The sequence below is a fragment of the Panulirus ornatus genome, chromosome 41 (genome assembly GCF_036320965.1).
Source record: "Panulirus ornatus isolate Po-2019 chromosome 41, ASM3632096v1, whole genome shotgun sequence".
NCBI classification, from domain to species: domain Eukaryota; kingdom Metazoa; phylum Arthropoda; class Malacostraca; order Decapoda; family Palinuridae; genus Panulirus; species Panulirus ornatus.
This window is the reverse complement of record NC_092264.1, coordinates 19,048,883-19,193,061: the sequence shown is the minus strand read 5'-3', so window position 1 is coordinate 19,193,061 and position 144,179 is coordinate 19,048,883. Positions and strand designations below refer to the sequence as shown.

The 144,179-nt window shown below is 47.5% G+C and overlaps 2 protein-coding genes across 4 annotated transcripts in view; both read left to right on the top strand.

Moving 5' to 3' along the window:
• LOC139761783 (putative protein-tyrosine sulfotransferase) overlaps nucleotides 1–8,718 on the top strand; it is a 10,563-nt gene extending 1,845 nt beyond the window's left edge. Inside the window, exons 2-7 of the mRNA XM_071686219.1 lie at nucleotides 738–861; nucleotides 2,790–3,035; nucleotides 4,241–4,435; nucleotides 5,218–5,366; nucleotides 5,712–5,819; nucleotides 7,544–8,718. Coding sequence (XP_071542320.1) covers nucleotides 738–861; nucleotides 2,790–3,035; nucleotides 4,241–4,435; nucleotides 5,218–5,366; nucleotides 5,712–5,819; nucleotides 7,544–7,847 — 1,126 coding nt within the window. The 3' untranslated portion in view covers nucleotides 7,848–8,718. The remainder of the gene's footprint in view (nucleotides 1–737; nucleotides 862–2,789; nucleotides 3,036–4,240; nucleotides 4,436–5,217; nucleotides 5,367–5,711; nucleotides 5,820–7,543) is intronic.
• An 18,485-nt stretch (nucleotides 8,719–27,203) lies between these two features.
• On the top strand, nucleotides 27,204–139,330 carry LOC139761746 (uncharacterized). Of its 3 annotated transcripts, none has more exons than XM_071686160.1 (32): nucleotides 27,204–27,593; nucleotides 79,438–80,081; nucleotides 99,593–99,715; nucleotides 100,686–100,802; nucleotides 101,306–101,432; nucleotides 102,252–102,529; nucleotides 102,841–102,971; nucleotides 103,922–104,045; nucleotides 105,768–105,887; nucleotides 106,218–107,360; nucleotides 108,485–108,642; nucleotides 109,999–110,101; nucleotides 110,958–111,160; nucleotides 112,817–113,003; nucleotides 113,364–113,492; nucleotides 114,953–115,062; nucleotides 115,315–115,418; nucleotides 115,643–115,815; nucleotides 115,956–116,057; nucleotides 116,640–116,795; nucleotides 117,078–117,335; nucleotides 117,516–117,656; nucleotides 119,621–119,737; nucleotides 119,935–120,063; nucleotides 124,817–124,983; nucleotides 125,558–125,686; nucleotides 126,279–126,441; nucleotides 127,907–128,089; nucleotides 128,282–128,422; nucleotides 131,513–131,626; nucleotides 135,132–135,266; nucleotides 135,638–139,330. In XM_071686160.1, the coding sequence occupies exons 2-32, from the start codon at nucleotides 79,922–79,924 to the stop codon at nucleotides 135,700–135,702; spliced, it is 5,490 nt and encodes a 1,829-aa protein (XP_071542261.1). In that variant the 5' UTR covers nucleotides 27,204–27,593; nucleotides 79,438–79,921; the 3' UTR covers nucleotides 135,703–139,330. The 3 variants fall into 3 exon arrangements, with proteins under 3 accessions (XP_071542261.1, XP_071542263.1, XP_071542262.1); XM_071686161.1 differs by lacking the exon at nucleotides 27,204–27,593 and adding an exon at nucleotides 38,037–38,343; XM_071686162.1 differs by lacking the exon at nucleotides 113,364–113,492.
• Nucleotides 139,331–144,179: the final 4,849 nt, after the last annotated feature.

The following is a 144,179-nucleotide window of genomic DNA, read 5'->3' as shown; positions in this document are numbered from 1 at the left end:
TCGTATCTCCTGAAGCAGGTCATCGCGTTCCCTCACGTCAGGACACCACACTGTGGGGTCGACATACAAACATACGTCACACACATCTTCCTGAACATCTCTGCCGTGTACTTGACGGCAGCTCAGAAGATGATGTAGTGGTTAGCGTTACCGACCATGATGCGTGCACGGCCTTGCCCGGGGTAAGACCTGCAGGCGTTCGAATCGTGGATGGGAAAGTTGGCCTGCACTTCACCCAGCTGTTCATCTTCCCCTCACTTCCTCTCATGGTTGGTCGATAAACTGAGAGCCTTTCGTTGGAGAGAGAGAGAGAGAGAGAGAGAGAGAGAGAGAGAGAGAGAGAGAGAGAGAGAGAGAGAGAGAGAGAGAGAGAGAGAGAGAGAGATTATTATATCACTTAACAAATATTTATCTGAGGGTCAAGACCGCTAGCCTCCCATATAACAGTTTATGTTTGAGTGATCTTTATAACTGTAGCAACTGTGTCTTTCTTCCATTATGTGCCTCTCTGGTTGGTGTTCCCTTCCTTCTATCTTTCTGATAATATCTGTGTCTCCTCCTCCCTCTACCTGTCAATATGTTCTCTGTCATTCCGTCTCTGTCTTCCTGCATTTCTCGTTTCGTATCTGTCTCTTCCTCTGTTTACGTCTTCCTCTGTCTTTGTCCGTCTGGTCTCTGTATCCCCCCCCCCCCCCGTGCCATGGTCACTAAGTCCTCCTCATGATCAACTCCTGCAGGAGCACGGCCGACTGCACTGGGATCCTCCTGCTGGCGGTGAAGGCGGCCTTCCTGCTCGCTCTCCTCGGCATGATAGCGACCTCAGGTCCTCACGTTCCCCAGGACGACGACGACGACCACGAGGTAAGAGTCGGGTCTGCAGGCAGGTGGCGCGCCGCTGTCGCCCGGCTGGAGGGTAAGTCAACCATCACACACACCTGGATCTTACTGGGAGAAGATCATGTTAATCTGATACATGAATAACGGGTTTATGATCGGATCATCTTGATATCCCAAAACTGACTGTTATCCTACTGTTCCGTCCACATGATAGCGATCTAGATAGCGATCATGCGGTGATAGCAGATGTTCACGTGATCTGTTTGAGAAAAATCAAGTGAAGCCAAACACCAGTTTTACCATAAAGCTCTGGATTACATATATTTTTCATTTGTATCCACAGTTAACAAGGTTGATTAATTAGGGACATTGTGAAGGTGGACGACATAACAAGCAGTTCAGTCATCGGACACGTAACAACCCAGGATGATAATCACAGACCAAATGACCCAAGATATGTTTAGATAATGATTAGAGAATTTCTATACCAGAATAATACCATCAGACTGATATGCAACACAGAACGACCCTTGGAAATTGTGACAAATAACTTTGTGTTGGTTGTTAACTAAGACTGATGCGAGAAAATGATTACTGGACGTTTTATAACATAAACAACGGATACATATTGTGTACACACGACGCTTTCAGACAATAGTGAATGACATTACACAGACACACATTTACCGGACACATGACACCCGATATAATACTGCTGGACACATACATGATACATAAACCCTCAGAGCAGCCCCGCCTGCCACACACTGGTAAACAAACGCCGACAATGTTGTTGAATACATGTTACCAGATCACAGCAGGCCAGCGCTACGTACCATGATATGCTCATGATACAGACACAACATTCACAAACGTTACTGCCAGACGTATAGGTGTCATACACAGTAACGTGATATCAGAAATATGCTCAGTGACTGACAATAATACTGGATGCACAACATCCTACAACCGTTCTGGAGAACACAGAACACCTGGGGTATACTTAAGAACACTAATGGGTCTCTGGTGAACATGGAAACAAAAATACGCCACAATATAAAAACTTTAGTTTTATAAAGTTTGAAATTCTTGATCATTTTTACTGACATTTGTTCTTATGACAGTCCATAAAGATGTTATCCGTGAGCTGTTCTACTGAGGTATCGCCTGTCGCTCCTTCCTTGTATGTACAGTTGCCTCTCAGATGTTCGTCTAGTTCGGGTCAAGAAAGAAAATTATTGATCAGTTCGTCGTTAAGAAGGAAATGAACCTAACCGCAGGAAGCAGACGAGATGAAGGTTAGAAATCAAGCAAAGATATCTTTCCTTAGGAACGACATGACGACACAATGGGACATGTGAATAGTCACTGAAAGTTTGAATATTAAGTTGTTATAAAGTTATGTAACTCTACAGAGGATTACAAGATGAGACCTCATGAACAGAGAACCCACAAGTGTACCCCGCCTTACGGTAAACTAAACTTGCTTCAGGACACACAACTGTATACGTCCCGTCCTGTCCTTACCTCCAAACTGCAGACCAACCACAAACTGAGGCAGTCGACACTGGAGGGAGTGGTGAGTGAGGAGGAACCTTTACTATCCTGCTCATACATTAATAGATTAGCATTGTAGGAACCCGCTACTGTATTCCAGCCGATAACCTCATCACGGACCATCACGTCCCCTGATAACCTCATCACGGACCATCACGTCCCCTGATAACCTCATCACGGACCATCATGTCCCCTGATAACCTCATCACGGACCATCATGTCCCCTGATAACCTCATCACGGACCATCACGTCCCCTGATAACCTCATCACGGATCATCATGTCCCCTGATAACCTCATCACGGACCATCATGTCCCCTGATAACCTCATCACGGACCATCATGTCCCCTGATAACCTCATCACGGACCATCACGTCTCATGTTCTCTCCTGCAGGTCGAGCCCCCACCGCTGCCGCCCCTGGACTACGATGAGCACCTCACCTTCAAGGAGCCAGTCATCCTGGTGGGCGGGCTACCAGGGGCAGGGACGCAGCTCATGCGGGCGCTGCTGGACGCCCATCCTGACATCCGGTGTGGGGAGGGCCAGGGCGTGGTGCACAAGATGGTCAGGACCTGGCGCTCCCTCGCCTACAACGAACTGGAGGTCGAGAGGATGAAGCTTGGTGGCGTCAGCGAGGAGGTAACACGCCCCTGGTGGTGGTTGTGGTGGTGGTGGTAGCAGTGATTGTGTTAGTGGTAGTAGTAGTAGTAGCAGTGACTGTGGTGGTGGTGGTGATGTTGGTGTAGAACAACTTGCAGTGAGTTTGTCTCACTAACAAAGGAGAGCCACACGTGAGACACTGTGGTCGATCCTCGTACGACCACAAGGCACCGGTCAGGTGTGAGCTTATGTAGTAGTGTCCAGCGTGGGAACCTTCTAGATCATTTGGGGCAGCGGTGGGATTCGAACCCACGTCTCTTAAGCGACTGGTAACGTTGGTCCTTCGGCCATATAATGTTGCTTATGGTGAGGATGCTTCCTGTGGTGTCGGCGCTGCCTGTGGCGTTGTGGTAGAGCTTCCTGTGGTATCGGCGCTGCCTGTGGCGTTGTGGTGGAGCTTCCTGTGGTGTTGAGTGAGGTGTAGGTGTTTCTTGTGGTCCAGTTTATGGTCGTGGTGCCACTTGTGCTTCCAGCTGCTTGTGGCGCTTCCTGTGGTACTACTATAAGAGGTGTGGTACATGCAGCGGTAGGGGTGGAGGTGCAGGTGTGGTACATGCAGCGGTAGGGGTGGAGGTGCAGGTGTGGTACATGCAGCGGTAGGGGTGGAGGTGCAGGTGTGGTACATGCAGCGGTAGGGGTGGAGGTGCAGGTGTGGTACCGTGCTGGAGGTAGGGGTGGAGGTACAGGTGTGGTACCGCGCTGGAGGTAGGGGTGGAGGTGCAGGTGTGGTACCGCGCTGGAGGTAGGGGTGGAGGTACAGGTGTGGTACCGTGCTGGAGGTAGGGTGTTGCTGGTGGTACGTCTGTGGCTGTTCACAGACTGTGCGGTACGGGGCAGTATATATTATGGTGTTTGTGAGGTGCTTTCACACGACAAAGGATATGGAGAGAGAGAAAAAAAGGCGACCTCCAGTGTACTTGGGAGGGTGTTTTAACAGGTAGCTACAGGGTGCTACAAAGGTGTATCTACAGGTAGCTACAGGGTGCTACAAGATTCTCTTCAGGCAGCAAACTCAACACATGCTGGACCCGCCTGTGCAATATGGTCTCTATGAACTTTATTTCATAACGTGTAAAGTTGTATGTCTGGGATGACAGTGTGTGTGTGTGTGTGTGTGTGTGTGTGTGTGTGTGTGTAGGTAGACCTTACTCTGCCGGGACGCTAACAGTTCCCTGCTGCTGCAGATGGTGGACCACGCGATGATCCTCTTCCTGCTGGAGGTGCTGGAGAACAACGGCCCTCCGGCGGCTCGTCTCTGTACACGAGATAACCTGGGTCTGGTGGGAGGACGCTACCTCATGCACATCTTCCCCAACATCAAGGTTGTCTTCATGATGAGGGACACCCGCGCCGCAGCTTACTCACTCGTCAAGCGCCAGGTGAGACATGAGGACGACGGCTGCAGGGCTTGTGAGGAATCATTACGTGATGCTTCGTTGCAGCAGTTGTTGTTATATCGCTGGTCACTCTTGTGTTACATATCTCTTACCTTCAGGTGGTAATGATCGTGTAACAAGTCGTCCTGTATTATCATAAATGTTTTAGTCTTCGTTACTGAATTCATTGTCGCAATCTGCAGATGTATATTGCGACATATCATTAATCTCGTTCCATATTGGTTGATCAACAGAGAAATTCAGACTACCATTTTCTTTACTTTGATGTCTTTGCCTTCATTCATTTGTATCTGGTAATTAATTACTACTAGGATGCTAGGATGTAAACTACTTGCTTTATTACCTCTTATGTCCGTAACGAGACTCTTATCATTTGTAAAAAAGAGGTTAATGATGCTATCATTGTGTGTAGTTAGTTTATGGTAGATCAGGCCGACAATCTCGCATGTCTTCATGATAATCTGTTGTAATGTTTACCATTCATGTACAGATGCATCAATTACTGTGTCACATATTATGTTCCTACGTCCGTCCGTCGCCTGTTCCTCTTTCTTCCCAGTGTACAATATGAATACTGAAGTGTCTTGATCGAACCATTGATGGTTCACATGTATCTGCTTCACTCATTAACACTTCTGCTTCAGTTAGTGCCTCATGAATCTCTTCTATTTTGTTATGGGTCGTTTGTATGTCACATTGTTGACTGTGAAAGTTTGATCAGTAAACGTTGTCCTGCACACTACTCTACCCCTGGGTCGTGGCAGACTCCAGTGATGGGTGAGACCATGGCTAGTGTGGAGCGAGGGATGTACATCCTGGAGAACCTGGTGACGGCCATGCGTCAGGAGTGCGTCATGATGGGTCCCCGCCGCTGTCTTCCCCTACAGTACGAGTCCCTCGTCCTCAAGCCCAGGTCAGTGTCCACCACGACTTCTTAAAAAATGACGTGAATACCTCACCACACAACCCCAGCAGGTCCCTGACTGGTCCTTCATAACTCACCACATCATGATTTCCTGATGACCAGATACAATTACCATCTTCCCAGCACTTACCCTTCCTTAAACACACACACACACACACACACACACACACACACACACACACACACACACACACACACACACTTGCTCAGGGACGCATATCAACCTTAAAGATACCTGAGAGAGGGAGAGGTTAAGGAGGTAAGATACTGCCACAATAAGATATAAGCACCGAGATATTCCAGTGATGAATATTAAGCATTAGGATGTTCCAGGGAGACGATGGAGATGGTGATGGAATTCTTAGGTGTGGGCTGGAGCGAGGAGGTGCTGACCCATGACCACCACCACGTCAACACCACGGGGGACGACTTCCAGCCCAGGTCAGTCTCCCAGCCTGACCTCATGTTAACCTGAGGGTCATTACTGTGCAAGACCACTCCTCCAGTACTTACATGTTACAACATACAACCATCATGTGTCTGACATTCTTGGTGCATGTTATGAGCACCGGTTGTGGTGATCCGATACAATGTAATGTGATAACCTACAACACTTGGCTATACTGATACTCTTGTGTTTGATAGATAACCTACCGGTAAGACAGACGGTACACTGACAGCATCACATATGATATACTGACACCACGACACATGACGGATGTACTGACAACACTGTCTTCCCATGTCACTCTGAGTGTCACCAGTCATGAGGACCCCCAGTCACCAGTCATGAGGACCCCCCCAGTCACCAGTCATGAGGACCCCCAGTCACCAGTCATGAGGACCCCCAGTCACGTCATGAGGACCCCCCCAGTCACCAGTCATGAGGACCCCCCAGTCACCAGTCATGAGGACCCCCAGTCACCAGTCATGAGGATCCCCAGTCACCAGTCATTAGGACCCCCCAGTCACCAGTCATGAGGATCCCCAGTCACCAGTCATGAGGACCCCCAGTCACCAGTCATGAGGACCCCCCAGTCACCAGTCATGAGGATCCCCAGTCACCTGTCATGAGGGCCCCCCAGTCACCAGTCACGAGGACCCCCCAGTTACCAGTCATGAGGAGCCCCAGTCACCTGTCATGAGGGCCCCCCAGTCACCATTCACGAGGACCCCCCAGTCACCAGTCATGAGGATCCCCAGTCACCAGTCATGAGGATCCCCAGTCACCAGTCATGAGGGCCCCCCAGTCACCAGTCATGAGGACCCCCCAGTCACCAGTCATGAGGACCCCCAGTCACCAGTCATGAGGACCCCCAGTCACCAGTCATGAGGGCCCCCAATCACCAGTCATGAGGACCCCCAGTCACCAGTCATGAGGACCCCCAGTCACCAGTCATGAGGATCCCCAGTCACCAATCATGAGGACCCCCCCAGTCACCAGTCATGAGGATCCCCAGTCACCAGTCATGAGGGCCCCCCAGTCACCAGTCATGAGGATCCCCAGTCACCAGTCATGAGGACCCCCAGTCACCAGTCATGAGGATCCCCAGTCACCTGTCATGAGGGCCCCCCAGTCACCAGTCATGAGGATCCACAGTCACCAGTCATTAGGACCCCCCAGTCACCAGTCATGAGGATCCCCAGTCACCAGTCATGAGGACCCCCAGTCACCAGTCATGAGGACCCCCCCAGTCACCAGTCATGAGGATCCCCCCAGTCACCAGTCATGAGCGCCCCCCAGTCACCAGTCATGAGGACCCCCCCAGTCACCAGTCATGAGGACCCCCAGTCACCAGTCATGAGGACCCCCAGCCACCAGTCATGAGGGCCCCCAGTCACCAGTCATGAGGACCCCCATTCACCAGTCATGAGGACCCCAGTCACCAGTCATGAGGACCCCCAGTCACCAGTCATGAGGACCCCCAGTCACCAGTCATGAGGATCCCCAGTCACCAGTCATGAGGATCCCCAGTCACCAGTCATGAGGACCCCCAGTCACCAGTCATGAGGATCCCCAGTCACCAGTCATGAGGACTCTCCCGTCATCAGGTGTACAGTGTGATCAGAGTCATGTTAACTCCCACTAGTCATCCCTGACGACGTGAGAGGTACAGAGGCAGCGCGGGATGACTTACTCATCTGTTTCTCTCCCCCGCCCGCAGAACCAGCGCCATCTACCAGGACTCCCTCACCACCTGGGTTGACCACTTCCCGCCCTACATGAGGGACTACCCAGACAGCTATTTCCGTCAGCTTACGTACCTGGGCTACGACCCAGGAGCCTTCCCTCCTGACTACAGCCGTCTGAGGCCCTTCTCCTGGAGCAGGCCGGAGCCCCTGGGGCTGCAGGAGGCCGGCCGTAGGTTCCTGCAGCTGATGAGTAAGATAGCAGCTCGGGGCGCGGGAGTCACCGTGCACACACCCAGCAGGAGGAACCTGCCCATAAAAGAGTTCCTGTTTCTGTAACTCTTTCAGTAGTTTCTGTAACTCTGGCTGTAGCTTCCTGCAGCTTTAAGATTGCGCTCCAATCAGGAGGGAAATAATGGACTTCTTTGGAACAAGATGATTCTCAACAAAAAATGTCATTCCTTCTTATCCACTGATGATGAAGACTCTCCCAAGAAAAATTTTCGCGCAATGTGACCACTTGCCGGTGTGGTAAATAGATGCACGAATAGAAAGATAGATAGATAGATAGATAAGTAGATACATAGATAGATAGATAGATAGATAGACATGCATATAGATAACTAGTTAGACAGATAGAAAAATGGATGTAACGGTAGAAATGAGATGTTAAGGTATGATTGGTCTGGTGCATATACTGTGTGTGTGTGTGTGTGTGTGTGTGTGTGTGTGTGTGTGCGTGTAGTCTCCCTTGCGTCAGGTTGCATACAGAGCCTCGTATGTGAGGCTCACTCTAATGTGTCGACATACACTCTGTGTATCTTGATATTCTCTCCTCCCGTGACCTGCCACGTCTGTGGAACAAAAAGTTTGATGTGACGCTGCTTCCCTCATGACTCATGTTAGCAGGTTGTATACCCCGCTGCTTCCCTCATGACTCATGTTAGCAGGTTGTATACACTGGGATTTGCCTCACAACTCAGGCCATATATGTCGAGAAAATATAGATATTGTGGGAGGAGAGAACCAGCCAGCAGCTTCTACGTAATAACCCTTATAGACTGTGTAATGATGTAGTGCATGTGTACCGTGGTGTGTACTGTGTTGTGTACTGTGTTGTGTACTGTGGTGTGTACTGTGGTGTGTACTGTGTTGTGTACTGTGTTGTGTACTGTGGTGTGTACTGTGGTGATAATAAATGACCAGATGATCGTCTGTTCTTACCTTCCTGACTGCTGGTGTGGTGAACGACCTCCCACAGGAGGGGACGTGGCCCACACCTGCAGCCCGCACATGCTGGGCCAGACCTGGCCGGTCGATGAGTCTAGTGTTGTTATCATTATTGCTAGCATTGTTATCATCACTATTACTGCAAGAGCGGCTCATGTGGCGTGCACTCCTACCCATCCTGTAGGTGGTGACGCAGAAGAGGACAGTGCACAGCAGTGCCAGCACTGGTGGACCTCGGGCAATAATGTACGTTCCAGTTTACACAACATGGTTGTAAATAGACTAGGTTGTGTTCATTTCACTTTACCTTAAGTTCAAAATATTTTGTTCATGTTCTCTCTGAACGATTGTTCACATGTTCCTCTCAGGTAGAGGCAGACAGGGGTTATGTGGTGCAGACGACACCAGCTGTGCCCCAACAGCTGGGCAGCCCACGTGCCACCTGAACATATTCATCATGAAGAAGTGTTCAGTTTGCAACCTCTACTCTTGTATCGACAAAATATATATGACGACTACATTTCTAAGCGTCCACAAATGAGACTCGAATGCAAATAACACAAGAACTGTAGCAGTGACAACGTTTGGTAAGTGACCATTGTTGTGTGTCCTCCTCCCCCAACATCAAGCTGGCGACAGTGAGTGACTTAGGTCGTAATGATGTGCTTCGTGTGGCCATAGTCGACTCCTGCCGTGCAGAGGTTGGTGTGGGAGCAACTGGCTAGCAACAAGTGTTCTGCTAGTCACTAAGTCAAGCTTCACCACACACGTTATCATTCTTAAGTAAACATACCTTACTGCTTGATATCATTGTACACTGGGAGGTTGGTGGAGCTCCTGTGCTTGCTCGTAGGTATGTTTCTCTCTTTATCAAGTTAATTTCATATTGGAGATAACACAGTCAACAAACAAAATTCATAATGGATGACGAATATAATCATGACTACAGTCATCATGACGGTATATTCATGATGTAGAAAATTATAAACTTTTGCATTAGATATGATCTCATCTGTCATTATCAGCTCTGACTGATTAAAAGGAAAAAAAAAAAATATTTATCGTTATGATAAGAGTTTCCCCTAGAAGAGGCCTGAGTATACATTTTCTGTAATGCTTCTCAAGTTAATTGTGTGGTAAACTATGGTAGTCTTTGTATAGCCTGAAGGATCTCGGGCTGTGCTGTGCTCATGTTAGCATTCTTCATGAGACAAAGACATATGTACCCTACAGCGGTAGAAATGTTATAGCACCAAAATACCGATAATATCTAAAATGTGTTTTATGACAAATGGTCGATTTAATGGCCCTTAACTACTAGATACATCCTGCCAAAATTAAGGCTGCTACAGCCGCTAAAAATTTATGTTAATATAATCAGAACACACTTAATGAATGCAAAAATTTTCTTATAGATTTAAGGCAACATAATGGTATCCTGAGTTTAGTGAGACAAACAGGACAGCAAAGTGAACCACACCTTCCACCCACCTGTCACTCCGGCTCAACCACCGGTCGGAAACAAGATGACAATAAATTACCATTCAGTATGTGAGTGTGTGTGTGTGGGGGGGGGGGGAGATACTGCCATGGAAAGTCTATAGAAAAATGAAAACTGGAAAAATTTCCCTGAGTCTGACAACATTTGCTCTGGGCCTGGATTCTCAAGACATGACCTATGGTTCACCTGAATATTTTTTTCTTCTCTCTTCACAGACAAGAGATATTGATGCAGTGTTTACCCAGCTTCACTCTGAAGGTATTTATGGTGTTTGTAATAGTTCATGGAAAGGTAGTTTATCTAATGATCAACTACTCTTTATCTGAACAAAGTTTCACCTACATCGTCATTACATCTTCCTTCCACTTACCTTCGTAACACTATTACTAATAAATCATGAGTGGTGGTGAGGGAGTGGGCATGGTCGTGGGCCAGGTCGTGCCTGGGGTGGCGTGTGTCGGCGGGACCCACGCCCAGCCCATGGCCGTCACGGCTGGAATTCCATCTGTTAATATTCTTTACGAGGATATCATGGCTTATGTTACTACTGACCACAATGTCATGATCATACTATAACTCATATACGCATACACATTTACCGGCATATATATAAATATATATATATATATATATATATATATATATATATATATATATATATATATATATATATATATATATGGTACCGGAACCATATACAGGAAGCTGCAGGCACATAATCACATCGTCATCTAAGCTGCTCACTACGAGCCGCCAAGGATATCACTTTCAACCCATCATCATGCAGCGGATGACAGCCATCATCATGCAGCGGATGACAGCCATCATCATGCAGCGGATGACAGCCATCATCATGCAGCGGATGACAGCCATCATCATGCAGCAGATGACAGCCATCATCATGCAGCAGATGACAGCCATCATCATGCAGCAGATGACAGCCATCATCATGCAGGAATGTATGACAATACATACAATACGTCAGAGGTTCATACAGAACCTGCGGACGATCAACCACAGGTTTACCGGCGGATCAGCAGCGAGTGTAGTGTGCGCTGGACATCACCCCTGAGAGGAACTTTATCAGGGGGTACCAGGTTTCTTTAGGGCCCCCTTCCATTCTCCATTAGTCATCCTGTCTACATCCACTGCAGTTTTATGCCATGAATTGTAAGGCCAAACAGGGTATGGCAGATGAGAGAAGGCTGGGATGGAGCTTCCACTCTGTGGATTTTCTGCATTTTCTGATATTCCAGGAAATTCCCGGACCCCTTTCGGACACCCGGGCCCAGGTACCCCTAGCAGCCCCCTCTAAGAGGCCCTGCGTACACTGCCCGCCCAGCGGAGGGCGGTGCACACGAGGATACAGAGGACAACACAGGTGAGTACATTCTGAACGTGCCTTAAGCTTGTGAAGTAAACGGTAGGATCTTCTTGTAATGGCCTGACCTTTGACCTGACCCTCATAGGTTGAGCCATTATACCCAGGGATCACATTGTCATGATCGCAGGTGACTAGGTCCTTCACGGACAGAAGTAAGAGGATGAGCGGGAGGGAAGAGCCCAGAGGGACACGACTGCGGGCAGGGGGGAGAGGCAGAACTCACTCCACCAGCTATGTCGGCTCAGAGACCAGAGAGACGTAGACAAGCCAGAAGAAGGATATTTAGAAAGCAAAGCCTTACGTCACACCGCGTCACATGCTTCAGAGATGTCGAGGACAATGATAAAAGATTCATCCTGACCCGGGCGAGACGAAGACCTGAGGTACGTCACACGGGAGACATCACCAGACGACCATCCACTGAGAAAGTTATAAGGCGACCTGGAAGATGGGGACGTTGGTTCTTGAAGGTTAAGGAAGTTAAGGAGGATGTCGAACACTTAATGACCCGAAGTGAGAACTGTCTGCCTCCGTATGGATGGGCTGCACCGAGACATGCTTCATCACAGAAGGAAAAGTTTTAATACAGACATGAGATATGGAGGGAAGGATCGGGAGAAGGTCTGACACACTCCGCTAGCGCTGGAGGTGCGCCATCTGGGTCATAGGTCTCGTCCACCTGGTGGTGACAGAGAAGACGGAGGACCTAACACGAGGACATGACAGGCTCAGCATGAGGAGGTGGGGAGGAGCGGAGTCATCCCAGAGGAAAATGAGACGTGAGAAGATCGTATTTACCAGCGGAATTTTTAACTGTGTCGTGGGTGGTTTAGGTCGGCAGACAGGAGAGGTTGAGGTACAGACGTCCAGCCACCTATATCATCGACCATCCCTCAGTCCCTCAAGTGTGGATGAACAGCACGGTAGAGTTGGGCTACATCTTACCCCGTCCAGGGTGCGTAGTGATGGTTTACATGCTACCCCGTCCAGGGTGCGTAGTGATGGTTTACATGCTACCCCGTCCAGGGTGCGTAGTGATGGTTTACATGCTACCCCGTCCAGGGTGGGTAATGATGGTTTACATGCTACCCCGTCCAGGGTGGGTAGTGATGGTTTACATGCTACCCCGTCCAGGGTGGGTAGTGATGGTTTACATGCTACCCCGTCCAGGGTGGGTAGTGATGGTTTACGAGTTACCCCCTACTGACCTAACCAGCCACAGGCCAGGTGGGTAATGGCCCGGCCACAGTTAGTTAAGACTCACTTGACACCCCTTCACCACACCTCACACCTCCCATTTTCTCTTCGCCACGAAATCGTGAGACATAAAGTTTAGTACGAGCAGATACATGAATAATAAACAGACTCTAGTAGCAATTATCTCCTCCATAGGAAAGTATTCCTTTACCTCCCTCAAGTTCCTCGTGTACAGATCTTAGGGAATGTATCATCTGCACGCACTGTCCCCACGCTTCTGTTACCGTAGGAGGAGAGGCACAGCCAGCATGGCACAGATCAGTCTGATCCTCCGGCAGATCACACATACAGGTAGGTACTCAGCACATCCCGTCCAACACAGTAACCAGTAAACACGTTTTACAGTCACCTCCCCGTCTGCCAACACGGAGGAATATCATCTTGAATCATGATTTATTGTGCTCTTACTCACATAACACTACACATAATAGCCTCCACACACACACACACACACACACACACACACACACACACACACACACATGATGAGAACCTGGGCCATATGTACGTTTGTTGTGCAGGGTTGAGGTCAACATATATGGAGTCCACTGTAGGTGTTGTGTCTGGTGACACCAAGGAAGACACTCCAGCCTGGCATGATCTTCCTCCCTGCCTCACTACTGTACTCACTTGGGTACATATCGTGAGATGTGTCTTACCTCACACACTATGTGTCTTACCTCACACACTATGTGTCTTACCTCACACACTATGTGGCTTACCTCACACACTATGTGTCTTACCTCACACACTATGTGGCTTACCTCACACACTATGTGGCTTACCTCACACACTATGTGGCTTACCTCACACACTATGTGTCTTACCTCACACACTATGTGTCTTACCTCACACACTATGTGTCTTACCTCACACACTGTGTCTTACCTCACACACTATGTGTCTTACCTCACACACTATGTGTCTTGCTCTTAATCTTACCATGTAATGAGGCGGTTGGAGGTCAGGTACTGACCCCCGGCACATGACGTTACCCCTGTCCTCCTCAGCGCCACCATCAGGCATGTCACCTTCCTCACCATCGTAGTAAACACTTCACCATCGTCCAGCCTTTATACTTCCTCGTGAAACTTTAATCATGAACATTTGAGAATATTAATCTTTTGTTGTCCTCATAAGGCAAGCCACCGCTCCACTTGCTCCCTTCCTTCCTTACTACTAATCTGGTCATTGAAGGATACGATATGGTTCTTTGTGGCCCACACACTTAGTCTAAAAACGTTTTCGTACTTGTACTCGACAGTATCATGTGTGTGTGTATGTGTGTGTGTGTGTGTGTGTGTGTGTGTGTGTGTGTGTGTAATTACCAGTAAGTACAATACAGGGAGGAAGTTCTACACTCAACACCACAGTTAATAGTTGAGACAACACCATAACCCTACATCTCTGGTGTCAAGGTTTACATGGAAACTAAACATTATTCCCCACATGGTAGCCCGGCAACACACATGGTAGCCCGGCAACACACATGGTAGCCCGGCAACACACATGGTAGCCCGGCAACACACATGGTAGCCAAGCAACACACATGGTAGCCCGGCTGTTAACACACATGGTAGCCCGGCAACACACATGGTAGCCCGGCAACACACATGGTAGCCCGGCAACACACATGGTAGCCCAGCAACACACATGGTAGCCCAGCGACACACATGGTAGCCCGGCGACACACATGGCAGCCCGGCAACACACATGGTAGCCCGGCAACACACATGGTAGCCCGGCAACACACATGGTAGCCCGGCGACACACATGGTAGCCCGGCAACACACATGGTAGCCCGGCAACACACATGGTAGCCCGGCAACACACATGGTAGCCCAGCAACACACATGGTAGCCCGGCGACACACATGGTAGCCCAGCAACACACATGGTAGCCCGGCGACCCACATGGTAGCCCGGCAACACACATGGTAGCCCGGCAACACACATGGTAGTCCGGCAACACACTAAGTTTATTATGAAACACATCTAGTGGAAGATAACACCAAGCGTTATCCAAGGTAATACCAGGTGTATTTCATGGTAAAACTTGGTCTAGCCGTAGAAAACACCAGGTTTAGCGCCAGATAACACCAGGTGTAACCGTAGAAAACACCAGGTTTAGCCTAACACTAACTTTACTAACATTAACTTTACTAACACCAGGTTTTCCCAAAGTCATACCGTGTTTATCCCATGATCACCAGGTTTAGCCCATGATTACACCAGGTTTAACCCATGATTTAGCCGATGATAACACCAGGTTTAGCCCATGAAAACACAAGGTTTAGCCCATGATAACACCAGGTTTAGCCCATGAAAACACAAGGTTTAGCCCATGATAACACCAGGTTTAGCCCATAATAACACCAGGTTTACCTGGGTGTAAAACCAGCCACAGGCAACACTAGCTTTAAAACTGTACTGCTTTGTTGTCACGCCAGTGGATACATCTGGGCCGAGATAGAATGGTAGGAATATTCCCTCACCAGTGTGGTAGGAATATTCCCCCACCAGTGTGGTAGGAATATTCCCTCACCAGTGTGGTAGGAATATTCCCTCACCAGTGTGGTAGGAATATTCCCCCACCAGTGTGGTAGGAATATTCCCTCACCAGTGTGGTAGGAATATTCCCTCACCAGTGTGGTAGGAATATTCCCCCACCAGTGTGGTAGGAATATTCCCTCACCAGTGTGGTAGGAATATTCCCTCACCAGTGTGGTAGGAATATTCCCTCACCAGTGTGGTATGAAGGTCTGGCGTTGTGGGCTGCAGTTCCTGGTGTGGGGGCTGGCGTCTGACCCACATGTGTCCCACACCAGAATTAAGATCAGTTTTTCCTCAGTGCCTCAACCCACAAGTGCTGGCTGGCGTACATTATGTTATAGTGTACACTGTATCTTACGGTGTACACAGTATGGTATGGTGTACGCAACATGGTATGATGTACACTGTATGTTATAGTGTACTCTGAATGTTATGGTGAACAGAGAATGCTATGGCGTTCACTGTATGTTATGGAGTATACTGTATGTTAAGTGTATACTTTATGTTATGGTGTACACTGTATGTTATAATGTGATGTTCTTGTGTTATTCTACGTGAGTGTACATCAGTATTTCAGTGTAATGTCACTGTAGGTAGTACATCATAATTCTACAGTTCAGTAGGTTGTTAGTTTCAGGTTATGAGTCATACTGTAGTGATGTATGTCCACAACCTATACGTCACATCCTACACTGTATAGTTCAGTATGATGATGTTGTGAGTCTTTATTATACGACCTAGGTTGTACGGTTCATCATGATGTTGTGTCTATGAGCAGCACACACGGGAAACAGCATGAAGAAACATCAGTAAACACATGAAGAATTATTGTATTTTTGTGATTAACGAATTACAGGAGAATACAGTAAATACAGGACAGCATACTTAAGTTTAAGAGGTTGTAGGATGATAGGGAATTTTCGAGCGATGGGGCCCCACCAGTGTAGAACTCCCTCCCCGTACAGTGCAAGAGATGGGGCCCCACCAGTGTAGAACTCCATCCCCGTACAGTGCAAGAGATGGGGCTCCACCAGTGTAGAACTCCCTCCCCGCACAGTGCAAGAGATGGGGCCCCACCAGTGTAGAACTCCATCCCCGTACAGTGCAAGAGATGGGGCCCCACCAGTGTAGAACTCCATCCCCGTACAGTGCAAGAGATGGGGCACCACCAGTGTAGAACTCCTTCCCCGCACAGTGCAAGAGATGGGGCCCCACCAGTGTAGAACTCCTTCCCCGTACAGTGCAAGAGATGGGGCCCCACCAGTGTAGTACTCCCTCCCCGTACAGTGCAAGAGATGGGGCCCCACCAGTGTAGAACTCCCTCCCCGTACAGTGCAAGATATGGGGCTCCACCAGTGTAGAACTCCTTCCCCGTACAGTGCAAGAGATGGGGCTCCACCAGTGTAGAACTCCTTCCCCGTACAGTGCAAGAGATGGGGCCCCACCAGTGTAGTACTCCCTCCCCGTACAGTGCAAGAGATGGGGCCCCACCAGTGTAGAACTCCCTCCCCGTACAGTGCAAGAGATGGGGCTCCACCAGTGTAGAACTCCTTCCCCGTACAGTGCAAGAGATGGGGCCCCACCAGTGTAGTACTCCCTCCCCGTACAGTGCAAGAGATGGGGCCCCACCAGTGTAGAACTCCCTCCCCGTACAGTACAAGAGATGAGGCCCCACCAGTGTAGAACTCCCTCCCCGTACAGTACAAGAGATGAGGCCCCACCAGTGTAGAACTCCCTCCCCGTACAGTGCAAGAGATGAGGCCCCACCAGTGTAGAACTCCCTCCCCGTACAGTACAAGAGATGAGGCCCCACCAGTGTAGAACTCCCTCCCCGTACACTAGATGTAGGTCATAACACACACGTGTCATGTTCTTCACGACGCTGATTGTGTTCTTCCTCCAATACCATTATCTATAGTATTTCAGTTCTATCGTGTTCTTCTGTCACTCTGCATCTCTTATTCTTGGATATTTTCCAAGGATATCAAAGATGCTGAGAGAGAGAGAGAGAGAGAGAGAGAGAGAGAGAGAGAGAGAGAGAGAGAGAGAGAGAGAGAGAGAGAGAGAGGTGGTGGGCGTCCTGGTCCAGGCGGGATCCTGGTAATGACAGGTTCTTGCGAGAATAATGACCAGCTCTTGATAGCCATATGCACAACGCCTCATTACCTCCAACCTTCCCAACCACACACAAAAATCCTTGTATGTCGTGTGGTGCAAACGCTTCTCCACACGTGACTACACCCCTGTGGCTACACCCCTGTGGCTACACCCTTGTGGGTACATCCCTGTAGCCTACATCGCCATGACTTCCTGATCAAGTCGAGAATGACCAGCAGATCTGGCCGCTGATCCATCATGTTGCCACCCGCAACACCTGGGTTCTGACACTCTGCACGAGCCAATCAACACATCGAGGGGCCAGCCGGACGTCCAGTCTTCCATTGACGAACATCATGCAAGAGTCACGTGACCAGCCTCTTGAGGTGTAGTGGGCGTGGCCGGTACGCATCCCATGTTCAATATGTAGGAACATCCACGGCCGGGTGTTCAACACGAGGCAGGTATAGCCACCGCCCTCATGTGAACACCATGTGGCCAATCCCGGATGACGGAACGGCAGCGGAACGGTGCGTTATCTGACACCAGCCACGTTCCTGTAAGACAGACGCCTTCTCCCGCGGTCCGTCGTCCACACCCTCACTTCCTGTGGTGTCCACACCATCACAAGTTGAGGCAGCCGTCCAGTCCAGCTCGGCTTCCTGCAGCAAGCACTTGCAGCCATACTGTTGAGCCACCTGTCACCCTGCTATCCTGGGGTACCACCAGCTGCCCTGCTATCCTGGGGTACCACCAGCTGCCCTGCTACATCGGCGGGCTCAAGAGTACCAAGATAGCCCCAGGGTCTGGCTGGTACCTACTAGTGCCTCATAGCCTCGTGCCACCGCAGGCATCAGGACCAGGCACATACAGACTCCCCCAGGACCAGCAGCGAGTGAAGGAGTCACTGAAGGTCAACGTGCAGACGGCGGCGACATTTAGCGACTCGGGATCATTAAGCAGGTGATGGGTGGCAGGTGTGGGGGGGGGGGGGGGGGCTGGGCTTGGGGACCCGGTATGCATACTGATATATATACCTGCTCCTATACATGGCTTCACTTACATCAACGCGAGTTCATATATGCTGACCCATATACATATGTTCATACGTACATATACTGTACCCAAACACGGACACATGCAGGTACATGCATCATGCAGCTCCGTAGATTCAGTTCTTATGATAAAGTCGTGATGCCCTGGCGGCCAGGAAGACCGTACGGTCATGTACGGCAGCCTGGCTCTCTCAAGGAATGGTCCCTATGACGTACCTCTGAACTGCTGCATCTGCACACACCTCACCTCCACACCCCGGGATCAGCAGCAACGTACGACCTTCCAGGGTCCTGGTTGTACCTACTGGATCTTGGTGGGATCTTCACGCACCGTAATTGTACTTTGTTTCTTTTACATATATTGTCATTACAAAGTCTATCGCTCGTTTTTGAATCAGTTACCCATCATATCAGCTGTTCCCTTGGTATACATAAATACATCATTATATAAAGTTGAAACTAGTAATGACCCCAAGGTACTTCCATCTATACAGTATGAACCAGAACCTGCGTGTAACCCTCCTCTCCTGCACCCACACCTCTGCCGCTCACCTCCACCAGAGGCTACCCCTGCCATGCCACTTCCTGTAGCCGCTCACCTCCACCAGAAGCTACCCTTGCCATGCTACCCTCTGTAGGCTTGTCAGACTCTGCTTCAGTACATCATTTGTGAGTCATAATGTATGTTTAACATTCAATGTTCAGCAGTCACACAGTCAAACAAAAAGTCTTCCAACACAACACCACCTCCACCTACTTGGTACCTAATTCTATGCGACAGTCCTCGACCTCTCTCAACCAGTCCAATGCTCTGGTGGTACGTATGGACGAGGAGGGACGCTTGCCAGGATGAAGGGATGCAGAGGTTCTACACCAGGAAGTGGACGTGAAAACAAGGAAAACATTGGAAACCGCCCACTTTGCCGGTAAAAGGAACAGTAACACCAGAGTAGAAGCTTCACGTGGGGGGCGCGGCAGCATAAATGGTGCTCTGTGATTGGCTGGTGTACGGCGGAGCAACACCGGGAACAATCAAAATTGCCTCCATTTCCTCGACCCGTCAGTTTAATACATAAACTGGTGTTCCTCTCCTGATGTATCTTTATCATCATCATGAAGATAGTGACAAAAAAGTTAAGAAATAATTCCTGTCCTTTGTTTCTAATTTTCTTGCTATCTTCTGCACAAAGAAAACACTGGCAAAACACACACACCAGAACTACCTGACAATCACTAATGACCCGGCCCCCATAACCTAGTACAAGCCTCAACCACCAGTCATACACACATCTGCATCTCCAGACAACAATGGGTCATCCCTCACGTCCTCACTGGACACAACCCATCTCACTACCATTACAAACACAGATTCATCAGACCACAAGACACGTCGTGTCGTACATACAACCACCACACGGAGGACACCCCTCGCTTGTCTAGTACTCACCCTACAAAGACACACACTTTACAATGTCTGACCAGTGGATGTGGCCGGGTTTTCGAGCACTGTGGGCCGGCCATATATTGCATTTTCACATACTGAATTTTTCTACATCTTGAATGCCCAACGTAGGTCAGCAGAACCTTGATTAAGTGGTTCCATTTCATATCATTAGACACACGAGTGAGAGGTAATGATCATTACTGTGTTGCCGGATAGTACTCCGTGTGTGATGTGTCTGCCACAGTTAACTTTACATACTGCTGTCTGTCTTCTGTTGCCAACCTCACCACTCACCTCCCAATGTAACTGACTTCACCACAAGTCATGTATTATTAACTCCACCAGACATCAACTGTTGCTGACTTCACCAGACACTATCAGAGAAGGAGAGTTTAGGAGTCTCCTTCCCCACACATTATGTAAAGTGTGTGGGAAGCTGTCAGGGGCCCGTCCTCCTCATCCTATCTGCATGTCTGCTGGCGGTTGGGCTGCCCTACCCCGCACGTCTGGGTCGCCTCTCCCTCACTTATCCTGACAATCTTACGATAATATCCCACAAACGTGGACCACAAAGGAAGTACTGTTATGAAACCTCTTAATGTTGTCTGAGATTAGTCAAGACAGATGACACTGACTTCCGGGTCTGTAGGGGAACAGCATTTTGCCTTAATTTATTCATCCAATAAATCTAGCCGCTCTCGACACGCTGGTAATATCAGCAAATCACACAACAGACCTACGAAGCAAACAACATACTGAACACCGTTTCTTAATGAAAGTTTAGATATTTTTCATTCATGTTTTGATTTATGTCTGGATCATATTTTAGACTTCTGCCTGAGGCTCCTTGTGTAGACCTCGCCATGACCAATCAGCGGTTGGTTACAGAACATGATATCAAAATTTCTATATTAGTTACGAGACAGTAAACCTGCAGCACGATACACACTGTGGACGAGACAGTAAACCTGCAGAAGTGTGGACGCACCAGACACAAGCCCTACACACGACTCTGCTTGGTATTCCCTGCATGGTGCACCGCTGGACTGAAGCTGCATATTTTGGCCTGCGGGAAGTTTCTCTATGTAAACTGCCTGACTACCGCCTCGGTCTGTCACCCATCGCTGGTTACAGCCGCCCACGGAGGGAGGGAGGGAGTCCTCACAGTGGACAGTAGCCTCGTCCACCCACAAACTGACCCACTGTTACTAGTATTCTTAGACCAAGACGAACCTGATTAAGATCCCATTCGTTATGTTACTACATAGCTGCGCTGTGTCCTACTCTGGACCCGAGAGAGAGAGAGAGAGAGAGAGAGAGAGAGAGAGAGAGAGAGAGAGAGAGAGAGAGAGAGAGACCAATTCCTGCAAGGAGATTATTTTCATCTAAATTTCCCTCATATGGTTAGTTTTTCAGTCGTGAAACTAATCCTGCTTTTCTCTGGACCTCTCAATCATGTCTTGTTCCTTACGATAGTCTGGAGACCAGAATGAGTCGCGTCCTCAGGCTGTAGTCTGCGTTGAGCGTTGACGTGGGTCAGTATGGCGTCTGATGTTTTTTAATTAAAGCTTCTCGCTATGAATGCTGCCATTGTTTGCTTTTCAAGCGGCGACTATGATTTGCTTCGTAGATTTCAGATGGTTACTGGTGATAACTCGAAGATCCTCATCATCCTGCACCGCACCAAGCACTTCTTCACCCATCATGAAGTCACATTATTTGTTCTTATCTCAACGAACGCATAACTTACCGTACGCCTACGCTCATTCTTATTTACCAGCTCTTGGGGCAAGTCAGCAACCCTCCAGGTCACCCATGATAACAGTATGGCTGCTGGAGGTCATTATAGCACGATTCATATCTATATCGTCTGCATATTCATCGACCGGTAAGGTTAATGTTAGATGAACAGAAAACATTGTAAACTGAAGTGGTCCCAGAGGTAAGCTATCTGGTACGTCACTCCTAACATTAAAGATTTATGATAGTTTTCTATTGACTTTGAACTCGTTAATTTGTTTTAGTCAGCCACGATCACCCAGCTCAGCTGCATACTACCACACCAGCATCATGAAATATCATACCACGCAAGTCCCTCGTGTGGGACTTTATTATATGTCTTTCAAAAGTGTAGAAGGACGACATCAGATACTATTTTCATCATGGCAGTTCTGTAATGTGCTCCAGTAAATTAGTCTGTCGGGGTCAGTCGTTGCGGAAACCTTGCTGGTTATGTCAGACGTTTCTTGTCTTCAACGGACCATGTAAGCTGACCCCTGACGAAGGTGACATCATCACTCTGACACTACCTGGACGGCAGTACAACGTACGTACATTGCTGGTGACCAAGGTACGGGCGGGTACCCTCCCTCTGACAGTAAACCATCATGGGAAATAGTCTCATGACATGCCTCTCCTGTGGTGTCGACGGGTCATGTGCCTCTGTGGTCATATGAAGGTGTGCACGACCACCAGGAGCTGGTTCATCTATCAAAAAAAAAAATGGACTTCCGTTGTGTGTGAGACGTTCTCCTTTGCTGGTCAGCAGGTTTGAGGGACTGTAGGATCGTCAACTGCCAGAGTCATTAGGTCGCTAACGTTAGGTTATAACCACAACGAATGATCTTAAAGACTTTCCTAAGGTGTTAGAGGTAATTTCTTCAAGACCACTTACACTTTCACTGTGTATGTGGCCCATCATCGCCACCATGCAGACTGGACCACACCAGGATGGCTCGGCGCTGTAGGACATGAGGCCCCGGTTCTATCAGCTTGTATTCCTATGGATCACTTCACAGAGGTTTTGCTTCTTACTACACATCACATTGTTCGTGGTTACTGTTCATGTTTCTGTAGTGTTCCTGTTATATTGGTCTCGTCATTATTTCTTCACTTGTGTGTTCTGTAATGACCAGCCATAAAGGTGCCAGTGTTCCGAGATGCCTCACCTCGGGCTCACCACAACAACTCCCTAACAATAACGTTTTCTAAACCGTCATCCAACCAAGGTGTCGTCTGCCTTCCGAAGACTTTGACAAGTTTTGTTCTTTGTTTTCTTTCTGAAGCTTGACCACATTTTTTCATTCTACTTTTGCATCGTTTTCTCTTACGCTGGAAATATCATTCATCATCATTATTCATCATCAACATTATCATTATTGTCTGGGTAAATGATGATCGTTATAGCTTTCTATATTTGGCAAATATTGTGGGTGACGACGTGTGATAAATGTCATTTTCAATGATCTACATAGCTATCACGTCTTAAAGGGGGGGGGGGGCTGCTAGGTACTGGGGGGGGGTACTGATAATGAGACAGCCCAACAGCTTGAGGGCCCACCCAGGCCTGATAGCTTAGGGGGCCCTGAAAATGAGAGGACCCAACATTACTTAAATCACCCGAGGGTCGATAGTATGGGAGGGAGTCCTTGCATACTTAACGGTGGTCAATACTTGTGCGAACCACACGACCTTCCCAGGTTTAATCTATCAGTCCCGCGAGTCTTCTTACGCTTGCAGTCAAAGCCCATCTTGCAAAAATATATTCATTTCTAAGCTTGACAACAAGTGGGGTGAGAACACCAGTTAGCGGCGAGACCAGCGTGTGTCTGCCATCCCTGCCCGCCCACCACTGCCTCACCCAACACTGCCTGCCGCCAGCGGCGGAGTCGGGGTCTGCTGACGCTCACTACCAGTGCAACGCTCCCTGGTCACTACCAGTGCAACGCTCCCTGGTCACTACCACTGCAACACTCCCTGGTCACTTCCAGTGTTCTTCTATACTGATCACTGAGGATTACATATCCATCTTAAACGCAAGACTCAGTTGGCGTCACTTTCCTCCCTTCTCTCTAGAACATCCACATCCACTACATCCACACCCAGTACATCCACATCCACTACATCGACATCCACTACATCCACAGCCACTACATACACATCCACTACATCCACATCAACTTCGTTATATCTATCCCCACACTTATATCCTCCTCACTCAGTCCTCAGTATATCTATGACGTTCTTTTCCTCCTATGTGTGTGTGTGTGTGTGTGTGTGTGTGTGTGTGTGTGTGTGTGTGTGTGTGTGTGTGTGTGTATTTGTGCAGCAGAGGGAGAGTGTTCTGCACTCGTGGGGTTTCGTCACTTGAAATTTCTTTACCATCAAATAACTCGTGAAACATATGAGGCTGGCATACACACTGTGTGTGTGTGTGTGTGTGTGTGTGTGTGTGTGTGTGTGTGTGTGTGTGTGTGTAAAGAGGAAGCAGTTCTCTGTACGTACATGTGTCTACACCTTCTAATTGCCCGGCCTGAGTGGTGCACTAAACAGAGGGCGCGTCACTCATCATGACACCAGCCAGCGTGGCCTCATGTTGCTCCCTGTATGACCCTGCCATCTCCACTAGCTACATCCTTCCCCTCCTCCCCCGACCTGGCTTTTCCCATGGTCACCCGCCCCTTCACCTGGCCTCCCTCCCTCACCTCCCCTCCACACACACACACACACACACACACACACACACACACACACACACCGCCGCCCGCCACCCACATCCGTGTCCCGGATCATCCACTTCACCAGCCTCAGCCAGTATCCCTCACCCATCTTCACTCCTCCTCCCATCCACTAACTCATCCTGCTTCCACACCCACCCACAATGATCCCTCGCCTCCAACCCACATGTCTACTTCACTTCAACTTTACTGTCATGTCCAGCTAGCCCACACCTCACCCCTAACACCACTGTATTTCCTCTTAAACACATTACACTGTACACACTTCACCCGCGCTCCCTCTCTGGCCATTCTTACTCATGCCCTCAGCGGCGCGAGACTCACTGCGTCCCACCTCCTTACTCATGATCACAGTGCCACCACACGGACTGCCCCCCGCCCTCATGTCCTCAGTGGCACCAGACGTGGCACTGTTCCCGAGCACAACGATAACGCAGGAGACCATCGTGTTCTTGTACGAGGCGGGGGTCGGGTATCAACAACTTGTCTCCAGTATCCCACATGGGATTCAACACCGTCCACATGGGATCCAACACTATCCATATAGGATCCAACACCATCCACATAGGATCATACACCGTCCGCAAGGGATCCAACACCATACATATGAAATCCTACACCACCCACTTGTCCTTTGATTCCTGCATGGTTTATCACTGGAAACATATGTAGTCTGGTCGCTTACACAGATAGCATGTCCAGGGAACTACAGTGAACTAGTGATTCTAAAGGTATTCTCCCCTTCATCGTTATTAAGCGATATGACGGATAAGGTAAATGATGGTCTATCCACACACACACACACACACACACACACACACACACACACACACAGAGTCGTGAAGACTACACAGAACTCAACAGTTTCTATGGAAACATAAAATGGGAAGTGGAATTCGATTGTCAGGAGCCAAGGTTCTATTGGAGGAGGGTTCAGTGAAATTTACAATGAATGAAGATGAAGATGGTAGCTGTAGCTTCACATGCGAAGGTGAGATTAACGAACGACAACTAATGCATAATGATAACACGAATAACAAGGATGTACGTGATGCAGTAACACACAGTAACACTTTTGAAAAATGGTGAGGTTCTAACAATATGATGAGATACTAACAATATGGTGAGGTTCTAACAATATGGTGAGATACTAACAATATGGTGAGGTGCTAACAATATGGTGAGGTACTAACAATATGGTGAGGTACTAACAATATGGTGAGGTGCTAACAATATGGTGAGGTACTAACAATATGGTGAGGTACTAACAATATGGTGAGGTACTAACAATATGGTGAGGTGCTAACAATATGGTGAGGTACTAACAATATGGTGAGGTACTAACAATATGGTGAGGTACTAACAATATGGTGAGGTGCTAACAATATGGTGAGGTACTAACAATATGGTGAGGTGCTAACAATATGGTGAGGTACTAACAATATGGTGAGGTACTAACAATATGGTGAGGTACTAACAATATGGTGAGGTGCTAACAATATGGTGAGGTACTAACAATATGGTGAGGTACTAACAATATGGTGAGGTGCTAACAATATGGTGAGGTATTAACAATATGGTGAGGTACTAACAATATGGTGAGGTACTAACAATATGGTGAGGTACTAACAATATGGTGAGGTGCTAACAATATGGTGAGGTATTAACAATATGGTGAGGTACTAACAATATGGTGAGGTACTAACAATATGGTGTTTTGTGTATAAAGAGACAGACTGGGAGACTGTGGATTCTCACGGAGACAGAGAATCATAGAGACACAAGTTCTCACAGCCAGTGTCCACAGGAGGAGCTCAGTGACCACATAGGGATCACAGGTGCTGCTGAAACGTCATTACTGTGTCTTATCTTCACTCAGGCGGCACAAACACTAACGGGATCACGTATGATACGTCAGCTGGAACGTAATGCTTCCATATGACTCTGTGGTGAAGGAGGATCTAAGAAGGAGGGAGGAGCCATTCTCCAGGCTTAGATTGGTACAATATGGCGGTGTCACTGTTGGAATAAGTGGCCGTGCCTCTGCTGGAACAACTAACGAGGGTTACCATCGTTAACCCCGACATCCTCGCCAACTAATGAAACACACTCATCCTGTCTGGCTGAAGTACAAACAAGGCTACGAGGCACTCGAGGAGAGTGTCTCTCGGTTATCACATGGCAGGTGCGTCCGGGTGTAGCCCAGAGGAGGTGTGTCGAGTGGGTGGCCCTGGGTGGCCATTGCCAGGGGTGGGCGTGGCCAGGGGTGGGCGTGCCGGGTGGGTGGCTGAGTGGTGGGCGTGCCGAGCGGGTGGCCCAGGGTGTGTGTGGTCGAGGGGCGGGCGTGCTGAGCGGGTGGCCCAGGGTGAGCATGATGGGTGAATGAATTGGTCTGGGGTGGGCTGTCGTGACGACGGATGGGTGGCCTAAGGGTGGGCTGACGGGCGGGCGTCTCGATGGGGGTAGGCGTGATAGGCGGATTTACCGAGGGGGAGTGGGAGAGGGGGGTGGTGGCGGCGGCTGGGAGAGGAAGGGGATGGGTGTGACGGTTGGATGTGGAAGGGGTTGGGTGTGACGGTGGGTGCGGGAGGGAGGCGGGTGAGTGTGGGTGCGGGAGGGAGGTGGGTGTGACGGGCGGACGGTGAGTGGTGCAGGGTAGAACTCGGCTGCGTCAGTCATGGTGGTGACGGGGCCGCTGCTGGAGGTGCGCTACACGACCACACTACCACACTCCACTCTGACTCGCCAGCCATAACCGTTGGACAATTGTCGTGTGATTCATTGAGGTGCACCTTCAAGGATGACCTTGCCGTCTTGTGGTACCTGTGACTTAATGATATAAGACATTAACTCAGTCATCACATGTAACGTTGATACAAAACCACCCTTCATACGTGACACGTGCCTGACGATGGAAGCAACAAGAGTGTGGCTGCCCCAGTGTCAACCCTGGACTCCCACGCTGCTACACGAGTAGTGTCGTCGTGTGACCTGACCTGACCTGCTCTGGGGTGTCCTGCTATGAAGATGGTCTGTCGTCTGGATCACGTAACTACTGATTATGTTCGTGCATGATGTCATCTGGTTAGGTTCCACTTTAACTGCCCTCTTATCAATAACACGTCATGCACTGGTCTCCTATTCATCTTTCTCTAATGTTTCCCTGTCCTCCATTTGTTTGTGTTCGTCAAGGTTGAGGAGACGAAGATTATACGCGTTTATGTGTCGCAGTCACTCTGTAATTCGACATAAAGTCGTCACAACACAAAAGTCTGTCTTTCATCAGTCAGTGATGATCCACCTGTACTGTGTAGTTTGTTCTTCTACCCAGTGACATGTTAGGTGACGGAGGGCAACGTCGGGGAACACAGGCTGACCACCAGAGTAAAGGTCGGCCCAGGTACTGGGTCTCTCCCTATAAAAATGTCAGTAGCCTCAGCCCTGCCTGGCCAGGGACACCTCACAACTATTATTATATATATATATATATATATATATATATTGTGTGTGTGTGTTGTGTGTGTGTGTGTGTGTGTGTGTGTGTGTGTGTGTGTGTGTGTGTGTGTGTGTGTGTGTATACACAAAACGCCAGCCTACAGGATATATCTCACGTTGGATAATAACATTCACGACGCCAATGTCTGAAAAAGAAATTAGAACTGAACGTTTGATGAACCTAGAATTTTGTTGTGTTCAGCAGACCATCAGGACGGAGCAACTGTCCTGACCAGGTGGTGCAACACAGTGTCAGGAGGACACACACACACACACACACTCCCAGCACAACCACCCAGGACCCCAGGCAGGACGACCCTCTACCCATACACCATCAAACACAAATATATTAATCTGGATCCCGTCCTTCCTTACCTCGTTCACAGCAGCGAGTGTATTCTCGAGGGGCCAGAGTCTTCCCCCACACACCCATACAGTGTGAATATGTTGACATCACTGCCAGTATCTCGTACACCCTCACAATGTTGATGGAAATTTGTCTCATGGATTCTCTTTCATGACGATCTTCCCGCCTGGCATTTTGTCCATTGTCAGGGGCGGCGCCCTACCCAACCCCCCGTGTTGTGACCCGCACGCTGGCATTTGTGGCTTGACATTCTGGCCCTAGCACGTCCCTACCCCAGCCTCACACCCGACCCCAGCCTTACACCAGACCCCAGCCTCACACCAGACCCCAGCCTCACACCAGACCCCAGCCTCACACCAGACCCCAGCCTCACACCAGACCCCAGCCTCACACCAGACCCCAGCCTCACACCAGACCCCAGCCTCACACCAGACCCCAGCCTCACACCAGACCCCAGCCTTCCACCAGACCCCAGCCTCACACCAGACCCCAGCCTCATACCAGACCCCAGCCTCACACCAGACCCCAGCCTTCCACCAGACCCCAGCCTCACACCAGACCCTAGCCTCACACCAGACCCCAGCCTCACACCAGACCCCAGCCTCACACCAGACCCCAGCCTCACACCAGACCCCAGCCTTCCACCAGACCCCAGCCTCACACCAGACCCCAGCCTCATACCAGACCCCAGCCTCACACCAGACCCCAGCCTTCCACCAGACCCCAGCCTCACACCAGACCCTAGCCTCACACCAGACCCCAGCCTCACACCAGACCCCAGCCTCACACCAGACCCCAGCCTCACACCAGACCCCAGCCTCACACCAGACCCCAGCCTCACACCAGACCCCAGCCTTACACCAGACACCAGCCTCACACCAGACTCAAACCAGAATGTACTATCATTACATACGACAATTCATTTTTATGTGAAACAGAAAAAGATAACGACTGAAGTGTTTATATTTGAAGGATGGTTCTCCCATAATGTCAGCAGATGTTCACATGACCCCACGTACGTGTCAGCACAATACCATTGTGTACACAGACTGTGGCATTAAGTAACACATGACGCATGCGCCAAGAAGCAACACAAAGTCACTTGTTTACTGACCAGAATCTCTTGCTTCACTCCCGTCCGCCTCTGTCAGAAATCGCTAACGAAGAGGTTTATCTAACTTTTGTAACCTTTGTATCTTATTGTATATCTGTATCAAGCTAAGGTGTTCTCTCCTGCTTAACGTAGTCTCTTTATCTTTATCAAAACCTGAAGATTGGGATTTATCATTCATTCTCTGGAACTCCAGGAAGCTGTACACAAGACAGCACCAACTGGACGAGTTAGAAGGATCGAACCTTCTGAGAGGCTGACTACAGTAACACATGAGTGGCTGACCACAGTAACACATGAGTGGCTGACTACAGTAACATATGAGTGGCTGACCACAGTAACACATGAGAGGCTGACCACAGTAATACATGAGAGGCTGACCACAGTAACACATGAGTGGCTGACCACAGTAACACATGAGTGGCTGACCACAGTAACACATGAACAACATAAAGATGACAGCTACAGGGAAACACGTGCAATACGAGCCACAGTGAATGGTCAACCATATTATAATGAGCCACATAACATAAGGACGGCAGTATGACGTGCCACAACACATGTGACGACAGAAGAAGTGTCACATTATGTTGTGGATGACAAGAAAAACAAGAACACTAGCGATGGCAGAACACGGGCAAGAACACTAGCGATGGCAGAACACGGGCAAGAATGTAACACGGGCGACAGCAGAACACCATGGAGGGTGATCGCGGGCGACGGTGAATACGGCTATCAGAGGTTGTGCTCCTGGTGAAGGATGAAGACAGTATGAGAGGCAACAGAGAGAACAGGACAAAAGATAAACAATATAACCGCATGAAAATACAGACCTAATAAAACAGGTAAGTTGATAAGTCGTCGTCCTCAGTACAACACACACTGAGGAGAGCCACAGGTTGTGGTGAGGTGCGGCCACACCAACACAAGGTCTACTGCACACCATCTACCTCAGTCAGACTGAGACATGAGACAAGGAAGACCCGGAACTGTAGTGGAACACGGGACTTTGTGTAACCTGGGCCACAGTGAGGAGGGACATGATCAGTGCGACGTAAGCTTCGTCAGTAGCCTGGTTGACCATAACGGCTTGTTACCGTACAACGCCAGCCAATCAGCACCAGGTGATACAAGGTCATAACACACGTGGCCGCTTGTTACACAACGTACAATAAAACGATGAATTTGGTAAACGTACGTCAGTAAAGCACGAGCCACTGTACGACATAATGAAGATGAAAATAAAGTAATTGAGAACAACATCCCACTGAAACTAATGCCAGAGTAAGACACGTGCATGACTGTAAACGCAGACCGCATGAACTGGCAGGGGAGTGAGTCCTGGGCTGCACCTCACCACCACAGCTCATCATATACTATCAAACACAAGTCAGTAAAACGTCTTGATTGCCAAAAAATGAAAGTTGTGTTGGTGGGCGGGTGGTGCCTCGTGCCGTCCCTGTGTCTGGGGTTGGGTTACGCCTCTGGCTTCACCACAGCCTCAGGAACCGTCTGACATTATCAGTTGTTTACATATTCAACTTCTCGTCTGAGAAAAAACAAAAAAACGTGTTTGGTTTGGAGAAGAAGAGCAGATGTTCCGCCACACACACCACTGTTGCTAATGTAAATGTGCATATATAGTATGAAGCAGCTGACGTACCTAACTCTTAAACATATGTTGCATAGTGGAAAGAATAGGAAGAAAATAATACACACACACACACACACACACACACACACACACACACACACACACACACACAAGGAGTAGACACCTGCTTGAGCATGTTTGTGGATGATGGCACAGTACTGAGGAAGACAAGTGAGAAGTATTGCATCATCCTGCAAGACGACCAAGACAAACTGCAGCACGGTAGATACGCAGGAGGTCTTCACCTCCTGCAGGAGGTGGATGAAGGGGTAGTACGCGTGGGTTACCCCCACCCCCCAGGGAACCACGTGACCCTCTACAGCTCAAACCTCAACTGGTATTTTCTTAATGATTTCTACTTGTGGGTTGTGTTGTCAGGTGCTGGAGCAGGGTCAATAACCTGGTCTTTACTGTGTCCGGTGCTGCCAGTGGTCAGTAACGTGGTCTTCACTGTATCACAGGCTGATAGACAGTCAATAAAGCGAGAGTGTTTAGGCGACGGTATATGAATGACGTCACACGAAACAATAACCTCGTGTATGTTTAGCTGTTATCTTAATGTTACGTTGTGCACTGCCTACCTGCTGGTGGCCGCACACCTCCGCCGGGCAGTGTCGCCTCCGTCTGATGTTATGGTTGTCTTGGTAAGTTTCCGGAAGATATTTTGTCGTTGTATGTTTGCTGATTCTTGCTCTCTGGAATTTTGTTCTCATAAATCCCGGGATTTGTGGCGCCAACTCTGATGATGACTGTGTTGCGCGGGTCGTCCCTTACATCAAGCGCCTTCCTCCTGCCCACACCCTACACTGTACGCCTCCTCCGCCGACGTCACCGTCATATTCCATTCACCGCCCGGCCGGACCCTGGCAGCCACGCCGTGGGATTCTGAGGTTCATTAGTATGTACGTGGACACGAGGATGTGATAACCCGACCACACTACTGTCCCCTCCCCTGGTGGCGGTACCAGCAGCCTGTGTGTGTGTGTGTGTGTGTGTGTGTGTGTGTGTGTGTGTGCTGGTCCTATTACAAGGTCAGCAATATACTGCAGTTATCGTGACCACTTGTTTATTTGCTTGCTGCTCTGAGCAGACACAGGAGCAGCCATGATATTAGGAAGTCTATATATAGTTATTCATTAATGGTAAGTCTTTGTTCATGTTCACCATTGTATCAGCTGGTACTTGAGTTACCAGACTCGTGCGTTCTCTCTTCATGTCACTACGAGCCACAACACCATCAGCGTCTCGCGCCACGCTGGGGCAACGCTACCCACCAACAGCGCAACACTTGCCACCATCGTCCCGGTACCTCCCTCAGTGGACCCAGCAACACACATGCTTGAGGGAACATCTTGTTGCTGTGTCTGGCCGCCACACAACAAGATCTGTGGTTTATGCTGCCTTGGGAAAGTTGAACAGCGAATGACTGTATGTGTTGCATTTACCATCAATCAAGAATGAAGGTAGCTGAAGCAGAAGCCATACTACACATCCTCACTGACGGGGGAGAAGATATTCAAAAAACAGTTATGACAAAGTATGCACAGGAAAATAAGGTCGATTTTCAATAGTCCCATGTCAGGTATTCCAATGAAACAGTCTCACTCTTATAGACCGTCGACCAGTGCTTAATACGACCATGGAGGAGGAGGAGGACGACGAGGACGATGTACAAGTGTTGGTTTGAAGACAAAATTGCTTTTTTATTTTCTTCGCCTGACTTCAAAGAGGATACTTGAGGGAACCTTGTGATATGAGTCCTGACGTCATCAAGAGGGCAGCACTATAAAACTTTGAGACTCACATTAACAGTATGACCTTAAGGGTCTGCTTAGGCTGGTACGACTCTGGATGCGAGACGAAGACCATACAGTGCTGAAGGCAGGGTCTGGCCTCTGGTCAGTGTGGGTCGCACAGCCGCAAGTTGACATCCCAACATCACTAACATCAGTTTTGGTTCCGTTGCTCCGCTTGCTGAAGCGTCGACTGTCTGGTATCTTTATATCCAGTGTGACCTTACAGCCAGGTATATCTGTATCATCACTACGACCCTAGCGACGGGGACAGACCACTGATAATATCTATATGCATCACTAATACGACCCTAGCGACGGGGGTAGGGCACAGCTACTCCTCGGACAACAGATACGACCTTCCTTGGTAATGTTAAAACTTGAGATATGATTGTCCTCCAGCATAGATCTTCGCAAAACATGATTCTTATACCAACTAGATTGATTTCAAGGTAGAGTGACTGGCATAGATATGGCAGCGGTACCTGTGTGTCCAGCATCATCAAACATGACCGGCTCTCACACCTGTGCCTGGCCTCGCGAGGTCTGCTACTGCTACACACAATATGTCACTTGTCTCGCTCCTCCCGCTACATTAATCCATAAGTTTCTGTTCTCTTCTACTATCACGAACAGCCTCGTTAGACCCAGTGGATTGTTGCTGTAGGAATTCAGTTGTATAACTAACTGGAAAGAGCAACTACAGGAAGAGTTACTTTACTTGTTTCTTCTTGTATTACTAACTACCACCACAGATAACTACCACCACAGATAACTACCACCACAGATAACTACCACCACAGATAACTACTACCACAGATAACTACTACCACAGATAACTACCACCACAGATAACTACCACCACAGATAACTACCACCACAGATAACTACCACCACAGATAACTACTACCACAGATAACTACTACCACAGATAACTACCACCACAGATAACTACCACCACAGATAACTACCACCACAGATAACCACCACCACAGATAACTACCACCACAGATAACTACTACCACAGATAACTACCACCACAGATAACTACCACCACAGATAACTACCACCACACATAACTACCACCACAGATAACTACTACCACAGATAACTACCACCACAGATAACTACTACCACAGATAACTACCACCACAGATAACTACCACCACAGATAACTACTACCACAGATAACTACTACCACAGATAACTACCACCACAGATAACTAATACCACAGATAACTACCACCACAGATAACTACCATCACAGATAACTACCACCACAGATAACTACCACCACAGATAACTACCACCACAGATAACTACTACCACAGATAACTACTACCACAGATAACTACCACCACAGGTAACTACGACCACAGATAACTACGACCACAGATAACCACCACCACAGATAACTACTACCACAGATAACTACTACCACAGATAACTACCACCACAGATAACTACCACCACAGATAACTACCACCGCACATAACTACCACCACAGATAACTACTACCACAGATAACTACCACCACAGATAACTACTACCACAGATAAGGCCACATATAACAGAATCCATCCCATGTTATCTTCACGCCCACTCTGGCGTTACGGAGGTCAGGCTGGCCACTGTGAGGCACGACCACCACCGCATCTGTTTAGTAAAATATTACCGCCTAATGGCGAGGGGAACACTGAGCCTGGTCCAACAGCTGTCGCGAGAGGACGCGTGGTTACGATGAGAAAAGTTAATCAGTCAGTTTAATGATTTTATTTACCACGTCACCGACCGTGTGTGGACACAACAGGTTTGATATTGATGGTAAGGAGACGTGAGGTGGAGCAGGACGACAACTTGCAGCGTGTGTGGAGGCCACTGGACATTAGATTAGCGTATTGTCCTCCGAGGCAATGAACAAGACGCTGTTGGGAATACTGAAAACAACGTTTTCTTCTTGCTTGAAGCGCAGGAAAATATATTTCAAGTATATAAACATCCTGGTTGGTCTTGTACACCAGTAGTGGCGGCAGCTTGAAGTGTACTAATGAATTTGTCATCTTACGTTCTATTTGGTCACCAATACTTAACGTGTTGTGGCGTCTCTTCATACCTGGTGTTACGGTGCGTAGATAATGTCAGAATTATTCCTATGCTTCAGGTGTATGTTAGGCTCTCATCTCTAGCTCTTCGAGTTATTTTCCTTTTCCATCCCTCTCTTTAGTGGACATCCTTTCCTATTTTTCATCTTTCTTCTCTCCAAACTTTTCTGACGGGATTTTAATACACTTTCTACGGGTAAACTCCATGCCATGTTTATCGACCAGCAGCCCCTCCCCACCAGACCAGCAGCCCCTGCCCTACCAGACCAGCAGCCCCTCCCCACCAGACCAGCAGCCCATGCCCTACCAGACCAGCAGCCCCTGCCCTACCAGACCAGCAGCCCCTCCCCACTAGACCAGCAGCCCCTGCCCACCAGACCAGCAGCCCCTGCCCCACCAGACCAGCAGCCCCTCCCCACCAGACCAGCAGCCCCTCCCTACCAGACCAGCAGCCCCTGCCCCACCAGACCAGCAGCCAAAACATAGCTATATCCCCGTACTGCCAGAGTTGTACCCGTGTCCCGCCACTGCAGTTGGAGGGATGGCGGCGACGGCGTATGTGTGTGTGGAGCGCGCGGGCCACACCTATTGCCCCAGATGGCGCTGTTTACATCTTGCAGCGACTCAACTTTCCGTATGGCTCTGGAGGAAATGTTTGTTTATATTCCGAGGACTTCTAACCTAGAGTCTCCACTTGCTCTCTCACACTCACTCACTCACTCACTCAGAATCAGGAAATTATCTGGTCATTATGCTGAGTACAATGTGCAAAGACAGAACAAATCTGACATGGGAACACTGATCAGAAGAGCATGGGACAGAGGCTGAGGGAAGGACATACGTATCTTATGATAGACGGGAGCCAGCCATACATGTAGAGGTACCTATGATTCACGTTACATAATACCAGTGACGGTACAAACGACGAGTAATGAGGAGGTTGTAAGTAATAAGGAGCAAGAATGAGGAGGTTGAGGAAATAACCAGACTGAGTGGGATAGGAACACAAATGTGAGGAAAATAAATGAGATTAAGAATAACAGAGAAGGTGCAGATGAAGATAGTAAATGTAGTAGGAAAAACACAGAAGAAATGGGAGATGGATCAGAAGATGAGGAGGAGACGAATATGGTGGAAAATGTGCAGATGGAAAGAAAAGTGAGGAAGGGATGGTCGCTTGAGCAGTTCTAAATATAAATAATCAGAGTTGGATATCAGAGGAAATGGAAGAGTTCTGGGGAAAGATTATGGCGTACCTTAATGTAAACCAGAGGGAGATGCGGGGTGTGAAAAGTTGCAAGAAATGACCGTAGAACAAATGCTTAATTCTTCAGTAGGTAATAAACAGAAGACTTAAAGAGATTATAGTAACAGTCTTGGTTGATGTGACAGGAAGATCAGTTATGTTAGTAACGTATGTTAGTGACGTAGGCAGGAAAACGTTCTGTACACATAATAAACTCCTTCAACGTCTTTTACCTGAGCCTGAGAGAACATACGCCATTCTCCCTCAGCTGTAGCCTATGATGAGCACCAGTGATCGCGCCAGGAAACCACTGAGAGTATATGAGTGTGAAGATGACGGCGGGAACAGAGGAGTTTGTTACGCTGTGTTACAAGTAGAGTCACAAGAGAGCCAGCGCTGTGGCTGGTGGTGACGGATGGTGGAGTGGCGGCGCTGCTTGGACTTGACGCGGGCTAAGCGCTCACTACCTGTCACGTGATGTTCGATGATGGAGGGATGGCAGTGAGCGAGCCAGCTGTCAGGGTCGGGACACAGGAAGGTGGTGCAAGGTTCATCAGGCGTCTGCCTGGCGTGGGTTAAAAGCGCGTGACATTGATTCCTGTCCTCACAGCATACTTGCCTCACTCCCAACCACCTCACTACCTCACCACTCACCACCACCACACACTGTGACAGAGTTACCGTACACCAAGGCAGACACATAGTTGTTATAACCCTGAAAAATGACCGTGAATAAACGAAGGAACTAACGAGGAGGGAGCGATATAGTCAAACGTTTGTAATAATCTATGAATAATGGAGGAGCTCAGGAAACAGAGGTGAAGTGGTCCAGGTATGATACAGGCGTGAGGAATACGGAGGAAGGACAGCAGAGAGAGAGAGAGAGAGAGAGAGAGAGAGAGAGAGAGAGAGAGAAGGGGGTCTATTGATATCAGGAACTCAGAATGTCAACAAACACAAGATGGTGTCAACACAAGTGTTGGGAACTTGTGTTATGAAAGCGAGATGTCAGCAGCAGGAGCAGGTGGTGATGGTGGTGGTGGTTGAGGAGGACTAGACGCTGTGTTCCTGTTCGTACACTGACGACGAGACGACCTCGCCGAAGGCGACCCGTTACTGCCGGAGGCGGAGTCCGGCGCCACTGCCCCGGACATCTGCTCCCGGGTCGTGGCGTATGTATCATGATCAGTCGCCAGTGTGTGTCACACCTGTGATGAAGACTCTCCAGTCTGTATGTTGGAGGTGTTCTCATCCCTCACAATAACGACCACTTCCTCAGCAGGTGTCGTAAACATGATAGTAACTCTCATAGTTACGTTTAGGGAGAGGTTGTTACGTCTGGACGACAAGTTAGTTTGTAGATATACGTCTACATCGCCTACATAAGTAGAACTGAACCATCTTGTCTCGCTAAGTTAGCAGCACGTCAGTAGTGAACAAGGTACCACTCACTCGAATCACACAGTTCGCTTGTTTATTCCACGAAAGGTTCGAGGGGGCAGCGCTCACAACTCTGTAACTATGTTTTTGGAAGATTGTTTACGATTATGTAGATAATATGCAGGTACGTTATCATGATGTTTGCTAATTTCCCACCACTTCTTATTTGTCGTATTTGGTTTAGACCAAAAGTTGAGTAGCAACCCTGGGTGGTGGTGGCGGCGTGGGCGACGGGTGGGGGGCTGTTGTGTGTGTGGCTGGACAGTGTGACACCAGGGTATACGCTGCTTGCCATCACTCCCTCCCTCCCTCCCTCGCTGCTCCTCCTCCTCCTATATAAACAACTACTAGTGTTGTCTGTGAGGTGGTTGGTGCCAGTGTGGTGTTGACTGTCGGTGAAGTTTTGTAGACAAGAAAATGAAGTTAGCAGCTGGAGGTATGCACCACGAGTTTGTAAGCCAGCAAATTTGTCCTGATAGTTTGGAGGATGAAGTACAGACGACCAGTGTTCTCCGTGTTTGTCCATCTTTCTGCCCTAACATCAGCAAGTTATACACCAGGACGAAACACAGAGATGGCGTTGCACTAAGGTAGGTTCAGTACATACATTGTTTACATAGCAGGAGACACGTTATGACGCATGTATGTGGTAATGACCTTTGATGTTGGCTGAATATATTGATTACAAGTCGTTCCTTATATGACAAATGATAAGTATATCTATAGATAGTTTACAGTGATTGTGTTAGTAGAAGGCGAGTGTCCATCTTGATACAGTTCTGGTCAGGTGTAATTGATAAACCGGCTGCATGAATGATGTCTAAACAGTCGTTGGGTGTAATCATATGTTCAATGTTCAGCAGAGTGAGGACGAGCATACATCACAAGTGGAATGATTCAAGGGAAGTAGAGTTTTGTTCCCGTAGACGAGAAGCACGGCCAACCAAATCTCCCATCAAGGCCATCTCATTTAGTCTCTCTCTCTCTCTCTCTCTCTCTCTCTCTCTCTCTCTCTCTCTCTCTCCTCACCATCTCGCGTCTTCGTCCGTGTTTGGCAACACAAATTATCTTCAAGCGCTAACGAGGTGTGTGTTTACAACTGGGTCTGTTAGGATTTTAATTCTAAAAAGAGACATTTATAAGGTTTATGACGGCCAATATTTGTAAGTCCAACAACCGTGTAACTCAACGTACACATCAGTACGAGCAGTCCTCCCTGGACTCAACGCAGGAGGTGAGACGTTGCTAAAGAGATTTTCGTTACCATGAGATATTACGTTGTGAAGCTGGCCAGGCCTGACAACGATAACCTGAGAGGGTGTGGGGAGGCTCAGCTGGGGGCAGGTCAGTGGGCACTGTTAGGAAACACTCGTGCTTACCTTCTGATGCTGTCTACTGAGAACCCAGCGGGTTCTCGCTACCCACACCTCTCCCGACCCCACCCCAAGAACTCCCTTCACTCCCCCATCCACCGCCACCACCCCTTACCTCACTCCCATTACCAACCGACACCACCATTCCCTTCCTCACCTCCTGCGCCACCATTCCCTCCCACACTTCCATTACCTCCCTGCACCACCATTCCCTTCCTCACTCACATCACCTCCCTCCCTCCACCGCCATTCCCTCCATCGCAAATGACCCGTCAGGAGGAGAAAGAAGCTGACGATGGATGAGGTGATAGCGCTGTACACCAGGCTCGTTAGGCTAATTTTGAACGCTTTTTAACCCTTGAAAAAGACAACTAAAACCCGGTAAAAAATAATGTATAAACACGTCAGTACCTGGAGGAGGAAGGGATCCGTGCAGGTGGCAGGGCAAGACGCGGGTCGTCAACAAACAAAGCCCGGGCGGGGCTCCTTGTCTTGTGAGTCCCCTACTGCGGGAGGCTGTTGCTTCAGGCCACAAGCGACGGCCATAAGTTTGGTCAGCGGTTCGGTGTCTCTTGCTCACTCTGACCGCTAATGGAGGTGCGGGAACCCCGTAGCGCCCGCGCGACGCGACGTCCCACACAATAGTAAAGAACAAGAATTATTGGTGATGGTGTCGTCGGCGTCTCTAGAGTAATTGTCGTGACGTAGATTTATACGTGAGACAAATGAAGAGGATTTCTCACGCATGCGTCGTGGAGTGTGTGGACGTCTGCTCTTGGTGGATATACCAGATGTATGACAGTCATTTGTTGGTGGTTGTTAGCAGCCCGAGATGAATAATGATCTACCATTACATACTGCCGTAGAGGATCCTGTATATATCAGTTGACTGTAAGGACCTAAGAATCCGTCTTGAGAAATTTATCTTTAGTTCTCAGCAAATCGATTCAGAAGAGCTAGCGCCACAACCCGAGCAGATGATACACGAGCCATGGCACAGGAACTGATAACGTTGGTAGGAAACATCATTCAACGAGGTAGTTCGTATTTACATGGTGACAATGTTGATCATTCCACAAGACGTCGCCACACAGTTAAGTGCGAGGCTGATGTGAGGAGCGCGTGGCCACCACCAGCCGGGCCGGCCCGTGTCTCCACCCCTGGCTGGGGGCGTCACCTGGGGCAGGAGTGTGTCAGTTCATGAGTCTTTCCTCCAGATACAATGTCGTGATGTTGCCGGTACCTCAGGCGACGGTCGAAGGTTCAGATGATGTGTGTGTGCTGTGTTGTGTCAGTAGGTCCCACTCTGGGATCAGGAGGGCCCCGCCCTCAGGATGAACTTGGCGTTAGCGGGATCCTGCTGGACACTCAGTAGTGCTGGCCCTCAGGTTGCTGGGTCATCCTACCACATCTGGGTGCAGGTAGAGGGAGGCATGAACTGTTGTAATGAAGCCCAAACATTGAACACCTGATGTTTACAATGGTAATGACCTTTGATGAGATGCAAGTCTTTATGATGGTGTATGTAATGTGGATGTGAGGAGGAATGACTGTTGATCAAGGGCAGTGTGTGTGTGTGTCTGTGTGTGTGTGTGTGTGTGTGTGTCTGTGTGTGTGTGTGTGTGTGTGTGTGTGTGTGTGTGTGTGTGTGTGTGTGTGTGTGTGGGGTGGGTAGGTTGAAAAAATGAGTGGAGACGATGGTCACACTTGACGATTCAGATCAGAGTGCAAAGTGAAAAATTAAGAAGCGTTTATGTTCATGTGGATGGCCATGTTCCCACCTGAACACTGGACGTGGGTTGAGGACGTGTGGGTCTTGAAGAATGGACTGGCCTGACCCATCACATGTGACAAAGGACGGAGCCAAGATGACAGGAAGCTGTTGTAGCATTACTGAGCAGGAGCAGGTATACAGTGCCATACCACTGTACACGTGTACAGACGAGGTCAGTTATGGGCTCTGTTTCTTCGTCTTGTCAGCAAGAGAGAATGTGGTCCAGGACAACATATCTTCCTCTTTCCTCTCCACATGTCTACCCTGTGTAGGAATCTCCAGACTGAGAGTTGCCTTATGGCCGTCATGATCCTGAGGCTCACGTCACTATCTTAGTTCCTCCCGCGGCACCTGGTGTGGGGAGGTGCCGTCTGCCTCACCAGGACCTGTACTGAACTGAGGGAGGCAGCTGCCCTCCCAGCATGTCCTGGTGCTGCCCCTCCCAGCATGTCCTGGTGCTGCCCCTCTCAACGTGTCCTGGTGCTGCCCCTCCCACCGTGTCCTGGTGCTGCCCTCCCAGCATGTCCTGGTGCTGCCCCTCCCAGCATGTCCTGGTGCTGCCCCTCCCAACGTGTCCTGGTGCTGCCCCTCCCACCGTGTCCTGGTGCTGCCCTCCCAGCATGTCCTGGTGCTGCTCCTCCCACCGTGTCCTGGTGCTGCCCCTCCCACCGTGTCCTGGTGCTGCCCCTCCCACCGTGTCCTGGTGCTGCCCCTCCCACCGTGTCCTGGTGCTGCCCTCCAACCATGTCCTGGTGCTGCTCCTCCCATATTGTCCTGTTGCTTGACGCTAACAACCATAATGACCGTGACAGATGATAAGCCTAAAGCCCATAGAAGCATGTAACCAAGCAGCCGTATTGACCTCTCGCGTCACTGCAACAAGGTATTAACAATACGACAACTGACGTCTCGCACGGCAACTGACCTTCTTGATTTAACCCCTTGAGTCCCATGAGTCTAGCCATCGTCTTCAAGGGGTTAAGTCGTCATACTGAAGGGGTTAATTCGTTGTGGTGAAGGGGTTATGAGGGAGTGTGTTGCGGGTAGGGTGAGGTGCTGTATAAGGCTGGTGGCACTCGCTGGAGAGGGAGGGCCTGGCACCCCGACCTTGGCTGCTGGCACTGTTCAAACATGGCACCAGCCCGGCCCTCCGCCCCGCCCACCTCATCCCGCCTCACTCCCTCACTCTCCCTGTACGTCTCTCTCCCTGTATGTCTCTCTCCCTGTATACCTCTCTCCCTCTGTCTCTCTCTCCCTGTATGCCTCTCTCCCTGGATGTCTTACTTTTTCCCTGGCTATCTCTACGTCTTGCTTTCCCCCACCCTTCCTCGCAGTCTATGCGTCTTGCTCCCATCCAGTCTCGCCCTCGTTCACTTTTTGTATGTCGTTGCATCAGGTGGTCGGTCTGTTTCTCGAGTCGTTTGTCGTTTCCCAGACTTTTCCAAAAGAAGGAACGGAGAAGAAGCCAAATGAGGATTTTTCCCATTCAGTCTGTCATCTGTTCTAGACGCTACCTCACTAACGGGGGAAATGGCGAACACACACACACACACACACACACACACACACACACACACACACGTATTAATGCAGACCACTGGTAAGGCCGGATCGGTTACGTGGTCTCATTCACTCCAGGGAAGACGAACCTACCTAACGCCTGGTCCAGCTCCATCAGGCACAGCCAACTGTATACTCTGGTCACAACGCTGAGGTATTATCCACCTCGGAGTAACCTGCAGGACACTAGTCCTCATCCTTCACTCCCTGCGTACACAAGCCTACAATACTGACCTACTTGTATAATTCCTATGAATGTCTTTACATGTTGGACGTATGTTTGCGTCAGGATTGGGTGGATAGTTGTGCTGAACATGTTGGTCTGCTCCAGCACCCACACCAGATCGCTCAAGTAAAGGTGTCTTCCACGCCTGGCGAGCACACCCCCCGCACTGTGCTGTGGCTGCCGGGGATGAAGGTGTAAATGTGGCAAGTGGCGGGAAAGTATGATCATAATTATTTTGTTCTGCACCCGATAGACACCTGCTGCATCCGATAGACACCTGCTGCATCCGATAGACACCTGCTGCACCCGATAGACACCTGCTGCACCCGATAGACACCTGCTGCACCCGATAGACACCTGCTGCACCCGATAGACACCTGCTGCACCCGATAGACACCTGCTGCACCCATTAGACACACACTGCACCCGATAGACACCTGCTGCACCCGATAGACACCTGCTGCACCCGATAGACACCTGCTGCACCCGATAGACACCTGCTGCACCCGATAGACACCTGCTGCACCCGATAGACACCTGCTGCACCCATTAGACACACACTGCACCCGATAGACACATGCTGCACCCGATAGACACCTGCTGCACCCGATAGACACATGCTGCACCCGATAGACACCTGCTGGAACATCATAAAGCTGATGTCCTGGACTCGGTGAATCCTGATCTGAACTCCTTTTCTTTTTTCGAGAAATTTGTGAGTTTTCTGTAGAGTTAGATATTCCTGGACTCGTGTAATGACTCTGTCACTACTGTAGCCAAAATGTATCATACCTTGAGCTGTGTGAGCATTATGTATGTACATATATAATGCATTATATATGTACGTGTATGATACACCGATGATATAGATTTTTAATATAACCCAAATTGTAACACTGTATTCGGTAAATCATGATGTACTTTCAACTTGCTTTTGAAGCTGTGTACATCATGTACGTCCCATTATGATGTAATGTTTGTACAGTACTTGTGATGACGGGCAGAGCCTGTGGTCAGGAGCCGCGGGCCCGCCTCTCATTCTTGTGTCACCATATCGTCCCTTCATCCATAGCGTCATAATTGGCTGTTGTATGTGGTTGTGGTTGTGTCTGAGTTGTATGTGGTCGTGGTTGTGTCTGAGTTGTATGTGGTTCGTGGTTGTGTCTGAGTTGTAAGTGGTCGTGGTTGTGTCTGAGTTGTATGTGGTCGTGGTTGTGTCTGAGTTGTATGTGGTCGTGGTTGTGTCTGAGTTGTAAGTGGTCGTGGTTGTGTCTGAGTTGTATGTGGTCGTGGTTGTGTCTGAGTTGTATGTGGTCGTGGTTGTGCCTGAGTTGTATGTGGTCGTGGTTGTGTCTGAGTTGTATGTGGTCGTGGTTGTGTCTGAGTTGTATGTGGTCGTGGTTGTTTCTGAGTTGTATGTGGTCGTGGTTGTGTCTGAGTTGTATGTGGTCGTGGTTGTGTCTGAGTTGTATGTGGTCGTGGTTGTGTCTGAGTTGTATGTGGTCGTGGTTGTGCCTGAGTTGTATGTGGTCGTGGTTGTGCCTGAGTTGTATGTGGTCGTGGTTGTGTCTGAGTTGTATGTGGTCGTGGTTGTGGCTGAGTTGTATGTGGTCGTGGTTGTGGCTGAGTTGTATGTGGTCGTGGTTGTGGCTGAGTTGTATGTGGTCGTGGTTGTGCCTGAGTTGTATGTGGTCGTGGTTGTGCCTGAGTTGTATGTGGTCGTGGTTGTGTCTGAGTTGTATGTGGACGTGGTTGTGTCTGAGTTGTATGTGGTCGTGGTTGTGTCTGAGTCGTATGTGGTCGTGGTTGTGTCTGAGTTGTATGTGGTCGTGGTTTTGCTGTGATTGACAGAATTGTTTTTGTTTATCACTTACTTGGTTAGGTGGTGAGCACAGAGCTGCTGTGCCCCAGGTCTCCCTCCTTCCTGGACGAGAGGACGACCCTGGACGGGCCCACCGGTAACTCATGTTGACGTAATGTACGCAGCCGCTGGTCGTCCTACCAGCCGTCGTGCACACAACAATAATGAATGTAAAGAAAAAATCAGTAAAGATTAGAGATTACATAATGGACTAAGAATGTACAGTAATTTCAAGTAATGACTTAAACAGCTGCGGTATGACTGAACATTGTGTGTGTGTGTGTGTGTGTGTGTGTGTGTATGATTCACAGATAAAATACCAGAATACCCGGCACGCTCCCGCCTGGCCACCACGTGAGGCCAGCCCAGCACGGCCTCAACTGGTCACCATGTCAGACCAGCCCAGCGCGGGGCCCCGTCTGGTCACCATGTGAGACCAACATGGAAGTAAATTCACAGCTCAGAAGGTCGCACCAAAAACAAACATCGCTCATGTTAACCTCTCTCTCTCTCTCTCTCTCTCTCTCTCTCTCTCTCTCTCTCTCTCTCTCTCTCTCTCTCTCTCTCTCTCTTACTTTACTCTCCCTTTCTTTATCCAGTGCCCTTCCTAAGACCGATAAGTATATTTTCCCTATAAAAAGAAAAAAAGGACAATGTGAGATCTCACAGAAAATTTCAGTTTACTAAATCAATTCGATGATATTGTGACACCATCTTGAACATGGATCCTCCACCAGATGTAACAGTATAAACTTAGAGGGTAAAGGTGACCTCAAGTGGTCGAGTGGCGGAGTTGGGCAACACTTGAAGAAACTACCACCACATGCTGTCAGGCTGAAGGTAATGACAACATGTGGATCACCGAGACAACTACACTGATGCTGTTCATCATCAGGGAATAACACTCCCCCAGGGTTGACGGTGTGATGTGCACGTATGTCAGTCAGTTTCCTTCCTTCCTTCCTGTGTGTGTGTGTGTGGAGGCAGTGGCTACCATATCCTCCTCACAGTGACAGTCGTTCTACTCTCATATTACACAGTCAAGACTCGTCAGGCCCGCCCAAGCCTGACCTAAGCTGGTGTCAGTGTATCAGCTGTACTGGCACGGGTCGGGTGTGTGGCTGTGAGTGTATGGGCGCGTGTACGTGTATGTGCGTCTTCTGTATGATGGACACATCACATGGTATTCTTCCATGGCGATCACTGTAGCCGGATGATGCGCTTGAGGTGGGGAGAGAGATGAGTCCTGCTTTACTGTCTTGTCTCTCTCTCTGCTGATGGTGGGAGGGCAGGAGCCACCTGCTGTGTCATACTGACACCTGCTGTACATATACCCAACACCTCAACACCAACAGTTGCGAGGACCACACTTGCTCCCACTCTATCTGAAAATCCTGAGGGAAATGCCAGTCTCCCGTCCTTATATCCAGTGAAAAGCAATTAGTCGAGCTGAGCTTCTGATCCTTGCTAAATCAACTCTCACCACACACACAAAAAAGAGAATACACACAAAAAAAGAATACACACACACACACACACACACACACACACACACACACACAAAAGCACACACACACACACACACACACACACACACACACACACACACCAAAAAAAGTTGGGATGTATATATACAGGGCCAAAAATACGTATCCCGGACGCCACCCACACGCCATACTACATCTGTGGTGTCTGTGGCTGCCTTCTGTCTCTCCAGTGTTGCTTCTGTATCCAGCCCCTTCCCTTCCTTCCTCTAACCATCCCCGCACTGCATCCTGTCTCCATCTACATAGCTTGCTCTCCTTCAGCATATAACCTCTCCACAGACCACCTGGTTTTGTATTCTTCTTTTGTCTTTCCCATGTAGTGTACCCCCCCCCAACCTTACTTTACCACTCCTTTTCCCTAGTGTACCTGCAGCTTCGTGCCGGAGGTATGTGGCCAGGTACCTATACAGGTGACCAGGCATCAGCACCGCAGCCAGGTATCTGTACTGAGTCTTCCCGCTCTCCACCCACCACCACAGCACACCCACTGTGTGTTTAATTCGTTTTTATTGTAGTTCTCGTTTGTAGGATTGTTCATGTTCGTTCGTAGCCCTGTAGTGTTCGTTCGTAGCCCTGTAGTGCTCGTTCGTAGCGCTGTTGTGTTCGTTCGTAGCCCTGTAGTGTTCGTTCGTAGCCCTGTAGTGTTCGTTCGTAGCCCTGTTGTGCTCGTTCGTAGCGCTGTTGTGTTCGTTCGTAGCCCTGTAGTGCTCGTTCGTAGCCCTGTAGTGTTCGTTCGTAGTCTCAAGCTTGATGGTTAGTAGCTTCCGTAGGTGTTCCATCATACATGATGACCACCAGGTTCCGGGTCAGGCCTGACCTACAGTTTTTGTGCACTGCGTCCACCCCAGGACATGTGAGCGTGAACTGACGCCTTCAGTACTTGACCTGATTCTTGCCCCAGCAGTGAGCGCCGCCCGCCCGCCCGCCCGTTCTCCCGCTCTTCTCTGGCGTTATAACAGGACGTCTGATGACCTGGAAGAGCAGGGAAGTGTGACCGAGATGTGGACATGATTCAGCCTAACACAGCTGCAGCTGTCACCGCTCTAAAGCAGAGGGAAGACGGGTCACCATGTTGTCCTTAAGAAGAAGGAAAGCAGCCAAGCGGCCGCATCCTTCCACACAGGCGGTCTGGGGCCGCTGACAAGGTGCAGTTGTGGGGGGAGGGTGAGGTAGCGGCCAGCCATGTCATTATGGAGGGCGGGGGGGATGGAGGCTCTACCGCCTGGGTCAGGTACGCTTGTCTAACTTTATCAGTGGTTAGATGGTGTTAGATATTGTTAGATGGTGTTAGATATTGTTAGGTGGTGTTAGATATTGTTAGGTGGCGTTAGATATTGTCAGATGGTATTAGACATAGTAAGATAGTGTTGGATGATGTTAGAAATAGTATGAAAAAAGAAACAAAAGATATAGATATGAACTCTTAAATGTCTATAGACCTGAGTGTTGAGGATAAACAAATTATAAGAAGACGGAAGAAATGAAAGACAAAGAATTCCACAACTCAGCTGTTCATGAAAAGCAGGAGCGATCATAACGGTCACCCTCGTGTGGCTCGTCTCCTCACACAAACTATGGGAAGCAGCAATAGTTATCTTCCATTAATCGTCCCTCCTCTGCTGTGAGAAGACTATGGGCTTCCTTCCTTCCTTCCTTCGTAGCACATTCCACTCCGGCTGGGGACCAGGCTGGCTGCCGTCCTCTGAGCCAGCATCCATGTGTGACAATTCAGTTTGGAGACCAAATTATTGCGGCATTTTCCACCTTAAGGCACATTTACGTTGCGATTATTTTCTGTCTCAGTGTCCAGGGGATTGATGGAAGTTTTCACTATTACCAAAATTTAATTTCCTCTTCATAAGTTCGTCATGATGTTGATCTCTGTCTCTCTCACATAACGAATCATGTAGCTTATCATTTCTGATCTGGCGCTTATCACCTGCCCTGGTTACGACATCCTCATGACCCTGTGTTATCTGGGGTCGAATTTCGCTACCCAGTTGGCCGACCACAGCTGCATTTTCTCCAGGTCTCCCTGCAACATATCGCAGCTCCTGTTGCATCACACGTCCCTCGTGAGTTTAACATTATCGACCAACACACCAAGGGAAGATCAACCTAGTTGGGCAAATCATTTATGTCAACATAACATTGTACTGGTGTGAGCACTGAGTCCTGTGGGATCCCAGGTGTCACTCTGGCTCAGCTGGAGAAGGTACCCTCCCAGTTCTCTGAGCCCCTCCCAGTTCTCTGGACCCTCCCAGTTCTCTGGGCCCTCCCAGTTCTCTGAGCCCCTCCCAGTTCTCTGGGCCCTCCCAGTCAGGTTGCTGTAGTCCATTTGATGATTCTTCCTTCCTCTCTCCACCAGCTGGATGTTTAGTCTTCTGCATGGGACAGTAAAACAGTCTTTTAGAAGTTCAGGAATATTTGTGGCAACCAGTTCCTAATTAGGTATTTGTGCAGCAGTGGGAGGGAGTCATACACCCGCTGGCCTCGCGCAGCAGTGTGAGGGAGTCCTACACCCGCTGGCCTCGTGCAGCAGTGTGAGGGAGTCCTACACCCGCGGGGCTTCATCTTTTGACCTCTACCATCATACAACTTTCAAAACATTCGTATGGTGTCACCAGTCACAGTCTCGCCACTCGCTATACGCCCTTGATCCACTACTATCATACCATGCAAGTACGTTTTTATATTCCTCCTGATAAGTTTCTTGTTCAAGTTCATGTTATGGTCCCTGGTTGTAGTTCATGTTATGGTCCCTGGTTGTAGTTCATGTTATGGTCCCTGGTTGTTCTAGCTTTGTATCTGTTGAAGAACTGTTCATTGCTGACGTCATCTACGTGGTACAGGAACTTTAAGGTCGCGATCAAGTTTCCTTGTGTTCTTCTGAATCTGGATTTGTGTGTTCCTGAGTCTGTCTGTAATGTACGTGTGTATGTGTTTCTGTTTGAGTGCGTATCTTGTAGACAGTAATAATAATGATAACGATAATAATGATTATGAAATAATAGCAATAATAATGATGATAATAATATTGATAATAATAGTAATAATTAATAATAATGATAATACTTAACGGATTACCGATATAACCGCAGCCAAAGGCTGAAGATCTGCATAATAATTGTATGCAACAATAAACAGTTGTGATATAAAGTGTGGGTGTTAGATACACACTGCCATACACATACAAAGGTGGAGATCATGATACAATGTACTGGTTATTGAAGATGTTTACGGTGGGTGGGTCAGGGCTGCACAAGTGGTGCCATCATAACTCAGGACAATGGTACTAGAGTAGAAAAGAATGTAAGTATAAACAATTGACCATCACTTAACACGGAATTGTTCGCCATACTCATCGCTCTTGAGGTCGTAGAAACTACAACACGGGCAGTAAGTATGCCGGACTCCACTACTCGCCCTACATACCTCTAGAACAGAACCTAAGATGTTTACCTCTGAGGCCAGACACATCATGAGGGCATCACCCGGAGAAGGTGGAGTCAAACTGTGATGGAATTCCTCTGACACAGATCCAAGGAACACGAAGTAGTTGATGCCTCACTAAAATCTATGCAGGATAACAAGCTAATGAACACAATGTTAAGTTGTCAGCCACAGTCAGAGAAGAACCATCTGATGTATGTGCAGCAAGTACATTGTGCACAGGTAGGAACAGTACAGCAGATTCACTTTCCATTATGATGATATGTATCAAGTACGACGTATGTCTGGTAGTATGAGAATCACTTGTCTACATTACGTTATCATCGTTACATCAAGGCTGGTCTGTACGTACCATCTGCACGTTAGCTTGGGTGCAAATGTTGATGACATGATTGATAGAATATTTAGAGCAGAGATACAGACGTACACTCGAGCAGATGGTATTACACTGAGAATAGTGAGTCTGTAAAACATAGTCTAAACGAACTCTGTAAATAATGGTTCGATGCCATACTGTTAATGGTGTTGTTACCTGTAAGTCTGACACTATTCTCTTTCGCATCAGTTAAACAAGTCTCATGTATGAAAAGTCTTTAAGCTGTTGTAACGAGTCATTTTTGTAACATCTAATGATTCAACCATCTGGCTACTGGGGTCTGACAAAGACCTTTTGGTATCTCTGTGATCCTTTTGAAGAACCGCACACAGGATGACCAAGGACGTCAGGGTAAACTATCAGCTGTTGACAGCAAAACTAATCAACTTGCAGTGGTCTGCACGAGCTGGCACGAGATGCAAGGGTTGTAGTGCCGATCTGCAACTCGAAAATGAATGAATTCATGTAGTAGAAGGAGGCTGTGGTAGCAGGAGGAGGCTGTGGTAGCAGGAGGAGACTGTGGTAGCAGGATGAGGCTGTGGTAGCAGGAGGAGGCTGTGGTAGCAGGAGGAGGCTGTGGTAGCAGGAGGAGGCTGTGGTAGCATGAGGAGGCTGTGGCAGCAGGAGGAGGTTGTGGTAGCAGAAGGTGACTGTGGCGAGTGTGGTGCAATGACTCAGTCCCGAACTATTGGATGAGGCTCAGACGATGGTAGAAAAGTGGGAAGGGTCAGCGCGTTGAGCGCCCCTTGGTAAAAGGTGTAATGGGATTCCACGTTGATCCTACCATTTCCTGTACATTTTCAAGCAGCCGTGTTCTGTAGGAGGTGAGGAGGGAGACCAGCCGGGGGTGACATTGGTGAGTTTGGGTTGGATGAAAGTTGAGTAGAGATGTTCTTGAGATCAGCTGCAGGGAGGTCAAGTGTTGTCATGAGTTGACGAAGAATGTAGAGACGATTGCTGGAGGAGTTCATGATAGACCTGACGTGTTCCTTCCATCTTGAATTGCTGAAGATGAAACAGCAAAGCTTGGTGGACTGACGACCCTGGAGAGGGCTGGAGTCTGTTTCAGAGTGAGGCTGGTGATGTGACTAACTTGGGTGTTAGTGTGAGGGATGGGGACGTTGTTGACGGCTGTCGGACGGTTCTGGGGGTTGTTACATGTGTCCTAGTGGGCGCCGCCGTCGACAGGGCATTTGTCAACGGTGATGATACTGGCAGTCACCGACGTACTCCCACTGAGAAGGAACAACCATCAGGACATCATTTATGTGGGTTAGGAAGCACAGGATTTCCCTGCTCTGTGCCGGGCCTATTGAACGCCACAGATAAAGAACTAGAAGTGCAGATGGCCCCTCTGAAGCATACAGCCTGACGACGCTCACTACAAGGAAGTCTGGAAGCCGTGGAATGGGAATGATTTCTGTGGATGCTGAAGGCGTAGGTGAAGAGGTCGAAAGCTTTGGTGGAATCAGCAAGCATGAAAACTGCAGTTGTCTTGCGCCCTGTGTGTGTGACGAGTCGAGGAAGGGTGACGATGCAGCGGTGGTGGAGGAAGTCTTCATGTTACTCAACTCCCGACCGTTTATAGAACTCGCAACGTCTGTGTAAGAACAATGAAATACTAAACTCTCGCATCATGATCTGGGGATCGTGGCGACGCTAATGGTAGGTTGTGTGTTTCCCATGTGTACAATCACCGATTTGCACCATACGGGTCGTGATCTACAGTCGTGGGGACCCGGCTCTGGAACTGTAGTACTACACAAGTTATTTTATGTTTCGTGTGTTGCCAGCGGTGTTGCCAGCGGTGTTGTCAGCGGTGTTGCCAGCGTCCATAAATGTATCAGTTATCTTACATCAGCCATCATCAGGTTGTTTGTACCGTCTAAGAACTTGCTTACATCTTGTCTGCAACGTTCCAGGTTGTGGCTCTGGTTGATGATCAGATCTTTGCATCTCGCAGAATTGTTCATCCTTATCATCAGACTGCTTTGAAAGTCTGAACCTCAAGCCACCCCATACCTTTCTCTCTTCCACGGTGGACAAGTTTTGTACATCATCTGTGCCAATTTCTTTTTTTCCATTTCTCTTGCCCTCCAGACTCCGGGAACTTCTTTAAGTCATAACTAAACATTAGAAGCATGTGTGAGTATGTATGATTCCATGTGTTTTGTATACATATTCATAGTGCCAATGATTGTGTGTGTGTATGTGTGTGTGTTTGCCTAGCAATTAAACAGCTGTTCACTTAATTACATTTCGACATACACAGAATCCTTCGCAATATACGTCATTTCAGTTGCCATTAACACACTGTGGGTGTCAGTGGGCGGAGCGAGGGGCGGCCTCCGGTGGGTGGCGTCATGGGTGACCCAACACCCACGCCAGGCCTGACACGGGTCTTGCCTGGTGGTCCTGCTGGTGGTCCTGCTGGTGGTCTGGTCTGCTCGACAACATACAAGCGTCTCTGCCGAGGCTGCACCAAGACCTACTCTGCCCCGATACCCCACTTGTCCCGTCACCATACGTGTGACGCTGGTGTACACTGGTCGTCACTAGTGTAAACCAGATGGATGACGTTGGTGTACACTGGTCGTCACCAGTGTAAACCAGATGGATGACGCTGGTGTACACTGGTCGTCATTAGTGTAAACCAGATGGATGACGCTGGTGTACAGTGGCACAAAGACTCAGAATAATACACACGGATGAATGCACATATAGGTAGGTAGATATACACACGTACACAGACAAGCTGAACTAAATACCTTCTAGCTGATTAGATGTACAAACACAAACATATATCTGTGAGATGTAGGTAGGAAAGCATTTATAGCAATGATCACACACACACACACACACACACACACACACACACACAGTAAGGGTACCTAACGTTGCCTGAGGAAGCTGCCGTCGGGGGCGTGGTGGGTGTAGCCACGTCGCCCGTGTCATCATCCTACACATAACGCTGTACTTGTGTCCCGAGTCTGGTGTTCGAACCTTGAAGTGCGTGATTTAAAGAACCAACCACCAGAGAGAGAGAGAGAGAGAGAGAGAGAGAGAGAGAGAGAGAGAGTAAATCAATGTATGATTTATGAGGACAGTGTTGGGTCCAGGTAGCGGGTGAGAACATATGTGTGCATATTAGCAGCACAGGAGGCCGCCCGCCCTTGCCACGCGCCAATAACCCAGTGAGCAGATGTACACAGCCAGACATCTACGCACGTCATATAATCTACAAACTACAAGTGTTATTGACGTAGATGATGCGGATGTGTGTGTGTGTGTGTGTGTGTGTGTGTGTGTGTGTGTGAGGAGAGAAGCAGGCCCGTGCGCGTCATGACTGGCCCTCGAGACCTCATGTCCGTCTCTCCCGGGGACATAATAGCCCCGACCTCACACGCCAGGACCTTGGTTGGCTGTGGTCCTTGATGCGGCTCTTGGAAAAATATACAGTGTGGGATGGTGGCTTTACGTTAGGGCGAGTTCTGTATTGTGGTTGGAATGTTGGTGTGGTATGTGACCACCGCAGCACGACCCTTGTGTGTGGTATGAGACCACCGCAGCACGACCCTTGTGTGTGGTATGAGACCACCGCAGCACGACCCTTGTGAATGTTGGTGTGGTATGAGACCACCGCAGCACGACCCTTGTGTGTGGTATGTGACCACCGCAGCACGACCCTTGTGTGTGGTATGTGACCACCGCAGCACGACCCTTGTGAATGTTGGTGTGGTATGAGACCACCGCAGCACGACCCTTGTGTGTGGTATGTGACCACCGCAGCACGACCCTTGTGTGTTGTATGTGACCACCGCAGCACGACCCTTGTGTGTGGTATGTGACCACCGCAGCACGACCCTTGTGTGTGGTGCCTTAACGTTGGCTCAGACGGTGAGGGGAGGACAAGCCTTGATGCCCAAGGGTCATTCAGCTGCCATCAAGGGTCGTGCCGTCTAGCTGGAGAGGTGAGCATGGAGCCGGAGCTGTCTGTGGTCATGGTAGGTGGAGACACTACCACATTACTTGGCCTCCCGCTGCCCTGGTGGCCACTGTACCCACTCCACAGCCTCGCTGTTTCCTGCGACGTCGTCAGTGTTATACACCTGTGTACACAGTATACATAGCAGCGTAGTCAGTGAGAGATTAGTGCAGTCAGTGTATACAGCAGTGTCACCGGTATACATACATCAGTGTAGTCAGTATACACAACAGTGTGGTTAGTATACACAATAGTATAGTCAGTATACTTACAACAGTGCAGTTGGTGTGCACAGTAGTGTGGTCAGTATACATACAGCAGTGTAATTAGTGCTTGATGCTGCGACGCTACCACAAGACCTATGAATGGTCGGTTATATGTTGTGACCACCTCGCACGTTGTGATATGTTGTGACCACCTCGCAGGTTGTGATGTGTTGTGACCACCTCGCAGGTTGTGATGTGTTGTGACCACCTCGCACGTTGTGATATGTTGTGACCACCTCGCAGGTTGTGATATGTTGTGACCACCTCGCAGGTTGTGATGTGTTGTGACCACCTCGCAGGTTGTGATGTGTTGTGACCACCTCGCACGTTGTGATATGTTGTGACCACCTCGCAGGTTGTGATATGTTGTGACCATTTCGCAGGTTGTGATATGAAAGACATACACGGAAGGTGACGGTGTCCTGAGATGTATAATGGTGTGTGGGTGGGTGATCCCATGTACAGCCCATGGTGGGAGGAAGGAGTGTTGTGTAGGTGGGTGCTCCCATGTACAGCCTATGGTGGGAGGAGGGAATGTTGGGGTCCCACGTGGGTGCTCCTCCCATGTACAACCTTCACCATAGGAAGCCTCTGTTTATGTACATGTCAGTGTTATTAGTTTGACCTTATCCTTCATGCGCAGCTGTGACGTCAGCGCTGGTCAGGGACACTACTGAAGAACCCGGATGAGACGTTATAGTGTATGACACCTCAAGACTCATACAGTGAAAAAGATATTTAGGTATAACTTGGATCCTTCCCGTATATTGGAAATGAAGGACTCGTATGGCGAGGAAGGAGAGTCAGTTTTTAGCGAGGACAGGTTGTGTGCAGGTTGTGAGATCTGGAGAGGACGGGTGAGCCCCCTAGTTAGCCTACGTTATACGTCTGGTGGCCAGAATATGTAACATGTCAGCAGAGCTACGAGCACACCGCTGGTCATATGTGAGGTGCCTGGAAAGCAAGATAACAGCAGACTTGATGGGTTATGACAAGTTTGTCTGCTGGAGGACAGTATCAGTGTTCAAAGTAACTTCTTAATCCATACAGACGGAGACAGGAAAGTAGAGCAGAAGGTTCCTCCTCACCCAGCAGTGTAAACTGAGACAAGATAGCAAAGAACAAGGCTCCTCCCCGCCCACCACTCCTCCCCAGCACATCATCGACGGCGAGATAACCAAGAAGGAACACCATGTACTACAGAGAGAGAGAGAGAGAGAGAGAGAGAGAGAGAGAGAGAGAGAGAGAGAGAGAGAGAGAGAGAGAGAGTACTAACATGGTACTTTTTATAGCAAAGGATGAATGGCAAACACATTATGAAGTGGTTACGGTGGCCGGGTACACTATGGTAGAAAGAGTCAACCCACTACTGTGTCGAGAAGACACGAGGATGTGCACATCTGACTCTCACGTTGAACATCGTCTGAATCACTGATAATCAATACCATTGTGTGTGTGTGTGTGTGTGTGTGTGTGTGTGTGTGTGTGTGTGTGTGTGTGTGTGTGTTTTGTTATTATACACTGATAGTCTTCACTTTGACGACTTCACATGATGGTTCACTCTTGTCTTCTGTAATTCTACTGATGACACAATTTTGGTCCACGTTTGTTATACATTTTCTTCCCTGTTACGTCACGTTGTTATTGTTCGGCCATAGACTATGTGTCTATTGTGAAGAAATTATCTTGTTACATTATAATCATCATGTGTCATAGCGCTGGAGGTGATGGTAACATGTCATTGTGTTAGAGATGTTGGTAACGTGTCATAGTGTTGGAGATGATGGTAACGTGTCATAGTGTTGGAGATGATGGTAACGTGTCATAGTGTTGGAGATGATGGTAACATGTCATTGTGTTAGAGATGATGGTAACGTGTCATAGTGTTGGAGATGATGGTAACGTGTCATAGTGTTGGAGATGATGGTAACGTGTCATAGTGTTGGAGATGATGGTAACATGTCATTGTGTTGGAGATGATGGTAACGTGTCATAGTGTTGGAGATGATGGTAACGTATTGCTCTTGCAATATTGATGTTAGTTGCCATATCATGGACACACACACACACACACACACACACACACACACACACATCATTAGCCGTGAGGGTGCCGCAAGGTGTGGAGGAACCTCGTGTGTTTGTGTTATGACGTGTGTCCAGCAGTGACACCTGTGTGGTATCCCACGTATGGCCGACCCTCCCACGTGTGTCCAGCAGCGACACCTGTGTGGTATCCCACGTATGGCCGACCCTCCCGCGGCAGGTTCCACCATTACATTGCTGCAGGACATTTGGTTCGATTTTCAGCGGTACATTCCTGGCCTGCCCGTGTCTGGCCCGTTGACCCAGATGAGGCTTACCATCACTACCCACACAGTGAGGCGGCTGGCTGGTGGTGGGGTCTTTACTCAATATTCCGCTATGGTCTTCTGTGCTTGTCGCCTGTGTGGACCTCAACACAACCTTCCCAAGTCTTGCTGACAAATTTGAATGAATGAAAAGCAGACGGCGCTTACTGTACACATGAACGCTGTAGCAATCATGTGGGATGTTATCACAAGTTATGGACGTACCCGACGCTTGTATATGTATGCCGGTGTATTCATAAGGTCTGGCAGAGGTCTACTTGCCTTGATTTTATAACTTTACATTTCTATTCTTCTCTTAAGTTAGAGACCGACTACGTGTAAGTACAACTGTACGTTGAAGATTTTCCTCTCCATAGCGAGCCAGACACACGAGGTGCATGTGTGGCGGAATCTTGTGTGAGGTGCCTGACGAGAATGCTGGAGGCTGAGGAGGAGCCTGGAGCACTGATGACCACTAGAGCCTCCTGCTGGAGCCTCCTGCTGGACGGTACTGCCGCCAGTGTGACGTCAACTGTTTTGATTCGTTATCAAGTTTGGTTCGATGTTGTCGCTAGATTATAACTTTTCCGTTGACACGTTGGAGATGGATGTGGCGGGTGTTGTGTTGATCAGGTGTGAGATGTTAGTAACAACGTGGCAGATACACAACTAATGTTAGTAACAACGTGGCAGGTACACAACTAATGTTAGTAACAACGTGGCAGGTACACAACTAATGTTAATCTTGGCAGAAACTGTGGTAGTGTTGTCATGGGCTATGCTGTGAGTGGTGTGGTTGTTGTGGCTGAGGGTGAGGATGGTCAGTAGCAACCGGTCGTCTGGCCGGCTGAGGTGCCGCGCTACTCGACATGGAACTGCATCACTCACCATGAGTGATGCAGTGATGCAGTGATGCAGTGATGCAATGACCATCTCCAGGTCACAGTCGATGATTTACCTTCACTGTTCTACTACTTGACGGATTCATCAGTTTTGAAGGGTTGAATCTTCCTGATTGATTGATTGATCGTTTATAAAGACAGTTGGCATCTTGATTTTTTTCGATTTATCAGTTTTAAGGCGAAGAATTATTCATCGATCCTTTCCTATCCACCTGTCCCTCCCGGAGTGCACTCAGCAATAACGTAGCCACATGTTCATCGTCATTACGAAGCGTGACACTATCGCTGAGAAGAGCAACGAAGCGTGACACTATCGCTGAGAAGAGCAACGACAGCTGAAAGAATTTCATTTTTATGTTGTAAACAAAGTCAGTCATTACCCAGTCGACTGGTTCACTAACTAGAGAAAACTGTGACTTGGTTTAAGACAATGAAGCCACAACAAAGGTTTAAAGTAATTTTTTCTTTAGTTCCTCTTACCACTGAAGACGGTTCATGTTTCATATCCAGTTCCATTGTCCGGAGGGGAGGACATTTACAGCTTATTGACGTACACGTTAAGATATATCATCAGCATTAAATGGCATGAAAGTAGATAAATTGGTACACTATGATAAGTTATATCTGAGAATAATGAAAGAAACTGAAAATAAGATAGTTAAGGCTTTATTTGCTCTTTTCAATAAGTCACTTACTACAGGTTAAGTCCCTCAGGACTGGAAATTTTCTGGTGTAACATCATTATCCATAACATGAGTAATCACTCTTTGGAAATGATCGCCCAGTGAGACAGACATCCACACTGGGTGAAAATATGCTCCCCATCGGTTGAGACGAGACTAAATCATCAAGAGGTTCGTAGGTACGTCCGGTATTGGAATGTTCACTTGACACATCACTGTTGAGTCCCAAATGGAGTAATGACTTGAGTTTTGGTTACTCTACTTGCAAAAAAGGAGGAAGAAAAGACAGAACAGAACAGAGAACAGCGGTGAGCTACCACAATGATTTCTGAACTAAGAAGCGAATCCTGTGAGAGTCGATTAAACAACTTATACTTATTTAGCTTAGAATATAAACGGTATTCACGGCTATCAAAAGCTTTGGTAATCTCGGTCTTAACAGCTACTTTTGGCTAGAATTGTCCAGAATCACTTGTGGTAATGGATAGAAACTCTTGGTAAAACGTTTTACTTCGAATGAGCAAAATACTTTTTCTTCAACAAGATTGTTTACTTATGAAGTATTTTTTAAAACATTGGCTGAGACAGCCCGGGCAACCGAGGCCCCATTCAAGGCCATCTCATTGGCGATATATATATATATATATATATATATATATATATATATATATATATATATATATATATATATATATATGTTCATGTGGGAGGGTTGGGCCATTCTCTCGTCTGTTTCTTTGCACTACCTCGCTAACGCGGGAGACAGCGACTAAGTATAATGATAATATATGCACCGCAGAAAGGGACGCTAACCACTACACCACGGTTGAAGTAGTTGACGGTCATTACCATACATGAACTGAAGATCATTCGTGACAGATAACTGGCTCAAGTCAACGACCAACGTTATCTTCGCCTCCATTGTTATCATGGTTAATCCTCCTTACATCATCTCTGATTCCTTCTTCTTACTACACTAACCTTCATGTTCCTGGCATCTTCCACTTTCACAAACCACCTCGGAAACAACCAGTGGTCTGCTGCTGCTTGTGTATGTTTCATTCTTATCCTCCGTATTCCGCGCCGGGAGCACTGAGATATATCATGACTGTATATCATACATGGCCAACCGTCCATACGTTATGTCCCGGCAAACTCCTACATAACTTGGTGGCCCGTCCTTCCCCCAGCGGCCCAGCCAGACAGCCAGCTTGCCTGTTTACGTGTACCCTGTGACGTCATGGTATGTGAAAAACATAATTTCAAATTGCTGTGGCAAGCTGAGTGTTGCCCACCAGCCATGACATGGTATGACCTCATATGTGAGTGTGTGGGGCGGGATGAGGACCTCATAATGTGAAGCAGAACAGATGGATATCATGGGATTATCTGCCTCAATATTCATTATCTTCGTATCTACTTTCGTTAAGCTGTTTGAACATAGGATATACTTCATGTATGATATGATTATGTTGAGTACCACCATAACTGTGGCTGGTCGTGCTGGTAGTGACGGCTTCTGGTATTCTCATTCACTCTGGTATTTCTCAAATTATATTTTTAGCGTCTTATCATTACCGTTGCAAATGTTGCAGCTGGAGCCACGTGTCTTCTTGCTTGCGATGAGTAACGATTATTGGACGAAGACAATCTTCCTCCCACTCTGTATGATCTGGAGGTCGAGTCCTGTATTGTATGATGATGTATGATCTGCTGCATAAGTTATATGATCTGGAGCCTCTCTCTACTGTTGTATAATTGTGTGTGATATAAAGCATGTGATTACTACACTATGTTTGTATGTCAACCGGAGCATTGGTGTATGATCCGGAGCATGTGTACCATTGGTGTATGATCCGGAGCATGTGTACCATTGGTGTATGATCCGGAGCATGTGTACCATTGGTGTATGATCCGGAGCATGTGTACCATTGGTGTATGATCCGGAGCATGTGTACCATTGGTGTATGAGTGTGTATGAGCCAAAGTCCAGTGTATCCCAGCCTAAGCCAAGATTCGAACCTATGCGCTCGACCCTGAGCTGTCCGTGAATGCGTCACGGTCAGGAACGCTAACCAATACACCACAGAGTGTTGTATGATCCAGTGTTGTATGACAGTATGAGTCAGTGTTGTATGACAGTATGAGTCAGTATTGTATGACAGTATGAGTCAGTGTTGTATGACAGTATGAGTCAGTGTTGTATGACAGTATGAGTCAGTGTTGTATGACAGTATGAGTCAGTGTTGTATGACAGTATGAGTCAGTGTTGTATGACAGTATGAGTCAGTGTTGTATGACAGTATGAGTCAGTGTTGTATGACAATATGAGTCAGTGTTGTATGACAGTATGAGTCAGTGTTGTATGACAGTATGAGTCAGTGTTGTATGACAGTATGAGTCAGTGTTGTATGACAGTATGAGTCAGTGTTGTATGACAGTATGAGTCAGTGTTGTATGACAATATGAGTCAGTGTTGTATGACAGTATGAGTCAGTGTTGTATAATCTTTTCATTACCTACAAGGGCCACCAGAGATAAATCTAAGTCTCCGGAGCTCAACCTGCCATTTACTAATTTGTCCACTTCCAGCCTGCTTCTCACAACTCTCCCAACCTGCCTTTCACACCTCTCCCAGCCTGCCACTCACAACTCTCCCAGCCTGCCACTCACATCCTGCTTCATTTACTAGAACTACACCTTCTTGCTATTCATCAACTGCTCTCTTCTCTCTCTCTCTCTCTCTCTCTCTCTCTCTCTCTCTCTCTCTCTCTCTCTCTCTCTCTCTCTCTCTCTCAACATTTAAGATAGATCTCGACATGTGATTGAGAACAGTTCCAGACAAACCCAGGATTGATATGTAGGAACTGTGCATGACGTCATGTAGGGACTGTGCGTGACGCCAGAGGGAAACAGGATCATACGCGATGCAGGACGTGCGTGCGGTGTGCGATACGCGTCAGTCCTGCAGTAGGCACAGTGCTGGTGGGCAGTGACGCAGATCGAGCGGCGGCAGACGTGGACAACATTAATGTCTGGGTTGATGGACGTTTTCCCCTGTGGCCACGCTGCCCACCTCCCTGAAACACTGCCAGACACAGAGGGAGGCTCGCAGACACAGAGGGAGGCAAGCAGACACAGAGGGAGGCACGCAGCCACAGAGGGAGGCACGCAGACACAGAGGGAGGCAAGCAGACACAGAGGGAGGCACGCAGCCACAGAGGGAGGCACGCAGCCACAGAGGGAGGCAATTAAACACAGAGGGAGGCACGCAGCCACAGAGGGAGGCAATTAGACACAGAGGGAGGCACGCAGCCACAGAGATGGACAGGCACACTGGCGGGCGGGAGAGCAGACAGAGGGAGGTGGAATAACAGAAACAGACAAATGGGTAAACAGTAAGTACAACGAGCAGTTCACGAGGAGTGTCCGAGGAGAGTGAGATAACAGACAAGGCCAGTTGAAGGTCAACCAGCGTTGGCCTCGACCCTTGACCTAACCTAACCTTTTCTGTGCCTCCGTCTGCCCTCCTTCCTCCCTACGCTTCCTCTCCGGTCTCGCTCCCTCCCCAACGTCAGTTGCTCCTCCTTGACCATCATCGTCTTGGACCCGTCCGTCTTGCTTGCCCCTCCCCGTCTACACCCCACCTGGACCGTCCCTAGCTTGCCCCTCCCCGTCCCCCCGGCCTTCCCTAGCTTGCCCCTCCCCGTCCCCCCGGCCGTCCCTAGCTTGCCCCTCCCCGGCCGTCCCTAGCTTGCCCCTCCCCGGCCGTCCCTGGCTTGCCCCTCCCCGGCCTTCCCTAGCTTGCCCCTCCCCGGCCGTCCCTAGCTTGCCCCTCCCCGTCCCCCGGCCGTCCCTGGCTTGCCCCTCCCCGGCCGTCCCTAGCTTGCCCCTCCCCGGCCGTCCCTGGCTTGCCCCTCCCCGGCCGTCCCTGCCTTGCCCCTCCCCGGCCGTCCCTGGATCTCGCCAAACGCGTCACAGAAGGTAAACATGTCAACACATGGAGGAACCTTCCCAGGAACGAGTAGCATAATTATTTTCACACGACTGTCAGTGTCTGGCTGGCCGCGCCCAGCCCATCATGCCTGCCCGGCCACCACCAGGGGCGCGGGGAGACCCTCCCTCACCTCTCCGTGTGGCCAGGACTTCCTAACATTCATCAGCAGATGAGTTAGGCAACATCTTGAACAGGCGCTTCACTTCTCGTCTCAAAACTTCGAAGAGGAAAGGCTTGAACAGATAGAAAGAAGACCTGAAAGACTAACTCCAGCCATGGGAAGTCTGTCATATGGAGAGAGATCACCAAGACTGAAGTGTTTTACCTACGAAGCGTAGACTACCAGGGACTTGATGCAAGTCTGGATGAATCTGACGGTGGAAATCACGAGGCATCTTGAAACGTCACAATATTTGGTGGAACAAAATGAAACTGAGAAATAAAAGATGTAATATAAACATAAAGTTTCGTTCTGAACACAACCGTTGAACATTGGAACAAATTGGTAAAAATACCCATACTTTATAGAACAGATATTTTGTCTGTTTTTCCTTAATGAAAATAATGGCGTTTGTATATATATATATATATATATATATATATATATATATATATATATATATATATATATAGAGAGAGAGAGAGAGAGAGAGAGAGAGAGAGAGAGAGAGAGAGAGAGAGGGAAGCATGGGGTGGGGTGGTGGGGGCATGATCGTGGGGTTCAAGACACGGGTCATTAGGGAGCGTGTACGGTCCAAGGGTTATCTGGGGCACGCCAGGACTGGGCGGAGGGTGGCGACCACAGCTTTATATGAGGGGCAGGGAAGGTCTCATGAGTAGGGTGAGGGTGGGAGAGGGCAGTCCTCATGAGCAGGGTGAGGGAGGTGAAATTGTGAGTGACACAGACAAGGTCACGCTAGGAACTGGACCAAGACAGGTTTTGAACCATGTTATTCCGATGAACTGGACCATGAGAGCGTTGTGGACCATGATATTCAGATGTGCTGGACCAAGACAGGCTGTGGCTGGTGCGCAGGTCCAGCCATCCTGACGGTCGACATCGTTGCGCAGTATAATGACGTCATCACACTATTACCTGGTGACGTCACAAACACGAAAATGCTTAGTAATGTCCAAGTCAATTTTAGGCAATATTTCACGAGATCCTCTACTGGGGATCACGAGACCCAGGGTCCCCAGACCCAGGAGCACTCGAGAACCTGGAGGACCCTAGGCCCTAGAGGACCCCAGACCCTGGAGGGCCCGAGACCCTGGAAGGCCCGAGACCCTGGAGGGCCCGAGACATATAAGATAGGTTGTTGCTGATGACCGAGACAACAGTGGCAGGTGTGTGGCGAGGAGGACAACGCAATCCTTCACTATTAAGAGGCAGTTTGTGCTCAGTGTCAGCAGTGAAGCCTGTACCACTGGTGCGAGGTCTCGCATCATGATGACGTTACCATGAACACGATGATTCACTGCCCACTGCACCACTCAAGGTGTTCTCCACAGGATAAGCTGCACATCATCTATTATGTTAACCTTCCTGTGTGTTGCTTGACTCCAACGTCTAACATATTTGTTGTACTTTCTCTCCAACGTTTCTGTCGTACTGACTGTTAGGGCTGCGTCCTTGTCAGGCTCGTGTCCTGAAGAAAGCGTGAAGGTTTACTGTCTCGATTTATTTCTGGTTTATCTGTCAGTCTTTGCACACCGTCAGCACATCATAGGCTGGGCCGACGGCTTCCAGAGGTGGTGATGTGTATGTATTCGTATAAGTAAATCGGTGTGTTTGATTGCCTGGCTATGGTTACCTAACAGGGAGGTAGTCGTACACACGCAGAGCTCCATCTTCTTAACTTTATCATCACACAAATCTGTAGTTTCCTGTCGACTGCTGGTGTTGTCATCTGTCCTCAGAGTAGCGTTCCTCCACCACTCTTCCATCCTTCAGTGTGGACATATTCGTAGCCTTTAACCTCCTCCAGCAATTTAACTCCCTTATTTCAGAAACTCTTCTTCTTGCACTCCGCTACACCTTCTCCATCAGATCAATATCTTTCTTCCAGTAGACGACCAACCTTGACATGCATACTGAAAAGCAGGTATTATGTGGACTGTACTTATTCCCCCATATTTATCTTACCCTTGTAGTATAATGTTACAATGTCAACCTAGTGTACCCCTTGGCATGTAGCCTTCCTGTCAGTTACCGTCATATGCACATTTCACTTTAGCCTCCCATCTACGGGTGAACATGTCAACCACGGGCCCGACACAGGCCCAACACAGGCTCGACACAGGCCCAACACAGGCCCGACACAGGCCCGACACAGGCCCGACAAGCTTTGGTGCTTGTTTGTTGATGTGAAGGATGACACCATATTGGTTACATCTTACTTCATATTTATAGTTTCATCCGGAAACATATTGACTCATGCATGAGTCACATATTTCCACCAGGTCACTAACACAGACCAGGACTACCAGCCACCTCACGACCAAGTCCTCCCTTACCTCACAGGTTTCTCCAGCTCAGAGTTCCCTGCTGACTTGTGTCCTCTGTTTCCCTCCGCTCAGGTGATTTTCCATCCGTCAAAGAGTCTCTCTTCTGCCTACCCGGAAACGTACATTTTTGACGCGCGCGCTTGTGTGTGTGTGTGTGTGTGTGTGTGTGTGTGTGTGTGTGTGTGTGTGTTTATGTGCGTATCTACGTGTCAATATATACAACCGTATCAGGGGCGCCATGCCTGGCTGGGACGCACCCCAGGCTCCGCCGCCTCACCCCCCACCACCTGGATAAATGGCTGGCTTACCCTCCTGCTGATAGCCCCAAAAGCCGGATCCTTGACCTCATCAGGAGGTCCTCACCGGCCAAGTGTGGCGGCTGTGGCTTCCTCCTGGTGATCCCACACATCATCAACAGCCTCGGTCGAGCCCGGGCGAGGGAGGCCAACACACGTCCTTCACGAGTTAGGCTGTACAGCATGAGCCAGGCACACACACATACATATTGTGCGGCTCTTGTGGCACAGTGGTACCAAAAACAAGTATGTTAACATGGAATCAGAGAGAGAGAGAGAGAGAGAGAGAGAGAGAGAGAGAGAGAGAGAGAGAGAGAGTTTACGACATTCACTGACAGTCATAAATGTATAGATTTATATCCACGGTAAAACGTCACATCTCCAGACAGCAACTGTTCCCTCATCTTCCACCATCATATCTGTACTGGAGTTTCCCACGAGTGAGCCAGCATAACACTACAGATGTTTCCAATTATAGGAGAAGGGGAAGGCCCAGTGACGTAACTCTCCCAGGGAAGACTAGTACATACCCTGGACCACACGTCCCCCGGGGGAGGAGCAGACCCGGCCACCTGGAGTGCTTCACTGGCACCACTCATAGTGCGAGGTGATCTGCCTCACTGGTCATGAGAATACCTACTCTGAACAACCCAGCTCGTAGTGTACCCGGTAGATGTAGTACATCTTGTGGTAGTCCAGTAGTGTACTACATGTAGTGGTTGTAGTGCATCTAGGAGCAGTAGTACACCCTGTAAGACATTTTCAAGTATTACCTATAGGTCAGAGGTAGTATTACCTGTAGGTCAGAGATGGTATTACCTGTAGGTCAGAGGTGGTATTACCTGTAGGTCAGAGGTGGTATTCTTCCGTAGTTTATAACATCCGTCTTACCATGACCGGTCGGTTGACTGGCTAGCATCACCCACCCACGCCCGCTGACCGTCTGGCTCTGACGTCCACACGTACATGACGGACTGGGAGGGTGACCCTATACTGTATGGGCAGTGTGTGTAGCAGTATATGGGTCAGCTTACAACGGTGGTCTGAGAGGCTCACGGACTCGATACATAAACATCAGCTGCCCGGCAAGTGTGGGGTGTCAGGGGACAGCTCTCAAGAGGCGGCTCCCACACTCCTCCTTCCCCCAGTGCTAACTGTGAGAACGTTACATACATTACAAATTGGTCACTAGCTACACACACACACACACACACACACACACACACACACACACACACACACAAACTGTAATGTTATCACAAAAACAAATTCATAAAACCTACAAGGTTCAACATGTATGGCACATAAAATACACTTAAAACCTCAAAAGCGGCCCGGTACACTCAACACAGCACACCACACTCCCCAACACAGCAGACCAAACTCGCTAACACAGCAGATCAAACTCGCCAACACAGCAGACTACACTCCCCAACACAACAGACCAAACTCCCCAACACAGCAGACTACACTCCCCAACACAGCAGACCACACTCCGCAACACAGCAGACCACACTCGCCAACACAGCAGACCACAGCTCTGAAATCCAGGTGTTCTCAAGCCATCCGAGGATCAGGAGCATATCATCACACAGCCACGGGAGACCATCTTGTACTCCATCATTACCCAGCAGCAGTGGTTCCTGGACGCCACACCTCTGGCCGAGGACCTCACTCACTCATCTTCCGCGAGTCCTGCCACTGGCAGGCGTTGTTAACAACAGAACCACAATCCTCGTGTGAACAAAGTAAATATAATACCAAACAAGGGAACCGTTCACTGATGGCTGGGGTGATGGTCTGGCTGGTCTCCGGCTTCTGCAAACCCATAAAACTGTATTATACACCAACATCCTCAGCGTATGTGTGGCTGTTAACCAGACAGTCAGTACGGTAAGAATATAAACAACAAATGCATTAACCATCACTCGGCTTATCTTTCTCTCACAACAGTTTCTCTTAAATACTTGATTGGTTGTTTCGTTGTCTACACTTAAACATTTCTGTATGGTGTCGACGGGACCAATTTTTCTTTTACTTTTGATAAGTTTGCAACATCATCGAACTTCTTATTGTGGGCATAAAACTGGAGGTCACATCTGGTCCACACTGTCAACACCACACATGTCGCCACCAACTACCACTCATAACAACGTAAACACTGCTTACTGTGACGTACACGTCTGATAGTTTGAATTACCAATGTAGTTGTTTAACCGATTTCGAGTATATATATATATATATATATATATATATATATATATATATATATATATATATATATATAATTTTTTTTTCTGCTTTGTCGCTGTCTCCCGCGTTTGCGAGGTAGCGCAAGGAAACAGACGAAAGAAATGGCCCAACCCACCCCCATACACAATGTATACACACACACGTCCACACACGCAAATATACATACCTACACAGCTTTCCGTGGTTCACCCCAGACGCTTTACATGCCCTGATTCAATCCACTGACAGCACGTCAACCCCGGTATACCATATCGATCCAATTCACTCTATTCCTTGCCCTCCTTTCACCCTCCTGCATGTTCAGGCCCCGATCACACAAAATCTTTTTAACTCCATCTTTCCACCTCCAATTTGGTCTCCCACTTCTCCTCGTTCCCTCCACCTCCGACACATATATCCTCTTGGTCAATCTTTCCTCACTCATTCTCTCCATGTGCCCAAACCATTTCAAAACACCCTCTTCTGCTCTCTCAACCACGCTCTTTTTATTTCCACACATCTCTCTTACCCTTACGTTACTTACTCGATCAAACCACCTCACACCACACATTGTCCTCAAACATCTCATTTCCAGCACATCCATCCTCCTGCGCACAACTCTATCCATAGCCCACGCCTCGCAACCATACAACATTGTTGGAACCACTATTCCTTCAAACATACCCATTTTTGCTTTCCGAGATAATGTTCTCGACTTCCACACATTCTTCAAGGCTCCCAGGATTTTCGCCCCCTCCCCCACCCGATGATCTACTTCCGCTTCCATGGTTCCATCCGCTGCCAGATCCACTCCCAGATATCTAAAACACTTTACTTCCTCCAGTTTTTCTCCATTCAAACCTCCCAATTGACTTGACCCTCAACCTTACTGTACCTAATTACCTTGCTCTTATTCATATTTACTCTTAACTTTCTTCTTTCACACACTTTACCAAACTCAGTCACCAGCTTCTGCAGTTTCTCACATGAATCAGCCACCAGCGCTGTATCATCAGCGAACAACAACTGACTCACTTCCCAAGCTCTCTCATCCCCAACAGACTTCATACTTGCCCCTCTTTCCAAAACTCTTGCATTTACCTCCCTAACAACCCCATCCATAAACAAATCAAACAACCATGGAGACATCACACATCCCTGTCGCAAACCTACATTCACTGAGAACCAATCACTTTCCTCTCTTCCTACACGTACACATGCCTTACATCCTCGATAAAAACTTTTCACTGCTTCTAACAACTTGCCTCCCACACCATATATTCTTAATACCTTCCACAGAGCATCTCTATCAACTCTATCATATGCCTTCTCCAGATCCATAAATGCTACATACAAATCCATTTGCTTTTCTAAGTATTTCTCACATACATTCTTCAAAGCAAACACCTGATCCACACATCCTCTACCACTTCTGAAACCACACTGCTCTTCCCCAATCTGATGCTCTGTACATGCCTTCACCCTCTCAATCAATACCCTCCCATATGATTTACCAGGAATACTCAACAAACTTATACCTCTGTAATTTGAGCACTCACTCTTATCCCCTTTGCCTTTGTACAATGGCACTATGCACGCATTCCGCCAATCCTCAGGCACCTCACCATGAGTCATACATACATTGAATAACCTTACCAACCAGTCAATAATACAGTCACCCCCTATTTTAATAAATTCCACTGCAATACCATCCAAACCTGCTGCCTTGCCGGCTTTCATCTTCCGCAAAGCTTTTACTACCTATATATATATATATATATATATATATATATATATATATATATGTGTGTGTGTGTGTGTGTGTGTGTGTGTGTGTGTGTAATATATCAGCTTGAATCTATCCTTCGTACTAAAATATTACTAAAATACTTGAGAGATATGATATATACAGAAGAAAATCATGCATCTCCTCCCGGGTGATCATCTACTTACTGAAGCGTCACTGGTCATGCCAGGGTAAGAGTTGGGCAAGAGCTGTTACAGAGCAGGTCTCGCCTGTAGTAGCTGATGCAGTATGTACGTGGTTAGTACCAATGTACGTGGGCAGTGTGGTACAAGGAGACGTGTCCCACACACACACACACACACACACACACTCCTGCAGGTAGGAGGGTAAGGACAGTCCCCTAGTAGAGGTTCCTCCTGTCCTGGTACCTCCCCCACCACCACCCATCTACCTCCCCTGGTCCACCACGTAGGTCAGGGGTCATGCAGGTCACCCAGTGTAGTAAGCCCGTCATGCAAACTCGCGTTCATTAATCTTATCATTATTTACCAAGTCTTATCATACCCTTGATTAACCCCTCGAGCAAGATTGTGCGACCAATGGGTGTGATGACCTGACCTGACCCTTTTGGGTCATGTCAAAGGTCACAAGTGATACTCAGACGTCGTTCTGTCCTGCTGAAGGATCGTACTGTCCTGCTGAAGGATCGTACTGTCGTGCTGAAGGGTCGTGCTGTCATGCTGAAGGATCGTACTGTCGTGCTGAAGGGTCGTACTGTCGTGCTGAAGGATCGTACTGTCGTGCTGAAGGGTCGTACTGTCGTGCTGAAGGGTCGTACTGTCGTGCTGAAGGGTCGTACTGTCGTGCTGAAGGGTCGTACTGTCGTGCTGAAGGATCGTACTGTCGTGCTGAAGGGTCGTACTGTCGTGCTGAAGGATCGTACTGTCGTGCTGAAGGATCGTACTGTCGTGCTGAAGGATCGTACTGTCGTGCTGAAGGATCGTACTGTCGTGCTGAAGGATCGTACTGTCGTGCTGAAGGATCGTACTGTCGTGCTGAAGGATCGTACTGTCGTGCTGAAGGATCGTACTGTCGTGCTGAAGGATCGTACTGTCGTGCTGAAGGATCGTACTGTCGTGCTGAAGGATCGTACTGTCGTGCTGAAGGGTCGTGCTGTCATGCTGAAGGATCGTACTGTCGTGCTGAAGGGTCGTACTGTCGTGCTGAAGGGTCGTACTGTCGTGCTGAAGGGTCGTACTGTCGTGCTGATGGGTTGCACTGTCGTGCTGTCGTGCTGTAAAGACTGTGTTAGGGTGGACTGGCGTGTGTGTGTGTGTGTGTGTGTGTGTGTGTGTGTGGTGGAGCAAGTGACAGATGTGCACCTGATGATATCAGAGGTTGAGGCAGCCTGTAGTGAGCTTGGTTGACGTTCGCCTCACCCTGCTGCTGCTTGCTGTGCCTCCTGAGGAGAGAAGGCAACGACAGCAGTGGATGATGTAGATCTGTACTTGAAACAATGTGTAAACTTCGAAGAAGAGCAGTATACACGTGGGCCGGCCGGTGGTAAACCCGTAGCAGTGTGTAGGGCGTGGTGTCAGCCCTGGGCGTGGTGTGTGACGGAGGGAGGCAGAGTGACGCTCATGTGTCCCCTCCTGAAGGAGGACCAGAATGTTTTAGTGTCTCCCACGGTCGACGGGACTCAGTGGCTCCCACCTCAGTCATGTCTCTCAACGTTTCGTACTCTCTCACGACGCATTTATTGCCCTGAACACTACGTAAACACACACACACACACACACACACACACACAACAACGATGAGCCACAGGTCACCATCTGACAGCCGCCAGGTGGCCCATACGTACGTACATACATACATCATGGCGGGAGAGCAACACATGATTTACTGTGCTGGCCTCTGGGGAGGTGGCCTGCGGCCCCATTACACACTGTGATGGTCCACCAGCGAGTAATTAGACGAACCACTGGTATGTCTCCCTCCCTCACACTCTGCACATAGCATACATCATGGAAATCTATTACTACAAACTACTGAAAACAATAATCTTTCTCTTACTGAATTAACCAGATACAACGAAATGGACACTGTAAGAACATCACAATCATTTCAAGGACAATGGGTCGAGAGTCGAGTTAAATCCTACTAATAAGAAATATTTCCATCATGGGATCATAAATGATACATCACCGTGTTATGCTGATGACAGTGTTATTGTCTTTACATGAGTGATTACATCAACAGTAACTGCCACGTATATTTGCCAACGTCAGATCCCATTTACAGAGATCACGTGACGTTGTTCTGTACTGCTCCATTGCTTACGTCTGTGAGGAGCAGCGATGCAGGATGATATACCCACTTGAGCGAGGTGGATCTCAAGACAGCACACAGTTAGTCTCCATATGTTGGGGACATGACGGCTGAACCAGAACCACAGCTGTGTCACGCCGGTGGTTCACCTTCATCAGTAACAAGACAAGATGCAGTTAAAACTGACGCTTGACTGATGAGTTGAGGGATTGTTAAAACATAACATTTACTCTCTGCTTCATGGATAAACTCAGTTAATTTCCAGTTCAAATGTCCAATCAATAGTGGACTCATGCAGGCCAGAGCATCGGTTATATATCTTGGAGGAGCAACTTATCTTTATGTACTTACGAAGATGTGTCCCTTCATCGTTTTATAGTCAGTGCTGCACAAAATTTCTAAGCAGACGATCAGTATTGCTACACAGGGGGACAATGAATGGTATTTACATCGACTTTTGCATACCATGATATCAATCGATCGTGTTCATCGCGTTACAGCAGTTGATCATGATAACAAAATATGAATTACGAGAGTTCAGAACAAACTCATCACAACGGTTGTCAGCTCATCAGCTCTACTGGCTGGGACTAGTATCACTTGACAGGAAGAATCAGATGACCTGTAGAGGAAAGAATTATACAGTTGAGAGAAATTGTTTATCACAGAGTGAATGGTAATGTTGCCAGGGGTTTGTTACCTTCCGTCACTTATCATAACAGATGCAGTACAGTAACACAACATGTTCACCAGTGCTGCGGGCTGGAAGGAAGGTTCTTATGGTAACATTGGTGTACGTACACAGGCACCGCTGAACGGTACACAGGCACCGCTGAACGGTACACAGGCACCGCTGAACGGTACACAGGCACCGCTGAACGGTACACAGGCACCGCTGAACGGTACACAGGCACCGCTGAACGGTACACAGGCACCGCTGAACGGTACACAGGCACCGCTGAACGGTACACAGGCGTCACTGAATGGAATAATCTTCATCGAGGTGATCACACAACTGGAAAAATGTACATTACATAGAAACTCAGAAAACATTTCTTTTAAACTAATATAGAAGAGTGTACGTCTTTTTTATCATATTATTACTTTTAAGTGATTATCAATTTTAAGTGATTATTACTTCTAAGTAATAATCGTTCAGTATTACCTACTTCTGACTTATATTTTCCTTATGTATCGGTCATTTTGCCTCGCACTCACGTCACGTCTGCAGTTTCTAACTCGCAGAGCTCCACAATGCATGCATACCAGTCATTTGAATATCAGTGTTATCTTCGTTGTCCGATGCATTTCATGACGTGTGTGTTTTTTTTATTTCAAATTGCATCGTACAATGCAAGTGATCTAAATACCTGATCACATCAAACCAATCATATCATCTGTCATAATGAACTCTCATGTGTTGTCCTTCAGCAGATAAGCCATTTGGTCCTATGTTATCTGTCCTTCCCATGTACCCTCCTCCAGCAGATAACCTCGTCATAAACCCTGGGGTCGTCTCTTATCTGTCCTTCCCACGTTCCCTTGTTACTCAGAATACATCTATTCAGTCTTAGGTCTGTATTAACGACTAGACACACCGTCCAACGCCGCTCATCAGGGTAACACATCCCACAGGCAGTCTGGCAATTGCCCACTACACTTGGTGTAACATTGCACTACACATAGTCCAGTGCAGTCCTCCCGCAGGATCAGTACAGTGTTCTCTTCCACACATTTTCATCCTCTCTCAGCATTCTGTGAAACATTCCCCAACATAGTCTACGTCTCCCCTCCCTACATACAGTTATGTGCCCCTACACATTAGCCAACTCTACCTCTATACGAGAGGTAACACCACTACACTCAAATACTTCCTTTATACACAGTTACATGAACTCCATATAGCCTACATGTTGTAAAACACTCCATAACACACCACAACACTGCCCTACACACACCACAACACTGCCCTACACACACCGCAACACTGCCCTACACACACCACAGCACTACTCTACACTCACACAACACTACACTCACCACAACACTGCCCTACACTCACCACAACATTACTCTACACTCACCACAACCACCTTGCCACTCCCTCCATTGGTCCATGGCCAGCCATCTATATCTCACTGGTCCATGGTCAGCCACCTGTATCTTCACTGGTCCATGGTCAGCCACCTGTATCTTCACTGGCCCATGGTCAGCCACCTGTATCTTCGCTGGTCCATGGCCAGCCACCTGTATCTTCGCTGGTCCGTGGCCAGCCACCTGTATCTTCGCTGGTCCGTGGCCAGCCACCTGTATCTTCGCTGGTCCGTGGCCAGCCACCTGTATCTTCGCTGGTCCATGGCCAGCCACCTGTATCTTCGCTGGTCCATGGCCAGCCACCTGTATCCACTCCGGCACCCATAATAAACAGACTCCTCAGGGACCTGTATTTGTTTAAAACCTGACCACTTGAACCATTCAACTGTAGGTACCATCAAGCACCACCCCCGTCTGCCCTCCACACTCCGTCTTGAACACCAAGTTCCTGCACTCTGGCTCTCGTCGTACTCGCCTCCACTTCCTAAACCCGTCTAAAATTTCCTCATGACAAAAACCTGAGTAGCGCCAGTCTTGCTCGTGGACGATCATCATCTGCAGAAATGATGTGTAAATCAACCAAACAAACTGCGACGACATTCCATGGATCCAGAACCCGAATACCAGATGGTCTATGATCGTTAAATCTGACGCTGCACCACTGACAAAATACACACACACACACACACACACACACACACACACACACACAACATTAACGTCTCGAATGTTTACTAAGCTAAAGGTATTTCCCCATAAGAGCGCAGTCGTGGAACACCCGCGCGATCGCAACATTTCGACTTGAGAACGAAAAATGGTCAGGTGGGAAAAGCAGCAGACACGCGGACATCCTTGTGAGGTCTGAGGGGCTGCGGAGGAGGACTGGGGTTTGGCTGTGCTGGGGTTGGGGTGGACTGGGGTTGAGGGGTGGGCTGGGGTTGGTGGGTGGGCTAGAGTCGGTGGGTGGGCTCGTGGCGGATGAGGGGGACGGGAACTGCAGTTTGATCAGCCATAAAGTCAGGCCAGTGTCGTCCGCCACACCTTATGTCCCCATCTGCCGCTGGTTTTATCCCGCATTTTATACGGCAAGATCGCCATCACCCCTCGTGTGTGTGTGTGTGTGTGTGTGGTGTGTGTGTGTGTGTGTGTTAATGTACTGTTCTACATGTGTGCAGGGAGCTATACACTCGTGAGACATCACCTCTTATCTTGCATCTTCATCATATGTTTTTCTTTTTACTTCTCCGGTAAATTCTCGTCTACTTCCTCCTGGTTTATCTTGCTCCATCAGACCAGAACCTTCCTGCTGGGGAAATGCTTTCTCGCGTCCCTCCGTACACTTCCTCACATCCCTCCATACGCTGCCTCACGTCCCTCCGTACACTTCATCACATACCTCCATACGCTGCCTCACGTCCCTCCGTACACCTCCTCACTTCCCTCCATACGCTGCCTCACGTCCCTCCGTACACATCTCATACCTAATTTTCAGATGTCCTCTGGTTCTAGAATCTCTCACTTACTTCAGCCGAGCCTCATCATGGCTTCCTTGGGATTCGTAAGCACTCAGCATATCTTCCTTCATCTTTCTTTCTCCTAAACTGGACAAGTCGGGACTTTCCTCCTCTCGTCGTAACTCTTTATTCCACGCAGGTCTGCCATCATTCTTGCTACAATCTTGTGAACCCTTTCCAGCACTTCAGTGTACTTCCTCAAGTTACATATTCCAGCTTGTACCTCACACGTCGCATGCATCTTATCAAATGTCCTCACCGTCCATGTACTGTACTGGTGGGCAATGGTGACTGTAGTGAGGATAGTTTGCCTGCCTCCTGGTCCTCGTCATACACCGTTCTGGTGGCGTGATGTTAACCCCCAGGTCCCCTCCCTTCCTCACCCTCCTCACACCTCAACAGTTGTTGGTCGTTTCCTTCATCCTGTTTTCATGATCACATTCTTGATGGTTCAGCATCATGCCTCGCCTGCCGGACACCTGCCAGGGGCTTGTCTTGGGCGCCTCGTAAGATCTGGTCGTCTGTTTTACTTTGTACTTTCCTGGTCACCCTTGTATCATCATCACCAGGAGGGATACCAGGGTAGGACTGCCTCGTCTGGTGCACCAGTCATGCAGATAAGAAGTGCTAGTGGTATTTCCCATGTTTGATGCTTATAATCTATCATCATCTGTATCTCTAACCAAAAGTCGCGTAACGTTTTCTAACTCAAGCACTAGTTCGTCCTCTGCTTGATGACCATTATAAACAACCTAACGTGTGAGCACAGCAGTACAGGACTAGTGTCCGTGGCCGTAATGCTAAGCGTGCTACAGACCGTCATGAGTGGCGCCCACAACACGACATTTCACTCAGCTTAGGTAAGAACAAAAGTGTAAGATTCTGCCACTCCCGTTATACGAGTCCTGTGGACCCCCCCCCAACCTCCCCCCCCCCCACAACCTTAATCCTTCACCAAACCTGACGTGTTGGTCGACGTACATCACCGTGGAAGAATGTTGGTATCATGTCCGTTGCTGTCGTTCAGAATATGTTCACGACAGCAATACATGAGGAGGCAGATTATGAGGTAGGAGGCAGCGTTGATATCAAAAGCGAACCGGAATAGATTCAGGAGGTGGAGGGAGCGACACACAAGCCCGGCCCCACAAGGGCCAGATTCAAGGATCAGATCACAAGATTACCGCCAGAATGTAGATGGTGTGTGTGGAGCACCAGCCTGGCCCTCACACCACACCCTACACTACACCCACCCGACTCTCCTCCAGCACAACGTGTGTGTGTGTGTGTGTGTGTGTGTGAGCGCACTTTAATATGTCCAGGTATTGTACGCCTTTATATACAAATTGCCAGTTACATGAAATGAATAAACAAATAAAGAACCTCATTCATATCAAGCCAAGCAGACTAGGAGAGTAGCCCAACCAAATCCTAACCTAACCTAACCTAACCTAACCTACTTTTCCACTGGGTTCATCAGCAGTGTTCCAGTCGTCTTGCAGTTGTGCACTTCATATAAGTGTGGTCACTTGTGATCATGATGACATGCTAAGCATATCTGACCCGAGCTTCTACTATGATACAACTCTGGTTGTCCATGACACCATTGCCTCACACCAGGTCTGTGTTAACATGAGAACACACGTTAGATGAACCGACCCGGCTGTGTTAACATGAGAACACACGTTAGATGAACCGACCCGGCTGTGTTATCCCCTTTGTTAAAGTAGCCAGGTTTGCCAAAATGAACTACAGCACTAGACGTGGCTATGTAGAGGTTCAACTGTTAACACCTAAACTAAGAACCATAAATTACACACACACACACACACACACACACACACACACACACACACACACACACACACACACTCATGCCATAATTCAATAAATCGTTTTTCATTTATATATATATATGTATATATATATATATATATATATATATATATATATATATATATATATATATATATATATATATATATATATGATAGAGTTGATAGAGATGCTCTGTGGAAGGTATTAAGAATATATGGTGTGGGAGGCAAGTTGTTAGAAGCAGTGAAAAGTTTTTATTTTTTTTTTTTTTTTTTTTTTTTTTTTTTTTTTTAACTTTCCAAAAGAAGGAACAGAGAATTGGGCCAGGTGAGGGTATTCCCGCAAAGGCCCAGTCCTCTGTTCTTAACGCTACCTCGCTAATGCGGGAAATGGCGAACAGTTTGAAAGAAAGAAAAAAGTAAGGCATGTGTACGTGTAGGAAGAGAGGAAAGTGATTGGTTCTCAGTGAATGTAGGTTTGCGGCAGGGGTGTGTGATGTCTCCATGGTTGTTTAATTTGTTTATGGATGGGGTTGTTAGGGAGGTAAATGCAAGAGTTTTGGAAAGAGGGGCAAGTATGAAGTCTGTTGGGGATGAGAGAGCTTGGGAAGCGAGTCAGTTGTTGTTCGCTGATGATACAGCGCTGGTGGCTGATTCATGTGAGAAACTGCAGAAGCTGGTGACTGAGTTTGGTAAAGTGTGTGAAAGAAGAAAGTTAAGAGTAAATGTGAATAAGAGCAAGGTTATTAGGTACAGTAGGGTTGAGGGTCAAGTCAATTGGGAGGTGAGTTTGAATGGAGAAAAACTGGAGGAAGTGAAGTGTTTTAGATATCTGGGAGTGGATCTGGCAGCGGATGGAAACATGGAAGCGGAAGTGGATCATAGGGTGGGGGAGGGGGCGAAAATTCTGGGAGCCTTGAAGAATGTGTGGAAGTCGAGAACATTATCTCGGAAAGCAAAAATGGGTATGTTTGAAGGAATAGTGGTTCCAACAATGTTGTATGGTTGCGAGGCGTGGACTATGGATAGAGTTGTGCGCAGGAGGATGGATGTGCTGGAAATGAGATGTTTGAGGACAATGTGTGGTGTGAGGTGGTTTGATCGAGTAAGTAACGTAAGGGTAAGAGAGATGTGTGGAAATAAAAAGAGCGTGGTTGAGAGAGCAGAAGTGGGTGTTTTGAAATGGTTTGGTCACATGGAGAGAATGAGTGAGGAAAGATTGACCAAGAGGATATATGTGTCGGAGGTGGAGGGAACGAGGAGAAGAGGGAGACCAAATTGGAGGTGGAAAGATGGAGTGAAAAAGATTTTGTGTGATCGGGGCCTGAACATGCAGGAGGGTGAAAGGACGGCAAGGAATAGAGTGAATTGGAGCGATGTGGTATACCGGGGTTGACGTGCTGTCAGTGGATTGAATCAAGGGCATGTGAAGCGTCTGGGGTAAACCATGGAAAGCTGTGTAGGTATGTATATTTGCGTGTGTGGACGTATGTATGTACATGTGTATGGGGGGGGGGGGTTGGGCCATTTCTTTCGTCTGTTTCCTTGCGCTACCTCGCAAACGCGGGAGACAGCGACAAAAAAAAAAATATATATATATATATATATATATATATATATATATATATATATATATATATATATCCAGGAGTAGAGAAAAGGGGTCTAATTTGGTCAGTTCTACACTCTAGTTGTCATGTATAATACACCGATATCAGGGCCTCCTCTCCATATCCAAGCCCCACGAATATCTCTGAAGTTTCCCCTGCCCACCCCATAAGTCCTATTTCAGCCCCTTTGACAGTACGTCGCCACCTATATAACACATTACTTCAATATGTTCTATCCCATGCATGCCTCTCATCCTCCTACATACTCAGACCCCGATAATTCAAAGCCTCTTTTTTCACTCCATCCTTACATATCCTTCTCAGTCTCCCCTTCCCGCTTGCTCTATCCACCTCGGATAGTTATCCAGCCTCTCCATCTGACCAAACCATTTAGGGTCACCCTGTTTCTCTCTCTGTCATGCTCATACTACTGCCAAACCTCCGTTTTCACACTATGATTGCTTACACAATAAAATCCTCCTCATACCATGCTTTGTATTCAAACATTTCATTTCCAACACATCTTCCTTCTTCCGTTCCTTCGCATTTAGGGTCCATGACCCTCGTACAGCACCGCTGGGAGTACCATACCATCAAACATGCCCACCTTTGTCCTCACAGACAGTGACCTCTCTTTCCCGATACCTCGTAATTTAATCAAAACCTTTGCTCCCTCTCCCACTTGTGTTTCACTCAACTACTCATAGTTCCCCCAGGTGCCATGTCCAGTCCCAGGTACCTGAAACACCCAACTCCCTCTACGGTCTCTCCATTCAAACTCAGACCGACTTGTCTCTCTCTCCCTTGCTGAATCTCATTACTTTATGTTTATTTACACTATCTATGAACTTCTTGCTCTCACATACCCTTCCAAACTCCAAACTTCTGAAGTTTCTCTCGAGTCTGCCATCAGAACCGCGTTATCTGTAAACAGCAACTGCCTCACCTCCCAGCCATCCCTCCATCGCTCCTCCACTTTACCACCGTCAACACTTCATGGTTTACATCCTCCCACATCTACTCTGCTCCATACAATAGGTCCCCAGTCCTCTCCAACCCAAGCTTCGTCAGTGAACCAACGCTGAGCCAGTAGCCCCGCCATGACGTAGCTCACCCACTAATCCACCACAGGTCCCAGCGTTGCACATACCCCAGTAACCAATGTTATCTTTTCCTTCCAGACCGGATGATGCATGACATATTCTTGGGTGGATGATATGGCAAGAAACACAGAGAAATGAGCTGCCTGCGAAGAGCAAGACCGCTAGTGGTATAATAACATTTCCCGCCAGTGCCTCTCTCGTCTCAAGAGACTGGAAACAGCAGTGAACATCTGTTAATGCAACAGCAGGAAGGCTGAAGTTCTGAACTACTGTAAATATGTTCCTGAAATGTTCAGGTCGGTGACAACGACACAAACGTCGTCTAGAAATGCGACAAGTTAGAACAGTGTTTACATAAACGTCCTCAGCTGCTCGAGTCTACTTTAAAAAATTGTGAAAAAAAGAAAAATGAAGTCTCGCCACCTAGAGGTTCCTAGGTGTATCTTATGACTACAGAAGGTGTAAGTGGTCCAGCAGGAAGGTGTAGGAGGCCCAGCAGGAGGACGTAGAAGGCCCAGCAGGAGGGTATTGGTGTCCCAGGAGGAAAGTGAGTGCAGGAATCATGGGGTGGGTGTTGGCGGCGACCGTGGCGCTGGCGGTGGTGGTCCTCTTCCAGGCTGCGGCTGCTGCCCGCGGACCTCTCATCTGCTTCAACGGCGGCTACTGTGTGTACAACCGCTGCATCTGTCTGGACGGCTTCTATGGATCCCGCTGCCAGTACGGTGAGTACAGCTGTTCTGGTCAGTACACTAACTGCATTACGCATCTTGCCTTAGTAAACAACTTGGTGATGCCTTTCCTCACACCGCCCACACAGGCAGTGTGGATATACTTGTACATCAGCTCTTAGAAAGGGTGCTCAGCCTATATGTTTTGACCGTGTTGTCCCCAGATGTGTGCAGAACGTAGATGTTGGAAGTATTTCTATGTTTTATTTTCCTGACATGTTTACATGCAGCAGATAACCTTCCCTCAACATGTGCACGACGGAGGTATCTGTCTGAGGTGCATCTGGTCGAGTTCCCCATACCCTTCTCCTTTTGCTAGCTGCCTTATGGCTCTGACATACAAGCAAAGTTCCTAAAACACTGAGTGTTATGCAGGTGACACTTGTTATTGTTTTTAGTTACGATGTAACCTGGTGTTACCGCTCACTAGAGGGTCTGTCATGGACGTCCGAGGTTGAGAGAGTTGTACAGTCAGTCGTAGGCTTAGCCTCAGTAGATGTGTTGCGGTGGTCGACCCCTCACACAGCCCTCCTTCACTGATGGCATCAACGCCAAAGAACATTCTTGCGAAGTTCTCTGACAAGGATTCAGGCCGTTTTCTGTCGCTCAGAAGACTATTTGTCAATTATTATGATAACATGAGGACGATCGCGTAAGAACTAATATTGTTGTGGTTAAATTTGGTCTTCTTGACAATTCGTCAGGAGTTACGCTGTTCAATATTTACTGTGTAAGACTGTGTAATGTGAGACCTGGAAAAGTGTTCTACACGGATCCTGGGTGTTGTTGACCCCACACGGATCCTGGGTGTTGTTGATCCCACACGGATCCTGGGTGTTGTTGATCCCACACGGATCCTGGGTGTTGTGGACCCCACACGGATCCTGGGTGTTGTGGACCCCACACGGATCCTGGGTGTTGTTGATCCCACACGGATCCTGGGTGTTGTTGACCCCACACGGATCCTGGGTGTTGTTGACCCCACACGGATCCTGGGTATTGTGGACCCCCACACGGATCCTGGGTGTTGTTGACCCCACACGGATCCTGGGTGTTGTTGACCCCACACGGATCCTGGGTGTTGTTGACCCCACACGGATCCTGGGTGTTGTTGACCCCACACGGATCCAGGGTGTTGACCCCACACATATGATAACGTCTTCTGTAATATATGATCAACTTCTTCACTCGAGGCAATATCTACAAATGGAATGAATGGTCTGTCTGGCATGCAAGATGGTGTCTAGCATCCAAGATGGTGTCTGGCCAGTTTAGTGTCACATTACTGAAGTCTTCGTCGGTGTTTATAATGATGGTGCAACACGCTATACTATCATTAACTAGGAGCTGATATTCGAGTTCAGTTTCAGCACTCAGTTCGGTGACCCAGAGAAATGACCAGGTGTGTTCCTATGTACAGATGATATTTATCTGTTTCTCTGTTATCTGTGGACTGCGTAATGTTGTTTAATGAATGAACTGTCTTTCTGAAACCATCTAGTCTTTTGTATTCTATTCCTTTATTTGTTTTTCTTGAGGATTTTGATGGATCTTCCTTCTTAACCCAAACATTTCTCCGGATATGACAGGTGGCAAAAGTCTCTGCTTCCTAGGGTCCTCTCTTACCACCTACTCTCTTTCCTCTTCCTGTTTGTAATCTTATGTCTAACGCCGGCAATGCCACTCCTCACACTTCAGTTCACGTCCCTCCCCTGCTCACTCCGTCACTCCCACTGGACATAGATCCTCCCTTACTGTGGGTCTGTGAAACGTCGAGGAATAGGGAAGCATCAACTTGGTTAGGTTAGACTGTGAGAGAATGCAAGATCTACTTACTTAACCCTTTAAATGTCACTCATTTCTAACGCTAAATTTCAAAACATCTCAACTCACCCAAACTGAACTTCGCAAAATCTGCTTCTCAGAAGCTGGGGCCGTTGTGCAGGTACCACAGTCCTTTTTTACGAGCAGGTGTTTCATATCTAGAGGGGCCTCACTCGCACGAGTGTGGAGTACTGCTCGCAGATCTGGTTGTGGTGAGTCATCCCTCACGTCTCTCATAACCAGAGTGGAATCAAAAACCTTCCGCCTTATCAACTCTCCTGCTATTACCTCCCTCCACTCCTCTCCTCTCTGACCGCCTGAATATTGCTTCCCTCCTTCTGTTACTCATTTGGATCCTGCTCTCGTGAGCTGTCTGCGTATACCGCAGCCCCTGTGACCTGGACTGTGATGGGTCCAGACACCAGCCAGCCACGAGAGGATTGGCCATCAAGAAGCCTTCCTCGAATAACGAGTCTATGGAATCATCTTCCGTCTCTTGTCCTTTCCTCTTCTCATAATTTTTCCACCTTTCCTGTTGCGTCTATGAACCTGAGAAGCTCAAATCACTCCTCCTCGCAGTCTTCCTCCTTAGCGAATCATAAGGGCAGACCCACTGGACCATGGCTGAGGGCAGCAGTTCAAAGGATGGCGGGAGACAGTTTCCTATCTGGATGTGCTCTGTCGTGCTTCATCATGTGGGGAAAAAATGTAATTGATAAACTTGGTGATCATCCACCCAACACTGGGTCTGTCCAGACTGTATGAGGGAGGTAATTCCTGGGTAAGGTTGGGGCGGCCTCCAGATCCTGGGGTGAGGGCGGGGTGGAGGGCGTGTCCGGCCCTGGTTGTTATCGTGCCTCTCATCCAAGATGGCCATGACTGGGGCATAGTTTTGCCCGTGGTAAGTCGACATCCATCAAGCCTCTCCTCCTGATCAGTTATTCATGTCTTCGTGTGTGTGTGTGTAGCGCCTCAGTGATGTACAATGTGCGTCTATTTTTAAGATGCTGATCGTAAAACATCTTTTTATAGAGTGAATAGCACGTGTGTTGTGGATGATATACAGACACGTCGGCCTTACTGACCCCAGTTACATATATTCTGTAAAACTGAATAATTATATATTCATATCTTTCATTCATGATTGGATTTACATCATGTGAGGATCAGGTGCTTCGCTGAGTGGTATGTGTTGTGCATTGTCATGATGCTATACCAACCAAACGACTGGAAGTGAAGATACCTACCAGACGACCACACTTGCCGTGACCAAAAACCAGATCTACAAGTCCTACCAGACCCACCAGGCCTACCAGGACTACCAGACTACCAGACCCACCAGGCCTACCAGGCCTACCAGACTACCAGACCCACCAGGCCTACCAGACTACCAGACCTACCAGACCTACCAGACCTGCCAGGCCTACCAGGCCTAGTCTGACCACCTTCAGTACAAGACACCAGCAGAGAGGCCAGCCATCCGCGTGATGACGGTGACAAGCCACGGGGAACAATGGGCGCCTTGAACGTCTGAGTACGGTACTCCAGGCCTGAGTAAACACTCGACCGGCACTAAGGCTATCAGTTTCACGATAGGCTCACAGCTCGCCTGCCCCTGTCCGCCTTCCGGGCCGTGACCAGCGTCCCTCACGCAGCACAAGTGTACATCATCAACTCTGGTAACAAAGTGATGATGTACAGACCATGTATTGTGCATGACAACATATGTAGTGTGTTATGTAATCTTCAGGTTGTGTTCGTCTGACATGTTCAACATGTAGAGATAAGGTTCAGTACCTTAGGAATCAAAGGAATGTAAAACGTTCCACAATTATTTCTATTTATCTTACACATCATGACCATACTTCCCACGTCTACCACACATACACTGTGGCCAGCACACACCACACTCGCTCATCTAGCGTCTGTGTTACGTGAATTCGTCCAGGAAGATAAACCGTCGTGTCTGGAGGTGCCACGACGGAGCTGTTGTTACAAACAAAAGTCCTGCTCCTTAGACAGAGTCAGCACTTGACGGTACGGCTCACACCTCCACATGCTGCCAACACTTGAGGTTAAGTGTAACATCTATAAATACAGTCAGTACTTCACGTTACGCGCCAGACCTTCGCTTATCGCCAACCGTCACCACCCCGGACAATTGTTCAAGACTGGTAACAATTAACCAGGAGCAGCTACAGGACTGGCAACCATATACCAGGAGCAGCTCCAGGACTGGCAACAGTTAACCAGGAGCAGCAATTATCAACAAGTGACTGGGGTATGAACAGTAAACACAAAGATTCTCCAACATTAAGGGAGGAAATGCTGTCGTTTTTCTGTGCTAAGCAAACACACTTCCTTCCCTCTACTTCCTTTGACTTGCCAGGGAAAGGCTTGGAGGCTTCTCTTCCTGCACTGGCTTTCAGATGGAAGTCTTTATCCCGCATCTGATAACTTCACATTATCATACAGTGTCTGTTAATAGGAAGAACCAGATCAGTAGAGAACATGAGATGAATGTTCAAGGTCTTGCAACAGAACATAATAAATTCAGCTCTGAATATAAACTCTTTTTCCAGGAAAATCCTCGCAACTTACACGTGCAGAGCAGTGCAAGAGAGATGCTTGTTTAACATAGTTACTTCAATTACTTGAGTTACAGTTCTCCCAAACATCAACTGATGAATTCATGGTCACTGATTATTAAAGAAGAGAGCACTGTGAGGTACAGGAGGATATAATACCAGAGAATAATGAATGAGTAACCATAGATCATCATCTCTTAGCAGTCAAACAAAACAAATGTTCTCCTATGCTCGAGGTTGGGAGACTCGTTCCTTCACAACACACGAGAACATTTGACTGTGAACATCTGGCTGGAGGCAGAGTGGCCACCAGGATGGGGATGAGGTCAGTCAACACCAACACAGCGGCTGGACCTTGCTCTATTGACTGTTATGTTTGTAAACATTCCTTCCTTAGATAAACGTCACACCTTCCCTCTACACGAATTGTCTTCACACTCGCCCCCCCCCCCCCCCCTCACCCACTCTCTCTCTCTCTCTCTCGTTCTTTCCTCTGGCGTTTTTCTTCCTGCTGTACCGAAAATCGTACCCTTAAGATGACTTCTCAGTGACGTCAACGTCTGTCATAGGTAAAAAACCTTAGTTTTGGTGACAGACTAAACAACACCAGTGTTGCCCCACCATCACCAGTGGCTGGAACCCCCGCTGACGCCGCACCTGACAACTACTGTGATGTATCAGCTACGGACTATGGCACTGCAGGACGTGACACACACATACACACACACACACACACACACACACACACACCTCAGCCGCTGTCACAGCCTCCTCCAGCCTCACCCAGTGTTACCACCACCGCCAGCAGGTGGGAGGCCATCATCTGCTGACCAGTAAACATAAAGTATAATGTAAATAAGCCAACATTGTAGTGTAACGGTCATCTTGCACACCAGGTAATCAGTGAAGCCAAAGTCTATTCTCGTTCATCACGAGTCGACGTAAGAATAAACAAATAGATAATAGGATGAAGGGTGAATGATTTCAGCAGGCATTGTTCTATTACCTGCTGCTTTATAGCAGGTCGTCTCATTATCTGCTGCTTCTTTCAAGAGTTTACTCTGCCAGAATGATGCTATGCAAATGATAATCACTTACAAAATCTGTACTGCAGCCTCTACGTTGTGTGTGTGTGTGTGTGTGTGTGTGTGTGTGTGTGTGTGTGTGTGTGTGTGTGTACGTATCACACTATTACGCTCTTTGTCGGTATGGGGGCAGGAGGTGGGGGGGAGGGTCTCACTCTCGTGGAGTGCTAGCCCTCAACATTTTCTCTACCATACACACTTTTCAATTTGTTTGTTTGCATCATCTACTGCCTCACTCACGTGCTACTCTCTTGCCACAGAAATATTTGTTGACATTTTTTCTTCCTCTTGCTTGCTTCCTTGTGGTGACCTCTCGTGGGTTGGGTCTTTACGACCTTTAAAAAAACAACTACTACAGCGACATCATCAAACAATGAGAATTTTTCTCTAATGTCAGCGAGTCCAAGACTGCTGCTGACCTTTCCCTGCAGCTCAGTTTGAGTTTTGACAACTTAAATGTCTAGATATACAGAGAAAAGTTACTCTGATGACATCATAGGTGAAGAGTACGTGATCAGGATTAGATGGAGGGAAGTATAGAGGTGACACTGGGTACAGAACATGGACGCAGGGTCGCGTAATGCCCAGAAGTTGCTTTGATATCACTTTCGACATCCTCAGGTCATCCTCCTCCAAGGTAAAGTTCAATACACGACAGTTGAACCTTCATAACCTGTTCTGGGTTAACACCTGCTGCGTCTTGTGACGTTTACAGTGACTGAGTTGAAGACTCCTGGATTAAGTCCACACATCTGGCTGGTGCCGGGATCTGCCCTTCTCTACCAGGAGGCTCTCACATTACTCAAGACTTCTCACTTCACTGATAACTTAAGCATCATCTGCGAACGTGTCCAGGCAGGACCCGACTACCTCTGCCTCGTCATTTACACAGACGAGGAGCAGAAGTGGCATCAAGACTGAGCCCTGTAGAACATTACTCAAGATATCTACTCGGTCTAGAAAGGCACCCCAGGTTCTCTTTTGCCCTCCGTCCTGGTAACTTAATACGCAGGAGGAGCCCCGTTCTCCTCTCTCATGTCTGTCTTTATCTATTGTCTTTTGTGGAGGGAGCAGAGTCACGTACCCTCGAGCACCTCAAAATCGTGAGTCCACTCCTTCATCTCTGAACTATACTACTACTTACACTATCACAAGAATCCAAACGACTCTTTGAATAAGTCGTCTTTTCTCTGAAATCATGTCATCTCTCATTTAGCTTTCCATTGCACGTACTCAACCAACTGTTTCCAAGTCTTCTTTTCTAGTTTGCAAATCTGAATATGTGATGTACTGGCCTGTGGTTTAGTGTATTTTCTCTATTGCATTTCTTATGAGAAGGTACGACATTTCTTCTCTTTCACTCTCATGGTATCAGTCCCTCTTCAAGTGAGTACTTAAGCAAGTCAAGAGGGCTGTCTAGTGCTCCTGCACATTCTCTCAATACGTAGGCCATCATACCATCCAGACGTCCTACGCGGATCCAACTCCTTCAAGAGATTATTTATATTCTGTCTCGTAATATCAATGCTCTGTGAGATCTCCTCTCCTTCCCAACTTAGCATCAGTAAATGTAACGTGTCCTCAGCTGGAAATATACTTTGAAACTCCTCACATACGTACTTTGCGTCAGTAACCCTCCTCTCTGTGGCCTTCTGCCTCTCTGTTATTCCATCAATAACTTTATGGAAGATTAGGAAATTTTTTGAATAATCCAAATTACTTTCTTCAAAGTTGAATTCCATCAGCCATTCATCAGACTAACCATGAAATGCGGCCAGGTCCCCTCTCAGGTTGATACAGTCCTCTCTTGTCATTACTCCCCTCACGATCTTGGCATCTTCGGCAAACATATCCACGTGTGAGTCCATTCCTTCTGGCAGGTCATTTACATAGATCATTCAGAGCAACACTCGCGTGACTGAGCCGTCCGGCACACGACTGCTAACCTCCGTCCACTTCGAGAAGGCTTCTCTGACACTCGTCTTTTGTTCCTTTCACTAAAGAAATTCTATATCCATCGAAAGGGTCTTCCACTTCCTTAAACCTGCTTAAGGATACACTTTCCTTACTCGCCTCCTATATGGTAGTGTCGAATGTATTCTGCTGATCAAGATACAGTCCACCCCCCTCTGTGAATTTGTGATTACCTATATATACTGTACGAGGAGGAAGTTGTACACTCGCGGCCCATCTCTACTACCATCCACACTCCTAACTAAAGTTATGCTATATGTATTAATCATGTCTTCAATCATTCTCCCCCTCTCATCCACCACTCTTACACTATGAGAGTATTTTTTCATTCATATTCACAAGTTTCTTACTTCATTTCCTGCTATGTTCTATGGTTGCTTTGTCCCTACATCCCTCATAGAACTGTTCACTGTTCACATCGTCGGTGAAAACTTAAAGGTCGTGATGAAGGTTGTGTGTGCTTGTGTTTCATCCCTGCCTGTGTACTTCCAACTGCATCGCCCGCATGCGTTTGAAGGCGACATCTGCTGCCTGCACATGTGGCTGGTCCAGAGGCCTGGTGGACCCCCTGGCCAGCCGTGTGGCCCGGTGGTCGGCCTGGCCACACGTGGGACCCTCGGCTTATTGTGACAACAAACAACGCGACGTTTAACATGAAGCGGGTCCTCGTGCACCATCAACGTCACATAACTCGTACCGTGGCAACCAGCGTGACTAACCCCACACCTCGGGGCCTCACCTGCTCTAACCCCGCACCTCGGGGGCTCACCTGCTCTAACCCCGCACCTTGGGGGCTCACCTGCTCTAACCCCGCACCTTGGGGGCTCACCTGCTCTAACCCTGCACCTCGGGGGCTCACCTGCTCTAACCCCGCACCTCGGGGGCTCACCTACTCTAACCAGGCACCTCGGGGGCTCACCTGCTCTAACCCCGCACCTCGGGGGCTCACCTGCTGTAACCCCGCACCTCGGGGCCTCACCTGCTCTCACCCCGCACCTCGGGGGCTCACCTGCTCTCACCCCGCACCTCGGGGCCTCACCTGCTCTAACCCCACACCTCGGGGGCTCACCTACTCTAACCCCGCACCTCGGGGGCTCACCTGCTCTAACCCCGCACCTCGGGGGCTCACCTGCTCTAACCCCACACCTCGGGGGCTCACCTGCTCTAACCCCGCACCTTGGGGGCTCACCTGCTCTAACCCCGCACCTCGGGGGCTCACCTGCTCTCACCCCGCACCTCGGGGGCTCACCTACTCTAACCCCGCACCTCGGGGGCTCACCTGCTCTAACCCCGCACCTCGGGGGCTCACCTGCTGTAACCCCGCACCTCGGGGCCTCACCTGCTCTAACGCCACACCTCGGGGGCTCACCTGCTCTAACCCCGCACCTCGGGGGCTCACCTGCTCTAACCCCGCACCTCGGGGGCTCACCTGCTCTAACCCCGCACCTTGGGGGCTCACCTGCTCTAACCCCGCACCTCGGGGGCTCACCTGCTCTAACCCCACACCTCGGGGGCTCACCTGCTCTAACCCCGCACCTCGGGGGCTCACCTGCTCTAACCCCGCACCTCGGGGGCTCACCTGCTCTAACCCCGCACCTTGGGGGCTCACCTGCTCTAACCCCGCACCTCGGGGGCTCACCTGCTCTAACCCCACACCTCGGGGGCTCACCTGCTCTAACCCCGCACCTCGGGGGCTCACCTGCTCTAACCCCACACCTCGGGGGCTCACCTGCTCTAACCCCACACCTCGGGGGCTCACCTGCTCTAACCCCGCACCTCGGGGCCTCACCTGCTCTAACCCCGCACCTCGGGGCCTCACCTGCTCTAACCCCGCACCTCGGGGCCTCACCTGCTCTAACCCCGCACCTCGGGGCCTCACCTGCTCTAACCTAGTTAGCCAGGTATCCACTAGGACTACCTGGGTGGGCGTGCACAGGTCATCTGACACTCTCCGGGGTCACCTATGTGTGGTGGGCTGTCCGGGTCATCTGTGGCCCCTTGACACCTGTCTTACCCGGTCTCCAGCACCGACCACGTTGGTGCAGTTGACAGACTCGCTGCAGAGTTATAGCAGTTTGGGGATTAAGGGAAAGAAATGTGAGAACAACGTAGGCAAAAAGTATTTCTTCTGTTGTCGTGTCGGAGAATATTGAAGTAAACTGCCTCCGCTGATTGTTTGTTAGGGATCTTGTCCGTTCTCACTCTTCTGTAAGGTGACCAAGGCAGTGTACTTTCTCCACACTGCATGGTGTTCCTTCTTAACCTTTTTCTTCTGCCGACCGTTCAGCCAGAGGGAGAGGTGGATGGGGAGGTGTCTTCTGATTCACTACCATGTTTCTACCACAAACTTTGAATAAGACTGCAAATAACCTCGTCGTGAACCATCTGGTCTCCTGTTATCTGTCTTCCCACATCTTACCCCACACAGAGCATGTCACTCACTTGTGCTACACCACCGCACGTGTTCATCACCTTTGGTCTGCAACGAAGTGTCTAACATCACTTTATGCTTCAAAAGTCTGCAGGAGTTCGTCGTCTTGGTTTCCCACATGTTACCTACACATGTTATCATCTTGCGTCACCACACGGCGCAGCGTTGACGTCCCCTTACATACAGTGGTCTATCACTTGCTGTGTAGACTACCATGGGAACACGTCGTAACTGATGCTATCATCAGGTTACGCTCATCCACACGTTTCGCAAACATTTTACTCACCATCTGTGTCTCGGCCGAATTATATGGAAGTGTACTGAGAACTGCCCGCCTTGTCACTCCCTTTTTGACCTAATTTTCTTCGAAATATTCTTAACAGAAATCAACACAATGTTAGCACCAGACGCTGTGGCTACACTGAATACTGAGTCATGTACTGACCTGCTTCCACTATTGTGAGCAGATGATACAGGAATAGAAAGATCCTTGTATATTTCTATGTCGTTCTACCTCACATCTGTATCTATATTTATGTACATTGATCATTATTATCATCATTATCATTAAAGATCATTATCATTATTATCGTTACTGACGGTGTAGTGGTCGTGGCGTGTGGTGGGCACTACCTTCCTGACGTAGTGTTCCGCAGTCGTGGCTTGCCTCACCCCTGCCCACATCCTGTCCTCTCTCTCCTCACCGCGGGCCGGGCCTGAGATAATATTGTCTCTCATAATAACCCACACCAACATAACTTTCCTTACGGTTCGTAAAACGTTCAACCTCCAGGCAGGAATCACCTGCCACATTATCCTGTGCCACAGCGACTTCCCGGGACCGCCGTCACCAGGCCTGGTGGCTGCTGCCCTTCCTCCCCTCCTGCATCTGCCGTGTCAGTCCGTCATGACCGTCCGCTGAGCACGACGACGTAGCCACGTCACTATACCAACCTCAGTCCCTCCCCCTCCCCCCCACGTCTTTAGAATATTACGGACCATCGGAAAAAAAAAAAAAAAACAGACCCATCAGGCGGACCCCGTCCATGGTGGGATATCAGGCGGACCCCGTCCATGGTGGGATATCAGGCGGACCCCGTCCATGGGAAAATAACGCCATCTTTCCAGCCGCCCTTGCACGGTACACGTCCTCACCTCCCTGCACGGTACACGTCCTCACCTCCCTGCACGGTACACGTCCTCACCTCCCTGCACGGTACACGTCCTCACCTCCCTGCACGGTACACAGCCTCACCTCCCTGCACGGTACACAGCCCCTGTGTATAGTAGGTGATCACCTCCCAGTCTGCTAGTGTCAACGTGGCAGGAGGACTGACTTGATGGTGATAACCCCGGCATGGTTGTTGTGCACCCGTGCTCATCTGTGAGCAGTAGCGCAAACGGATTACAGGGGTCACAAAGTGTCATAGTCAGACCCGGTACGCATCTGGTGGGTTCAGGGGGCCCCACTGCGTTCTCGGCTGGTCCTGGGGCCCCACCAGGCCCCATATGGCTCCTGACCAACAACCTGAGAGGTTACTACTACTACTGCTCGGGTATCAGTGTAGTCTTGAGGGTTATCTAATCTCAAGGATTTACTGTGGTTTTTAGATTTCGTTGTACTTTAGAAACTGAGATCTTGGCGATTTGTTTGGATTTGTAACGTTTCAATAATTCTTGTGTAATTTCTTGTGTAGGGGTGTAAAACACGCTCCTGCAGGAACCTGCTTTTATTCACAGTCAAAATGATTTAATTCCTGTTACATGAAACAAGTTCTTGTAAATAACCAAGCAGAACTATTCCAACCGAGGTCAGTCTAGTACTGGCAGTGTCAGCAGCGACGCCACGAGCATGACACAGTCTCCAGTACGCGTCAAGGTAACGTTGCCAGCGAACCATCACGTGAGCATGGTAGCAAGTATGTGGTGAGCATCGTCTGGACGTGGTCACACTGCGAGAGAAAAGTCACCTTTGGTGAAGCTGTGTCACCCACAGTACAGCCTCGTCAATGTATCCTCGCTCCAAAGTAATCCATCCTCTGCTGCTGGTGTGGGCACCGCCCCTGCTGTGGCTCACGGGTCACTGTCTGCTGCTGGTGTGGGCACCGCTCCTGCCGTGGCTCACGGGTCACTGTCTGCTGGGTCACTGTCTGCTGCTGGTGTGGGCACCGCCCCTGCCGTGGCTCACAGGTCACTGTCTGCTGATGTTATCATATCCTCCGGCAAACGTTTATTTTGGTTGGCTGACGTAGCGTCCATTACGGGACGTCACGACCTTCCGGTCAAGTGTGGCTCGTACACGGTAGTCGAGCGACGACCCTCCAGGGGAAGTGATCTGGGAAGCTGGTCCAGATTTGTTATCATTACGAGCACCAGGACCAAGCTGGCTGGCCCCACCTCACGTGCTCATGCCTCTCTCCACAACCAATGGACTGGTGGATCGCTGGTGTGTATTAACGTAGATTACATAGGTTTGCTGGGTAGACTCAGTGTGTATACTATGCATAGATCTGTGGTGTATGTGGTTGTGTGTGTGTGTGTGTGTGTGTGTACAGTGTTCGGTTGCAGTAGTGCTGGACGTTTTATTTTGGATGATGGTCGTATCATGAAGCGTGGCCTCCTGTCGTGTGTACAGATGATCTGTATACTTGTGGTTTGTATATAGGACATGTAGGATGATGGTGCGGGTGTTGAACATGCCTACATGTAGGGTACGGATGATGAGGCAGGTGTCGTGCCTACATGTAGGGTACGGATGATGAGGCAGGTGTCGTGCCTACATGTAGGGTACGGATGATGAGGCAGGTGTCGTGCCTACATGTAGGGTACGGATGATGAGGCAGGTGCCGTGCCTACATGTAGGGTACGGATGATGAGGCAGGTGTCGTGCCTACATGTAGGGTACGGATGATGAGGCAGGTGTCGTGCCTACATGTAGGGTACGGATGATGAGGCAGGTGTCGTGCCTACATGTAGGGTACGGATGATTCATGTAGCAGCAGTGCTTGTATTCATGTCTACAGATCTTCATTATGTTACTCTTGTTTGTGTCATCAACTGTATGTTCAGTTTGGGGAGAGAGTTGTACACTGGTGGGGCCCCATCTCTTGTACTGTACTGGGGGGGGGGGGGGGGGAGTTCTGGATGTTCTTTCCTATCAGTTTTTCGAAGAATTGTTAACTGTTGACGTCATCAAACTAGTTTGAAGACTTAAGGCTGTGATCAGGTCACACTTTAATCTTTTCTCTTTCATGATGTGAATAATCAAAGTTTCTGGCTTTTCCCTATGAATCGCATCTCTTAACTCTAGATCCATCTTTGCTGCTCTCCTCTGGACCTTCTCCACAAGTTTTTTCATGCTTCTTTAAGTGCGATGACCAAACCTGGGAAGCATCTTATAGTTTCTGCCAGCTTCCTTGGACGCTGTTCTAATCCTTGCCAGCAGACAGTTTGTCTGCTTCACTCTCCTCCTGACAGTGTGATAGAAAATGTACTTGATTCTGTGTTGCAAGGATGTTATGTTATTGTTCGCCCTGCGAGCCGTGAAGTACCAAGAACTCGCTATAAGAAAGTGTAATGAGTCTGATATTCATATCCTATTACGGCAAAGACTTAAGACCCACGAAGAGAGGACAGGAATGGTATCAGATCCACTATGATGAGTTCAGGAACCTGCAGATGACGCGGTAGCTGATATAATGTACGATCAGAGATGACATTGGATCACACTGAGGCAGGAGCAGCGGGTCTGACGCTCTCGCAAGATGACCCAAGATTCTCGGTTACCTGGAGGAAATAATATAATGATTTAATGAGAGTTTGTGTTCCGCGTCAGAGAAGGCTTGTAAGGGCATGGCAGTAAAGATGTGGCCCTCCTCGCTTGTGTTAGTGACCCGGCCACCTCTCGTCTGCCCTCTTCACCCTCCTGAGTGATGGCGACCCATGGTGGTCGGCAAATATGGCGGTCGCTCGAGTGATCATCCCTCTGGCGTGTTCACGTTTGTTTATTCATTGCTCTACAGTGGTCTTCACGCCCCCAACACTGGCAGCTTTCACGGGATACTTTGTATATAGGAGGCTTCTCTTGGGGTAACCTGCAGCAATAATAAACGAAAGACGTCATTAAGGAGGCACAGAAAGACTGGAAGTTGGGCGAACGAGATGATATGGCAGACCACAGGGTGTAGGGGCTCAGGCCCTTACCCTGGGAAGCCTCCACAGGGTACACGGGTTCAGGCCCTGAACCTTGGAGACCGGGAATTGTGTGTGTGTGTGTGTGTGTGTGTGTGTGTGTGTGTGTGTGTGAGGAAGACGAGATTACCTGTAAGACTACAGTCATTGCGACCTCTTAACCGCCAGCTGCCTTCTTCAGGTGTTGGACTCTGCCTCACAGGGGAGGCGAGGAAGGTGGGAAGAGATGGGTAGAGAGATAGTGAGTGGGGAGGTTAGGAGCGTGAGAGTGCGCGTGGGGTTGCTGGTGTTGAAGGCTCGTGACACGAGATCCATCACCGAAGACCATCAGACGTGTGCCGACCCGATGTTGTGTGTGTGTGTGTGTGTGTGTGTGTGTGTATACACAGAGATATTACAGATAATTACCCTGCATCACGTATGACCAACTAATTTTTCGTCTGATAATTTCGTGTTAGTCCATATTGATAACCTGATAACAATGATAACCTTGATACAGACAGACAGACAGATCAACTGACGGACAGACAGACAAACGGTCAGACAAGCAAACAGACGAACGGTCAGAGAGACAGACAAACAGACAGTACCCATCTATCCAGCAGCATCTACAACAAGATATTGCCAAGTGGCCAGCGTAACTAAAGCTTATCGCTGACAGTACGTCTTGCTTGATGAATAATACTGTTCCTGTCTGCCGGCGGCTCATTATATGGTCATCAGTGCCGGGTTCAGCGTGGAGTGACTTCATCCAAATATCAAGTTTGTTTATGAATGTTTGTGTGGCTGCCTCACACATAGCTCTTCCTCCCAGTACCACTACACTTCTCCAACTCTCTCACAGCTCTCGAATATTTTCGTAGAGCATCTATTCGTTACATCGCCTGGTATATTGTTTGGCATATTGCCTGGTATTTGTCTGATATATAGCCTGGTATATTGTCTGGTATATTACCTTATATATAACCTGGTATATTGTGTAGTAGTCTTGCAGCCTTAACAGTTGTCTTCCATCCTTGATGATATGCAGGCTAATATTCATGATGCCTCCATCCTGCTCGTAATACTTCAAATAGATTCCATTCCTTTCATCTTGCTTGTGTGATGTTCCTAGTCATTCTGACTTTGTTTTTTCATTTGTTTACCCGGTGACCAGACGATGCAGTAGTATTCAGTTTTACTTTGTAAGTAAACATTAAACACGTTCATCACTCACTATCTGTTGGTCTTTGGGAAGCTTGTCACAACCACAGCAGCCACCACTTGGCTTCCTAACACCAACTTTGATATGATCCTCGAGCTGTCGTGTGTGTGTTGTTAACTCTGGGTCATAGACGACGTCTTCACTTTTTAATATCCTTTTATGACGTCACTAACAGTGTTGTTTCCCCTTCATCAAGAACTTAGATCTCTCTCCAGAAGATTTCTTGGGTTCTCTTCTGCTCATTTGTGAATCGTATACTTACTGTACGTAGCTACAACTGCAAAACATATCACTGATCTTTCTTTACTTCTCTGCCAATGTTTGATATCATCACAAATAGTGTTGACGACAGAAAGAAATATAGTTTCAAAATATCTATTGTCTGGATACACACAGACAAAGTGTATCAGTGATAGTATATGTGAAGGGTACATGTATGGAGGGTGCAGTGAGTACAATACGTCGACACAGGAGGAGGGAGGTGGGTTGTATACCTCAGTCACTCACACACCAGACCCTTGCCAGTAATGGCACCTGAGGACACACGCCCGACCTCTACCAGTATTGGCACCGGAGGACGGGCTGTCACTGACAAGAGCCTGTGTCAGGATTGACCAGAAGAACCTCTACACACTCCATCATCAGTAACACCTGCACGATCAGGAAGAAATGAATGCAGTCTTTTACCACTTGTTATCTAAGGTTGTCAGCCGTGCTGATGGCTATACTGTTAGCCGTGCTGGTGGCTATACTGTCAGCCGTGTTGGTGGCTATACTGTCAGCCGTGCTGATGGCTATACTGTCAGCTGTGCTGATGGCTACACCAGGCCTCGTCAGGTAACGTGGGTGAGGCAGGAAAGCTGACCTCCTCACAAGACCCGTCACGGTGGGATGCGGGCGGCCAGCAGGTGTGCGTGCGGGGCCCGCGACACCTTACCTTACCCTCATCTGAGGTCGGTACTTGAGGACCACCTCCACCTGCACGTACCAGTCTGGGTGGGACCCTCACTGCTGCTGCTTCCCTCATGATACAGTTGACGTGGAGCCTCCCCCCGCTGGCCTGGATACCCACCTACATCAAGTGTCGACTATATATATTCATGCAGTCAGTTCAGACGTTTCCCGCCGGTTTTCCGATATGTTTCTGACAATCACAGACACGATGCTTAAATAGTTTCGAGGCCCAGATTTCTACACTGTCTCTTCTCGTTATACTCGTAGCGACTTTGCACCTTATCAACGTTCATTTATGTAATATTCAAGACTTGTAGTGCCACACTGAATAATGTCTGGACACAAAAAGAAGAACAAAATGTTCTCCATTATATGTCAATCATAAAATTCATTTTCCATCTTTACTCAACAGAATAAAATCTTGTGATATCATGTCATTTCAAGTAGTTCCCCCTTACACAAGAAAAGTTTTCTATATATCCTCTGGCTATACATACTAGCCTAACTATAATACAACCACACAACAGTGTTTTGGTCTCGCAGTAATACTTCACTAAAATGCTTTATCTATGTTATATAAAGACAATATTTCCTTTTGATTATAGTAACATCACAGCTCCCCAGACCGTCACCCTCCGCGTTGCTCGTTCTGTCATCGTGTAAGATCGCAGGATCCAGGTGATCATTAAAGTGATGCAGGAGTTGTGTCCTGAAGGTGATCATTCTCAGATGTGCCAACATTTCTCTCACATGATGATGATGATAGTCCTGTGTGCCAGGTAATCTGTGAGGGTTGTCTATTCCTTCATGAGTTGATCACTTCAGTATAACCTGCAGGATGATGACACACGAGAGATGTTACAGCACTTGTGGACTTGTTGTCATTGTTGTGTTGTTGACAAGATAGTGTTTCCCTCGTGTTGTATTTGTTTACTTCTCGTGATGTTTTCCCCACCTGGTTCCTGTTTCTGTATATCTCACCACAGAACAATCAAGGTCATTGTCCTCTGTCTTTCCTTTATCCTCGTGTCTCTAAACATGTATCACACTCGCCATCACCCTCCCGTGTCTTGCCCGTGGTTCTCACCAATGTAGGTCCCCATCTGAATATGACACCCTTTCAAATGTCCCCGGGGATCCTGCCAGTTCCTATCGTGTGTTTTCTGAGCCTCATTAGCGGGCGTCACCGTTCCTACAGGACGTCCTCTGGCGTCTCCTGGGCTGGTCGTCCTCAGACACACTGCACACGAGGCAGACGTGGGAGCGGCCTGGGTTAGGACCCTCGCCAGCCCCACACCTGACGACCCAACAATAACAACACTATATTATCACCGGGCGTGGCTGGTGGGCGGGTGGGGAGCATGACCCGTGTGACGTGTCAGACCCTGGGGTGGCACGTGTGACGGTTGTGACGACAAACCTGCCGTAACCTGACCTCCATCACACCACCACCTGCCCCCACCACAACCACCCACCAACCCCTCCCCTCCATCACTCACCTTTTTCCTCCACCACAACCACCCACCCCTTCCCTCCATCACTCACCTTTTCCCTCCACCACTAATCCCTTCCCTCCACCAGTGCCCTCACTCCTCCACAACTGCCCCTCCCTTCCACTACCATCCTTCCCCTCCACCACAGCCCTATCCCCTCCACCACTACCCCCTCCCCTCCCTTCCACCACTATCTCCTTCCACTCATCACTAACTTCTCACCTCCCACTCTCCACTTCCACTCGAAACATTCCTTCAGCGTGTGTGTGTGTGTGTGTGTGTGTGTGTGTGTGTGTGTTTATATATATATATATATATATATATATATATATATATATATATATATATATATATATATATATCTTTCATTTCATTCAAACTATTCGCCATTTCCCGCGTTAGCGAGGTAGCGTTAAGAACAGAGGACTGGGCCTTGGAGGGAATATCCTCACCTGGCCCCCTTCTCTGTTCCTTGTTTTTGAAAATTGAAAAAAAAAAAAAAAAACGAGAGGGGAAGATTTCCAGCCCCCCGCTCCCTCCCCTTTTAGTCGCCTTCTACGACACGCAGGGAATACGTGGGAAGTATTCTTTCTCCCCTATCTATATATTTCTCCCCTATATATATATATATATATATATATATATATATATATATATATATATATATATTCTACTGTCTCAGCATCTTACTACCCCCTCATCCTACTGCCCCAGTATCCTACTGCTCTCGCCACCTACTGGCCTGGTTTCAGTAGAAGTTCGTACCTTTCCTCTGTGGCGCCTGTCAGTACGGGGATGTCACTTCCTGCTGGACATTTGACCTCAACAGTCGCCGTCAGTGCCTCGCCTCACCAGTACCTCTGCCTCCTCCTGATCCACTCTGGTGGTCTTGCGTCACTCCTTACGTTTATCACCTTCCTCATTCATGTCCTCATTAGGGCGGGAACATCCCGTGGCAGGAGGTGCCACCTTCAGGTGTCGAGGGCCGGGTGGGGTCCCTGAGGAGGGCGCCTGCACAACATGATGATCAGAGAACACACAGCTCCGACACCTCTGGTCTCGTCCACACTATGACCCCCACACATTACTATATACTGTTAACCACCTCGCCCAACAACGTCCTAACTGTGCTCAGGGACGGAGGCTCGTCGCTGTCTGTTCGTTTGTCTTGCTCTGATTATTGTGTTGATCCTCGTGAGCGTAAAGGTTCGTTCCTACCTTGAGCGTGTCACTTTCCAATGATGGCCTCGTGAGACACATTATCATATGTTAATGCTACCAGAGTCTGCATCCTCACTGGTAACTTAACAAGGGAAGAAGACATACAGGAGGGTTCCTCAGCGTTCAGACCGAGCTGGATAGAATGGAGCAAAATTATCATAAACAACAGCCAGGATGTAGTCTGTGGCTCCTACCTAGACTGCATCACGACTGACACTCGCCCGCGTGGCATTCATCATTTACCATCATATTCCTGTGCTTGCCATTGGTTCAGTTGGGATTATCGCTCGCCAATGGTTGCAAGAGTTACGAATTATTGTATTATGATAACTGTTCTACTGCGTCTGACTTCTGTCCGGAGACCACAGGAACGGCTGACACCTCCAGAGACCACAACACTGGCTGACAACTCCTCGACTGCACCAGTATCAGGCGACCTAAGTCGACCTGACTGGCTGCACTGTCGACACTCGTCCAGACAGGTGTTGCCTGGTGCTGAGGCTCATTTGGTTGTTAATATCATTTTCTTTGTTCCTGCAGACCGGGACGAGTGCGCCACGGACAACGGAGGGTGTGAGCAGGAGTGCAAGAACACTGTGGGCTCCTTCGTCTGCTGCTGCCGCGCCGGCTACAAACTCAGGCCAGACAAGCGAACCTGCCAAGGTACTGCAATGTTACTCTCCACCAGCAACTGACACATTCACACTTTCTTTAGTCTATTATCGGCAGTTATCTATTGTGTTCGAGGATGACATATCATTGATAAAGGTTCACCTCCATTATGACTCGGCAGTTTAGATTTTCTCTCACAATTTTGTGTTGACGAAACATGGTGGAAACGAACAGTAAGGAACATGTTGACGATGTTAGTACGGTATAGTGTAGGTGGCACACAACGCTAACCTACATGACAACTTTAGCAGATGATGCTAACTTAGAAGATACCACTACTCTGATATAAGGCACCAACCTTGTAGACAATATTAACATAGCTTTTAACGAAACAGACAGCGCTAACATAGAAGACGACGCTAACATAGCAGACACTACTACTCTAATATAAGGCACCAACCTTGTAGACAATACTAACATGGCTTTTGACAAAGTCAACATAGAAGATGACGCTAACGTAACAAACTATATTATGGTACCAGACGACGCTAACCTAGCAGACAAAGATAACCTAGTAGATTATGGTAACCTAATCAACAACGCTAAGTTAGCAAATGACGTTACCCTGTTAACATGCGAACCTAACAGACGACGCTAACTTAGCAGACGATACGAGCTTAGTAAACCTAACCTAGCCGACGACCCCAGCAGAGGGACAACGTATCCAGTGTAACTCCCTGGTCGACCTTAATCCGTGACTGATACATTACGGATCGTCTCTCTCATACACTAGACACTCCAGAAAGATGTCAAAAGGGAGTCCAGGTCAGAAGGCTCCAAACCTGTGTTTGTAGGACAACACCCACAGCTGTCCTTGTGGGGTCATCACCCACAGCTGTCCTTGTGGGGTCATCACCCACAGTTGTACTTGTGGGGTCATCACCCACAGCTGTCCTTGTGGGGTCATCGCCCACAGCTGTCTTTGTGGGGTCATCACCCACAGTTGTACTTGTACTTGCAGACGTGGACGAGTGTGCGGACCACAACGGCGGCTGCTCCCACACCTGCATCAACACCGCCGGATCCTACCAGTGTCGCTGTCTACCCGGCCACCGCCTCCTGCCCGACCACCGCACCTGTAGGTTTGTGTGTGTGTGTGTGTGTGTGTGTGTGTGTGTGTGTTCAATATAAAAAGCCTACAGTAACAGCTTAATCAACCCGTTGAGAACGAAGGTCGGACCTCTGGGTATGATAGCCTGACCTTTAACCTGACCCCTAGGAGTCAGGGTGAAGGTCACGCCCTCATAACCAAAGGTCGTAAGGTCGTTTACATGATGTCCAGTAATGAGGTGATCTTGTGAGAGATAATGCTACAGTGTTGTGAGTTGTGGATGTGCTGTTGTGATGATGGATCGTGTGGTTGTGATGGAGGGTTGTGGTACCAGGCACCATGGACCCCAGTGGTACTACCGGGCGTGGTGTCAGGTGTAATAAGATTGACGGACGTACGACTGTGAAAGTGACAAAAGAGGCCGAGGCCACCAGAAAAGTTTATCATGAACACTGGTCTAGATTATCTAGGTCAGTAATGTTAGCGGTGTATGTTGCTATTGGTGGCTGACTCCCACTGTCTCCCCGCAGGTCTGCCTCCTCCCGCCTCCTCCACCTCCCCCGTGGTGAGGGACCCCTGTCAGATCCGCAACGGCGGCTGTCATCACCTGTGTCAGGAGTCACCCCGGGGTCGCGTCGTCTGCTCCTGCAGGCCAGGGTCAGTTTCTGGCACGGGTCTGGGTGCACCAGGTCCCCACGTGCACAGGTCTAGATGTAGCAGGTCCTGAGGTACACAGGTCTAGATGTAGCAGGTCCTGAGGTACACAGGTCTGGATGTAGCAGGTCCCCAGGTGCACAAGTCTGGGTGTGGTAGGTGTTGAGGGTGTACTGGTCTACACAGTCGTCTATTGTGAACTGTAAGACTGTAGGGAGACTCCATAGAGCAGCTGTACTGCCTGTACAGAGAAGCTAGTGGGTGTGGGGAGGATCACTCTACTCTCAGCCCGGGAGAATAAACATCATTGTAGTTACATTTTTTTTTACTGTAACCAGCAATGGTGATACACCCACCAGTAATTGCTAGTGACAGTCATTTAGGTCACACATGATGTAGTGATTTACTCTGAAACACTGTGCCGATCGAGTGCTGGAGGTCAAAAGATTAAAGGTCAACTTCAAGGTGTCACTGACAAAATGATATAAGGTTGAGTGTCTGTGTGTGTTAGATACCAGCAGTGGTAAGAATCACAGGTAAGGATCACAGCGATTGTTACTTCAAGCTTGGACTCAAGCATTGTTGGGGGAGGAGCACCTTAGTCATGATTCCATCCCAACGGTAGTCTAATCATTCTAAATGCAATGTGGTGTGTCATAGTCCATGATCTTAGCTTTATGATTCATTATTTATTGTAGGTTATTCTGTGTGTGGTGCAACATTGTCAATTTGATATCAGATGATATCAACAACAGATCATCAGTTGTCCTCGTAGGAACGAGAGGCAAAACGGAAACCTTATGACAAGTCCTCGTCCAGCAGGTACCACCTGGCGGAGGACAACCGGCGCTGCCTGCCTGCTGACCCGTGTTCCGTCAACAACGGCGGGTGTCACGACCAGTGCCGGGTTGAGCAGGGGCGGGTCCGCTGCTCCTGCCGGAGGGGGTACTACCTGGACGACGACCAAGTCACTTGCAACGATGAGGATGAGTGTCAGAGACCAGGCGTGTGCAGCCAGCGGTGCCGCAACACCTGGGGTTCCTACCAGTGCCTGTGCGACACCGGCTACCAGCTGGCCGCCGATGGCAAGACCTGTTACGGTAAGTATCCAAGGGAAATGACCTCAACAACGCCAGCAACTGGCCCAGGACTCTGTACACTATTGTCCTCCGTCACACCAGGCGCAGGCAGAGAGCCTCGTGTGGCACGTACTCCAGTGATCCAGTATCTCCACTGAGCATGTCTTTAAGACATAAGATTCACAGTTAGTAATCTATACATACTGATCAGGATTCGTCACGTCATGAATTTTGAAAATTTATCTCAATTTATGTTCTCTATTTACAAACAAGACGAGAGGTCTCACCTTCCGCTTGACACTCAAGTTCCTCCCTCTCTCTGCCCGTGCCAGAGATAGAACCGGTGAACCCCTGCCTCACCAACAACGGTGGATGTCATCACAAGTGTGACTACAGTGAAGACGGTCCCGTCTGTAGCTGTCATCCTGGCTTCCGCCTCCAGCCCGACGGCAAGACTTGCAAGGTGAGTGGATCATGGCGAAAGCAGGTCCTGTCTCTTGTGCTACCTTACCCCTCCTTCCTCTCTACTAGCAGATGCTCTCTTGAACGTCTCCGCCTCCAGCGGCTGACCACTTGAACATCTTCAGAAAATGGCTTCATGAAACTCTCAACCTTCAGCAGCTGACCTCTTGAACTTCACCGCCTATAGAGGTTGACCTACTGAACCTGTAGTTTGTTTCCTGTGTTTCTCTGACTACAGCACTTACCCTTATAATCCTCTGCAGCCAGAGCACCCGCTGGTCTTTGACCCTCGTCCATCTACAGCAGCTGACCTTCGAGGCTTGTCCATCTACAGCGGATGTGACCTTCTTAACTTAATCTCCAGTTGCTGGCATCAGCTGAGAGCACCCCTCAGGCGCTGCACATCCCCAAAAAATCTCCTCATCTTCTTATCCTTCATCAAACCTCCGCTGCTGATCAACTACTCATGGTCAGCCTCCGCTATCCCTCTAGATTCAGCATCATACTTCGTGTGGACGTTCACCTCCAGCATGTCTGCTTCTTGCTTCTCATATGTTCCAGCATGTTGCCTCCCGCGCCGCCCTGCCTGCAGTATTGTCACCTGTACTCCAGTCTTGCAATGTTTCACTTGTACCGCTGCTCCTCAAGCGTCCTCTTGCACCTCTCACCCCTGACACGGAAGCCTTCTGATCTTTTCTGTCATCAGAAGCTGGCTCTGTGAGCCTCACTTGTCTCAGAAGCCGACCTCTGAAACCTTTCCTCGCCCTGCATCATGTCCTCTGAACCCCTCAACCCCCAGACACTGGTTCCTGTGACTCTTCATCGTCAGGTCCACTTAAACTTTATTACCAGTAAGAAGTGAACGTCTTTACTTACCCCCAGTAACTGTCATCCCTCCCTACACATACTATCTAAATGTTTATGTGACCGAGGGATCTATGTTGTGTGCAGGATGTGAACGAGTGCCTGGTGGGAATCAGCCGGTGCCAGCAGCAGTGCATCAACACCCAGGCCGGCTTCACCTGCGCCTGCAACGCAGGCTACATCCTCAGCTCCGACGGCTTCTCTTGCACAGGTGAGTGTACCACGCACGGTGAATGTACCTCGCATGGTGAGCGTATCCCGCATGGTGAGTGTACCTCGCATGGTTAGTGTACCTCGCATGGCGAGCGTATCTCGCATGGTGAATGTACCTCAGATGGTGAGCGTGTCTCGCATGGTGAGTGTACCTCGCATGGTTAGTGTACCTCGCATAGTGAGTGTACCACGCATGTGGAGTGTAACTCGCATGGTGAGCGTACCACACATGGTGGAGTGTACCTCACATGGTGAGCATACCACGCGTGGTGGAGTGTACCTCGCATGGAAGGTGTACCACGCATGGTGAGTGTACCTCGCATGGTGAGTGTACCTCGCATGGTGAGTGTACCTCGCATGGTGAGCGTACTCGCATGGTGAGTATACCTCGCATGGTGAGCGTACCTCGCATGGTGAGTATACCTCGCATGGTGAGCGTACCACGCATGGTGAGCGTACCACGCATGGAAGGTGTACCTCGCATGGTGAGTGTACCTTGCATGGTGAAGGTATTCATCATGTTCTTATATTGACGGTGAGCACGTGTCTGTGTATTCTTGATGTACGTTTGTGTGTACACATGTGTGTACATATGCATTTATGTGGCATACATGTATGTAGTCTTGTGTATGCTAATGTCAACATGTGTATACATTTGTTATATATATATATATATATATATATATATATATATATATAGGGAATGTGTGAGTGTGGGTGTATGTATGCATATGTGTGTGTGAGGACGGGTGTAAATGTGCTAGTGTGTGTATGTGTTTGGAATTGGTTATTTCTGTATATGGCGAGAAGGTTGACCCTAGTAGAGGTGTTCTCCTCACCATGTATTCCCCTCATGATGGCCTGAACACTCCACTATACCTTCCTTCGTCTGTCCCACGTACTCAGGACTCGGTCACTGAAGACGTGTTTCCTTTCGTCCATTCTGATACTTGTGGCTCACTTCCTGCTGTTCTCTGGCCCACATCTGCTATCCAGCACCGGGTCTATGGTAACGTTATCATGGTCTTCCATTGTCCTTATTATCTCGAGTGTAGACACATGGAGAACGTCGCACGGCTCCTCTCCCTCATTTCCCTCACTTCCAACACCGTCCTCGTTGCACTCCGCTGCACCCTCTCGAGTGTTGCTGGTTGTGATGAGACAGCTGTTGAGGCACAGCCCAGCACGGGCTGGATGAGAGACTTCTGTATCTTAACACGTCGCTGGCCACGCACTGGACGGCAGTCTTGACGCCGACCATAACATAGCTTCTCATGATCCTCCTCATCTGATCTTCCTCAATACGTCAACCCGACGGTGCCTCGCACAGAACGACTCCTCGATGCTACCAGTAAACAAGTAACTCTCTCGTCTATTTCCACTATGTGTCCACTTACTGCTGCTGCTGCTGCTGCTCACCTCGTCCACAGTGTTGTTATTGTGTTCACAAGAATCCCCCGATATGTTTTCTCAACTTCCTCTCAAACAGCTGTCAGTCTATTTGATTATCTCCCTTCTGACACCACCCTGGATATCTAGCTTCTTTGTCATTACACACACACACAGATCCCAGCCGAAGCCAGGTACACATCTATCAACCAGACCCGAGGCGAGGATGAACATGTGGGGTGACTGTGATACACAAGTTTATTACAAAATATTTCATGTGAAAATATCTTGTCTAACACCTCCGCTGTAAGTTGTACATCTCCACTGACAGACGTGGACGAGTGTCAGTACGGCCGTAGCGGGTGCGATCACTTCTGCAGGAACACTCAGGGGTCCTTCGTCTGCTCGTGCCACACGGGCTACGTCCTTGTCAACCGCACCCGCTGTAAAGGTTAGTCTGGCCCTCCCTCCCATGGCCCCCGCCACTCAGGACATGTTATATGGCATCAAGACATTTACAGTAGTTCACTTGGTGTTAATTTCCTTCTCTCAGTTGACCGTTCTGGTGTTAGCACTCATGGTGATTGTGTTCATGTTGATTGTGTTATGTTTATGGTTCTTGTCCTAAATTCTATAAGCTGATAACTTATTGGTATGTCATAATAATATGAAAGACAGATGGTATTGGCCAGACGGTTGTCTGACTATAGAACAGCTGGTCCTTCCTTATGATGATAAGGTGTTCTGGTGAGGCTTATCAAATGTTTATTTTGATTAACAGTGGCTGACACCGACTACAACAGGTATGGCTCCAGGGACGTTGATACCCAGAGAGAACATGATCTAGGAATGGTGGAAAACGACTTGTCACAAGTGGAGAACGACGTATCGCTGAAGGAAGACCATTCGATGATGGAGAACGACCTATCGGGAGTGAGCAACGAACTGGGGAGAGTTGGAGGAGGATGGACGGTGAAGGAGGAGGAGAGATGGACGGGGGAAGGGAGGCGCCGCTGGGGAGACGACAGTTATGATGGCATCAAAGAAGATGGACGCAAGACACACACAACACAAGAAGTAATAATAACACAGGAGAAAGAACGCTGGGAGACAGATAGAGGTAGGCCAGGAGATAAAGGGACGCGATGGAGAACAGACCACGTGGCCGAAAGAAGGCGGTGGGACAAGGGAACACGCAGGCCAGGTGATGATGACAGATGGAGAACGAAAGGACACGAGCAGAGCCGCTGGAACATAGATCGAGGCAAGCCAGAGGATGGAGGAAGGCAGAGGAAGCCCTACAACGTAAATGAAAGAAGGCGATGGGACTCGGACCGGGGTGTGTCTCGGGGCGAAGATAGGCAATGGAGATCAGAAGATGGAAAGAAACGATGGGACGCGGACAGAGGAAGACCGGTCGGTGAGGAGGAACGACGGAGGACGCATGAAGATAAGGGAAGGCGATGGCACGAGGACCGTAGTACGACAGTGGAAGGAGGAGGAACCCCAAAACCTGACAGAGGGGAGGACACGTCACACAGGACGGTGAACGAAACCACCGTGGCGGTCGCTGAAGAGAGACAGTGGACAAAACCGGAGGAGAACGTGTCCCCTGACGAGAGGCGACGTTGGGACATACGTGAGGAAACCGTTAGGATAAGTGAGGGAAAGTGGGGGCTGGATGAAGAAGAGGAAGGGAAGGTGGAGAAGGAAATATCAGAGGTGGGAGAGGACGTGTCGCCCATGGGAGAGGTTGCAACAGTGGAAGAGGAAGAAGTGACACTTGAGGAGGAGATCTGGCCTATAGAAAACGGCACCTCGTCAGTGGAAGAGGATCTGTCGTCGACGGTAGAGGCCCAGGACGAAGACCACACGACAGAGACCGTGGCCGAACACGCGGTCAACATCACCACACATCACCACAGTCAGTCACCACTCATGTTCAGTCAATCAGTCAGCACTCATGTTCAGTCAGTCAGTCACCACTCATGTTCAGTCAGTCACCACTCATGTTCACTATGTTTGTTGTTGTTTGTTGTTAACACATCCCGTGTGTGTGTACGTATGAATGTATGACCATTAATTCATGAATATTCTCTGGCTGTTCTCAATCAAACCTGCCATTCATCATTAGTAGCTCAGGGGAAACATCCACGGGTCACTGTCCCCAGGAAAAACAGTCGTGTGATTCTACGCACGCCTGGTAGTGCAGTTGAGGGGGTTGAATCTACGCACGCCTGGTAGTGCAGTTAAGGGGGCTGAAAAGCATTTTTACATGTGTCGTAAGCCTGGCAGAGTAGTTGAGGTACTGAGGAGCATAGACATATCATGCTCCTGGCTGAAGAGCACATGTTCACATGTGTCGTACGCCCGGTAGTGCAGCTGAGGTGCTAAGGAGCGAGTGCGTTTCCCTAGGTCCTCCAAGTAACACTCAGCAACACAAAATCATAGAACCTCGTGCACAGACAACTCTCCCACACACACAGAAACTCCCACACTCCTCTCATACAGACAAACATCTTTACATTATCAATGAAATATTCCAGTTTTGATCCAAATCAAACACACAACCAACACAAAGCCAGCACAAACAAAAATTTGCCAGACGCACATTTTCTCCAACATACACATTGCCCCGGCGCACACGCACACACGTTCAAACTAATCATTTGATAATGCACTGGACCCAGTACACTGCCTTCCTTGGTCTATCACAACTTTGGAAAATTTAATGTAAGGAAACAAACTAGTCATAAGTCAGTCCTGACCTCAAGCCCCTCCACTGTGAGAAGACTGGCACGTAACTTGGTGTATTTGAAGCGATGATAGTTGACTAATGTTAGGACGCTACGGCCGCCTTTACCCAAGCCTCTGGTGTAAGCTCACGAGTGAGAGCACTCTGAGTCTGAGGTTGTGATGAAGCAACGCGTCATTGTGGCCTGTTGCCGGCTTCTGACACTGGAGGGTGTGGGAGTGTGGGGATCTGTGTGAGCCAGCCATCATCATCACATACTAACTACTGATACTTTTTTCCCCTTGGGACTCAAGGATGTCCCCCTGGGTACTCGGGCCCCGGATGCAGTGTGCGGTGTGAGGACTGCCCCGGGGAGTGTGGGAAGGACGGATGTGTGTGTCCCCCGGGCAGGCAGGGCCCCATCTGCCAGCACCCATGCCCCGACGGCTTCTACGGCCAGGAATGTAAACAGGTGACCTCCCTCACTCCAACACTACTGTTGTATCGTGATGACACGGACATGGTCATAATGACCTTCAATCACCTAATTACCCATAAATCAGCATGACCGGTCTTGGTTGATCTTATGACCCATATTACTGTATCATATACGAGAAAAATCACTTGTGATTCTTGGTTCGTGATGATCTGACATGAACTGACCTTCACATGTAAGGCGGAGAGAACACGGGGACATGATGCACGAACAGTGTGTGTGTGTGTGTGTGTGTGTGTGTGTGTGTGTGTGGTAAATGATTGCTCCAGAGCTCAGCGTTGCCAGTGGTTGACCACACACTTATTGTTACAGAACTAATTGTTCCAGAGTCCGATATGTTCGCGTCGCTAGTAGTTTAACGCGCCGTAGTAGCAGCCTACCATGTATGTACGTGGAGGTGGATCCCAAACCCATGATAACTGAATTACATTCATAACAAATTTTTCGTGTACCCCTGGTGGCTGTGCAGAATGCCCGCGTACTTCACTATTTTCTTCTCATGAAGCTCATTTCTGATTTCCACAGAAACAATTCCTATCATGAACAGCGACAATATTCTCCAGCTCAGGATGAAGATCATCTTGAACGAAAAGCAAGACATCACTCAGTATACTGACCTGGTCACTGGCAGACTGAGTGTAGTCTGGAATATCGTATTTAGCAAAGTTACGTGTGAACCAGACTCCCACATACCAGTCTTCCAACTTGTATCATCAGACGCGACCATTTAGGTAGTCGTCCTTCCTACAAGTGAACCGCCGCTTCTGGTGGAGTCAAGGAATTGCTCATCCTCGACAATAAAGCATTCATTATCATTTCTGAATCTCAGTTTTCATATCACTTGGGAAACGTCGAAAGTAAACATGCAAAATCGAAATATTTATCAACTTGCTGAAATAACTCGAGACGTCATTTCGGATTAAAAAAAAAAAAAAATGCCCTGACACGTAGAGTATTTCTGTATGAGCGAGTATCATGTCCATGACCACTAAGGGTCAGGCCAAAGGTCAAAGCATTACCCCTTAAAGACAAACATTATGATATGCATCATATACATTGTTTTCCTTCTCGCCTATTGAACAACTTAATAATGATCATAACTCCTCGTTATTCACTCATACATTAGTATTGTAGAAACAATGTATTCTGGGCGAAGGACCAACCACTGACGTGCTTTGTGTGAGGAAATGACCGATGACTGACATGTCATGTTGTATCACACTATGACATGTCAATGAACTAATACGATTATCAACCTGCCCATGATATGGCTACTGGCCAATCATCACGCAGTAGTTTCAGTTAACTGGTGACCTTGATCTCTGGCCTCAGGTGTGCATGTGCAAGAACGGCGGGACGTGTGACGTGGCGACGGGATCGTGCACGTGCCCCCCTGGCGTGTCCGGGACCCAGTGTGAGGACGGCTGCCCAGCAGGTGAGTGTAGCGAGCCCCTCAGGTCCTGGCCTGGCACAGACCCAGCCTCACTCCTGCACGTATGAACACCCATTACTGCTCTCTCTCTCTCTCTCTCTCTCTCTCTCTCTCTCTCTCTCTCTCTCTCTCTCTCTCTCTCCTGCTGTCTCACAGTGTAAAGTTTAGGAAGAACTGTAGTGGAAGTAAAGTTCAGGAAGGACTGTAGTGGGAGTAAAGTTCAGGAAGGGCTGTAGTGGAAAGCTCAAGATGAAAGCTGAGTCATGCATGGGAGAGGAATTAACGGAGGACTGAAAGATCTAGTGAACAGCAAAAATTTAAGCCTAGCTTGCACATGAAGTTTGAGTGAAGGAACATTTGTGCAATTGCCACCGCGTGTCAGTGGAGCATGTGTCTGTACGTCAAGACAGGTAAGAAATAAGAGCAGTAGAAATGCGTAGTGCAGGTGGTATGAGAAGGATGGCTACAAAGAAAGAATGAAGATATCAGAAGGTTCTGTGGTGGGGAAAGTCATTATAAACGCATATGGTGAGTCTAATAGGCTGGCAAGGTTAAGCTGACCATAAACAGGTGACAGGCTGATCAAGAAGATACAGAACAGAACAGTAGACCGTGCAAGGAGAGGTAGACCGAGGAAGATGAAGATATCAGAGGAATGACTGAGGCTCGGGTGTGGTGGAGGCATTTAGTGTGTGGAGGTGAAGGAAAACTTTGATCTCAGATGACGATTCAGATTAGACAGACAGACATATACACAAACAGAATTGCCTTCTCGAACGATGAAAACTACAACAAAAATATTGTTGTAGCTTCCACTGAGATGTCTGTGCGTTCTATGGTGAACACCGTCGTCTTACAGGTTACTACGGCCGCACCTGCAGGAGGCGGTGTCCTATGGTCTGCCCCAACAGGCGCTGCAACAGGCTCTTCGGCTTCTGTGAGTGTGACCCGGGACGCTTCGGCCCAACTTGTAACAAGCCGTGCCCAGCCTTAACCTGGGGTGCCAATTGCCGTCACCAGTGCCAGTGTCAGGCCACTACCAACGTTAAGTGCCACCCTGAGGTAAGTCTGCCGTCACCAGCATCAACCTCCGTGTATGCCATCCCTCACTAGTGCCATTACCTTGCCAGAATCAGAGTCCAGCGTCATACCCCATGTAACACTGAACTCGCCATACGTCCAGTACCACCTCCAGGTAAGATTGCCTTCCAGTCTTACTAGATTCCATGAATCATCCTCACAGTTTCAAAAGTTTTACTTAAGTGAAGATTATGTTTCATTTTGTTGTAAACCAGCAATGAAAGGTTCATTGTCTGGGAATACTATCACTCGTGGATGGACCTGTGAGAGTTCTTATCTACCGAAGGATACCCGAATGCTGTACGTGTATTCCTGATCATATCTGAGTATTAACATCTTGTAGTCCGTCAGAGAAGGAATATATAAACCACTTGACTGTATACTACTTGTTTATAGAACATGATCTATATTTTGTGATCTTTTGTAAACAAACTTACCCCTGATGATGGACCGAGTCTGACACACTGAGTTCAGTAAAGATTTAACAACAATTTCCACACATTGTAACGACCTTGATCGGTGCTTTATAACAGTGTATATATATATATATATATATATATATATATATATATATATATATATATATATATATATATATATATATATATACACGATTATGATTCTCTGTGTGACCGTCTCTTTCCTCCACCTCCCCAGCAGATCGCTTCACTTTGCTAATTTCGGAAAGATATATCATTTTCCTCCTGCAGTAGTGTGGTGAACTATGTGACTAATAACAACATTTGACTCGCAGATCAGCTGCCTCACCAACGAAATGTTCACAGTTCAAGTGTCAGTTAACACTGGATGACACTGGTGTCTGAAGTAGCGTCTCTCCCGAGGTTTGACCGAGTGTACATGTTTCAGTAGTGAGGAACATCTAGCACTATCATCTCCACCTCACTCTGCTCAACCCTACCATTATCTCACACACACACACACACACACACACACACACACACACAATCCAGTTACCACTACGTACCTCGTCTTAGTAACCAACACACTACATTTTGTATAAGAAATACATATGCCTTCCCTCTATCACTAAGAGACAACCATTTATAACAATGATTTGACGTCCATGATATAGAGAGATGGTGGTGTGATGGACGTTGTTGTGGGCACAGCTGTGGCCGCCGCTACGGACCGTTGCGTGATCGTGCACTTGTGAAGGATCGATCGTGATCCTGACGGCGAGTGTCGATGTCCGCAGGGTACAACACGCCTACTTGCAGCACCGTATATGTCCAACTACACTATGGTCTCCGCGCATCGCTCCCCCACTGACATTCTAAGCCGTGACGTGTGATAATCCTTGAATAAATTACCATTCCCTGATGAGTTTTACTATCCCTGATGAGTTTTACTAATCGTTAGTTAGCTTTACTAGCCCGATAGTTTTACTGACCTCTTCATGATCATACCATGTATACGAATGACTTCACGAAATGCCTACCGCTTGACACACACACACCTACGTGTACCAAGGTTTGGTTCCTCAAGATGGAGGAATTTCACAGACTGAGTTGTGTGGTCGTCTGACTGTACCAGACTCCTGCACAGACTGCTGGATAGAATGACTGTATGACTGTACACCTTCCTAGTTTCTCTCACAGTCTCACTGAACCCTGACAGACGGGTGAGTGCGAGTGTCTGCCGGGCTACCTGGGTCAGAACTGCTCCCAGGAGTGTCCTGTCGGCCGCTGGGGCGTCGGGTGCAGCCAGGAATGCCAGTGCCAGAATGGAGCCGCTTGCCACGCCGCCACCGGCACCTGCGTCCAGGACTGTCCCCCCGGCTTCACCGGTCAACACTGCCAGATACGTGAGTCGGTCGAACGTACTCCTCTGTACTGTATGTAATGCCAGGTGTACACAAGTACACTCGTCATGTAGGATGACACCTCTCCTCTGTACTATATGTAATGCCAGGTGTACACAAGTACACTGGTCATGTAGGATGACACCTCTCCTCTGTCGTGTATTCAATGCCAGGTGTACACACGTACGTACACTCGTCATATAGAGTAACACCAACACACATACATTTTGTATAAGAAATACATATGCCTTCCTCTCGTATCACTATAAGAGACACACACATATCTAGATAACAATGATGTTGACGTCCCATGATATAAGAGAGATGAGTTGGTGGTGATGTGACGGTGTGTTGTGGGCACAGCATGTGAGGCCGGCCGCTACGGACCGGGTTGCGTGGAGTCGTGTCAGTGTGAGAAGGATCGATCGTGTGATCCCGTGACGGGCGAGTGTCGATGTCCGGCGGGTACACACGGGCCTGACTGCAGCCACCGTGAGTACTGTCCACACCTACACTATTGGTCTGCCGCGCACCGCCTCCCCCACTGACATTCTAAGCACGATGAAGCGAGTGTGATAATCCTTGAATAAATAGACCAATCCCTGAGTGAGTTTTACTAATCCGTTAGTTAGCTTTACTAGCCCCTGAGTGAGTTTTACTGACCCTCTTCATGACATACCTTGTATACGAATGACTTCACGCAAGATGGCTCTACCGCTTGGATTATCTGTGAATAAGTAAGCTCACAAGATCATCTCCCTACCCTCGCCTCCCAGCAGCTTCGCTTCGTCCAGTGCCAGTGACTGATACCCAGTGAAGATAGCGACGTGCATCTCATCTTCTGTTCTCTTCTCTCTGCTGAGTTGAACATCTGATACTACTGCCTGCTTCTGACCCCAGCATCTGGTACAGCTTCCTCCTGCCGGGTTGATCAACTGGTACGACTCCGGATGGGTAGTGAAGTCCACAGAGCTGCATCATTCGGAGTCAGCAGGAGCACCAGGCCCTCGACCTCCCGGAGGCTGGTTCCTACACCGAGGGTGACCAACCAACACCAGTAACTGCATAAGACCAACAGTGTCCACTAAGGTGGTAAAACTTCATCAAGACTCAAACACTCGGCACGAACCCTCACGTGCTTCACCAAACAGTCTGAACGTTCAGCAAACTGCGCTTCCTAGGGAACCACTCTGCTCTTCTCCCAAGAACAACGTCACACCAACAATCAAGCCTTCAAGATCACCACCTTCGTCTCTGACGCCTGTGGGTTTTTGTGTGTGTTCAGAGCAACAGTCTAATCTCTCAAGACCAGCAATATGCCTGAAAATACCAGCCAGGTTGACCATTGGAGATGAAACTTTTAAATCCACCAGGGATACTGTTGTTGACATTAGACCTACCCTAAAGCATACGCTTAATAGATGTGATGTTTTGTAAAGTACGGCTTTACTTCAGTACTCAACACCCTACCTTGTTAAGTGTGACTCTTCCTAATGCATGCTCGACACTGTTATGTTCAGTGTGACCCTCCCTGTTATATGCTCGACACTTGTGTTCAGTGTGACCCTTCCTGTTATGTGCTCGACACTTGTTTTCAGTATGACCCTTTCTGTTATATGCTCGACACTTGTGTTCACTGTGACCCTCCCTGTTATATGCTCGACACTGTTTTGTTCAGTGTGACCGTCCCTACTGCATGCTCGACAGTGTCAATCTCCCATTGTGTTATGTTCTTTGTAACACCTGAGAGCATACAGTTGTCACATTAGGTCCCAGATTCCCCGTCCCGGGACATGATCCCCACGTGTACCTCCTCGCCTGAACCCTCACTGTCTGAGGGTCAGGAGGCGGGTGTGTGACCAGTGTGGCAGACATCATCACCATGAGTGCAATACGTCATGAGATTCACTGTTGTTTGTGTCAGTAAGGTGTGTGATGATCTGCTTGGTCAGGTTGTGAGGCTGGACGCTGGGGAGAGAGCTGCCTGAAGGAGTGCCAGTGTCGGGCCAACGCCACCTGTGACCTTATCACCGGCCGCTGTCACTGCCCACCAGGCTTCATGGTGAGACACTCTTGCTCCCACTCACACGTACCCAACTCTCTGCCTAACTGGTAGCTACAGTTAATCCTTTTTGTAGATATTATCCATTCATTAAGATAAGAATATAAAGTAGTTATCTGTATCATCATGCACATCAGATTTGAAGATAAGGAAATATATTAATTCTAAGGGATGGATCATTAACCCCCGCGTGGCACATGTTAGCCATGATGGTGTCAGCAGGTGTGTAGCACGTTGATCTTGGTGTTGCAGGGGTCGGAGTGCCAGGAGCCGTGTGGTGCTGGACGCTGGGGTCAGGACTGTAGTCACACCTGCAGGTGCCTCAACGGTGCCACCTGCCACCCCACCACCGGCAGGTACACTGCATGACGTCACGAGTGTCATCATACATGAGACATACATAACAACCGTCTTTGGAAGTTACTAAAAACATGAATACGTTTCCTTTACATTTCATCCCAAATTTTTTTTCTATTGTAATGTAATTAAGGAACACAGCCTCACTCCCTGGTGTTGTGAGCCAGTGTTCAATGCTTCTCCCGAGTTGTCACGCCTGACACCTGCCTCACTTCCTACCCAGGTGTGTGTGTCGGCCGGGCTACATGGGCCACTACTGCGGTCAGGTGTGCACCCCAGGACGCTTCGGCCCCGACTGTATCTACCAGTGCCAGTGTCCGGAGGGCGGCCCATGCCACAGGGAGACGGGTCAGTGCCAGTGTGGTCCAGGCTTGACGGGACCGAACTGCTCCACACGTGAGTGCCGCCTCTCTTCTCCTCTTTTATCTCGTGACGCATCAGTAAGACTTGTGGTCATGTGCAATATGATGGAAATTGACAGGTTACGCTGGGGCCACACCTGCTGTGACTCACTTGTGGTATGTTGTGGCTTGCAGCGTGTGCCGAGGGCCGCTATGGGCCTGACTGTGCCATGAACTGCACTTGTGTCAACGATGCCAAGTGTGACCCCTCCACTGGAGACTGCATCTGCCTTCCTGGTAAGTATGGCTTGTGTCCTCATCCTGAGAATCTATAATAAATACCCATTATTCAGAATGATCCTTTCTCTGTCAACAGTAGACTTCCTGCCATCTACAGTCGCCGTTTGATGGTTGAAGACATATCTGTTATATATCGAGGTCTCAACGAGTGACTAACAGTCCCATAATAAGGTAGGATGTACCGTGGGTGTGGTAACGCGTCACTCCTGCCAGTCCTCGTGTGACGCCTCCTACAACCCTGGGCCACACAGCACCAAGCACATACACCAGCGGCCAGCCTTCAGATGTGACGTCATAATCTTGTCTATGTCACTCACTCAGCACAACTTTCCCTCCAACTTTCTGATTGTCATCTTGTTTAGCTTCAGCTGTGTCTGCGAAATTTGCCGGTTTCAACTCTAATTTCTTTCCTTGTTTCCATTTACTTTCCTTGGTGGGCAAGAGGCGCTATGATTGTTAACCTCTGACTCATCTCTAATCTCTCATCTAATCCCCAGCTGTCAATCATCGACGAGTTATAATCATTGTTGTGATTAACAAAGACATCAGCAGAGTTTTTTCTTCTCTCTTGCCCTTGAGGATGGCGAGGGGCGTCGTGTTCGGAGCCTTGCCCTGAAGGATTCTGGGGTTCGGAATGTCGGCACCACTGCAGCTGTGTGGCTGATGCCTCGTGTGACCCGGCCACCGGCGCCTGCATCTGTCCCCCGGGAAGACACGGACACCAATGCTTGAAGAGTGAGTCTTGAGGGCATCCACCGCTCCCCACACCACTAACTACCGTATGTTTTGCCCCAACTTTGTAACACACACGGGGACGTAAGGTCCACGTCACTCGGGGTAACAAACACGTTTGTTTCAGCCTCGTTATTGATAACCAATACCGTAGTCCACTGTGTCTTTACCTACAACCAGATGTGGCCTTCCTTGTTACTAAACGTTTAAACCAGACCCTGGGAGTGAGGCTTCCCTGTGTGAGGTCTGCCTCCCTCGTGTGCCTGACACTTGTCTCCCCTGCAGAGTGCTCGGCTGATCGCTGGGGGGACAACTGTCAACACATGTGTCCCTGCCACAACGGAGGCACATGTGACAGGGCGTCTGGAAAGTGTATCTGTCCCCCGGGTTACACGGGTGCCACCTGCCAGGACAAGTGTCCTCCAGGAAGCTATGGTGCCATGTGTCTCCACACCTGCAACTGCCACCAAAACGCCACCTGCCAACACGACACCGGTGCCTGCATCTGTCCTCCAGGCTACACAGGCGCCACCTGCCAAATAGGTCAGTCACCCCAACCACCCTGCCTGCTGGTAATTCATGATATAAGGTCAATATCGTTTACCTCTCCATCATGAGATTAAGTTTGTGTTATACATTAAAAATGGTTTGTTTCCATATCTTCCTGCTGTTGCTGCTGCTTCTGCTGCTGGCGTCGCTGACAACTGCTGGTGGGCGTCGCAGCCTGCCAGGCCGGGCGGTATGGTCCCGGGTGTCAGCATGAGTGCAGGTGTCATCATGGCGGCCACTGTGACTCGGTCAGCGGTAACTGCACGTGTGCCCCGGGCTGGCGGGGCAAACACTGCCAGAAACCCTGCCACCAAGGTCAGTCTGAGCCACTCTCACCACCACCACCACCACGCTGGCCAGGTCCAGTGGTGGCCGGCAACACACACTGGGAGGCCAACATCAGTAACCACAACAACTGTAGAACACATCAACACATCAACTCAGGCCTCGCTAGACTTGTGCACATACCTCACTGATGGGCCCAGGCTGCCCAGTAATGATGTCATAGTATTTACAGTACATCACTATACTTGATTTACCATGCTATACCTCGTGAACATGTGCATGATATATCTCATGAACATGTGCATGATATATCTCATGAACATGTGCATGATATATCTCATGAACATGTGCATGATATATCTCATGAACATGTGCATGATATATCTCATGAACATGTGCATGATATATCTCATGAACATGTGCATGATATATCTCATGAACATGTGCATGATATATCTCATGAACATGTGCATGATATATCTCATGAACATGTGCATGATATATCTCATGAACATGTGCATGATATATCTCATGAACATGTGCATGATATATCTCATGAACATGTGCATGATATATCTCATGAACATGTGCATGATATATCTCATGAACATGTGCATGATATATCTCATGAACATGTGCATGATATATCTCATGAACATGTGCATGATATATCTCATGAACATGTGCATGATATATCTCATGAACATGTGCATGATATATCTCATGAACATGTGCATGATATATCTCATGAACATGTGCATGATATATCTCATGAACATGTGCATGATATATCTCATGAACATGTGCATGATATATCTCATGAACATGTGCATGATATATCTCATGAACATGTGCATGATATATCTCATGAACATGTGCATGATATATCTCATGAACATGTGCATGATATATCTCATGAACATGTGCATGATATATCTCATGAACATGTGCATGATATATCTCATGAACATGTGCATGATATATCTCATGAACATGTGCATGATATATCTCATGAACATGTGCATGATATATCTCATGAACATGTGCATGATATATCTCATGAACATGTGCATGATATATCTCATGAACATGTGCATGATATATCTCATGAACATGTGCATGATATATCTCATGAACATGTGCATGATATATCTCATGAACATGTGCATGATATATCTCATGAACATGTGCATGATATATCTCATGAACATGTGCATGATATATCTCATGAACATGTGCATGATATATCTCATGAACATGTGCATGATATATCTCATGAACATGTGCATGATATATCTCATGAACATGTGCATGATATATCTCATGAACATGTGCATGATATATCTCATGAACATGTGCATGATATATCTCATGAACATGTGCATGATATATCTCATGAACATGTGCATGATATATCTCATGAACATGTGCATGATATATCTCATGAACATGTGCATGATATATCTCATGAACATGTGCATGATATATCTCATGAACATGTGCATGATATATCTCATGAACATGTGCATGATATATCTCATGAACATGTGCATGATATATCTCATGAACATGTGCATGATATATCTCATGAACATGTGCATGATATATCTCATGAACATGTGCATGATATATCTCATGAACATGTGCATGATATATCTCATGAACATGTGCATGATATATCTCATGAACATGTGCATGATATATCTCATGAACATGTGCATGATATATCTCATGAACATGTGCATGATATATCTCATGAACATGTGCATGATATATCTCATGAACATGTGCATGATATATCTCATGAACATGTGCATGATATATCTCATGAACATGTGCATGATGTAACTTATGAACACGTGCTTCGTACGTATGTTCTTCATATGAATCATATTCTGAAAATATGAAACAGTGCCTCTAAACCTGCCACTAGTCACTATGTTGGTTGGCGAAGCGACTGTTGAGGTAGGATATGACCTGTGAGTGTGTTGCAGGGTCGTGGGGCAGAAACTGTAGCAGTGTGTGTGACTGTGAGCAGGGCGCCACCTGTGACCCAGCGACCGGCAGGTGCCACTGCCCGCCCGGCTACACCGGCGACAGGTGCCAGACAGGTCAGTCTCACACCCCCTCCACCAGCACCCACACACTCCTGCTGTGTTCCCCACATGTAATGCCACACTGTTCCCAGTCTCTGATTCCGGAACAAAGCTTCAGATGAAAATACCGCTATGTGTACACGAATGCTTCCCTCCACACACACTACATGCCTTGATAACTCGACGTGTTCTAACCCTTCCTCCCCGTGCAGTGTGTACGGCTGGGTTCTACGGTGAGGAGTGTAACCAGCGGTGCATGTGCGGGCCGGACGAGCCGTGTGACCACACGACGGGCGCTTGCACATGTCCCCCCGGTCGTCGTGGTGACCAGTGTCAACTGTGTGAGTCGACAAAGTCCTGAGCTGCCGCTCCAGGCAGTCCCCAGGCTCAGGCCAACCCTCCTGGGGGGTTCCCAGGCTCAGGGGCAAACCTCATGGGATCCCTAGGCTCCAGGGCAACCCTCCTGGGTGTCCTATTTTCTTAGATATCAAGTCAAAACTTCAGAATATAAAAGCAAATTTATGAATACAGAAAGATTCATAAGAAGTCAAATAGTTCACAGATGATAAAAGACTTGTGAACAATGAATGATATATATATATATATATATATATATATATATATATATATATATATATATATATACATATATATATATTTTTTGCTTTGTCGCTGTCTCCCGCGTTTGCAAGGTAGCGCAAGGAAACAGACGAAAGATATGGCCCAACCCACCCCCATACACATGTACATACATACGTCCACACACGCAAATATACATACCTACACAGCTTTCCATGGTTTACCCCAGACGCTTCACATGCCTTGATTCAATCCACTGACAGCACGTCAACCCCGGTATACCACATCGCTCCAATTCACTCTATTCCTTGCCCTCCTTTCACCCTCCTGCATGTTCAGGCCCCGATCACACAAAATCTTTTTCACTCCATCTTTCCACCTCCAATTTGGTCTCCCTCTTCTCCTCGTTCCCTCCACCTCCGACACATATATCCTCTTGGTCAATCTTTCCTCACTCATTCTCTCCATGTGCCCGAACCATTTCAAAACACCCTCTTCTGCTCTCTCAACCACGCTCTTTTTATTTCCACGCATCTCTCTTACCCTTACGTTACTTACTCGATCAAACCACCTCACACTACACATTGTCCTCAAACATCTCATTTCCAGCACATCCATCCTCCTGCGCACAACTCTATCCATAGCCCATGCCTCGCAACCATACAACATTGTTGGAACCACTATTCCTTCAAACATACCCATTTTTGCTTTCCGAGATAATGTTCTCGACTTCACACATTCTTCAAGGCTCCCAGAATTTTCGCCCCCTCCCCCACCCTATGATCCACTTCCGCTTCCATGGTTCCATCCGCTGCCAGATCCACTCCCAGATATCTAAAACACTTCACTTCCTCCAGTTTTTCTCCATTCAAACTCGCCTCCCAATTGACTTGACCCTCAACCCTACTGTACCTAATAACCTTGCTCTTATTCACATTTACTCTTAACTTTCTTCTTTCACACTTTACCAAACTCAGTCACCAGCTTCTGCAGTTTCTCACATGAATCAGCCACCAGCGCTGTATCATCAGCGAACAACAACTGACTCACTTCCCAAGCTCTCTCATCCCCAACAGACTTCATACTTGCCCCTCTTTCCAAAACTCTTGCATTCACCTCCCTAACAACCCCATCCATAAACAAATTAAACAACCATGGAGACATCACACACCCCTGCCGCAAACCTACATTCACTGAGAACCAATCACTTTCCTCTCTTCCTACACGTACACATGCCTTACATCCTTGATAAAAACTTTTCACTGCTTCTAACAACTTGCCTCCCACACCATATATTCTTAATACCTTCCACAGAACATCTCTATCAACTCTATCATATGCCTTCTCCAGATCCATAAATGCTACATACAAATCCATTTGCTTTTCTAAGTATTTCTCACATACATTCTTCAAAGCAAACACCTGATCCACACATCCTCTACCACTTCTGAAACCACACTGCTCTTCCCCAATCTGATGCTCTGTACATGCCTTCACCCTCTCAACAATATCCTCCCATATAATTTACCAGGAATACTCAACAAACTTATACCTCTGTAATTTGAGCACTCACTCTTATCTTATATATATATATATATATATATATATATATATATATATATATATATATATATATATATATATATATATTTTTTTTTTTTTTAAACTATTCGCCATTTCCTGCATTAGCGAGGTAGCGTTAAGAACAGAGAACTGGGCCACTGAGGGAATATCCTCACCTGGCCCCCTTCTCTGTTCCTTCTTTTGGAAAATTAAAAAAAAAAAAATTGAGAGGGGAGGATTTCCAGCCCCCCGCTCCCTCCCCTTTTAGTCGCCTTCTACGACACGCAGGGAATACATGGGAAGTATTCTTTCTCCCCTATCCCCAGGGATAATATATATATATATATATATATATATATATATATATATATATATATATATATATATATATATATATATAATGAAATTGAGTGGGAGATGTATAAAAGAAAGAGACAGGAGGTCAAGAGAAAGGTGCAAGAGGTGAAAAAAAGGGCAAATGAGAGTTGGGGTGAGAGAGTATCATTAAATTTTAGGGAGAATAAAAAGATGTTCTGGAAGGAGGTAAATAAAGTGCGTAAGACAAGGGAGCAAATGGGAACTTCAGTGAAGGGCGCAAATGGGGAGGTGATAACAAGTAGTGGTGATGTGAGAAGGAGATGGAGTGAGTATTTTGAAGGTTTGTTGAATGTGTTTGATGATAGAGTGGCAGATATAGGGTGTTTTGGTCGAGGTGGTGTGCATAGTGAGAGGGTTAGGGAAGATGATTTGGTAAACAGAGAAGAGGTAGTAAAAGCTTTGCGGAAGATGAAAGCCGGCAAGGCAGCAGGTTTGGATGGTATTGCAGTGGAATTTATTAAAAAAGGGGGTGACTGTATTGTTGACTGGTTGGTAAGGTTATTTAATGTATGTATGACTCATGGTGAGGTGCCTGAGGATTGGCGGAATGCGTGCATAGTGCCATTGTACAAAGACAACGGGGATAAGAGTAAGTGCTCAAATTACAGAGGTATAAGTTTGTTGAGTATTCCTGGTAAATTATATGGGAGGATATTGATTGAGAGGGTGAAGGCATGTACAGAGCATCAGATTGGGGAAGAGCAGTGTGGTTTCAGAAGTGGTAGAGGATGTGTGGATCAGGTGTTTGCTTTGAAGAATGTATGTGAGAAATACTTAGAAAAGCAAATGGATTTGTATGTAGCATTTATGGATCTGGAGAAGGCATATGATAGAGTTGATAGAGATGCTCTGTGGAAGGTATTAAGAATATATGGTGTGGGAGGCAAGTTGTTAGAAGCAGTGAAAAGTTTTTATCAAGGATGTAAGGCATGTGTACGTGTAGGAAGAGAGGAAAGTGATTGGTTCTCAGTGAATGTAGGTTTGTGGCAGGGGTGTGTGATGTCTCCATGGTTGTTTAATTTGTTTATGGATGGGGTTGTTAGGGAGGTGAATGCAAGAGTTTTGGAAAGAGGGGCAAGTATGAAGTCTGTTGGGGATGAGAGAGCTTGGGAAGTGAGTCAGTTGTTGTTCGCTGATGATACAGCGCTGGTGGCTGATTCATGTGAGAAACTGCAGAAGCTGGTGACTGAGTTTGGTAAAGTGTGTGAAAGAAGAAAGTTAAGAGTAAATGTGAATAAGAGCAAGGTTATTAGGTACAGTAGGGTTGAGGGTCAAGTCAATTGGGAGGTGAGTTTGAATGGAGAAAAACTGGAGGAAGTGAAGTGTTTTAGATATCTGGGAGTGGATCTGGCAGCGGATGGAACCATGGAAGCGGAAGTGGATCATAGGGTGGGGGAGGGGGCGAAAATTCTGGGAGCCTTGAAGAATATGTGGAAGTCGAGAACATTATCTCGGAAAGCAAAAATGGGTATGTTTGAAGGAATAGTGGTTCCAACAATGTTGTACGGTTGCGAGACGTGGGCTATGGATAGAGTTGTGCGCAGGAGGATGGATGTGCTGGAAATGAGATGTTTGAGGACAATATGTGGTATGAGGTGGTTTGATCGAGTAAGTAACGTAAGGGTAAGAGAGGTGTGTGGAAATAAAAAGAGCGTGGTTGAGAGAGCAGAAGAGGGTGTTTTGAAATGGTTCGGGCACATGGAGAGAATGAGTGAGGAAAGATTGACCAAGAGAATATATGTGTCGGAGGTGGAGGGAACGAGGAGAAGAGGGAGACCAAATTGGAGGTGGAAAGATGGAGTGAAAAAGATTTTGTGTGATCGGGGCCTGAACATGCAGGAGGGTGAAAGGAGGGCAAGGAATAGAGTGAATTGGAGCGATGTGGTATACCGGGGTTGACGTGCTGTCAGTGGATTGAATCAAGGCATGTGAGGCGTCTGGGGTAAACCATGGAAAGCTGTGTAGGTATGTATATTTGCGTGTGTGGACGTATGTATATACATGTGTATGGGGGTGGGTTGGGCCATTTCTTTCGTCTGTTTCCTTGCGCTACCTCGCAAACGCGGGAGACAGCGACAAAGCAAAAAAAAAAAAAAAATATATATATATATATATATATATATATATATATATATATATATATATATATATATATATATATATATATCATAGACATATAGGTTATAAACAGACAGGTTATATCATTAGAAAAATGTTATACCACAGACAAGATTGTATCCCAGATATGATTTTATCATGGCCAGGTTATATCATCAACTGATCTGAGTGTTAGTAACACATGTGCATGGTAATAGAGTAGGGTAGTTCGCTGTTTCCTCTGATTACCCCATAACTGAGTGAATCATTATGGTTACATGTAACCCAAGGTCATGTGTTACGTGTGACCCAAGATCATGTGTTAAGTGTGACCCAAGATCATGTGTTAAGTGTGATGCAAGATATGTGTTATGTGTTATGCAAGATCATGTGTTATATGTGATGCAAAATCATATGTTACGTGTGATCCAAGATGATCATGTGTAGGACTTACTGGCTGTGTGTGGCACCCGGCAGACTGTGAGATGGGCCGGTGGGGCCAGGGGTGTGAGGAGGAATGCCAGTGCCCGGAGAAGGCCCTCTGCCACCCTGTTACCGGTAACTGCTACTGCCCACCTGGCTTACGAGGACGGAACTGTCGCTTGCGCTGCCCGAAAGAACGCTACGGTGTCGGCTGCAAACAGGTGAGAGAGAGAGAGAGAGAGAGAGAGAGAGAGAGAGAGAGAGAGAGTACTGTACGAGTACTTATCAAGAGACATAACCATAATTGCAGGGCTCATATCACATCTTGCTTGATGTATAAGCATAAACCAGTCCTCTCAGCTGCTGCCAGCATTACATGATTGTCTATTCTCGCTTCATCTGGGATTGATTTTGACCATGTGTCAAGTTTTCTTTTAAATGTTTGTGCCATAGTTTCGGGCATGTTTCTTGTTTCTCCAAGAAGTACATTGAATAACAGATTAATGATTGCTTTCGTAAAACTTCATTTAAATTACTGATGATAAAAAGAACTTCCTCCAGGTTACTTCATCATTTGGTTTTGGGTTATGTGGTGGTCATTATGAACTGACATGAAGGGTAATCCTCATCATGTTGCATCTTAAATGTTACCTATGATTGTCCTGTAGTACCTGTATCATGTTACATCTTATCTGTTACCTGTGATTGTCCTGTAGTACCTGTATCACATTACATCTTATCTGTTACCTGTGATTGTCCTGTAGTAACTGTATCTCTTGTTGTTGCACATTACAGAAATGCCAGTGTGACAATGGAGGTGCCTGCGACCCAGTCACGGGACAATGCCAGTGTCCCCCAGGTTACTTCGGACCCACCTGTCTCCATCCCTGCTTTACCTACTCCCAGGAGACACAGTGCAATCAGGTGAGGTGTTCCCTGTTCAAGTGAGGTGTTCCCTGGCCAGGTGAGATGTTCCCTGGCCAGGTGAGTTGTTCCCTGGCCAGGTGAACTGTACAGAAACTATGTGAAGTTACCATAGCAATGTGAGGTATGTTGGACGAAGGTGAAGTTAGAGCTATAGAAGATGATACAGTTGGCTGGTGTGTGCCGGAGCTAGGTGAAGATGCCATACCTAGCAGAGGTTTGATATAATTAGGTGAGTATATAGTAGCCTGGTGAGGGTGTAGAGTAGCCGGGTGTAGTGTAGCCAGGTAAGGCATAATGTAATCAGGGAATGTATTACTGCAGTACTTTGTGGAACAATTCAAATGTGAAAAATGATTATATAAACGACACTCATTGGTAAATGGTGTTATAAGATAGTGGTATTCACACTGAGGAAGCTACGGAACCCAACCAGTGAAAGATGTATCGCTGAGTGCTCTGCCTCAGGAGGCACCAACAGGCACTCCTTACAGCTTCATCAGGAGTGGCTAGGGACTTTGGTCTGCTAGTATACCATTCCTGCCACTGCTGCTTCCACTGTTGCTGACATTTCCTTGTTGATGTGTGGCAGACATGTGAGTGTGAGCACGGGGGCGTGTGTAGCGGGTCTGGGGAGTGCAGCTGCCCCTCGGGTTACACTGGACCTCGCTGCCAGACAACCTGCTCCAACAACACATGGGGCCTCAACTGTACCAACGAGTGCCGCTGCCAGAACGATGCCGTCTGTCACCCAGGTGAGTGAGTCTCATGATGTGTATTGCCTGGCGCTGGTGGGAGTAGTAACTTTTATGTCAAAGGCTCCAGTCGAAACCAGTGATCCTCAGCCTAGCCAGATAATAAGTTGAAAATTTATGAAAAGTCTTGACAGGGAAAAGGAGAAAAAGAAAGGAATGATTCTAACCTATGAATTTCACACGACATGAAAAAATTGTGTTTTGAAAAGTGGCATGTCGTCATTACTGTGGATGAGGCATAATAGATTAACATAGAAAATTACAGATGACTTGCTTAAGGTATAGAGTTCCAAGATTTACTGGTGAAGGGGAAGAAACAGTTACCACAACAGCAAACTCCAGGGCTACTAATGCCCACACAGTAATTATCTGATGCATTGGCTTGCTTAGTATAACGTGATCCAACCAATAGCAGAGGTATTAAAGTAGTCAGCTCTCGGGAGCAGAGGCCATCTCAAATATCAATATGATAAGGGTAGAATCAACAGCGCAGCATAGAGAAAATGGGTCATATCTTGAGGTAAAACTAGTTGTGAATGAAAATCAGATTGGTTGAGGATGGACCCTTGAATACTTACATAGATCTGGAACTGTTTCATACCCAAGTACATATCAACCCTTTCTATAACTAGAGCATCTAGCTCAGGGGATAACACACACATATCCAGTAGTTGTCTGTGTAAATACATAACCTTTGTGGTAGTAAGCATGATATTTAGATCATTTCTGTTGACGAGTGTAGGTGCACAGATTCTTGTGTAAGTGTAGGTCCATAGCTTTCTAGTGTAAATAAGTATGTAGCTGTGCTCACATCTTATATGTAGGTATATGTCCATCTGGGATTAGGTTCTTTCTAACAGTAAAATATTTGATATTCAAATATGATGTGCGATATCAAGTACCTCAGACCTATTAGCGAGTTTAACTGGTGAGCTTCTCTCAAGAGCCAGATTGGATCACTGCTGTTGCGAGACACATAGTCCTCGTACATAGACGCAGGTAAGTATCCAATCCTCATGGGTGGGTCAGGTGACATGTGTACATCTTGTGTTAAGAAAAGTCAGTGAGGGGCAGTGAGAACCCCTGGCTAGTAATTCATCAAGGCAATACCATGATCTTTGCTCATTAAGAATCGACAGGTATTACAACAAACTTCATGACCCACACCTCATACACTGTGGTATGATTTTATACTCGCTCTCCACAAGAGAAAAACTTACCTTGAATTCAGACAAAAACTCTAACCACGAGATTAGTCCCTCACCTCGCCTCACCTACCCACACAGATCAGGCCTCTTGGCTGTAGGACTCTTGCCCATTTCCCTGCTTAAGAGGGAAACTGGGACTTCCTGTTAATCTTTCTCAGCTATGTGGAGTGGAACCCATGGCGTGTCTAGCTCGGGAGGGGTACAGCCCGGCTACCAACACACCAAAGTCATGACTAACATGTTTTTGTTCCCTCCAGCTACGGGTGAGTGCCAGTGTGCACTAGGGTGGACGGGAGAGCACTGTGACCAGGCATGCCCACCTGGCCGTTATGGGCCAGACTGCAGTTTGGACTGCGCTTGTCATGGCAACAACACTTGTGATCGTTTCTCAGGCTGCTGTGAGTGTGGTCCTGGGCGCTACGGCCGCTACTGTGAGCTGGGTTAGTGGCACAGGCACATCTGCCATCCGTCATCAGTAGATACTCTCCGCAACAATGTAATCTGATACATATTCCAATGATGAACTCGACCGGGGTATGTTTATGGTTGGCTATAATTTGTTCTCCCTCTACAGAGAATATTGATGTTCAAATATAGAGACATTAATACAAAGAGGTTGTTGTCTTCACCAGAGTGTCCACCCGGGTTGTATGGCGAGTACTGCACAAGCTTATGTAAGTGTCAGAACGGCGCCACTTGCGACCCCAAGACCGGCCAGTGTCACTGTCTGCCTGGCTTCACTGGGGATACCTGTGCCGACACCTGTCCTCCAGGTGAGTAACCATGTAACACCTGCCGTACTCATCCACGTCTTAACCATGTAACACTTGCTGTACTCAGCCACATGCTAACCATGTAACGCCTGCCGTACTCAGCCACGTGCTAACCATGTAACACCTGCTGTACTCAGCCAAGTGCTAACCTTGCAACACCTGATGTACTCTCTCAGACGCTAACCGTGTAACACCTGCCATACTCAGCCATGTGCTAACCAGATAACACCTGCCGTACTCAGCCACATGCTAACCATGTAACATCTGCCATCCTCAGGTATGTGCTAACCATGTTCTTTATTCATTTCTGAAACATTTGCTGTCTCATATCTAACTTTCCCTCTGTACAACACCATCCTTCAACTTCTGTTCATCTTTTTCTTCTCTCTCAAACCAGGCTGCCCAAAGCTGCTTCCTTACTATCACATCTCCAGGTATAACCTCTGTCATCACTTTCATCCTGAGGTAGGTGACTGCGTTCACTGTAGCACAACAACACTTAGTGCTTGCCTCACGTATCTTGAGTCTCCCAACTTTCGAAACCATCATGTTCAAAATTTCTGCCTCCTGTATTGTTGATTTTATATTCCATGTATCTCCCCCTCCCCTCTTCCTCCATTTCAAACTATGCACACACCTTCTGCCATATATCATATCATAGAATATTGTTCTCTTCATATCCAAGCAGTGAAATCCTTTATGCAGAGAATTTCAAAAAAACTATAAGGATTACTTAGGCTCTACTGAGGATGATTCCCATGGAGTCGAAGCCCTTCTTTTACCTTTCTTGATAATCTGAAACGTATCACTAAACACCAAATGCAAGTTCCAGATTGCAATGACCAATCTTCCATCTTGTCCATTCTCTTTATCTCTGGCCTTCCAAACTAAACATAACATTTTCTTTCCCTTAGGGTTCTACAACCACCATATAATCTCATTCTTCCCAGCCAGGCAACCCACCTCCTATCCTTTCCCCCCAGCTGGGCAACCCACCTCCTAACCCCACTGCCTAGCTAAGCAACCCACCTCTTAGCCTTCCCCCCCAAGCTGGGCATACCCACCTCCTATTCCCCAACCCTCCGCTTGGTATACCCATTTCCTTCTAGCTGCAATGATCACACAGCAGAGGTTATCACGACTGGGGTGGAGTCTTACATTGCTTCTTCTACCAAATTATTCTCCCTCCAATCATGGTTTGATCTCTCATTCTCTAATGCCTGTTACATCAGGGACACAATGTATCGAGCCACTAAAACTTTTTCTTCTTCTGAATCCCATTCCACTTTCATGTTCGTAAAGGTGTTCATTTCATCAAGCCAAGCACATATTCATGAAAAAACTTCACTGATTTAACTCCTCCTAGTGAGTAATATTTGTGGTCTTCAATTTAAAGCATCTACACTAACTTCTGTAATTCAACCTTTCCTTCTCTTTTTCAACCTAATGAACCTATAGCTAACAATCCAACTGAAAAATCTCTACTTTTAGCACGTTATTTTCCTTTAATTTTACTTTGCACGATCACATGTCCACTCCTCCTCCATCACCTCCTCTCATTGGATGATGCCCTCTCCTTTGTCATGTGAAGTCTTCTTGAGTTCTTTCCCAGCTTTAAGTGGGCAAGAGATATGGCCCAAACTGCATACTTGTTTGGGTTCTATAGATGTGTGCCTCTGGTCCCTCCCTGCCTATTCCGTCTCTATCTAGAACCCCAAATTTTTCATCCCTCTTAGAAGCAAGCCTTATCAAGGAAGGAGACTGTGTTAACCCTTCCAACTACCACCCTACTGCTCTCGACTTCTATTGTTTCCAGAGTGTTTGAAATATTTCTGAGCTTATTTTCTTGATTACGTACATTTGTGTCCCCTTCTTTTAGATCAACAATACAGCTTTCATGGTGCAAGTTCTAATGATGATCATCTCTCTTATGTGATTTGCCTTTGATCCTTTTTGTTTCAGGGATCTTGGTGTATCTTTTGTCGTGGTCCTCAACATCTCTAAAGCATTTGACAGGTTTGATGCAAGACTTTCTTTTCTGAACTTCCTTCTTTTGACTTTTCTGCTTCTCTCTGTTCTCTAACACAAAGCTTCCTGTTTAGTCAGTTTGTCAGGCTAGTCTTGAACGACCAACTTCTCTCTCTTATCCCATGAAGAGCACTTCTGTCCTATCACCTGCTTCTATTCTTGTCTCCTTAAATAACCCTCTTCTTCCAACTTCTAACTTTCTTCACTCATTCATTCATATACTGATGATTACACACTATGTATTTCATCTAACTCTCCCTTCCCTCCTTACTGCAATATTCACTTTCTTGTATTGAATATATCTTTCTTTATTCAGAGCTGTGAAGCAGCTCCAAGTGGAGAAGCAATAATCTAGTTAAATTCAGTTGAGCTAAAACATAGTTTTTATCACTTTCTTAATGTCACTTTTTCCCTCTGTTCAATTTCAAAAGGCCACAAATCATTCCAGCTGTATCATAAACTTGCTGGGCATAACCATATCCCACACTTTATCCTGGAAACCCAGTATATTTTCACAAAATCTGATTCCCAAAAGCTAAGGTTGTTGTAGTATATGATAAGAGTCTTCCCAATCCGGAGTGCTATTCACATTTATGTAGTGTTTTTCCCTTCATCTCTTTTAACAAAATTAGATCAAAAGCCTTTCATCTCATAAATTTTCCAGGCATCACCTCCCTCCAACCATCTCTCTCTCTGTCATTCGTGATATTGCACCATTGTGTTGCTGCCCTTTCCCTACTCTCAAGGTATTATTTCAGCCACTGCTCTCATAAGCTGTCTGCACATGTCCCTGCCATCAAAAAATATTTCATGCAATTCAATTTCTACATTACATATTTTTCACCCTTGAAAATGATACTGCTATTGGTCTCTCAGGGCAAATAAAATTATCCATAATCATAAGCTAAAAAACAAAGAGGTAAGAAACAATAACAAGGATTAACAGAGAGACTGGTTTATAAGTCAGACTATAACCTTGTATGTACTTCAGACAGACAGGCTGGGCAACAACTTCATAAGACTGAGAAAATGTTGGACTATATGGTTCTTGTCTCCCCACAGGAACATTCGGTGCTGGGTGCCAGGAAGAGTGCCAGTGTGGGCCGTATCCATGCCGCAGGGACACCGGAGAGTGCCTGTGTCCACCAGGGTTCAAGGGCCTCTACTGCAATACTCGTAAGTCTCACTACAACAGTAATAAACATTACCATCTTCAAAGATCCACTTATCATCTGCTACATGAAATATTCTCACTGGAATTACAGTCTTGTTTTCTCATCTGAATTGGTGTTAAGGGGATTGATATCTTACACCCCTTCCATTACATCTGGCATCATGTCACTGTCCGCACATGGCCTTTACCAGGATATCTGCACAGTTCTGTTTCATTACCCTCTCTTAACCACCGTCTCAAATGTTATACCCATGCCTGTAGGTAGCCCCTGTGCTGCTTCTAGAAGCATATCATCCTCATCCCCATTGGAAAGTTTTCAGGGCAACCGATCCTCTTTAACTAACACTGCTGCACTGTTAATGACAAGGCTTTGAGTTAGTATACCCTCTTGCCAAGCTTTATCTCTCATCGAAAACTGTGTCCATTAATAAGTCTATAACAGCCTCCACACTCCGTTATACAACATATTGTGACTTTGTACATAAGTATGGGACTGGTAGCCTGGATTTGGACTTTAGGAGAAATGAAAATGCTTTAATCAAAGCTGATGACATATAGAGCCAGGCTCAAGACAACCCTCAACCTGTGGCCTCATTAACCAACAACACCAAATGCTCCTCAACGAAGTGCTTTTATTGGCTGGTTACTTAAGTCACAGGATCACAGGGCAAGCCTATAGTAGGATCATAGGACAGAACTGTAGCAGGATCACAGGGCAAGCCTATAGTAAGATTATAGAACAGGACTGTAGCAGGATCACAGGGCAGGCCTAGAGTAGGATCATAGGACAGGACCTTAACAAGATCACACGGCAGGCCTAGAGTAGGATCATAGGACTGGACTATAACAAGATCACAGATCAGGCCTATAGTAGGATCATAGGACAGGACTGTAGCAGGATCACAGGGCAGGCCTAGAGAAGGATCATAGGACAGGACTGTAGCAAGATCACAGAGCAGGCTTATAGTAGGATCACAGGACAGGACTGCAGCAGGATCACAGGGCAGACCTAGAGTAGGATCATAGTACAGGACTGTAGCAGGATCACAGGGCAGGCCTAGAGTAGGATTATAGGACAGGACTGTAGCAGGATCGCAGGGCAGGCCTATAGTAGGATCATAGGACAGGACTGTAGCAGGATCACAAGGCAGGCCTATAGTAGGATCTTTGTACAGTACTGTAGCAGGATCACAAAGCAGAAGTATGGTAGGATCACAGGGCAGGACCATAGCAGGAAGTCTCATCGTAGGTTTAGGGGGGCTGCTCTTCCTGCAGAGTTCCACTGATGGATGAGAAAAAAAAATAACATAATCAAACATTATTGCTACAATACCATACCTATATGAGCAAAAGAAAATGAGTCTTCTGGAGCAGCTCATTACTAAGATAGCTAAAGTTGTTATGATCCAAGAAATAAAAGCAAATCTGACATCTTAAAGCATGACCATATAACTTTAACGGAAGATGAAAGGCGGTAAGGCGGTGGGTTTGGATGATATTGCAGTAGAATTTATTATAAAAGGGGGTGACTTTGTTGTTGATTGGTTGGTAAGGGTATTCATTGTATGTATGGATCATGGTGAAGTGCCTGAGGATTGGCAGAATACATGCATAGTGCTATTGCACAAAGGCAAAGGGGATAAAGGTTAGTGTTGAAACTACAGAGGCATAAGTTTGTTGAGTATTCCTGGGGAAATCATATGGGAGGGTATTGACTGAGAGAGTAAAGGCATGTACAGAGCATCAGATTGGGAAGAGCAGTGTGGTTTTGGAAGTGGTAGAGGATGTGTGGATCAAGCTTTGCTTTGAAGAATGTCTGTGAGAAATACTCAGAAAAGCAGATGGATTTGTACATGTCATTTATGGATCTGGAAAAGGCATATGATAGGGTTGATAGAGATGCTTTGTCAAAGGTCTTGAGTATATGATGTGGGAGATAAGCTGCTAGAAGCAGTGAAAAGCTTTTGCCAAGTATGTAAGGCATGGGTACAAGTAGGAAGAGAGGAAAGTGATTGGTTCCCAGTGAATGTCAGTTTGCAGCAGGGATGTGTGATGCCTCCATGTTTAATTTGTTTATGGGTGGGGTGGTTAGGGAGGTAAATGGAAGAGTTTTGGAGCAAAAATGGGTACAAGTAGGAAGAGAGGAGAGTGATTGGTTCCCAGTGAATGTCGGTTTGCAGCAGGGATGCGTGAATTCCCCATGTTTAATTTGTTTATGGATGGGGTGGTTAGGGAGGTAAATGGAAGTTTTGGAGCAAAAATGGGTATGTTTGAAGGAATAGTAGTTCCAACAGTGTTATATGGTTGTGTGGCATGGGCTATAGATAGGGTTGTACGGAGAAGGGTGGATGTGTTGGAAATGAAATGTTTGAGGACAATATGTAGTGTGAGGTGGTTAGATCAAGTAAGTAATGAAAGGGTAAGAGAAATGTGTGGAAATAAAAAGAGTGTGGTTGAGAGAGCAGAAGAGGTTGTGTTGAAATGGTTTGGACATATGGAGAGAATGAGTGAGGAAAGATTGGCAAAGAGGATATATGTGTCAGAGGTGGAGGGAACAAGGAGAAACAGGAGACCAAATTGGAGGTGGAAGAATGGAATAAAAAAGATTTTAGGCGATTGGGGCCTAAACAAACAGGAGGGTGATAGGAGTGCAAGGAATAGAGTGAATTGGAAGGATGTAGTATACCGGGGTCGATGCGCTGTCACTGGACTGAACCAGGGCATGTAAAACGTCTGGGGTAAACCATGGGAAGGTCTGTAGGGCCTGGATGTGGATATATATAATTTTTTCGTACATACTTGCCATTTCCCGTGTTAGCAAGGTAGCTTGAAGAACAGAGGACTGATCTTAAGAGGGAATATCCTCACTTGGCCCCCTTCTCTGTTCCTTCTTTTGAAAAATTAAAAAGATGGGAGGGAAGCACCCCACTCCCTCCCTTTTTAGTCACCTTCTAAAAGGATGGGAGCTGGGGGCTGGAAATAGTCCCCCCCAGTTTTTACTTTTCCAAAAGAAGGAACAGAGAAGGGGGCTAAGTGAGGATTTTCCCTCTTAAGATCAGCCCCCTGTTCTTGATGCTACCTCATTAGTGCGGGAAATGGCAAATACATATGAAAGAAATAGAAAAATATATGTCCCTAAGGTAGGGGAGAAAGAATTCTACCTCCTTATTCCCTGCATGTCATAGAAGGCAACAAAAGGGGGTGAGAGCTGGGGGGCTGGAAAACCTCCTCATTTTGTATTTCAGTATCTAAAAGAAAAAACAAGAACAAGCCAGGTGGGGAGTGCTCATCCTCCTAGAAGGCTCAGGCTCGGGTGTTTGGATGTAACCAAGATGAGAAGAAAAGAGAGATAGGTAGTATGTTTGAGGAAAGAAACCTGGATGTTCTGGCCCTGAGTGAAACAAAGCTCAAGGGTAAAGGGTGAAGAATGGTTTGGAAATGATACATATGTATAACATGTATCCATAGTACTTATCTTAATCCTAACCATACCAATATATATTCCAGCATGTGGTCCGGGGAAGTACGGGCCAGGGTGCCATGAGGTGTGCGAGTGCCACAACGGTGGCACTTGTGACCCCGCTACAGGCCAGTGTACATGCCCTATAGGATGGCTTGGACCCAAGTGCCAGAAGAGAGACGGTCAGTAGTGTTTGTATCACCTCCTCCACCTCTCTCATACACACACCAACATAAACATCACTTCCTTAACAGACCAATGAACCATTAAGTACACATTACAGATATTTCATCATTCTCTCATACAAGACAAATTGTATTTTAGATTTATGTAACTGAACATGAATAAGTCTTGAGCAATTTCTCCATTCAACGTTTAAGAGCAGTCATGAATAAAATCTTAGGAGCTAATGGAATTTGCTGTTGAACTCAATACAATAATCTTTGCAATAAGAACAAAATAAGAGGTGTATGTCTCTGAAATCTGATGAACCAAAATCTGTCCTTACTCAGATGGTGGTAGCTAAGGTGATGACACTTGTCTTCCATTCCAGTACCACCCTACACAACTCATCCAGACCACCGGGACCGAGCTGACATCCCTGTGGAGGAGAGCTGATCACCTAGTCATGTACAGCTAAACATCCCCTGGACCACTGACAATACAGCAAGTACAGCTGAAGTCCCATGGAAAACAGTTAAGTGTCCCTTGGATGCCGGCTAAGTGCCAAATGGAGAACAGGTGAACCTCTTCTGGAGAATTTTTAGACCCCATGGAGCAGAGCTGAGCATCCCTTGTAAGACAGAGGTAATGGTCCTGTAGAAAACAGCTGAACGTCCTATGGACAACGGATCTCCCCATGAAGGACAGCTGAATATGCAGTGTAGAAGAGTTGAGTCTCTTGAAGCACATGAGAGCAGTGGGATAACAGTTTGTGTTGTGTCAAAGGTGAGCGGTCGAACCAAAGTGTTTTAAGTGTCCCACCAAAGCATTGCCTGGAACATGCCCTGTGTGAGGACATCCTCACCATGGCACCCTGGCATGAAGGAACACAGTCCCTGGGAAACATGAGTAATGACTCAACATGAGATGATGAATACTCAGTAGTTACAAGTAGTGATATATAAGCAACTTTATTTATTACCATGAATTGCCTTTTAGTGCTACCTCTACCATAGTGTGCAGCCTTGACAACAGTGTGTGTAAGGGACATCCATTGGGTTGAAGTATGTGACTGCCTGATTGCCCCAACTAGGTCACCAGCAAATATGACCTGAACATTAAGTTAAGTCAGAAGTGACCCAACAAGATGTGTCAATTGGTTGCTTATAGAGACCTCAGTGCCTGAATGTTGATGGCTCTAGAATATTTTTAAGTGAACCGAAGAGTATCCACTAACCTCTCTTCCTGTGTGTACTGTATGAGGGTTCAAGTCTCCCACTAGGAACAAAGTTCATACCTACATCATGATATAAGCTTGAATTCTCAGTTATGCAAACTTAACACCTTTAATTTGATATACTTTGAGGCCATTTATTCTCTAAAAAATTTGTTGAAGGATGTAATTATGGAATGACATTTCTTCCAGCCACAGCACATATCAAAGACTGCCTTTGTACAGCATCTGACCTGAGGGCCCCCTCCATAAGCAGCAGCACATGACTTGAGGGCCTCCCCTGTACAGTTGTAGCACAAGATCTGAAGGCTGCATCCACACATCACCAGCACCCAACTTTCACAATGACCTCATGAGCTAAGTATCATGGCCATAACAGTGATGGCTTTGTGTTAGAGGGCAGAAAGTATGAAGGTTCACCCTCAGGAACCTTCTAGCTGAGCCAAACACACACTTGCTGAGCTGAGTGCAAGAGGCCATCAGATATCTTAATGTTAGCTGAAAAAACTGGAGAGCCCACAGATACCATATTCCAGTGTTTGTTGTAGGTCACACATAATTTCCATGACCCAGCTAGGGTTCCACACCATCCACTGCAGAAAACAATGTGGACATTAAATCCTGTTGGTCGTTAAACCTCCAGGTTTTGTTGTAGAGTGTCTGATGGTTACATACTAGGCCATATTGTACCCTTTGATGCTGAAGTGAATGATGAGATGTCTACAGAACTACATGACAGCGATCTAATGTAAACAAAAACTACTTTGTGCACCTCCACCACCAGAGTTGGAAGCTTCATATGCCTCAAACATCAGTGCTAAAAGCTTTGCATGCCTCCATCACCAGAGCTGGAAGCTTCCCATGCCTCCATTACCAGTGATGGAAACTCTGTATGCCTCCAATACCAGTGCTAAAAGCATTACATGCATCCACTACCAGCACTGGAAACTTCGCATGCCCCCACCACCAAAGCTGGAAGCTTTGCAAACCCCCAACACTAGTGCTTGAAGCTTCATAGGCTTCCACCACCAGAGAGAGAAGCTTAACATGCCTCCACCAGTGCTTTCCATGCCTACAGCACCAGTGCCAGAAACTTTGTATACCTTTGACACCAGTATTGGAAGCATTGCATGCCTATACTACCAGTGCTGGGTGCATAACATGCCTCTATCCCCAATGCTGGAGGCATCACATGTTTCCACCACTAGTGGTAGAAGCATTGCATGCCTCCACCCCCAGTCCTAGAAGCAACTCATGCTTGAAACTACATCACACATATGCCAAAGACTCGTTCCATTGCAAAAACTGATGATTAGGCCATTGACCTTTGTATCTGGACTTCCACTAAGCAGATGTTCCTATAATATCGGAGAACAACAAAATGACATTTTTCACTGGTATAACCATTCATCCATTCATTACCACCATTTTTCTCTTCATACCCCTATATTACCAGGTATAACCTTTCTGCTTACCAGTAACATCTTTTCAAAAAACATATGAACCCAGCAGCCAGCCATTTCTATCCTATAAAGGAAATATGGGTGAATTATTGGCACTGTGCATGGTGGTTAAGTGTCGTGAATTTGGCAACATCCTCGACATGTCTACAGATAGACAATTTTTAAATGTTCTAGTGCAGTTTTGGCTCATCATAGGCACTCCTAAGTCGGTATGAACAATAACAAAGAAGATAACCTTTGCACCTTGACTAGCATATAAAATGGTTACTAAAGCCTAAGGTATATGTCTTTCACTCTTTGCTCATGATAGTTCAAAATTCTTAAGGAGAAATAGATATCAAGTCTCCAAAAAGTTTGTTTTTATATATCTGGGCAAAAAGTATTATTCTTCATCATGAGGCACAAAGTTTTAACATGAAAATATGATCCTTGAGTCGCCTTTGAACTGACCCTTAAGGGTCAAATCAAAGATAAGGCCATCATACCTGTGAATCATACAGTCAAGTTCAGGAGTCTGTCCCATCATGCTCAAGGGTCATACCAGGTTCTTGGAACCTCAACTCAGCACTGTTAGCTGAGGATAACAATCCCATCTAGTACTGTACTGTCAGTTGATAACACTTCCATCTAGTATTGCACCATCACCAGTAAACAACAAAACTTGCTATTTCTTGTCATGCAACAACAGGATGGTCTTCAGTAAGCCTCACACACAGACCAGTATGCAACAAACTTAATGCACTCATGATGATAAAGGCACATGGCAAGATGGCAAGTGATGGAACTTTAGGGTGTACTCTGTTTACATCACAGGAAGGCCTGAGTGTGATTGAGTAATACCACAGGGAGGTCTGGCTGTGGTTGAGTCACACCAAAGGGGAGGTCTTAGAGTGTGGTCAGTTCACACCTCAGGGAGGTCTTAGGGTGTGGTCAGTTCATGCCTCAGGGAGGTCTGAAGGTGTGGACACTACCAAGCTTTGCCTTGTCTGATATGCCGCCTCAACGTACTTAAGTTAGTAACTGTACAGTTTTTGGTGTGAATATTTATTATCCGGTACGTACCTGTTACTGCCTCACCAAATGAAGTCCAGACCTCATGCAGTGCTTAACAATAATAGTAATATGGAAAACCTCTCAAAATTAGTCTTAATAACAGAAAATTGCACATTTTCCTTTTACATGAAAAATTAGTTGAAATTTTTTGCAATGTCCAATAACAATTTAGGGATATAACAATTCAACAGGCATATTCAAGAAACTAATCCTTTTATTTCAATTCCAAACAAAATACACAGTATCCCTGTTGTACCAGATGTATATCATTGTTTACCTTTTAATGTCATTTATGTAGTTTTTATTGCTAACCATAATAAATGGAGTCATTTGCTGAGTGTTTATTGTATTATCCCTAGATCATCTGCCCACATGCTCTGACATCATTCAAGGAAAATGAATGGACATATATTATATCTGATTTTTTAGAGGAAAAAGTCCTTACCTGGCCCCCTTCTCTGTTCCTTCTTTTGGAAAAGTAAAAACAGGAGGGGAGGATTTCCAGCCCCCCCCCGTTCCCATCCCTTTTACAACACACAGGGAATATGTGGGAAGTATTCTTTCTCCCCTATCCCTGGGGATAATATTTGAACATATGCACAAATAAATAACAAACACCCTAACACATATGTAAGAATTATACATTTCTTCATACTATCTATCTATATTTCTCATGCCTGTTCCATTCTAGAACTCCCTCAAGGGGGTGGCCACAGCAAGAGTCCATAACTAGTGAATTCTAGTGTTGCTTCTTAGCCTTCATGCCTAACCCTTTAAGAGGCCAATGGTAAAGGGCAAGTCTAGCACAGTTTGCAAAGGCTCCTACCTAAAGTTCCTACTTACTACTTATACTTAATGCTCCTACCTACTACTATCCATTGCTCCCAGAATATTGCCAAATGGTAAGACTAGCGCATAGCACTCCCCAATCTATAGTCACAGTGAAAAATGTGTGAGTTTAGTGTTGTTATGTGTGACAAGGAGAGATTGTTTGTAAACAGAATGCCAGTAGTCTATATGCAGGTTCACTAGAGAGAGAAGACAATTTAACTGGGTCAGAGAAGTGCAACATGACAACCAATGAAATGCTGGCTCACTATGCAGGTGTCACTAACCTATCCAATACCCAGGCAGATAGTGCAGGTAATATACCTCCCTGGTCATGGGCTGCCTACCAACTACTACTTACAAAGACATTTGGCTTCAAATGTTCTGATTCATTCTTCAACATCTGTAGTGTGCAGGTACTTCAGCAACACAAATACTAATTCTGTTTAGCCATCTGTGTAATGTACTTGATGGTAAGGCAAGTATATTACAAAGAAATTTATAGGCTTTACGACATGTAATATGTAGCTAGAGTACAACTTTTATCTTTGTCATCATAACATTGTCCCCTCATACTAGTTTTAGAACACTCATTGTCTCTTAAAAAAAGTCTTGGACCTTATGGTCAAGGTACAAGGAGACATCATATATGAGGCTTTCAGAAGTGGTGCACAATTTAGATGACATGATGTTCCACTGCTTCTTTAGTCTCCATACTTTTAATCTCTATCTCCTTTGTAGCTTTGTTGAAAGATGAATCTCCTTTTGTGTTATTTCTACAAAAAATACTGGGACAGTCATCTCTAGAAAAGATGTTGCCTCGAGTCCGTGTGGGAGACCTATCATCTGTTCAACTGTGATATTAGCGTCTGCAATGGATAAACAGTTCATGTTTCTGTATAATGTATTATGCCCAGAAAATGAGAAAGAAAATTGTAATAACTGTTTAAGTCTACAAAACTAGGAAAATCAATCTTCTCACACAGAAGCAATACATTAGCAATATCAAAAACTAATGTCTCAGAAATGATATACATGATGTGTTAATATAAGAAACCTATGTGGGCCCTGATTGTGGATGGGGAGCTGTGGTCTCAGTGCATTACATGTGACAGCTAGAGACTGAGTGTGAACGACTGTGGCATTTTTTTGTCTGTTTTCCTGGTGCTACTTTGCAGAACCAGGGGGCAGCGATGCTGTTTCCTGTGGGATGGGGTGGCACCGGGAATGGATTGAAGGCAAGCAAGTATGAATATGTATGTGTGTATATATGTATATGTCTGTGTATATGTATGTTTATGTGCATATGTGGATATGTATATGTATGAGTATGTGTATGTACATGTAAGGATGTTTATGTATATATATGCATATAAGAGTGGATGGGCTGTTCTCTGTTTCCTGGCACCACCTCGCTGACACAGGAAATGGCTATCAAGTATGATGATGATAATAATGACAGCTAGAGACCGAGTGTGAACGAGTGTGGCCAATTTTTGTCCGTTTTCCTGGCATTACCTCGCTGAAGCAGGGAGTAGTGATGCTGTTTCCTGTGGGGAAGGGTAGCACCAGGAATGGATGAAGGCAAGTGAGTAAGTAGGAGACCAAACTGGAGGTGGAAGGATATTATTTTTTTTTTTTTATTATACTTTGTCGCTGTCTCCCGCGTTTGCGAGGTAGCGCAAGGAAACAGACGAAAGAAATGGCCCAACCCCCCCCATACACATGTATATACATACGTCCACACACGCAAATATACATACCTACACAGCTTTCCATGGTTTACCCCAGACGCTTCACATGCCTTGATTCAATCCACTGACAGCACGTCAACCCCGGTATACCACATCGCTCCATTTCACTCTATTCCTTGCCCTCCTTTCACCCTCCTGCATGTTCAGGCCCCGATCTCACAAAATCTAGAGACCGAGTGTGAACGAGTGTGGCCAATTTTTGTCTGTTTTCCTGGCATTTCCTCGCTGAAGCAGGGAGTAGTGATGCTGTTTCCTGTGGGGAAGGGTAGCACCAGGAATGGATGAAGGCAAGTGAGTAAGTAGGAGACCAAACTGGAGGTGGAAGGATATTATTTCTTTCTTTTTATTATACTTTGTCGCTGTCTCCCGCATTTGCGAGGTAGCGCAAGGAAACAGACGAAAGAAATGGCCCAACCCCCCCCCCATACACATGTATATACATACGTCCACACACGCAAATATACATACCTACACAGCTTTCCATGGTTTACCCCAGACGCTTCACATGCCTTGATTCAATCCACTGACAGCACGTCAACCCCGGTATACCACATCGCTCCAATTCACTCTATTCCTTGCCCTCCTTTCACCCTCCTGCATGTTCAGGCCCCGATCACACAAAATCTTTTTCACTCCATCTTTCCACCTCCAATTTGGTCTCCCTCTTCTCCTCGTTCCCTCCACATCCGACACATATATCCTCTTGGTCAATCTTTCCTCACTCATCCTCTCCATGTGCCCCAACCACTTCAAAACACACTCTTCTGCTCTCTCAACCACGCTCTTTTTATTTCCACACATCTCTCTTACCCTTACGTTACTCACTCGATCAAACCACCTCACACCACACATTGTCCTCAAACATCTAATTTCCAGCACATCCATCCTCCTGCACACAACTCTATCCATAGCCCACGCCTCGCAACCATACAACATTGTTGGAACTACTATTCCTTCAAACATACCCATTTTTGCTTTCCGAGATAATGTTCTCGACTTCCACACATTCTTCAAGGCTCCCAGAATTTTCGCCCCCTCCCCCACCCTATGATCCACTTCCGCTTCCATGGTTCCATCCGCTGCCAGATCCACTCCCAGATATCTAAAACACTTCACTTCCTCCAGTTTTTCTCCATTCAAACTCACCTCCCAATTGACTTGACCCTCAACCCTGCTGTACCTAATAACCTTGCTCTTATTCACAATTACTCTTAACTTTCTTCTTCCACACACTTTACCAAAACCTCATGTCACAGCTTCTGCAGTTTCTCACATGAATCAGCCACCAGCGCTGTATCATCAGCGAACAACAACTGACTCACTTCCCAAGCTCTCTCATCCCCAACTGACTTTCATACTTGCCCTCTTTCCAAAACTCTTGCATTTACCTCCCTAACAACCCCATCCATAAACAAATTAAACAACCATGGAGACATCACACACCCCTGCCGCAAACCTACATTCACTGAGAACCAATCACTTTCCTCTCTTCCTACACGTACACATGCCTTACATCCTCGATAAAAACTTTTCACTGCTTCTAACAACTTTCCTCCCACACCATATATTCTTAATACCTTCCACAGAGCACTCTATCAACACCTATCATATGCCTTCTCCAGATCCATAAATGCTACATACAAATCCATTTGCTTTTCTAAGTATTTCTCACATACATTCTTCAAAGCAAACACCCTATATATATATATATTTTTATGTTTTTTTTTTTTTTTTATTTTTTGCGTTGTGCGTAGAAGAATTACTTCCACGCTCTTCTTGTCGTGAGGTACGGGGAGGGGCAGGGGGGCTGGAAATCCTCCCCTTCATTTTTTTTTTTTTTTTATTTTTCCAGAAGCGGAAAGAGAATTGGGCCAGCAGGGTACCCTCAAAGGCCCAGTCCTTTATACTTAATGCGGGAAATGTAAATAATGATATATAATATATATACATATATAATAAATATATATTATATATCTGTGATTTTTTTTTTTTTTTTGCTTTGTCGCTGTCTCGCTTTGCGGGTAGGCAGAAACACGAAGAATGGCCAAACCACCCCATAACATGTAAGACCTCACGTCCACACACTCAATATACACCATCATCCAATGTACCTCACACAGACACATACATATATACCCATGCACACAATTCACACTGTCTGCCTTTATTCATTCGCATCGCCACCTCGCCACACATGTGTATGTGTATTTATGTATATGTATGTATATGTGTGTGTATGGGTGTTTATTTATATAAATGCATGTACGAGTGGATGGGCCATTCTTCATGCTTCCTGGGGCTATCTTGCTGACACAGGAAACAGCACTTATCAAAAAATAATAATAATGATAATAATTATAATAATATTATTTATTATACTTAATCACCGTCTCCCGCATTAGCGAGATAGCGCAAGGAAACAGATAAGGAATGGCCCAACCCACCCACATACACATGTATATACATAAATGCCCACACACAAACACATATACATACACAAACGCCCACACACGCACATACACATACATAAACACCCACACATGCACATATACATTTCAACATATACATGCCTATACATACACAGACATACATATATACACA

Coding starts and splice junctions, on each gene's coding strand:
- LOC139761746 (XM_071686160.1), top strand. CDS start 79,922: ATGGGGTGGGTGTTGGCGGCGACCGTGGCGCTGGCGGTGGTGGTCCTC. Junction 125,687..126,278: donor AGGAGACACAGTGCAATCAG/GTGAGGTGTTCC, acceptor GATGTGTGGCAG/ACATGTGAGTGTGAGCACGG. Junction 128,423..131,512: donor TGCCGACACCTGTCCTCCAG/GTGAGTAACCAT, acceptor GTCTCCCCACAG/GAACATTCGGTGCTGGGTGC.